This window comes from Lotus japonicus, chromosome 6 (genome assembly GCF_012489685.1).
Source record: "Lotus japonicus ecotype B-129 chromosome 6, LjGifu_v1.2".
NCBI classification, from domain to species: domain Eukaryota; kingdom Viridiplantae; phylum Streptophyta; class Magnoliopsida; order Fabales; family Fabaceae; genus Lotus; species Lotus japonicus.
The window spans coordinates 9,806,028-9,914,393 of NC_080046.1; the positions used below are offsets into that span (position 1 = coordinate 9,806,028).

Consider the following 108,366-nt stretch of genomic DNA (forward strand, 5'->3'; position numbering starts at 1 on the left):
CATTGATTCATATTTTTTTACTTCTTTTCCCCTTTTTGTTAATATACGCTCTCTATGTTGGCTTCATCTAAATTGTTCAATTTTTTTTAGGAAATCAGTATCATTATCATGTGTTTTTGTCAAATGTCAGAATTGATTACATGGACACCAGTAACGTCACACACTCTCTATTGGCTTCATCTAAATTTTTCAAAATTGTTGAGGAAATCAACATCATCATCGGGTGTTTTTCCCAATTTTCAAATTTGATTACAGCCACACTAGTAACGTCATACACTCTTAGCTGGTTGGCTTTATCCAAAATTTTCAAAATTTCTAAGGAAATCAGCATCATCTGGCACTTTTGCCAATTGTAAGATTTAATTACATGCACACCAGTAACGTCACACACTCTCTACTGGCTTCATCTAAAATTTTCAAAATTTATGAGGAAATTACCATCATCATCGGGTGCTTTTGCCAGTTGTAAGTTTTGATTACATGCACACTATTAACGCCAGCTTTTGTACTAGATGCCAATTTGCTGAGTAATACAACAGACTAGAGTGAAAAGTTGAAATGTTGAGTAAACATCGTCTTGCAGTAAGAAAATATGTTAACGAGGATTAACTGCAATTTCTCAATTATCATTGTAAATTAAAACTTTTACCAAATGAATGTCTTTTTCTTCACTGAGTATATAAGCACTCTTTAGCACCATCTAGATGTATTCTTTGTGGGAGACCCTTTCTCTCACTCTCTCCTTTTTCTCTGTTTATTTTATGTTAGGAAAGTTCTTCCAGTTGAATCTATAATTCTTCTTTGAACATCTTTTCATTCTGAAATAAAATCAAATACTATCATCTCAATTTGAAAGAAGGAAACGATGAGTGCTTCTTCATCCAAAAAAGTGGACAAGGTATATAATCAGAAAACCTTTCCTGTATATTCATTTTATACAAATCTAGCAGATCATTTATCTTTAGTATTTTGATTATTCTTTTGATATTTTCGCTCTTCTTTCAAAAAAAAAAAAGGTCAGGTAAATGAAGTATTTTTTGGTCAATATTTGGAAAAATTGTTTGAAATTTCTAATTAACCTATCAACATAGTTTAGTTTAATCTTGTGTAATGGTATTCAAGCACTCACATCTCATTGAGAAAGTATTTTGTTATTAGCGCAGATATAATGATATTTGTTTCCCCTCATTTACTTTTTGCTATATATTTTCATAGCACTTTTTGTCAATTTAATGGTTTCAAGGTACTCAAGCATTCACATATACTCGTGAAAGTATTTTATTAAAAGCATAGATAGCAAAATGGTTTTGTTTGCCTTCCTTTTCCTAATGTTTTAAATTTTCATACAATTTTCTTCAACTTAATGGTGTCAAGTTTTAACTAGATGGTATTAACAAAAAAAAACGTAACCATTTACCAAAAAAAATGTTTTAACTAGATGGAATATCATTAAAATATAAAAGATTATTAGTTTTTCCAAAAGCAAAAGAAATATTCATTAAAATTAATACACGAGAAACAACTATTCTCCATAGAAGTAACAACTCATGTACAAGATATCAAACAGCTTCAAAACTAATTTGAAGAATTAGCAACCATCACCCAATGGATGTAAACAAATTAAACATTATGAAATATCCTCTATCTAAACCCCCCACAATAACCCAAAACTCCAACGAACCAAATATTTTTAAGCCAAGCCAAGCAATTTCATGGCATCATATCTCCTCAAAAGACCTTGCTTATGAATCAGGTGCTTAATACAGCAAGAATAAGAAAAACAACTTGTCGCCATCCCTTCCTTAAAGAAAAATGACAAAACCAAGAAAAGAAAATTCAAACTTAATCGACAAGCAGCCCAAAACAAATGAGGATTAATTTTTATACATCTCTCTTTTAATTTTTACACATCTAACACCTTCTTTTCTTTTTAAAATTTAAACCAAATGGATGTGTAAATTGTAACACCCCGATTTCGGTGGCGTCACTTTAGTAACCAAAAGAAAAACTTAATGCGGAAAAACGTAAATATTTTTTTCGATAATAACTAAGACAAGACTGAAATAGATAAAACCCAAATGCGAAAAAAAACAGAACTAATATACATTATATATAAGAGTCCCCGCTGTAAGTAGCAACCTCGTCACGAGTAACCTCTAGTGACGGAAAGAAGAAGCATGTAACGCCCGTAGGCAAAAGTACAGACCAAAGTAGAGGTGAAGTGTCCGCAACACAAACCTCAAAAACGAGAATAAGTTAGCCCAATCGGCCTGAAACAAGACCTCCTAAGTCCAACCAACTCTCTGTGATTCCCGTAAGAAACCACACAAAAAGCTATAGGTGGGAAACTACCCTGTCCCCAAAGAAATAAATGATGTTCAGAGCTAAAACTCTACTCCTACACTAATCCCATCTCGAGGAGCTCACACTAACACTCAATCCTACATGCTAGCATGATCGTCGTCCGAATTCAAAATCCAGAACGACCTAGTCTATGTACACCATCCGTCCTCCTCTTGCTACCGCGATGCACTCCTGTTCCAGCATCTCAACCCTAGTTCCCCCCGAAGGGTGAACCATCATGAACTAGTCCGCCAAAGACATCTGACAAAGGGCGTTTGTCCGCCAAAGCACACACAGAAGACGCGAGGGTCAACTCCAAAGAATTATGTAAATAATAGCAAGGATAGATACAGATAATAGAATAGCCACTTAGGCTTATAGCTAAGGATAACGTCCTAGGGTTGCATATCTCACAATGAATAGAAAAGACGGTAAATCACAGTTAACATGCCTCAAATAGAATTAACAAGTATCAAACACACTCATCAACTAAGTCAGCATGCATGTTGCATGAAATGATATGCAGGTTAACCCAGTCAACCACATGCATTCCGGAAAACGGATGGACATCAAACGGATCAATCCTAGCACCAGCAACGGTGGGACCATTTCTGCCCGCGTGCCTCTTACACCACACAAAGGTAGTCAGATCAGCCGTAACCCGTAGGTCTGCCATTTCGGTCTGCTACAAGAGTCGTCTACAAACGCTCTTACACGGCATTCCGGGTCTTATGACCATTTTGGAAACCGACGAGGTCCAGAGTACGTCCTGTGTTAATACCTCATTAATGTTGCATGAATGCAGGATGATTAGTCAAACAACGTCTCCCAATCTCACTCGACACGTCGCCACGTGTTCTAGCTAAATTAATGTCTCTAAAAGCTTACCCTAAGGTAACAGTCGATTCTGCGACAAAAGACACATCTTTCAACAACACACATAACTCGTGATGATCTCCAAATCATCCGACTCATCTCCATCCGATGGTCAAAACTGCTCAACGAGCAAGAGTATCAACATACTCGGAAACTATCAATTTCCCTGACTTATCCCCAGGATAGCCCCACAACACAGCTGCTCCAACAGCACAAGAGTATCCCGCATTCACAAGGTCTCACGCCTCAGTGAAGCTTCATGCTGTTCACGAGGTCTCACGCCTCAGTGAAGATCCATGCTTTCCACAAGGTCTCACGCCTCAGTGGAGTATCACGCATTCACAAGGTCTCACGCCTCAGTGAAGCTTCTCGGCTCATCCCTTGGATGGCTAAACAAACTGCTCAACGAGCGAAGGAGTATCAACATACTCAATACTTCTCAACTCCTCAACACTTGGATCCGACGACACTTCTCGTTTTCCAAAACTAAGATTTGCATCCGAAGCTTCCTTTCGAGTTTGTTATCATTATTTGAAGATTTAGAGGTTGTTTAATGTCTTATGAGTTTTCTTTTCAAAATAATATCCTTTTAGTCTTATCGCAAAATCTTATAAGTTCTCGGGATCTCCTAATCCCCAACTGACTCCAGAGAATGTCTCGATCCATAAACATCATAACAAGGCCCAAATCTCATTCGTCCTATCAAACTTTCTCAAAACTCTCAAAATAAAATCGGCATGACCTGCCCGCTATTCTCACTCCTCAGAAACACAGTTATGAGTGCAAGACATAGTTAAAACATCACAGTCATCAAACGTGTCATATATCAAAGCATCTCAGAATAAACAAGTAGCACTTAGCATATAAAGCATGCACCACACATCCTAGATTACCCACATAGCACATAGCATGTAAGTCAATCATCAAAAACATTCAGTAGCTGAATCATCTACATTGTCAGCCGAAGCCTCAGAAAACATTTTTCCAATCAACCACAAACAAGTGCATAAACAGTAAACAATGTCGAAAGCATCGACCCTAAGCATTAACTAGAGATTCAGTGAGAAGCCCTCACCTGTAGGTTCTCCAGAATGATCGCCTAACGCTTCCTCACAATCAAAGTGTTGTTCCTCCGGGAAATCCTCAAAAGTTCCTTTAAAGCAAAACCACAGAAATACTATCAGAATCTATCGGAAACTAAGCTATCGATACTTACTAAGGTTACTCGAAGTAATATATACTCCAAGGTACGATAATCTAGCGCGAAAGGACAAGTTTTCGGAAAAGGAAATTTTCCTCCTCCCCCCCCTAATAGGTTCGGCCACTTTTGGTAATTAGGGAACTCGATTTTTCTTCGATCAAACTTGGTTCCTATGCTATCATTAGCCGTAACTAAGGGTATTCTGAACTCGGAAAAATTATCGGATCAAAAACTGTCGCAGGGGTATTTTGGTCATGATTTTTAACTTAGAATTTCAAAACTGAAATCCCAAAAAGCAAATTTGACAGGGACGTCACCAACGACGTTTATGACAACTAATCCTACTAGCACTAAGCTAAGGCGATAGTTTTCAGCCTAAAGGTTGAAGCTTTACTCCAAAAACTCAAAAAATGAGTATTTAAGGCTAAAATTGATTCCGGCGGAAATCCGGCGGCATAACGGAAAATCTAATCCGGCAGAAGTGATCTTGGGCACATAAGGAAGAGGTTTATAATCAGAAATGAAATATTCAGGATAGTTTTGCAAAATCCTCAAAACTATCAGCTCAGAAAAGTCTACAGAAAAGCTATGGAAAAAGCGATCAGAGGTAAGGATTAGCGACTATACCTCGAAACCTTGAAGCAGCAACTGATTGATCGACGATCAAGCAAGTAATGAAGAAAAACTCTTCCTCCTTCTTCTTCTCTTGGCCGCGGGTTTGGGTGGGGAAAATGGGTAGTTTTTTGTGATTTTTCTTCCTTTCTTGGCTATATATAGAGGTTGGCAAAACGTGGTAAAATGAAAGTTTCGCGAATCTGATTTTTCTGGCATCATTCTCCATGAATTCTAAGATATGTTTTGGCGAAAGAATTCCAAAACTAAAATGAGGTCTCCTTGTATTTTTAGCGACTAATGCATAATCGGTATAAAACTATTTTACCCGATAAGTTGCTTTTTGCATCGAATGTCGGAATGGAAAGCTTCCTTCTGAAGAAAGATTGAAATCATCAAGAGAAATGGGTGTACGCGTGTAGAATCTTCATTTGAAGCTCTAAATAGAAAAAGTCTTCATTGTCGGTTGATTCTAGGGTTTTGAAATACCAGGGTTTTGGTTTCGGCAAACTTCCGATGATTGGAATCGGACGTTCGTAGATCCTAGAGTTTCGCCTCGAAACGATTTTGATATATGGAAAAAGAGAAGTTCTAACATTTCTCTGAAGATTTTTGGAATTAACTTCCATCGTGACTTTTCATGAAAACTAGCTATTTACTAGGGTTTCTGACCTAAGTTTCAGCGTATAACGATCGTGCTATAACTTAAATCGACTTCGATACAATCCTTTGACTTTTCCTGAACTTTCTCCTTCATAAATTTATTTCATTTGGTAAACTCTAGTTCAGGTTTCCCTTCACGACACATCAACCCTAGTCGTGAATATGATTCTATTTACTTGGCATAAGCTTAAAAACTTGGGTCTTACATTACTACCCTCCAAAAAGAAAGTTTCGTCCTCGAAACTTAAGGATCAGTAAAAAGTTCTGGATCTTGTTCCTTGATCTTTTCCTCTAACTCCCATATGGCATCGTCCGTGTCTTTGTTTCCAAATGACTTTCTCTAAAGCACTCTGCTTTCCCTTCGATTGTTTCACTCTTCTAGCCCCAATGCTGGTTCGACGGCGTCTCAAAAGACCTTTCATCTTCCAGCTCTATGTTGTCCGGTTCGACCACTCATAAGCTAATCATCCTCTTACTATCCAACAATCCATTACTGTTGTCTTCGCCCACAAACCTTCCTCAGTCAAACCAATTTAGGCTTGCTGAAATACCTTACACTTCGCATAAATCGAGATTTATCCTCCAGAAGATCAATTAATAACTATACCTCAAAGGTCTTAACTAGTCATTTTATCATCCGATCCTCCAACCTTCTGAGGTTTAACTACTATCGTAACTGCTATCACCACTACATCCCTTATTCATACATGATTTTCAACTCCCTAAGTCAATCTTAATCATAGGATTCTTATTCAACTGAGCAAAATTCACTTGCTAACTCTAGCATGCATCACCGAAATCCATGACAAAGTTCCATTCACTATTAGACTCTGAGTAGCTTGTCCAAATATGATAACTTCAAGTATTCATCTCTTAAAACTACAACTCCTTCGCAAGGAAAATAATTACTTAATGAGAACTTTTTCCTCCCAAACTCAACTAATCTTCGATCAACAAAAGTTAATCTCACCAATCCTTCTATCAAAGTCCATATCCAGCTGTGATTCCGAATAACACCCCCTCAATATTAAGTTGATCAGGCCTAATACATCGAAGGTGGAAATCTAGAAAAACCTACCGGAACAGTCAATGAGTTCCTATCATCCAATAATCACAAATATCCTGACATCACATCCTCAACACCATACATATACTACCCATCAGGAACCTCTCTAAGATTCCCTCTTCAGCTTCTGGCTTCCTTATAAACGCATCGGTGTAAGACTAATTCCTAGGCTTAGCGTGTTATTCTAAACCTCGTGTAACTTCTATAGTTAAAATACGAGCTACGGTCAAATAAGGTATTAATAGGCGTAATAACTATAAGGTCAAAGCTCAAACAGTATAAGTAAGATAGGTGTGCTTGCACACGCTACGCGAGTACTGGAACATATTATATTGAAATGAGAAAGAATGGTTAGAAGGTTACCATCGTTTTTGCGCTCTCCTCTGACAAACCCCTCAGCTCTCTCACCGCCCATGGTGTAAACTCTTGCTTTAGCAGCAGGACGCTTTCCACGAACAGTGTTCACGGTTGGCTCCGTCTTGGGTGCTCTGCACTGATCGGCAGTGTGCCCCATTCTGTTACAATTAAAGCACTTGGGCCTCTTGTCGGGACAAGCATTAGCATAATGCCCCGACTCCCCACATCTAAAACAGGTCATCTCCTTCTTCAAAGTTTGATCTCCGGGACCTCCAGCAGTACCCGTCATGGGTCTGTAAGATCCTGAAGTAAATCCTCTTCCAGCAGGATGCTGATATGGCCCCCTGCTCTGAAATTTCTCTCTGCTCTGGAAATTGTGAGAGCCCGACCTCATCGGCCCTCTAGTTCCAGCCCGGTTCATTCTCCGGTTCTTCATCAGTTCCACTTCCGTGGCTTTCTCAACCAACGACTGAAAGCGCATAATTCCCAATGGCCTCACTGAGTCCTCAATGTCAGGCCTCAGTCCATTAACAAAGCGCTTGCACATGTAGCGCTCATCAACATGATCGTTGAAGAATTGAAAATGCTTCGCCAAAGACTCCAGCTTCGAAGCAAATTCCGGTACAGACATACCTCCTTGACGGAGTGTCAGAAACTGTGCCTCCCTCTCATCCCGGGCACTTGTTGGAAAATACTTCTCCAAGAATGCGGTCCGGAAAGAGTTCCAGTTGACCTCTTCATGGTTAGCTTCCATGATCCCCCTGGTGCCTCTCCACCAGTACTCAGCATCACTCAGCAGTAGGTAAGTTGCCATGCCCACCTTGGCACCCTCAACCGTCTGCAGAACGCCAAATATCTTCTCAACCTCCTGGATCCAGAGATCCGCTTTGTCTGGGTCAGTACCACCAGAGAACTTTGGTGGGTTTTGCCTCCTGAAATCATTCAAGCCTTTGTTCTGGTCCAGAGTTACTTCCCTCTAGCGCTGATGCTGTTCACGTGCCTCCTCAGCAGCACGCCTCATCGTATTATCATTAGCTTGTGAAGTTACAGCTTGGGCCATAGTGGCCATCATCTCAGCTAACTGGTTAGTATTCACCATGTTCTGTTAAGTTAAACAAACAGTTAGTACTCATCATAAGATAGCATCTAGCATCACTATACAATATGATTAAGCAATAACTTCAATCAATTCTAAGCGAAAAATCGCTTGCAGACAATCAATTTTCACTCTTGTAGAGTCACACAACCTAGCACAGAAGACCTATTCCCCAACAACTCCCGAAAGACTCGACCGTGCTCTGATACCACAATGTAACACCCCGATTTCGGTGGCGTCACTTTAGTAACCAAAAGAAAAACTTAATGCGGAAAAACGTAAATATTTTTTTCGATAATAACTAAGACAAGACTGAAATAGATAAAACCCAAATGCGAAAAAAAACAGAACTAATATACATTATATATAAGAGTCCCCGCTGTAAGTAGCAACCTCGTCACGAGTAACCTCCAGTGACGGAAAGAAGAAGCATGTAACGCCCGTAGGCAAAAGTACAGACCAAAGTAGAGGTGAAGTGTCCGCAACACAAACCTCAAAAACGAGAATAAGTTAGCCCAATCGGCCTGAAACAAGACCTCCTAAGTCCAACCAACTCTCTGTGATTCCCGTAAGAAGCCACACAAAAAGCTATAGGTGGGAAACTACCCTGTCCCCAAAGAAATAAATGATGTTCAGAGCTAAAACTCTACTCCTACACTAATCCCATCTCGAGGAGCTCACACTAACACTCAATCCTACATGCTAGCATGATCGTCGTCCGAATTCAAAATCCAGAACGACCTAGTCTATGTACACCATCCGTCCTCCTCTTGCTACCGCGATGCACTCCTGTTCCAGCATCTCAACCCTAGTTCCCCCCGAAGGGTGAACCATCATGAACTAGTCCGCCAAAGACATCTGACAAAGGGCGTTTGTCCGCCAAAGCACACACAGAAGACGCGAGGGTCAACTCCAAAGAATTATGTAAATAATAGCAAGGGTAGATACAGATAATAGAATAGCCACTTAGGCTTATAGCTAAGGATAACGTCCTAGGGTTGCATATCTCACAATGAATAGAAAAGACGGTAAATCACAGTTAACATGCCTCAAATAGAATTAACAAGTATCAAACACACTCATCAACTAAGTCAGCATGCATGTTGCATGAAATGATATGCAGGTTAACCCAGTCAACCACATGCATTCCGGAAAACGGATGGACATCAAACGGATCAATCCTAGCACCAGCAACGGTGGGACCATTTCTGCCCGCGTGCCTCTTACACCACACAAAGGTAGTCAGATCAGCCGTAACCCGTAGGTCTGCCATTTCGGTCTGCTACAAGAGTCGTCTACAAACGCTCTTACACGGCATTCCGGGTCTTATGACCATTTTGGAAACCGACGAGGTCCAGAGTACGTCCTGTGTTAATACCTCATTAATGTTGCATGAATGCAGGATGATTAGTCAAACAACGTCTCCGAATCTCACTCGACACGTCGCCACGTGTTCTAGCTAAATTAATGTCTCTAAAAGCTTACCCTAAGGTAACAGTCGATTCTGCGACAAAAGACACATCTTTCAACAACACACATAACTCGTGATGATCTCCAAATCATCCGACTCATCTCCATCCGATGGTCAAAACTGCTCAACGAGCAAGAGTATCAACATACTCGGAAACTATCAATTTCCCTGACTTATCCCCAGGATAGCCCCACAACACAGCTGCTCCAACAGCACAAGAGTATCCCGCATTCACAAGGTCTCACGCCTCAGTGAAGCTTCATGCTGTTCACGAGGTTTCACGCCTCAGTGAAGATCCATGCTTTCCACAAGGTCTCACGCCTCAGTGGAGTATCACGCATTCACAAGGTCTCACGCCTCAGTGAAGCTTCTCGGCTCATCCCTTGGATGGCTAAACAAACTGCTCAACGAGCGAAGGAGTATCAACATACTCAATACTTCTCAACTCCTCAACACTTGGATCCGACGACACTTCTCGTTTTCCAAAACTAGGATTGCATCCGAAGCTTCCTTTCGAGTTTGTTATCATTATTTGAAGATTTAGAGGTTGTTTAATGTCTTATGAGTTTTCTTTTCAAAATAATATCCTTTTAGTCTTATCGCAAAATCTTATAAGTTCTCGGGATCTCCTAATCCCCAACTGACTCCAGAGAATGTCTCGATCCATAAACATCATAACAAGGCCCAAATCTCATTCGTCCTATCAAACTTTCTCAAAACTCTCAAAATAAAATCGGCATGACCTGCCCGCTATTCTCACTCCTCAAAAACACAGTTATGAGTGCAAGACATAGTTAAAACATCACAGTCATCAAACATGTCATATATCAAAGCATCTCAGAATAAACAAGTAGCACTTAGCATATAAAGCATGCACCACACATCCTAGATTACCCACATAGCACATAGCATGTAAGTCAATCATCAAAAACATTCAGTAGATGAATCATCTACATTGTCAGCCGAAGCCTCAGAAAACATTTTTCCAATCAACCACAAACAAGTGCATAAACAGTAAACAATGTCGAAAGCATCGACCCTAAGCATTAACTAGAGATTCAGTGAGAAGCCCTCACCTGTAGGTTCTCCAGAATGATCGCCTAACGCTTCCTCACAATCAAAGTGTTGTTCCTCCGGGAAATCCTCAAAAGTTCCTTTAAAGCAAAACCACAGAAATACTATCAGAATCTATCGGAAACTAAGCTATCGATACTTACTAAGGTTACTCGAAGTAATATATACTCCAAGGTACGATAATCTAGCGCGAAAGGACAAGTTTTCGGAAAAGGAAATTTTCCTCCTCCCCCCCTAATAGGTTCGGCCACTTTTGGTAATTAGGGAACTCGATTTTTCTTCGATCAAACTTGGTTCCTATGCTATCATTAGCCGTAACTAAGGGTATTCTGAACTCGGAAAAATTATCGGATCAAAAACTGTCGCAGGGGTATTTTGGTCATGATTTTTAACTTAGAATTTCAAAACTGAAATCCCAAAAAGCAAATTTGACAGGGACGTCACCAACGACGTTTATGACAACTAATCCTACTAGCACTAAGCTAAGGCGATAGTTTTCAGCCTAAAGGTTGAAGCTTTACTCCAAAAACTCCAAAAATGAGTATTTAAGGCTAAAATTGATTCCGGCGGAAATCCGGCGGCATAACGGAAAATCTAATCCGGCAGAAGTGATCTTGGGCACATAAGGAAGAGGTTTAGAATCAGAAATGAAATATTCAGGATAGTTTTGCAAAATCCTCAAAACTATCAGCTCAGAAAAGTCTACAGAAAAGCTATGGAAAAAGCGATCAGAGGTAAGGATTAGCGACTATACCTCGAAACCTTGAAGCAGCAACTGATTGATCGACGATCAAGCAAGTAATGAAGAAAAACTCTTCCTCCTTCTTCTTCTCTTGGCCGCGGGTTTGGGTGGGGAAAATGGGTAGTTTTTTGTGATTTTTCTTCCTTTCTTGGCTATATATAGAGGTTGGCAAAACGCGGTAAAATGAAAGTTTCGCGAATCTGATTTTTCTGGCATCATTCTCCATGAATTCTAAGATATGTTTTGGCGAAATAATTCCAAAACTAAAATGAGGTCTCCTTGTATTTTTAGCGACTAATGCATAATCGGTATAAAACTATTTTACCCGATAAGTTGCTTTTTGCATCGAATGTCGGAATGGAAAGCTTCCTTCTGAAGAAAGATTGAAATCATCAAGAGAAATGGGTGTACGCGTGTAGAATCTTCATTTGAAGCTCTGAATAGAAAAAGTCTTCATTGTCGGTTGATTCTAGGGTTTTGAAATACCAGGGTTTTGGTTTCGGCAAACTTCCGATGATTGGAATCGGACGTTCGTAGATCCTAGAGTTTCGCCTCGAAACGATTTTGATATATGGAAAAAGAGAAGTTCTAACATTTCTCTGAAGATTTTTGGAATTAACTTCCATCGTGACTTTTCATGAAAACTAGCTATTTACTAGGGTTTCTGACCTAAGTTTCAGCGTATAACGATCGTGCTATAACTTAAATCGACTTCGATACAATCCTTTGACTTTTCCTGAACTTTCTCCTTCATAAATTTATTTCATTTGGTAAACTCTAGTTCAGGTTTTCCTTCACGACACATCAACCCTAGTCGTGAATAGGATTCTATTTACTTGGCATAAGCTTAAAAACTTGGGTCTTACATAAATAATAAAAAATGAGAGTGTAAAAATTAATCTTCAAACAAACACATGAACGAAAACTAATCAAATTTCACCCCATCAACACCAACAAAATAAGCAAACAAAAAACGCCTCAAACAATTCCATTACGGCCAAAAGAAAGAGCCCCACCATTATCAAGACAAAAACAGCATGTGACAAGCCAATAGAAGGAGACCATTTGGACTTTCGACACCACAAAACAAACTACCCAAACCAGCCCAATAAAACAACTAGACTCTGACCCTTATTTGCAATTGCAATCATTTGACATTTGCAACCCAAAAGATTATTCATAAAAAAAATTAAATCAAATTATCAAAATATAATGAAACCACAAAGATATTGTTTAATTGTAAATGCCCTATTATTGAAAAGTAAATAAGTTTCAGAAAAGAAAAGTAAATAACTTAACTTTTAAAACCACCATAAATTAACACTTTTCTTGAAAAGATATAAAGAAATTTTTAAAATTTAGAATAAAATATAATAAAATCAAACACCGGCTCTTCTACTTTATAGTTTTTTCTTTCATGAGAATTTTATTAAAATGGCACAAGGAATGAGTTCAAAGGTGTACATTAAAAAATGGGATAACAAGTGTTGTAAGAGCATCTTCAATGCTAGTTCTTATTTCTTAGTTCTTAGCACTATTCATGTGGGCCCGTATTGCCACATGTATTTAAGCAACTCTGAAGCAATTTTACTCCAACCATGAGTTCTTACCACTATTCATTTGGTCCCACCAACCACATTATTTATACTTTTTATTTTCATAAAGTAATAAAACAAAACCCATAAAGTAATAAAGTAATTTGGATGAGAGAGAAATAATTAATATTTTAAACTCTGAGTTCTTATTTTTAAGAACTAAGGAGTCTATGTCAGCACCTCCAATGGTAAAGTTCTTAGTTCTTAGTTCTTAACTCCAAAATAAGAACTAAGAACCTTGCATTTGAGATGCTCTAATAATACATGTTAGTTAATGTCGGCAATGCAACCAACATTACATGTTAGCTTTGAGTCATTTAACAGCAACCCCCGACACTAAAGTTAAATCAGCTAAAGTGTTGGGGTTTGGCTTGTTAGTGTTGGCTTTCAGCCGACGAAAGCTGACACCAATGATCATTTTTCTTGTAATGTATAGATACTAGTTTTTTGGGTGTGCCCACGGTATCCACCACCAACAACAATGAATAATCCCCTTGTCGTGGGTGCTTGCACTAAGCAGTAAACGACTGACCACAACATGCACTTCATTCTTGTGGATGAGGATCGAACTCCTATCATCATGGTTAAGACTTAAGAGACGAAATGAACTAACAAATACGTCACACCTTGTGGTTTGTGTATAGATATTATAATTCATGGTATTTTCTCTGATATTTTAATGACAAATACTAATTGGGTAAATACTCATTTTGGTCCTTGAATGTGCCACTCACTGTCAACTTCATCCGTAAATTTTAAAAATTCATCTCGCGGTCCTGAATGTGGCAGACGTGGGTCAAGTTAGTCTCTTCGTCAGAGTTTGGTCAACTAACAAAGATTACGTGGCTGTTAAATGCTGATGTGGCAAATGTTAGAGAAACTGGTCTCTGAATGTGGCACACGTCTACACTTTAGTCCCTACTAAAAAATCACCAATTTTACAACCAAAAAAAAATGGTGTTAGGGGATTCGAACCCATAACCTAAGGGTGACAAAACAAGTCATTTGCTAGTTGAGCCACACAATCTAATGGATATAATGTGAATTCAATTACATTTATTTAAATGTTAGATGTTAAATTGAAATTGAAATATTTAAATTATTTTTCTTCATCTCCTCATCTTCATCATTCTTCTTCCCTTTCATCATTGTTCTTCATCTTCATCCTCCTCCTCTTTGTCTAACCCAATATAGCAGAAATATATAAACTCAAAAGCCAATTGAAAGAGGGAAAGTGCTTACATGCATGCAGTTGCAGACCAATTTCAGTGATACTATCCATTAATTCTTCAACTTTTTTTTGATCATTTGCTCCTCTCTTTGTTGGCCATACACAAATGTTATTCTCCAAGAAGATGTTTGTTGGGCACCCTCCCTCTCTTTTCATTCTTTGGTGTATTGAATCAAGAAACCCATCACCAAATGTTGGGTGGGAATCGGACCACGAACCCTAATGATAGGGTTTCACCAACATTAGCCTCTAAGTCTGACACTATTGTTCAAAGCAGAAGACGATTCAAGTGAGGTTGAGGTTTCGTTGAGGGTGGAAGCTATAGTGAAACAAGAGATACAAGAAAACTAAATCAAGAAACCCATGACTGAATGATAGTGCTTCACCCTCATATTGAAGATGAGGAGATGAAGAATAATAATCTAAATATTTCAATTTCAATTTTGCATCTAACATTTAAATAAATATAATTGAATTCACATTATATATAATAGATTGTGTGGCTCAACTGGCAAATGACTTTATGTTTGTCATATTCAAGGACTAGTTTGTCTAACGTTTGCCACATCAGCATTTAACTGCCACGTAATCTCCGCTAGTTGACCAAAACTAAAGGAGGGACTAACTTGGCTGACGGCTGCCACTATCACGAACAACAAGATGGATTTTTAAAATTTTGGGACGAAGTTGACAGCGAGTACACATTCAGGGACCAAAGTGAGCATTTACCCAATACTAGTTCATGGTTATTTTTTTTGTCTTCTTTTTCTTTTTTATAGGTACTTGTTATTCTCAACCCCCCCTCCCCCCCCCCCCCCCACCCACACACACACATCTAGTTCCACCTCCCTTACACAAGTATAATCCGAAAACATCATTGTAAACTGCGTAGGCCATGCACTTTAAAGTGTGTGTTGTACGTAGTTTAAGTGTAAAATTAGGCACAAGATGTCAACAACAACAACAACAGAAACAGAAACAGATACAGAAAAAAAAAATTGTTTAGCACATCATATTACAAAATTATAAGGTCACTAACACAATGATCTATTAAACTAACATTGTTTAACACATTATATTACAATGTTATATTAGCATAAACTCAGTCATCACTAGACTTTCATGCAAAGCATGTCATTTCTCAAACTTATTCTCTATGTATGATAACTCTCAACCAAGAGCTTCGTCAGTACAATGATGATGCAGTGAATTATATTCTACCAAAAAAATGGTGAAATATAACTAGACTTTCATGCAAAGCATGTGATTTCTTAAACTTATTTTTTATTTAGAAAAAACATAAATTATAAGTTGAAGAAAAAGATATTTAGGACAAAATTGTTTGAAATCATGAAAAACTATAAATAAAAAATCATATTGGTCCATTGAGTTATAGATTAGTAACTCACATGGGTCATTTAGACAACCTTCAATAAAAAAAAAAAAGACGGAAAGTTATAAATTACATGTGAGATTATATTAATAAAAATTTATCTCTCTTTAAAACTATTAACTCTAATTCAATGGAGTATTAAAGTAGATTTTTCACTTGCTTGTAAGGTTCTGTTTACCTTCAATAATTCTTCCATTGCTACCAGCCTACCACCATCTAAAGGTCAACTAACGTGGGTTTGAACTTTGAAAGGTACAATTAAGCACAAGAATCCTTCCTTTCTGCATGTATAGCCCGTTATAGGGAGACTTTGAAGGATACTAGTAGTCCAATTTCCACAGTTCATTGACTATATAAGGCTTTGATTAAACACTGATCAGTTAACTTTGAGGAGCAATTGGCCATGAATACAACTAGAATGGGAGTTCTTTTGTGCTCAAGCCTGCCTCTGTTGTGCTGGTTTGTGGAGTCAATAGCTGAACTTTTTGCTGCTTCTGCTACTTCTCAATCACTTCTTGATGTGTCAGAGGACAACATGTTGAAAGCTCTGGAAGATGATGTATCAACTGCAGCTAATATAGCTGCCCAGAAGCACTTTCGACAAAATCAACACATGTGTCAAGTTTATTAAAGGTTGTTTATAACATGGTGAGCAAGAAACTACAGTGTGTTAGTTTGATGAGCCTAATCTCCACACACATCACTTGACCTCATAATCCATATTCTAAAATTAGATTCCAGTTTGAAGTTGTACTACTCCTAAAATGTGAAATATACGCTTTCTGAAGTTGTATAACCCCCTGATCTTACTACGGGAAATTGAAAGGATATTAGCTAGTTTCTGAATATACGTTTTTGATATTTGTCAACCGTTGCCAGAAGTTTAGATCGTGGTAGATTTAGGGCAGTTGTCATATGAATTACCTCATGGTAAATATCCTGCAGTCAAAACAAACCAAGTGTCCCAAGAGGACACATGCCTTGCAAGATCTTCTGCTGACAAAGTGGTGCTAAGTGATTAATCGTGATATCTTTGCGCAAGTTTGATCCAACCAACATAATATATCACCAATACCTTCAACTTGGGTAAACAACTTAATTAAGCGCTTATTGTCATAACTCATAAGCGCTTATCACCAAGAGCTTATTCATAATCTAATTTGAGAAACTTATTAAATAAGCTGAAAATATGTTATAGGTAGCCATATGCTCTTATTCATAAGCTAAACTAAAGAGCTTATGAGAATAAGTTAAAAACAGCTTATAGGTATGACATAAACTGTATACATATGATCCCTCAAACACTTGCATAAACAATTATGCTCTAGAATAAGCACAAATAAGTTCTTCCAAACGGAGCCAAAGTCTCCTCTCTTCACATCTGCTAAGGCCTTAGCTTTGTAGCTCTGTTCTGGCCACACAAAAAATAGGAACTCTAGCAGTGCTATTGCCAAAACCAAAGTTTGTTTACATATTTTAACTATGGGTTGGCTTTGCATAACCATTAATTTATTCAAAATTTCTTCAAATAACAAGAATGCATCTTCTGAATTGCATCCAATCAAAACAAATACAAAAGGAAAAAGGAAAAAGGAAAAAGAAGAAGAAACTATATTTGAAACACCAAGTACAAAATACAATTGAACAAAAAAGGGGGTTCAGGATCCTATACTTTTGGCCAAAACAGGAGGGGTTCTGTTTCGTTATCTAAACCGCACATATAGCAGAAACTTTCATCTGTGCTATATTTAGATAAATCAAAAGGCATCGTTTTATTAACTACATAAACCCCCTTTTTCTATCATTGGCAGAAGCAGGATTTAAAAACAGTTGTTTTCTAAAAATTGACAAGTATGCAATGTTCTTCCTTTTATTCATTCTCTAATTGATAAAGGTAGGCAAATAAGTCCCTAATCGATACTAGATCAGTATTCGCTCGAATATTGGCTTATTCAGAGAATCAGAGATAACAGCACACAGGTACCTCAGCATTAGTGTCAAGAACAGCATTGTCTTCAGGCTTTGCAAAGATACTTGCTGTCTTCTTCTCTTATTAGATCGCGTAGTCGTAGAAAAAGATGAAGTGTTTAACTCAATTGAACAGGTGAAAAAAAAAACAGAGATGTACAATTTTGTCTTGAATAGGAACAATCTCAGATCAGTATAATTAGTGAAACAGTGAGTTTTGAATACTGACATGTAAAAATATAACCTTCAGGTAAAGGTCTAAGATGAAGTTGTGGCTCAGATAAATAAGACAGGATCTCTCCATTAAGCAGATAAGTGTAGCAAGAAGTGAGGGTTGACATTCTCTCTAGATCACACAATTTCTATAATTATAAATGAAAGATCCCTTAATTCTGAGATATAAAATGGCAACACGCCCAACCCATCATCACCTGCCTCCTTATATGAGCATGGGCAAAATTGAGCAAACAAACCAGGGATAGTTTAAAGAAAATACCGGCACTACTTGAATGTAAGCTTCCATACTTCACGCACATTAGATGAACCATCTGTGATTTCAGCAACCAGACTACTAGTCATGACACCTGCACAAATAAAAGGCTATTAATACTAATTGGTAAAAGGAAAGAGAAATAAGGCAGTATAATATCTCATGAGGATAACAAATCCTTGATGTTTTACATTGCATAATGAGACCAAACTTTTGAAGATTCCAGGCCAGCATAATTACATGTTTCTGTGATTTAGGTCCAAATAAGTTGTACATAAATCACAGTATGTGCATGGAGTAGTACACCAATAGATCAAAGGATCGTACTGTTCTTACTGGCGCTACTTTATATCATGCAACTGCTGACACATAACATAAAAATAATAGTGCAAGATAAGTACTAGCTCACCATCTTTTTCTACCACAGATAGGAATCGCCGAGTTCCACCACCCACTCCAAAATAATACTTCTTCCCAGCCATGTACACAACTCCATCAGGATGTCGCAAGCTCTGTGTGTAAAACACTTCAATTTATAAGCAAGCCAATATTGTTATGAGTTGAATAATTCACAGTGTATTAGGTGCCAGAAGAATAATGGCAATAAGACGAAGTGAGACGGCATTATTTACGTAAAGCCAGTATAGCAGTGTTTAAAGATAGAAGTGAAAATAGGCAAATTAAAGAGTGCCTACTCTCCAAATACCCCGCCTAGTTCAAGCCTCCTCCCTAATCCCCATCCTCAAACCTTATAGTCACTCTCATGCATAACAGACCCCAGGTCCCTCAGACCCCTCTCCTTGCCACCTCAGCAAGTAGTTACTCCCCTCCCTCTTTTCTTTTGAAGGAATGATTCGGTGCATTGCACCCCTTCTTCTATCTTACATAGAATTTCAGGCCTGGAAGTTGGGCATGTAACATAGAGCAAACAAGTTTGACACATGTATAATAATATTTCACCATTTTGGCATCATAACTGAATTAAAATTAAATAAGACTAAGAGATAAGATGGGGAAACATGTCTATAAAATTCTATTTCATTTTGAGATACAAATTCATACCTACACAGATAAATGCACTCCAATCACACATTGCAATGACTCAGTACAGAAATGTCGTCAACGAACAAAGCAATACCTTCTTGATAAGATTGTAGAGAATTTGGAGACTGTTGATCGAGTAAACTGTCTCTGCCATCAGAATAAAGTCATAACCACCACCTCCATTGTCTTTTGCATCTGTACTAACATGAGGGAGTAGTTTATCAACTTCACTCCAGTCACCAGCAAAATAACGAACTTCTGCCTTGTCACAAATGGTTAAGTTTGATGGTGATGGTTGAGATTTTCCAGAAATATTTGCATTTAAATTGGGAATAGTGAGGCAACGTAAGACCTCGGCATTGAAGTCTTGAAAATGTACAGCAGCAGCCCCCTAAAGAAAACAGAAAAACAAATTGCCAACTTTTTCAAAGTTAAGGGTGCTAAACAAGGCCAATGAACCAAAGTTTCACCTCAAGCAATGCAGAGATTCCAGGCAGCCCATGACCACATCCAACCTGAAAATAAAATATTGAAACTGAGTGCTGAGCGGGCAGCTCTCCTACCAAGAGATATACTTTAAATATAGCTTCTTGATCAACTTTGATATAAACTTGCAAAAAGCACCTCTAAAGTGATCAAGTATCTATGCTTAAATTTTAGTGGGTAAAGATCATATGATGGACTTTAACTGAATTAATGATATAGATACCCTTATTTGCTAATGTTAGAGACAATGTCACTTTAAAATAGCCTTGTCCACATAAACTTAATTATATTTCTAAGACATACTCATTGTACAGACATTCCAAATGGTTGATGAACTCAAAGCCAAACTTCTTGAGAAGGGAGGCACAAGTTTTAAAACTCTTTTTGGCAATTCACCCCCTTTTAAGTGTTTTAATCCATAACAATCTGCATTGCAAAACCGTCAATAACCGCTTGAGTGGGTCTCAATGACTGAAGAAACTAACAATATCAAGGCCAGATAACTTTTTTCCAAATACTCAATCAATCGTGAAAGGTCAAGTCATTACATATATTTTGAAGTTAATATTTTCTACATCATTTCTAATTCGTTTAAAAAGTCTTCTACTTCTACTGAATTAAATACATAGGAGATTTCCAGGAACTAATCTCCAATGCAGAATCCTAATGGAAATTATTCTAAACAGGAAGAATCCCCCCCCCCCCTAACTCCAACCCTAAAAATAGAAGAAATGAAAAAAGAAAACAAACTTATAGATAGTTATTTACTAAACACATAATACAGAATGATCATAGAAAAGAAAATTGCACCTCTAATACTCGCTTCTCGCCAAATGAGACAAGCCCACTTTTAATATCTGAACGAAGGGCTTTAATTAGATCAAGTGAACCTTCCCATAGCTTCAATCCTCCTAGACCAAAGGAACCAAGGTAGCAACTGATTTAGTAATCAACAAAACGGCAATGAATGAAGGAACATAAATGCAAGGAAAAAACGCCACTACCTTCATATTTCCCGGGAACTAAATCAGAGTTGGATAAACCAAAAACTTGTCGGGTATTCACCCTCCCCTGAGAAATGTTCACACAAGAACACAATAGTCAAACTAAGTGATAATTCCCATCATGTTATTCTAAGAATCTGGAAACAAATGAAAGAAACTTTACCTTCAACAAAGTAACCCCATCGACATTCACCGGCTCCACATTGTGTTTGGCGGATGAAGGAACATCAGACTCGGAGGCGAGAACTTCAACGCACGGAGGAGGAGGTATAGCAGGAACTTGCTGTGCAGCATCATCAAATATTCCAACGCCAGAGCCAGCCGAGGAGAATAATCGAAACGTATCCGCACTCGGTTTCTGAGCTTCGCCCTGTTTTAATGCCCAACAAAAACTAAAAACTATTTATTACAATGGGCAAAGTGAAGAAGAAAAGGAGGTTATGATTCACAGTATCATTCATCATCACCTCAGAGTTCGCCTGCGCAGCCGCCATTGCTTCGGATTCCTCAAACCTCTTCCACCTCTCGCAATAACGGCCTTTTCTTTCTTTCTTCTTTGTTTGTCTTTGTTTCTGTAACACCCTAACTTATATTATGCTAACAAATTAGTGAATGTTGAAATGTGACTGTTATGTAAAACCCTACACTATCATGCAAAAATCTCAGTCCCTTTCAAGTGTCAACTACGTCATGAAGTCATAACAACAGTCAAATTACTACAAATTCCCAATCCCTTTCAACTTCCCAGAATCAAATCCCTCAAAAACATGACGCAAACAATTTGCACATAATCAATTACTCACCTTAATACAACTTAGGATAAGGAAGCTCTTGGAAGATGGTTATACGCACCTTAACACGCAGTAATGATTGCTTGTTGCTTCTCCTTCTTGTCTCTTCCTCTCTTTCTTACAACCTGTCGTGCTCGTTCTCAGTTCTCAGTCTCTCTTTCACACTTTCTCAGTTTCATGCTCCCTCTCTGCTCTCTCTACGGAGCGGGTGTAGGTTTTTCTCGGGGTCCCTATGCAAAAATAAACATTCTTTTACAATTGGAAAAGTGTGCAAAAATATTTGTTCAACTTTTTTTTATTTAATTTTGACTAAAAAAAGGATTTAGATTTTTTATTTATTTTAAGGATTTAGATTTAATCAAATTGAAATTAGTAATGCTAAATTAAATTCAATTAACTGAATTTCAAAAAAAGAAAACTTAATAAAAAATTAAGAGCTTAATACATTTACACTTAATAAATTATTAATTTTCCACTTTACGAGTGGAATCTGGCATGGACCAGCTAAAATAGTGGCTCATTTATGGACCACTTAGTAAAATTTTCTAAAGACAAAAGTACTCCAAATGAATAAGATTATTTCTTAAGTTATTCATCATCTCATTTTTTCATCTTATCTGATAATAGCAGCGAAGCAACCAAATGGGATTTTTGGTGCAGCGTAGAAAGTTGGTGGAGGAGGTTTCTAGTGATAGGGAATGGCGGCAACGATGGATCAACTGTTGATGATGAGCACAAATCTCAGGGGAGGAAACTCGAATATGAGGAGAACCCATATTTGATGAGAGGAAAATAAAATTTGAAGAGAGGAAACCCAAATCTAATGTGAGGAACAAATACAAGGCAGAGGATGAAGTGCTCGCGCTAGTTAGACACATTGTCGTTTTAGAAGCCAAAGAAGAGGGAGAGCCATTCGAGGAGGTCCATGGTAGAGGGGAGCCATTGGTGGCAAGGGGGAAGGTGGAGGTCAAAGACAGAGAGGAGGACAGAGGAGGCGGCGTCGACCTCGGGGAAGCATAGGGAAGGGTGGTCAAAGGAGTAGTGGTTGAGGGGATGATCGAGAACAAAGTGTGAGAATGTTGTGCTTTGTTGTGAGCAACCATCACCCTCAAGCTTAGATATGAATCACAAAGAGTATTTCTCCTTTTTCATATATAATCTTGATTGTAAATAAAGTATGAAATTGTTTGAACCACAAACGTAGGTCTTCATCAGATTTTGAGGTTTTCATATTATTAAATCAAGCGCCTAAACAAGTGCTCGAACCAGTTTGTTTTATTTTCCCTTCTAATTCAACTTGAAAAAGAATCTTAGGAAGAACCCAAGTCGTTGTTTCACGACATCGTTGCCAGCTCCACCGCCACCACTCTGCAGAGTTGTGAAAGGGAAGAGAGAAAGGATAAGGGTATTTTTGTAATATTGGTTTTAAAATATTTTTTATTTAATATTTTCAAATGATACATAATTTACTAATATATCTAATGGTTGGAAAAAACTTTAACAAAACAACTTATTTTTGGACCACGATAACATCACGGAAAGACAACTGGTCCATAATCTACCCAATCCACGCTAGTGAGCGCCCACTCTAAATATATATTTTTACACCAGACTTCTTCATCCTTGAATTTACTACATCCCAATTCCAATTAACTCGACTGCCTAAAAAAAACTCTCCATTTTCTTCAACCTATTCATCACCACCAAAACAACCCTCAATGTGGGAGAAAAGAGGAGACAATGGACCATTTTTTCGTTGGTTGTGATGTGGTTTGGGGGTGTTGGTTTGCTTCGCAGTTGGGTATACGTGTGGATGACATATTGGTTTTTCATGAGTTCATGCTGCGGGTTTTACATGAGCTTGATGAGGGAGGTGTAGCGATACATGGACTGCTTTACAGCATATATGAGGCCAACAATAATGTGGTTTTTAAGGGAAGGGCATATTTAGTGGGTGCGGTCTTGGATAGATTTTAGGCTTTCTCTTGTCCAGCACGTGCGACAATGATTTCGGTTGCGGTGGAGACTTCTCCAGCTCAATGGTTGAGGGCGAGGATAGGCTGGATCAAAATTAATACATATGCCTTTGTTGGGGGGGAGATATGATTGTTGGTTTTGGCACGGTGACATGCGACAAGGATGACAAAATCATGGCTTACACAACTCTGTGTCCCATAGTGGTGTTATCTCCCATTATGGCGGGAGCTCTTTGTCTCCGGTGTGCTATGGAGTTGGCGATTCAGCTTGAGTTTCGCGTTTTGTTGTGTTTGAGACGAACTGTCTTCTATTGCTACAAGCTGGGAAGAAGCACCATTTTACTGTTATTACATATTGTCATGCTTTTATTTCATTTTTATCATTTTGATCTTTGCTTTATATGTAGAGTGGGAAACACGGTTGCAAGCTTCCTAACAAGGAACGCATCCTCCCTCAACAATGTGTTTTGGGTGGAGGATGATCATTCGGGTTTGTGACCCTTTCTTAACTTTGATGTTTTGGATGCCAACTTGATTTTATTAATGGAAGCTCATTTTATAATTTTTTTTTTATAGTTTAGTGGATTTATGAAATTCATCACAATCATAAAACATCTTTTACAAAAACTAATTCCCCTTTGTGTCCTACCTATTTAACAAATAAATTGGCAACTGTACAAATACTGTATCTCATTGTAAGTATCCAACCTAAACCAATCTCCCACTGGGTACTGAAACTCAGTCGCAAGTAACTGTACTTTGTGCTTCTTGATCTCTGAAATCACACAATCCTCCAAAAAAATATTCAGAGTCAGAGTCAGAAGCTAAGAAACGTAATCAGAACAAAACTCACACACTCACATTCCCTTCTGCACCTGAACATCACCTTCACTCTCGCACTAGGGTTTACTCATCCATGGCGCAAACCTTCATCTCTCTCTTCTTCCTCGTCTTCACCTCACACGTCCTCTCACGCATCTCTGGTACCACCTCGTTGACTTCAATCTTCAATTCACAATTTCACTTCAAAACTGTCATTTCATTTCGCTTCTTCTTCTTCTTCACAGGACAATCCAGCTCCATGGAATCGGTTCCTGATCTTCAGAAATCCATGTACACTGTCGTCAATGCGTATCCCTGTGTGCGCCTGCTAAACCTTTCTGGAACCATCGGTTGTTCAAGTTAGTCTCGATTTCAGCTTCTTTCGCAGCATTTTTCACGATTCAATTGTGTTCTTTAGGGTTAAGCTGGTGAAGTTTTGTTCCTTTTAATTTTGTTTTGAATTATTAGATCCCGGGCGTGATAAGGTTGCGGCTTCTATTGTGAGGTTCGAGAATGTTGATGACATATCAGAGCCATCTGCTATATTAGTGTCATCGGATGAGTTTCCATCTCTCTTTACTAGGTATAACATTTCAACATTTCTATTTAGGCCCTGGGTAGAGCTTATCTGATAGCATAAGCGCTTATGCCAATGTTTGAGAGAGCTTATGCAGACAGGTTTTGAGCTTATTTTCACATGCTACTCAGGATAGCTTATGAAAAAGAGCTTATGCTTATATATAACTTATTTTCAATTTATTTCAATAAAAATTTTAAAATAGCTTATGAATAAGCGCGCTTAATTAAGCTGTTTCCCCTAATGGGACCTTAATAGTTGCTAAATTTCAGTCCTTTCCTTTGTTAGTTGCTTTTAAGTGATGTTGGTTGGTTATTAATATTCTGTATATTCATTTCTGATTTGTGAAGTTAATTTTTTTAATGAGTTTTCCCTTTCAGAATATCAGATGACCCAGGCTTTGCAAGTAAAGTTGGTGGTGTACTGGTTGAATCAAGAACTGGTTCGCATAATACGTTAAAGGGTAAGCACTAAGCAGTATCTGTTTGTTCATTGTCTGTTTTAAAACCAAGGTAGAGTAGAGTAATATTTGCTTTTAAAGCTGCTCATGATATCATTTTTCTATCAATTGTAGGATTCTCTCCGGATCGAAAGTTTCCTCAAGCTGAGTTTGCTCCTTATCATAATTTCAGCCATGAATGGAATCCAACTGTATGATATACATTTTATTTTCTATTATGTTTCTTGGTTTTTTGCATCTCATGTTAACATTGATTATTAGTCATTTTCTTTTCTCTGTGCTTGTTACCACTAATCATTTTCCAATTCTGATATAATTATTTTTTTTAAATGGATTTTGTAACTAATGGGTGCACTCTGGTTCTTATGAAGTTTTTAGTTTTGGTTGATGTTTATGTTTCGAATTTAGTGACAAGGAACCATGATAAAAAAGACAAATTATTATGATGAGAAGATATAAATGATATTAGATGAATTTGAAGATCAAAGGTGGCAATATAACCGATTATATGTTGGATGTTGGCTAATGCTATTTTAGTCGTGAGACAACACAATCAATTATTTAGAAACTAGATTGACTAATTCCTTTCTGCTTTATTTTTTGATTCAATATCTGCAGGGTTCTGGTATTATGTGGAAATCCTACAGTTTTCCAGTGTTTTTACTCACTTCTGGTGGCACAAAGACTCTTCAAGAGGTATTGCTTAGTATTTTCATGTTCTTACACTTACATTACAAGATATCAGTTATGGTTTATTACGCATTGAGACTGTAGTTAGCGATGTGGAAACAAGCATTGGGAACACATGATTTTTATTTAAGTAGAAGTAGAACTTGTATGAAATGCAAGTTTAGCAAAAGGCACATTAATTATAGCTGATATGAAATTGAAGACCATCCTATATCACAAGTTACGAGGTTTATAATTTTGTTTCTGGGGTCCATCATACAAAATAATGGAGAAATAGAGGAGATTAAATCATAGGATTCAAGCAGGGTGGATGAAGGGAGGAGTGCTTCATGTATTAATTTGGGAGAGAAAAGTACCACTCAAATTAAAAACTTCTTTTAACCACACTACTATAAAACTTCATGTTCCAAATATTAAAATGTTACAGTGGATGAGTAAAAGATAAGATAATATAGGAGCAGAAGTGAATGTATTATTGAGAAAGTTGGGGTAACACTTATTATAGAAAAGACAATAGAATTATGCCTGTTTTGGCATTGATGGAGCAGCCCTGTAGACGTCCCAGTAAGGAGTGGATTAAATGGATGCTATCCTATAATTAAAGAAAGAAGGGGACCTGAAAAAACTATAAGCTAAAAACCCATAGTAGTCATTAGTGCGTATTCGTGCTGCCATGCAGTGTTGTTAATCACGGAAAATAGCGGAAAGCCAAAAATTCGCTATGTCAAGCCCTCAGAGCGGAAAATAGCGGATAGCGGTTAGCCCTCAGTGCCCTACGCTATAGCGCTAAAGTGCTGCAATATCCGCTATTTGACAACACTGCTGCTATAGCGGTGGTGCGGCTTGATCTGTGAGTGTTTTTTTTCTTATTTTCAGCACATCACGTTTGTCCATCAAGCCATATGCTGAGTTTCTTGCTGCAACTGTGAAATCAGAGGGAAAAACCATTTATACCCTCAAATCCTAACCTTAGCAAAGCATTTCAGGGATGATTATGGGTTTTTCGTTTGGTCTGCCTCTCTGAAAAGGGTTTGAAAGGGTTTTGAAGAAATCCATTTGTGCGTCTTGCGGTCCTACCTTTGTTTGACTGAAATCCATCGGACCCACTGCTTGCCAGTGTTTTTCTAACCAAGACCTGGTTTCTTCTTTTACGGCCCGCAGGTTTCTATTCTGTTTTTTATAATTGTCTCTAAATACTCCTCACCTTCTCTCAAGCTCATTCACCCCCCTTTCTGTTATGTTCTTTTTTTAGAATTTTATATATTTGTAATATATATTAGTTAACCTGTATTTAAAATTTCAATATATTGGCTATAGCGCTATAATCTGCTGTATCTACCCCGCTATCGCGTTTTTTGGGACCACCACTATCCAGGACTGATAACTATGGGCTAAATCATTGGGAAAGTATTTAGATTTAAATGGTTCTAAACATGATGATTTGTGATAAAACATTATGGCATTGTATGATTGTATAGCCGACTCTACCAAATAGTAAAAATCTTGTCGTTGTTGATCTGTATAGCCAAACCCTACCTAGTGGGGAAAGGCTATCTTGCTGATTTCTTTCATATTAATCTTGTATTCAACTGACATTATTTATATAGTGTCCTGATATGAATTTATTAGATGTACGTGAAAATAAATAAGAATGTTTCTTTTTCCTGCATGTACAGTTTGTGTTAAAGAATGAGGAAAAAAAGAAAGCTTATACTTCGAATGTTGCTGAGTTCGATCTGGTGATGCAGGTATGATCTTGATCCTGATTATTGTAAGAATTGTTACTTTCTGGCATAAGACATGCATTTCATTATTTGCATTTTCTTTTTTCTTTTTTTATTATCTTGGATTAGACGGTGAAATCTGGAACACATGATTCAGAGTCTTGTTTAAAAGAAGCAACATGCCTCCCTTTAGGTGGATACAGGTGAAGTTTCTCAGATTCTACTCTATAAGTTTAGTGTACATAAATGCTTGTTGTGATTCTTTCTGGTTGGAATAATTATGTTTTCACGGGTGTTCTTCACCATTCAACGGTTAGAGCTGGTCTCCAAGGAAAAAAATTGCAATTTGTGAGGCATCCATGATTATGCTACAAGACCATATGATATGGTGAACAGGATTCAATATGTTTATGTTAGATACTTAGATCACATATACAGAACAGAAACTAGATACAAGGTCAGTCATGCAAGGCACTGAAACTAGATACAAGGTCAATCTGAAATCACTAGTAGTCCTTCTGTTCATGTAGAAAATATGGTCATATATAAAAATATAATCAGCTATGAGTTTATATTACCATAAGTAATGGGTGTTTATGTATGGAGAAAACATGGAGCAAGTTACATTTTTTGAATATAGTATCATCCTCTATTGAACAAAATGATCTTATCATGAAAATACAAAAAAGATTAAGCCTCACATAGTCACATGGTTCCCCTAGTAGAAGTGGGTTAGAGCTTATCTAGATTAAGGCCCTGTTTGGGAGAGCTTATTTGAGCTTATCTGATAGCATAAGTGCTTGTGCAGGTGTTTGAGAGAACTTATGCAAACAACTTATGGCCTACCATAAGCCATAAGCTGTTTTGAGCTTATTTTCATAAGCTGCCCAGGATAGCTTATGAAAAAGAGCTTATGCTTAAATATAGCTTATTTTTAATTTATTTTAATAATTTTTTAAAAATAGCTTATGAATAAGTGCTTATGTCATAAGCGCTTAATTAAGCTTTTTTTCCCAAACGGGGCCTAAGAATATCTTAATTTCACCATGCTCCTATTTTACAGATAAAATTTCCTTATCAGTGTATGTTTGAAGTTAACTTTGTGTTTGTTTCATATGGAAGGCAGTGTCTGGTCATCTCTTCCTCCAATCAACATTTCGTCCTCAAAACCTTCTAAGCCCCTTATATTGACTGTAGCGTCTATGGATTCTGCTTCATTTTTTCGGGACAAAAACCTAGGCGCAGACTCTCCTATTTCTGTAAGTGCAAGTACAAGTGCAATTACCACAGTTTTCTGGCCAAAATTTACTCCAATCTTTGTTCCAAAATCAAATTATAGTCTAATATATTGAATATTTTACAGGGTTTAATTGCATTACTGGCAGCAGTTGACGCACTTTCTCATTTGGATGGTCTGGGTGACCTTAGTAAACAGGTGCATACAAAATAATCTATGGCTTTTTTTGTAGTTTTTGTTTTGGACTGTTCATAACTTAAATTTGTTGATAACCACGGAGTTGTGACTTTATATGACTTTCCATGTATTTTTTTTTTTTGGTTTTTCTCTACCTTGGAGATATTTTGGTGGGAAGAATTATCCTGCTAGGTCAAGATATCTTAATCATTGGCATCTTATTGAGGCTTGTGAGATAATTATCTACCATCCTTTCCAATGTCTTAGGATGTGATTGTTGGTAAACTGTGTTATTGAGAGTGCAATAATGGCACCAATCACAGGAAGCCTTCTGCACTGCCTTTTTTTTCCACATAGTGAACTTCTGATGCCCCCCACTTTTTTTATGATTCTTCTTTGAAGAGCATAAAAGATCTGTGTTAATAGTACACTCCCATTATAGTTCCTATTGTCTGGTCCTGTATGCTTTCAAACCTACACTTAGCAGTTATCTGCCACATGGATTAATTGGTGCAATTTGCATTTTTTTAATATATAGGTTTATACAAAATGTTTTCCTTTCCAAATCCTTTTTATTGTACACGTTTGGATAATCTTTTCTTTGGAGACAAAAAAACACTTATGATATAGGCATACATGTGTTATTCAAACACCACTCTTTCTGGCTTTTTGAAAGAAGCACTATAAGTTCTTTTAGGTGTTTTTCCTTTTTTGAAAAAAAACATTTAAATATTATAATTTATAAAATTTAAACATACTTTAGTCAAGAAAGCATTATTACTTTGAGAAAGCACAAAGAAATGATCTTATGATACTGGAAAACCAAGTAGTTTACTGGTATGTTGTTGTACTTGTCTAAATTTTGTTGCTGATAGTTTCATAAACTCAATGCAGCTTGTTTTTGTAGTTTTCACTGGAGAGGCGTGGGGTTACCTTGGAAGTAGGAGATTATTGGAAGAACTTGACATGCACTCAGATGCTGTTCATGGCCTGAGTCACTCACTAGTAGAAACGGTACTCAAGGGTCCTTGTAGATATGATTACGGAGTATTATTCAGTGGTCTTCTAAGGGACTGCATAATTAATATGCTAGATTGTTTGTGATTCACTTTATCTGGAGTGGTAGCAACATGACTCATGCTTTCATGACTGTGTTTCACAGGTCATTGAAATTGGTTCTGTTGGAAAGGGTCTCAGTCAAGGTGCTAAAAACTTTTTTGCTCATGCAGAAGGGGTGAGATCTTGATTGATCAATCAACTATGTTTACAACTTTTATTGGATATCATGTATTGTGTTTTATAATTTCTGTGTGTGCTCCACAAGAATTGGAGTATCGTGTTAAATCTGCTTATGACTAACACTACATTTATGCAGGATTCTTCTGCCACTAATCAGACAATGGTGGCCTTGAAGCGTGCACAAGAGTCACTGCTATCTGAAAACATAAAGATAGCAGCTGCAAGTGCCTCAAATCCTGGGATTCCTCCATCATCTTTAATGACCTTTTTGAAAAAGGTACTGGATAGTGCAATTGTTTCTTTTTCTTATAATTACATTATTGTGAAAGAGCTGGCTAGGGAGCACAGCAATGCTTAATTGAACATAAATTATTTACAAACAGTGGTGGTTTCTTTAAAATAAATGTTTTAAAGTTCATTAGTGAAATCCTTCTTGAAGAGAAGGGCATGGTGAATTGATAGTTGCTATTTATGCTTTCTCTTAATGCATTACATTATAGATCATTAAGTGCCCTTTTGAGTGATCTTTTTTCTATCTACACCATACTTATACCAAGATTCTCACATGTTTGCTTGAAATTAATTTGATATAGAACATACAGATTGTCCTTATTTGGGTACGTAGACGCTCAATACAATCATGTATATGATTTGGACACCACATTTTGAATAGTATCAATGTGTTAATTCCATATTTAAATGGTGGGGGTGGGGGTGCTACCAGGGGCACAATTTGTCAATGTATTAATTTAATGCTTTAATGTACTATTTTGAATCACATCATTGGTATTTGCATATATTGAATTCTAAAGTTTCTATTGTTCATTAATTTTCTTCTTTTGCTCTTACCCTCGTATTTTTTATCAGAATCCTGGAATCTCTGGCGTTGTCTTAGAAGATTTTGACTCTGTCTTTGTCAACAAGTTCTATCATAGCCATCTTGATGATTTATGTGAGTTAACCTATGCTCTTGGAAGTATTTTCTTATACTTGTTTGACTTGTTCTAATCTTTCATGCCTTCTCATTTGTATCATTAATTAATGCAGCAAATGTGAACTCATCATCTGTAGTTGCTGCCGCTTCTCTTATAGCCCGGACCCTTTACATACTTGCTAGTGAAACTAAAGATGTACAGGATTCAACCTTGGCTGCTATAAATGTAAATGTCTCACTTGTTGAACAACTAATGGATTGCTTGTTGGACTGTGATCCTGGTCTTTCTTGTGATTTGGTGAAGAAATATATTTCACCCTCTTCTACCTGTCCGAGCCATTATGTTGGTGTTATCATGGATGAACCTTCGTCTACACCTAATCCAGGATATATTAATGATGTTCCCCGGTTCATCTGGAATTTTCTAGCAGACATAACTTCTATTCCGAGGAAGAATAATAGCTCAGGTTGTCAACAAGGTTGCAATGGTAAAGACGAGGTTTGCATTAAATTAGAGACTGATGGGAAGGGAGTTTGTGCTCTCTCTACAACCAGGTATTTTCCTTGTCTAGATATGCATAATTGGGTGCAGATGGGAATCACTCATGATCCTGAATATAAGATCTGTAGTGCTCAGTCTATTTGTTGCAGCTATTTTGTATTTTCTTGATATTTTTTTTCCCAGGACTAAGCATGGTTGCTATCGTTTAATGAGTTTCGGCCCCTATAATTGAATTGAGTATCACTGCTCATGAAATAGGAGAATTGTTATGTTTCATTTTATGGTGGGAACATAAAACTGAACAAAACCATGGATGGAACTTAAAGCTCCTGTATGTACTGACTCTCCATTCCTACTTATGTTAGAATAACTGGGTCATATCCCTATTGTGTTCTGTTTAACCATGGAAACTAATCCATGTTTAATTAGAGTCATGATGTTATTTTGTAAAATCTCATATGACAGTGTACAAGTTGTGGGTTGTACTGATTGCACCTCCCCAAATCCTCACTATTGCTCTTGTTAGAAATATAATAAAATTATTCATGTGTCATTTACCCAATAACTTAAGCTTTTGCGATAATTGGTTTAAGACATGGTATCAGAGCTTCTATGACCAAATGATCTAGAGCTCGGTTTTTGTGCCCCCGTTATTCTAAGAAGTTGAATTTCAGCATATTGTAGGTAGACTTGTGAATTGTCCATGCTTCAAGCCCAAGTGAGCTATTGCGTGAGGGGGCGTGTTAGAAACATAATATAAAACCATTAATGTGTGATTTACCCAATAGCTTAAGCTTTCTGGGATAATTTGTTTTGGACAGTACTTGGTCTTCACTTCTCTATCTCCACACCTTCCCCAACAAACACAGTTCGCTGCTAACAGAATCCTCCCCTTTTGTAACTAACTGCCATGCTGTTAGCAGCATATTTCCCAATGGCTCGTTTAACATGAAATAGGGGATGAACTTTAGAGTTAGCAGGGAGTTTAAGATTGTAAAACACCTCTCCAAACGGCCTCACAACCTTGATAAGGCTCATAAAGCAGGGAGAGCCGATTTCTGATGAAATCTTGAGACAATTCTGTGTGAGTGAGGTTTTAAGAACACCCAGTCCCCCACAGAAAAGACCGGCAGTTTTTTATTCTCATCTGCATAATGCTTCATCTACTCTTGAGCTTTAGACAAATGACATTTTAACTGATTGAGTGCCTCATCATCTCTATCCTTCAAATCCCACGCGATGACTTCCATCCATGATTCCCCATCCACAAACTTAACCTCTGTTGGAGGCTTGCAACCATAAATTACTTCAGAAGGAGTAGCTTTTGTAGATCCATGACAGGTCGTAGTGTACCAAAGTTTTGCCTAACATAGCAAAAGGGATCAATTTTAGGTTACTTTGAAGGAAAGCAGCGTAAGTTAGACCCCAAGCACGTACCCACCACCTCCGTTTGGCCATAAGACCTTGGATGGTAAGAAGAACCCATTTACAATTTGATGCCCTGCAGCGAAAGTAATTCCGGCCAAAGGTCGCTGATAAGAGAGGATCCCTGTCACTAAGAATGAACAATGGCATCCCATGAAGATGGATAACTTGGGAAAAGGTCTGCTATTTTCCTGGCTGTATAAGGAGGTTTCAGCAAAATAAAGTGCCCATACTTGGACAATCTGTCCACAACCACCAACACAGCATCATATCCCCTAGATTTAGGGAGGCTAGTGATAAAGTGTAGGAAAATATCCTCCCAAATTTGAGTCAGTATTGGGAGTGGCTGCAACAACCCACTCAGTGATGAAGTCACATACTTTTGCCTTTGTCATGTATCCGAAGCGTGAACAAAGGCCTAAGTCCTCCTCGTCATTCCAATCCAGTATAGATTTTAATTTTACCCACCATCCTTCTATGTCCTAAGCAAGCCCGAACGACCCCCCAACCGTAGGGGAATGTAATTCTTGTAACAGCAACATGTTCAGCAGAATTAGCAGAAATTACTAATCTGCCATGGTACAGCAAGGTCCCTTTGTGTAAAGGTAAACCCGGTCTAGAGTGAGGGTTCTGTTGAAGATAGAAATTATTTGTTGCAATATGTGATCATTGCGGATTTCTTCTTGAAGTTACCTTGCTTCCAAATACGGAAAGACAAAATGGTGAAAAAGAGGCGTGGTTTATCACATTCATGCACAAATATATTTATTGCACTTGGTATTAGTTTAGATTAACCCACTGGTTTTGCCCATTGAGCTCAAAATGTTGTGTTATTCACAATATGTCTCCTTAATTGGATTTTTTTTGTTCTAGAATCTATACCATTTCTAAGCTATACATCTTAACTGGCAACTTGTTAGGTGTTAATGTGCTGATGTTGCTGTCAGTGATTGGATAGATTACGCTATTTACGTATTTAGATTATTCATGTATTTATGTGCCAGGTTCCCCAGTCCTGGTATTGTGCTTCTTCTTGTTGCTTGACATGAATAAATGGCTAAATTGATGCACTGTAATTTTACTTGAATGTTCAATCTTTTACAGGTACGTTCCAGCATATTCTACACGGTTAAAATTCGAATCAGGAATGTGGAGTGTTGTGGCTCCCAATTCCTCTGACGACATGGGGGTTGTGGACCCTGTCTGGACAGAAAGCAACTGGGATTCAATAGGTATGCGGGTCTACATAGTCCAAATTCCTGGTTACGATCGTCTTGTTCTGTTTGCGGGTGTCGCTTTGACAATCTTGGCATACCTTGCAATAGCAATCACAAGAGCTTTAGCTGACAAAGCAATGAAGAGGGATTGACATTTTATTTCCGGAAATTAACTTAACTTTATGAAACTAGGGAAAAATTAAATGAGGTCATTTGATGGGCAAATTACTAGTTCCTGATGAATCCAAGGATGTGCATTATTTGGGCCGCATTCTTGTGCTTATGAATTCAATTTTGGAATGCAACAAGCTCATTTTGATCACTTGTAGGTAGTGTATGGAAATGTCATGAAATAAGGGTCAAAATATAGCTTCTTGAGTTGTGTATTTAATTTCCCTTTGTCAATATTGCGCTGTAAATCTCTAGTTAGTACCAACACAATTTTTGTTTGGTTAATTATATTTTCTACTATTATCAATTTATCATGACTGAAGGTTTAATTTATTAGTTGGCTTTGACAGTTATTGTGCTGTTTAAGGGACTTAATGAAATAGAGTCATAGAGAGTAACTTTTGGTTCCGAAATACTATGTAAGATTGGCCAATTTAGCTCTTGAGTCTTGAAAGATGGATGAAATAAACATGGGAAGTAGTGGTGGAGGAAATGAAGCATGGTAAGTAGTGATGAAAGAAATAAAAAAAGTGGAAAGGATTCACACCGATGTTTCTATTGTTTAGATAATTCGTATTAGGATTCAAGAGCATGGGATGGAAGTAGGGGTGTCAAACGGATTCATTTAGTTACAATCCATCCACAATGTAATCTTTTTTTACGTAACACAATGTAACAAAATTGGATGTGTTACTATCCATCCAATATATTAAGTGCCCATCCAAATTCATTCATTCAATTCTAATTTTAAAGCTGTGTGAATTACATTTTTCACTCATTCATTCAAAATGTAATTCACACAGCTTTAAAATTAGAATTGAATGAATGAATTTGGATGGGCACTTAATATATTGGATGGATAGTAATACATCCAATTTTTTTTAACCCATTGTACTATTTAGATATAAAAAAGTTCTTTTGGTTTGTTGGTGCTTATAAGTATCCTTTCTCGGAGATAACTTTATTCGAGTTGGAAACATCCACATCATGGTGGAGCTAACTCTTTCAGCGAAGTTTTTTCTCTATTCACAAGACTTGAACCTAAGACATTACTTAATGATAATCAAACATGTAAATACATGAATTAAATAGATTGATTTTTAATTAAATTTTAAAACAAAAAGTTGGATACATGGATCACATATATTAGTCCATGAACCCTAACTTAGCCTCTCATCTCCACTCTCTCTATATATATTTTGGTGCAGGGAGAGAGGTAGGTTACAAGGGAGTCCACCACTTTTTTAGGTCTTCTCAAAATAAAGGGAAATGGGGGGAGAGAGAGGGGGAGAGTTCTTGGTCTTTTCAAAACATACAATTTTTTGCGGTCATAATGTCTTAGAAGAGAGTGCTTTTGACGGCCATAAATAAATCTTTTTATACAAGAAGTAATTAGTTTTTTCTTTCTCTTCCACCTTGTTCTTTCTCCTCTCTTTCTCCTTTATCTCTATCATACCAAACAACTTATAAATCTACTTTATTTCTCACATCTTTTTCTCTACTTATCTTCTTTCTTCTCCAGTCTTTCTTCTCTATCGCTTCCTTCTCTACCAAACAAAGCGTACAACTAGCAACTCCACAAGGAAGGAGTCTTTATCTAAAAAACCTAAAACCCACTTCCCATCATTATTGTGAAGAACACTTATGTAAAATTAACTCTATCATTCACTTTCTCCTAGTCAATCTTCAAACATAAATATGTTTTTAATTTCTTTTATGAATTAAGTTTTATCAGAGATTTTTTAACGGAAAACAACCCTTCAAACTCAAATTTTAATTTGAAAGTTCAAAATCTCAAAAAATAAATTCAATCATATAAATAGTATTTTTTCTTAATCAAATATCCATACGTGAGACTAACCCCTCTCGTCCCACAGTTAGCGCAATAAATGATATGGGCCTAACCAATGAGTATTGTTTTTTTATTCACAAAAGTTGGAAATTAAACCCGAAAATACTTACTTAATAGACGAAATGCTGAACAACTATGTCAACCCACTTACTTAAATTATATTAGTAGTTTAGTACAAAACAAATACACGTTAATTATTTTAAAAAGAAGTTTAGAAGTTAAGGCTCTTAACTTGCCATTTTCATCGATTTCACCATGTATTAAAGGATCGGGTAACCCGAATCCCATGTCGGGCTAGCCCACCCATATGTGCAGATTCATTTCCTTCTCCATCATCACACAAACACACACACTCACATAAGAACACCCCGAAAATCGAAGCTTCTTTCTTACAACGATCTGAGACCCTTCTCTTTCGCAGCACCAATAAACGCCACAATCTGCAGCAAGAGCGAACGAGCGAGAAAGAGAAGAAAAGAAAGAGAAAAGGGTTTGAGAATCAGAAATGGGGTTGGGTTTGTTAGCTTCGAGGGCCATGAGACCCACCTCTAGGCTCCTCAATTTCCACAACCCTAGCTCCTTCTTTCTCCGAACCATCGTCTCGAAACCCGAGCTTCGGAATCCGGAAGCTTCCGCCGCCCAGCCGGAGCAGCCGCCTGTCGATCTCCCTCCCCGGACTCCGGTCGCCGGCGCCAGGGTCCATTTCTCCAACCCAGATGACGCCATCGAGGTTTTCGTTGACGGTTACCCTGTCAAAATCCCTAAGGGATTTACCGTTCTTCAGGCTTGTGAGGTCGCCGGCGTCGATATCCCTCGCTTCTGCTACCACAGCAGGCTCTCCATCGCCGGAAACTGCCGCATGTGCCTCGTCGAGGTCGAGAAATCCCCTAAGCCTGTTGCTTCTTGCGCGATGCCCGCTCTTCCTGGTTAGCTTCGTTTTTTCCCCTTACTTGCTGTACTCGTTGGTGTTCTGATGATTCTGTTGCTCGCATTTGTCATTTGAGTGGCGAATTTTGTGTTATTGATGTGATTATCTGATGAGTTTATTTATGTGGTTCATTGGAGTTTGACCTTGTTCGTGATTTGAGTGATTCTGCATTCCTTGCATCAATTTTAGATGCAGATTATCAAATTTAGTTGATGAATGTCTGATTGCTTGCTGGTATGTTTAAAATTTCTACTTTGTTGAAGGTGTTATGAACTTTAATCAGTTTATGTTATTTGCACAATGTAGATAGTTGTGATGCTAGTGAACTTCGATTCAGTTATGTGTAATATAATACATCATTAGTTTTATCTTATAAGCTGGTATTTCGGTGTTTTGAACTGATTTATGTTTAGTCTATTCACTCTACTGTTAATTTTGTAGTTTCTTATGTAAAATAATTTCTACATGTTCTCTTTGTTTGTATATTGATAATCAAGTTGTCCTTCTGTCGGTTTTCCCTAAATTTTTTGTTATTATGATTATTAGTTATAATTTATTAACTAGAGAGAAATTTTGAGATAAAATCATCATTTGTCCTGTCAGTTTTGCTGTTGGCATCTACATTTTTCAATTGGATCTTACTTTTCATGAGGTCTCACATTATATACACAAAAAATAAAAACAGAAAAACATCTTTTAATTTAGTTTTGATGGGGTTCTTAACCATTTATTCTTCTGATTCTTGTTAAAAGATGTAATCTAATGGAAACTCATTCTTAGGGATGAAAATTAAGACTGACACACCTGTGGCGAAGAAAGCTCGAGAAGGGGTGATGGAATTTTTATTGATGAATCATCCATTAGATTGCCCAATTTGTGATCAAGGTGGGGAATGTGATCTTCAGGATCAGTCAATGGCATTTGGCGCTGATCGTGGTCGTTTCACTGAAATGAAGAGATCTGTGGTGGACAAAAACCTTGGTCCTTTGGTGAAGACTGTGATGACTCGGTGCATTCAATGTACAAGGTCAATATCGGACAAAACATCCTTTTATTTTCTTCCAAATCTGATTATCTTGAATTGTAGATTTTAATAAATATGCTACACATTGGAAGTCAGAAGTTCTTAGTACTTATTTCTTCCCGAAGAGTATCAACTAATTTGATAATTTATACTATGTTTATGTGTAATGTTCTTGTTAGAATTACGGACCTCCTTGTTTTGCATAGTTTTGCTTTAAAATGAAGCAGTAGTCATTGTGCTATGAAATTATGATAGTTTCAGAGGATGCTTGACTCAATTTAATTTGCATATAATGAAAGTACTATTGAGTGATAAATGTAGTCTACTTACATGTTATTATGTCAGCTAAAGGCCAGCCAAGGTTTCTTTTAATTCCTGGTTAGGATATCTGTTAGTTATTCTGACTGAAACATCTAGCAAAACAGACTTTTTGTTGTGACTGAAATGCCATGTATTGTAAAAGAATGTATGTTATCTAAGTACCTTAAAAGGTTCTGGTGCAACATCTCTTTCATCCAACAGGTGTGTTAGATTTGCATCCGAGGTAGCAGGGGTGCAGGATCTTGGCATGTTAGGTCGTGGAAGTGGCGAGGAGATTGGAACATATGTTGAAAAACTTATGACAAGTGAGCTTTCTGGAAATGTGATAGATATCTGTCCTGTGGGAGCACTCACTTCAAAGCCTTTTGCATTTAAAGCCCGGAATTGGGAGTTGAAGGGTACAGAGAGCATTGATGTTACTGATGCTGTTGGGTCCAATATCCGTATTGATAGCAGAGGACCTGAAGTCATGCGCATTGTTCCTCGTTTAAATGAGGTTAGATTCTGATGGATTTGTTGAACTGTTTGTGGTTGCCTATGCTTCAAATCTTTTTGTCCTTAGAATTATTTAATTTCTGTAAGAAAAACCATTGCACCATGTTTGCTGGTGCTTTAGATTGCTCGTTCCATGTTTTGACTGCATGAGTTGATTTCGGGAAAAACTGTTGTTCGTTAAGTTGATCTACTACTTAAAGAAATTGATACTTGTCCAAACTGGATACTGAAGAATTCTGGCCTTGATCGTTTTATATGGTTGTAGGTTTTGTTTTCTTCTTCGCTCATTCGCTGTATAACATCACTACTTATTTTTACTACATAAGCAATGTGATTTTCAATCTCTATTTACTGGCACCTCTGAAACTCCTTACCTATGGAAAGAGGTACTACATGGAGTATTCGTAAACTGATGTTTTTTTTTAATTTCAATTTGATTAGTTTTGCATAGTAGCAACTAACAATGATTCCTTTGACGTGGGTTTGGACTTTGGAAATTAAATAAAGAGGGATAACCTTCAATTAAAGACTGGATTGGCGCAATAATTATCATTATGGAACCAAATAATCATTCTGAGTGGTTATGGTTTATTTTCAGTGGAAGCCGTATGTTGAAGTACTATGTTGTAACTGTAATAGCTGTTAGCTGTAGCTTTTGTTACGTTAGCTCACACCTCTCGGCAGTTATTTGTTAGTTAGTATGGGCCAACTTCTGTTAGGCTTGGCAGTTATGAACCAATTCAGTTGGTAACTGCCTTTTTCTCTCTCTCTCTCTGCTAATATAAATAGCTCATAGTATTGCTTTTTTCTAATCAAGACAATACACGGTATGTTCATATGAAATCTACTAGTTTTCTCCATCTCTACCTTCTTTTACCATACTTTGAAAGAATACATGAGGATTGTACTCATGATTTTCAAGCCTTTGGTTGCCAGCAGTTGCTTTGTGAAATGTCTTTCAGTTCACCAGTCTTCTATTGTTTTGGAGGGGGCGTTTCAGGGAAACTGAGGAGTTTTTTAAGGCTAGTTGGACCGTTAGCCATGAATCATGGAGTAACCCCTAGATTCTAGGCTATATTGTTATAAAATGTGAATGTGTTTTGATAGGGATTAGAACCCTCATGTTAATTTTCCACAAGTTAGGGTCATATGAATAGAGAGAAAACCCTGCATAGATTTCCACACCCCCTGCATAGAGCCCTACAAATTTTACACTGCTAATACTCTCGAGCTTATCTCCATATGACCATTGCAATTGAAAAGCTAAATGGAGAGCATCCAAACCTATGCTGCAGTGAATCCACATTTTATGAGCAACTAGTTAGGAGCCCCAGATAGGATTGATCTTTTGTGGTCAATGGTTGTGATTTATTGTTTACTACTACATTTTGAGTGCGTTTATTTAAGATTATAAAAAAGTGATTTTTAACTCTCATAAAAAAAGAACGTTTTAGAGATTTTTATGAAAAGCATAAGCTGATTTTATTTTCTCTTTCGTCTATTGCCATAGTTTTTTTTATAAGCTAATCAAAGTACTTTATTCAAATATGTTTTCAGCTTTGTTTTATTTAAATAATGATTATTTTTATAAGCTGAGGCAAACACCTAGAAAGTTAGAAATAATGATGTGTTCATAGTTTACTAATTAAAGCTTGTTCTGCTTGCCCATTGCAGGACATAAATGAAGAGTGGATTTCAGACAAGACCCGCTTTTGTTATGATGGTTTGAAGAGGCAGAGGTTAAATGACCCTATGATTCGTGGTCCTGATGGACGCTTTAAGCCTGTGAATTGGCGTGATGCCCTTGCTGTGGTAGCAGAGATTGCCCACCAAGTTAAACCAGAAGAAATTGTTGGAATATCTGGCAAACTTTCAGATGCTGAGTCCATGATTGCACTGAAAGATTTCTTAAATAGGATTGGGTCAAATAATGTATGGTGTGAAGGAATTGGTGCAAATACTAATGCTGATTTCAGATCAGGATATATCATGAATACTAGCATTGCTGGTCTTGAGAAAGCAGATGTTTTCCTGTTGGTTGGTACCCAGGTAAATCATTCTATTGTGTTTTAATAAGTAACACGGTAATATCTCTATTTGTTAATTTTATGGATGACCAAATGATTCTTTTGCTATTGAAATGGCATTCCATTTTAAGAATACCTTGGCATTTGCATGGATTTGATATTTAATGGCATGGGGGAAGTTATGTGGATGAAAAAGTCCATTCAACGATAAAGCTTTTCTGATTTATTGTGTTTTTGGATGACGTCTCTACTCTCTACTGGTTATTTAGTGTGCTGGGATCTTCTATGAAAGTGTAATTCTTGTTGCTTTGTTGTCTCTTAGATTATCTGATGTGTTTATTCACAAATTTTCAGCCTCGTGTGGAAGCTGCTATGGTTAATGCCAGAATAGGAAAGACTGTCAGATCAAACCAGGCCAAGGTTGGGTACATTGGGCCTGCTACAGATTTCAATTATGATCACAAACATCTTGGTACTGGCCCTCAAACACTTCTTGAAATTGCTGAGGGTCGCCACCCATTTTCGAAGACTATCTCAAATGCCAAACACCCTGTTGTCATTGTTGGTGGTGGGATTTTTGAGAGGAAGGACCAGGACGCAATTTTTGCTGCTGTTGAAACCATCGCCAAACAAGGGAATGTTGTCAGATCTGACTGGAATGGCCTTAATGTATTGCTTCTCCATGCTGCCCAGGCTGCTGCACTTGACCTTGGACTTGTGCCCCAATCTGAAAAAAGCCTCGAGTCTGCAAAATTTGTATATTTGATGGGTGCTGATGATGTAGACTTGGAAAAGATCCCTGGTGATGCTTTTGTTGTTTATCAAGGTCACCATGGTGACAAGAGTGTTTATCGTGCCAATGTCATTTTGCCAGCAGCAGCATTCAGCGAGAAGGAAGGGACCTATGAAAACACTGAAGGATGCACACAACAAACCTTGCCTGCAGTTCCAACAGTTGGTGACTCCAGAGATGATTGGAAGATAGTTCGAGCTCTGTCCGAGGTGGCAGGAGTACGTTTGCCCTATGATACAGTTAGCGGTGTTCGTGCCCGGATGAGGACTGTAGCCCCAAACCTCGTGCACGTGGACGAGAGAGAACCAGCCACATTACCATCTTCACTAAGACCAACCTTCACTCAGAAGATGGATACCACTCCGTTCGGAACTGTAGTTGAGAATTTCTACATGACTGATGCCATTACCAGGGCATCAAAGATAATGGCACAATGCAGTGCTACACTGTTGAAGAAGTGAGACATGTTTTTTTTTTCTTTTCTTTTTGAGTTTAAATAAAATATGCAGATTCATCCTTTTATTTTCATAGCCAAGCAAGGCCTTGCTTGCGCAAAGCTTCTCGGGTGTTGGCAGTACCCAATAAATTTAAAATTAGGCTTTATGTGTTGTATTTGTATTATGCAGTGTAAACACGCCACTCTTAGAACTGTTGCCTTGTACAATTTGGATTTTCAGACTGATTATGGAAGTTTACTCTTCTCATCAAATTTCTGATGTCAGAAAACTGCAAAGTTTAATTCTTATAGCCATCAGCTATTGCTGTGGTGAAAGCACTTTACTAAGATACCAATGGGGGAAGCCTAAGCATAATGATAAAAGAGGCAAATTCAATAAACCCTAACAATAATACTAAAGTTCGAGCTTTTAAGTATACCAGTCCATTTGAAAATTTGTGAATTTGGTCAATTTTTTTTTGTGCATGTTTGAAGCTAGAATCAATTATAGAGGTTTAGCATTTGTAAAATCATCATGCTTGGCAGCAACACCTGTCATAAAATATCAATGAGAAGCTACCTCTCCACGTTTTATGAAGACAATCCCTATGACATGGTTGTTGAAGACACATTGGCACAACACAAACATTCTAAAACAAGAGTACATCAATCAAATAGATAATTTGTCTCTGAACTTTTTCTTGTTGCACTATGTCAGGTTTATCATGGCCACAGTTTAACATCTGCCACATTTTATTTTCTAGTCCTGATGTTAATCATGGAAGTTACTTCTGCACCTTTGACCATGAAGCGATGCCTGTCTGATTATATGAGCTCTCCCAATTTTTCCCATCAAAGTGCCTAATTTCAATGTGTGTCAACGTTCCAGGGTCAACACACCTGAATGAAACTGCAACCCCATCCGGGTTCGAACGCGGATAGTAAAATGAAGTTATCCCACAGATTTTGCAGAATGTGTGCTTTGCAGTGTGAGTGCCAAACGTGTAAGTTGTGATAAACTTGCCAGAATCTCCCAAAAGCTCAAAATTTTCAGCAGGAACGACGAAGTGGTTATTAGCTCTCATGTAGCAGTTTGAGCAATTGCAGTCCCATGCCACCACACTGGAAGGAGCAAGCACTTTCCACCTTACACTCTTGCAATGGCAACCTCCATTATGCACCACGGTCTCAGTCTCAGCATCCATTTTCTGAATTCTAAACAACCAATGATCATAAATGAAATTTAGGTTCCTGTCAACAATAATTTATCATGCACTAAAACTAGACTCAGTTAAAGAAGGCTTAACTTGGTATCATAAATTAAACCTAGAGTCTGTTTATATACCGTTCGAAAGTATGAAAATAGGAAAATAACACATCCCGATGCACTTACTATGAAGTAACAAATTGCTACCTCAACAAAAAGGAAGCAGGAATCACATCTATATTGGAGATAGACACAAAAGTATACAAATGGGTTCGGCATGAGTTTTGATACATTCACACTCACTTTTTCTTTAATCTCATTTCCATCGATTTTTCTTTTCTATCTCACTTATTTTTTTATCACATCATCAATCATATCTCTCATTTATCTCTCTCGATGTGAGTGAATTTGGGGGTGTTGATGAGATTATTTTCACAAAATTTCTTAGATACAGAACCTATAGAAAGGGGTTACTATTGAGTATAAGATGTATATAGGTAGTTAAGAAGTTACAGATTTTGATCACAAAGAAAAAGAAAAGGGTGAGGGCTCAAAGACAATAGGATTTTGCATTTTGCAAATCAAAGTGATGACTGATGGGGCAATAATCTTGCCTCATAAACCACAATAACTCATCACTCCCCCATTTCTTTCTTGTCCTTTTTCTAAATTCCTACCCACACCACACACACATCAGTATCACCATCTATTTGTGAGCAACTAGATTACCAAAATTAATCTTTATTGCACCATATATTGGCACCACTTAAAAGGAAAAAAACTTTGCATGCATATTCAGCTTGCTATCCCTTGCTGTCTCTTTACCTCTATCAGTTCCCCAAAATTTCTGATTCATGCTAGGAAATAAGTACCATAGAAAAAAGAGTTGTTGATTTAAACTTCAGACTTCGAAATACATTGAAAGAATATCTATATAAGTGCAAGAGATTGAAGGAGAAGCATTACTGACAACAAGTAGAGCAGAAACTTATGGAAGAAACAGAACCAGAACTAAGATTGTTAGCAATAAACTAATAGTGACCGATAAGATGAATGGGTTTTCACCTGATCGGATCAGATATGGTCACCGTCACTGTGCAGGGTGGTTGGCAGTCACCTTTGACAACTTTAGATTAGATGAGAAGAACTGCTTCCCCTTTCAATTTTTATTTAAATAGCCATGAAAATCGACCCAACATGTTCTTTTTTGTCAATCCGAGCTGTACAAACTACAAAGAAATTGTATTTATTTTTATTATTAAATAGTTAACGCATGCCAGGAAGAAAATTAAAATAATATAAACAGCAAGGCAAATTCTGTGGTGCCTCCCTATTTTTAAGGGTGTGGTGCCTCCAACCCTTTTAGCAAATAATATGCTGCCATGTGTATTAGTATTTTCAAATTTTCTTTTTCTGTTCAAATTTGAATTGTTTTTTAGAAAATCAAAAATGTTTTATATTTTATTTTCAGAGGGGCCTTTTAGCAATTATTTGAAAGTTGTATATTATCTTTTAACCATCATTGAGAATTTTTACCAAGCTTATTTGTATTCTGAGTTCAACCCATTTTCTTCTTCTTCTTCCTTGAACCCTAAATAGTATCAGCTTCTTCACCTTCCAGCTTCTTCACCTTCCAGCTTCTTCACCTTCCAGCTTCTTCATCGTTCGTTTTTCGCAGACGAGGACCATTGTCGTCATCAGCTTCTTCATTGTCGTTCGAGCTTCTTCACGTTCCAGCTTCTTCATCAAATAGCACAGTCCGTTTCTGAATCTGGGTTTAGTGTGTTTTGGTTCTAAAATCGCATTTTCCTAATCTATTATTCGTTGTTGTTGTTTGATTTCAAATTAAGGGGTTCTTATATTTGTGGGTTTTGAATCTGGGTTTATGGTTTAAATCGCATTTTGGGTATTGTGCTTTTGGGTTTAGGCTTTTGAATCGGTGGGTTTAGGGTTTAAAAAATCTGAATGAAATTTTTTTTGTTTAAGGTTTACCAAATTGATTTCGTTGTTTTCGAAAATCAGGTTTTGTTTACTTAAAATCTTTGTGTTGTACTTATTTATTGGTTTCGTTGCATAGGTTTGCTGCCATGGCAGATGTGAATGAATATTTCTCTATTGACTTGTCTAATGATGGAGGTATGAGTGAGGATGATGATTCTGTGGCAGTGGCTGATGATGGCAATGGCAATAATGAGAATTCTAATCCAGATCGTTGCAAATTAATCCCTGACTTGACAGCTGATGAGATAAGGGAGCTGGTGTTTTGTTCTGAGAAGGATGCTGTTGAATTTTACCAACACTATGCCCATTTCAAAGGTTTTGGTGCAAGGAAAGATGATGTCCGTCGTGATCGAAAGGGTAATATTATTAGTCGTCAACTGGTGTGTAATAGGGAAGGTTAGAGACATGAGAAGCATTTGAATAAGGTTAGCCGAGTCAAAGAAGCAAAGCCTATTACCAGAGTGGCTTGCCCAGCAAAGTTCCGTGTCCGTTTTCATGCAGACTCAAGCAAGTGGAAGGTTGTGCTATTTGAACCAGAACACAATCATGGGTTGACACCTGCATCCCACGTTCATTTGATGCCCTCATTCAGGGGATTGACTGATGGTGACAAGGCTCAAGTAGACAGTCTAAAGCTGTATGGGGTGAGAAGTTGCAACATAATGGGGCTTTTGATGGGTCAGAAAGGTGGGCATGAATCGGTGGGTTTTCTGAAAAAGGACTTATATAATCATGTTGATAAGAAGAAAAGGATAAGTTTAGGTGCTGGAGATGCAGCCAGTGCATTGAGTTATTTGCAGCGTAAGGGGGAGAAGGATCCCATGTTTTTTTTCAAATTCACAAGATCAGGTGAAGAAAATCTTGAAAACTTGTTTTGGTGCGATGGAACAAGTCGCCTTGATTACCAAGCTTTTGGAGATGTCATTGTTTTTGACAGCACCTACAAGAAGAACAAGTACAACAAACCGGTTGTTATTTTTTCTGGCTACAATCATCACAAGGAGACTACAATTTTTGCATGTGCCTTGGTTTGTGATGAGACCATTGAGACTTACAAATGGGTCCTGAAAGCCTTGGATGAAGCTATGTTTGGAAAGCAACCCAAAGCTGTTGTGACTGATGGAGACAAATCTATGCGTGAAGCAGTGAAGGTTGTGTTTCCTAATGCTACTCATAGGCTTTGTGGATGGCATATTCAGCAAAACTGTCTTGAGAAAATTAAGATTCCAGATTTCTTGAATGAATTTAAGACTTTGATTTATGGGAATTTCACTCCAGAACGTTTTGAAACTAAATGGCTGCAAGTGATTGAAAAGTATGGTATTGGTGAGGAAAAATGGATTAAACAGACGTATGAAACTAGGCAGATGTGGGCAACTGCGTTTATGCGAGAGAAATTTTTTGTCGGTATCAGGACTACCTCTCTATGTGAAGGCATTAACTCATTTATTAAGAGGTATGTGCAGTGCAAAAATAACATCCTTGATTTCATTTATAACTTTGAGAGAGCTGTGGAGGAGTATAGGCATAATGAGTTAGCCTCTGATTTCAAGTCAAGTTATGGTGAGCCTGTCTTGATTACTGCTTTGAGTCACATTGAACAAGGGGCAGCAAAGTTGTTGACATTGAATATGTTTAGGGAAGTGAGACATATGATTCAACGAGCACTTAACCTTAATCTTGTTGAACGATCAGAGATTGGTACCACAGTGATGATAAAGTTTAGCATTTGTCGTCATCCAAACACTCAGTTCTTGGTCATTTATGACAAGAATCAGAACATGTTTAATTGTGATTGTGGGTTTTCTGAATATGTTGGCATACCTTGTTCTCACATTATATGTGCAATGAGAACTGAGAACATGAATGAATTCCCTGCTAGTCTTGTTTCTAAAAGGTGGCTGAAGACTGCAAAGGCTGATTCATTACAATCTATCCCTGCTATGGAGGTTGATACTGATAGAATGAAAATGCTGCGTAGAGGTGCAATTTCTGCTGCATGCAACTTTCTGAGTGAATATGGTGCTGATGACTCTTCTGATTTCTCAAATGTTATCGAGGACATATACAAGCTTGTCATGAAATTTCAGAAACGTCGCCATCCCAATTCTGCTGCAACCAATTTATTTGTCATTGGTGACCCAGCTGTTGTCAAAACAAAGGGCGCTCCACGGAAGAAGAAGTATAAGAAGACGAAAAGGCTATGCTCTAATTGCAGAAAGGGTGGCCACACAATCAGGACATGTCCTACATTATTTGAGGGTAATGAAGTTGGAGAAAGTTTTGCAGATGCTGAAGAAGATGAAGATTCATCTGTTGAAATTGATGGTGATAACACTGCTGATACTGTAAGTTGTTTGTATAATTTTTCTATTGGATTATTTTGCAGCCAATTACCATGTGTATGACATTAATATTTTAAATTGTATACAGCCCGTGCCATCATTAGGAGGAGATAATGGAGGGCCCAGTTCAATGAGTACAGTCAAAGCCAAAAGAAAGGCATGTTATATATCATATTTACTATGTTGTATAAATTTGAGTGGCATGTTCTGTTGTAAAATTGTTGTTTATGGTTTATATTTGGCTGTGAATTTTAGGTGGGAGATAGAAGAACCCAAAAGGATGTTAAACGCAACACTGGAAGTTCCCAAGCTATGGTGTCACCAACTATTGAGCAACCTCAAGCTGATATTGAAGCCCCTCCAATGAGTTTCCCAAGTGGGTTCAATTTGTTTCCCCAATTCCCTGCGAGCCAGATTTTACAATCTTTCCATCCTTTTGCTTCATACCAGCAATCGCCTTATGGCACTCAGTAGAAGACTGAATATTGGATGTGGCTCTGAATTTTGCTTGGAATTGCTATTGCATTGTGTTGCTTAAACCATTAATGAACCTGTTATTTTTCATGTATTTTTTGCTGGGAACTAATATGGCTATGTTATTGAAGTCCTCGCTGATTTTGAAGTATTTTTTGTTTATGAAGTCTTGAAGTTATTATGATTGAATGTTGGACCAATGAATTTTATTGCTGAATTATTAATTCATAGTTTTTGAGTTCTTTCATCCAAATGCTTAGTTTAGAATATTTCAGGTACCATCTTTGTGCCATATTTATGCAATCCAGTACTTGTATAAAAAGAGACCAATGTTATAATCTGTACAAAATGGGTAAAAAAAAGAAGAACATGAGATTTGAACCAGGGACATGTAGAACCAACAGGAGGATATTTACCACTGGGATACCACTCATTATTACTAACAAACAGTTAAATAATATATTTAATACGGATAAGCAAATAAAAAAATAATTAAAAACTGATTATAGGAGTATTCGAACCTAGGACATGTGGGAAATATAGGATGCTACTAACCACTAAGCTAGAAGTAACTATTGAAATGAAACTGTAAACATAAATATTTAATTGAGTTAATGCGAGTATTTAATTGAGTTAAGATTAATAAACTTAAACTTAAGGTCGTGCGAAGCTTCATATTAATAAACTTAGACTCTTATTGCTCCGCCGCTCTCCATATTAGGTCAAACTTAAAGCTTAAGTAAGACCGAAGCTTCATATTAGGCCTTTATCCTTCTTAAGCTCTGCCGAGACTCTTGTTGCTCCGCCGCTCTCCATATTAGGTCAAACTTAAAGCTTAAGTAAGACCGAAGCTTCATATTAGGCCTTTATCCTTCTTAAGCTCTGCCGAGACTCTTGTTGCTCCGCCGCTCTCCATATTAGGTCAAACTTAAAGCTTAAGTAAGACCGAAGCTTCATATTAGGCCTTTATCCTTCTTAAGCTCTGCCGAGACTCTTGTTGCTCCGCCGCTCTCCATATTAGGCCAAACTTAAAGCTTAAGTAAGACCGAAGCTTCATATTAGGCCTTTATCCTTCTTAAGCTCTGCCGAGACTCTTGTTGCTCCGCCGCTCTCCATATTAGGTCAAACTTAAAGCTTAAGTAAGACCGAAGCTTCATATTAGGCCTTTATCCTTCTTAAGCTCTGCCGAGACTCTTGTTGCTCCGCCGCTCTCCATATTAGGTCAAACTTAAATCTTAAGTAAGACCGAAGCTTCATATTAGGCCTTTATCCTTCTTAAGCTCTGCCGAGACTCTTGTTGCTCCGTCGCTCTCCATATTAGGCCAAACTTAAAGCTTAAGTAAGACCGAAGCTTCATATTAGGCCTTTATCCTTCTTAAGCTCTGCCGAGACTCTTGTTGCTCCGCCGCTCTCCATATTAGGTCAAACTTAAAGCTTAAGTAAGACCGAAGCTTCATATTAGGCCTTTATCCTTCTTAAGCTCTGCCGAGACTCTTGTTGCTCAGCCGTTCTCCATATTAGGCCAAACTTAAAGCTTAAGTAAGACCGAAGCTTCATATTAGGCCTTTATCCTTCTTAAGATCTGCCGAGACTCTTGTTGCTCCGCCGCTCTCCATATTAGGTCAAACTTAAAGCTTAAGTAAGACCGAAGCTTCATATTAGGCCTTTATCCTTCTTAAGCTCTGCCGAGACTCTTGTTGCTCCGCCGCTCTCCATATTAGGCCATTAAATATTATTTAGGGTTAATCCTCTACTTGGTCCCTGTGGTTGTGTGGCCGTCTGAAATTAGTCCCTCCCCGGAAAATTTGAAAATCTAAGTCCTCGCGTTTGGAAAGTGTGTGGAGCAGGTCCTCGCCGGAGTTGGGAGCTCCGGCGAGTGATGATTAGGCTTGCTGACTAGATAAATTTTTCTGATGTGGCATTAAAAAAAATTAAATAAAAAAAAATAAAAATAAAAATCCCTTAATTATTTAACTTACCCTAATTAACCCTAAACACAAACTTAATCCTAATTAACATACTAACAAGCCTAATCAGCAAGCCTAATCTTCATCCTCTTCATCTTCTATTCTTCATCTTCATAAAAAACCAAGAACACAAAATCATGAAAATCCAAACCCAGAAATAATCATAAAAAACCCAAACTAGGATAACAACAGTAAAAATCCAAACTTGTTTCACGACATCACCAACCCACCAATCCCAACCCCAAAATGATGATGATGATGATTAAGTTTGATGAGCAAAGAACCAAACCAAAATAGAACCAAACCAAAATAGAACCAAATCAGCATCTTCTACCCCATTTTTGCATTGAACCTGCATCAAAGCCACACAAATCCCAGAATCTGAAGCACGCAGCAATTCCCACCATCGTCGTACCTCCATCGCGTCTGACCCACATAGCTACCATTGCAGCCCCTCTCGCGTCGAAGCTTCTTCTCCCCTGGTTCCTCTCTTTCTCTCAGATCCAAAATTTACTTAGGAACCAACCAACAAAGAGAACACCCATTAGGCCGCACCTCCGTCCTCCTCTTCTCCTCCTTCTTCTTCCTGAACTGGTGGAGAGTTTTGCAGATCCGTCCACATCCACTCAGAGTCGATCTTGGGCGTCGATCTGAGTCTGAGAGTGAGGGAGTCTTCCTCTGTTGATTTCCAACTCGAGAGATCTGGTGCGTCAATTTGTTGAGTTTGATTGTTGTTGTTGAGTTGGATTGCATGTGGTGGGGTGGGTTGCGATGGGTTCTGGGTGGGGGTGGGTTTCATGGGTGGGTCGCGGGTGAGGGAGGGATGGCCGGGTTCAGAAGCTCTGTTTTGGAAGATGTGAGGGTGGGTTGCGAGTGAGGGAGGGTTGCGGGTGAAGAAGCTGGAGCAGGAACACGGATCTGTTGAAGGAGGTGATGAGGAAGAAGATGATGTGATGGAGAAGATGAAGATGATGAACATGGAGATGAGGAGCAGGAACACGGATGTCTTTAACTTCACCAATTTTTTGTTTTTGATTTTGGTAAATTGATTTTGTGAATTAGACTAGGGTTAGATAGTTAATTAGATATTTTTAGTTAATTGGATTAATAAATCTGAATTCTATTTTATTTTTTTATTTTTTATTTATTTTTAAAATTCACGTCAGCGTTTTTATCCCAGTCAGCGAGCCAATTCACCACTCGCCGGAGCTTCGGGCTCCGGCGAGGACCTGCTCCAGACTTATTGCAAACGAGAGGACCCAGATTTGCAAATTTTCCGGGGAGGGACTAATTTCAGACGGCGAGACAAAGACAGGGACCAAGTAGACGATTAACCCTATTATTTATATAGTATTTATTAATAAATAATGTTAATAAATAATTTTTATACCTATTTATAAATATTATTTCTAAAATAAGTTAAATATAAAAAATTAAAAAACATTTAACTTCCAAACCATGGTGCCATAAAGCTTCGAAAATGGAAGGTGAGGAGATGGTGAAGTTAAGCACTTTCGGTGGCTCCAAAATTGGAATATGGAGAGGCCGCATGCTTGATAGGGTTATGAGAGGGGGAGTAATGAGGAAAATTGATTGCAGCTTTGTTGTTTGATCTTCCAGCCTCAAAACTCGTGAAGGGGTTTAGGGTTTCAATCAATTCCCCCTAGTACTATAAAATTGCTTCAATTATGAATGGGATTCAGAGTCTAACAAGGAGTGGAAGATTTACGGTCCAAAATCATCTGATTGATGTCTACCATGAAAACGAAAGGAGCCCCAGTTGTTCGACGAAGCCACCGGAAGCGAAATCGTCGAGAAGTGGATTGCATCTCCGTCAATTCGCCGGACTTGGATTTCACCGTCCCAAATCAGAACGCTAACCCTTCTTTGGTACTCATATCTTCGAGGTAATCAGTGTTACTCATCTAAAACTCTGTTTCTGTTCTGTCGTGTTTATGTATTAGGTTTCGTAGGTTTTTGACATTCATATCTTATTTGCAGTAATCAAGATTCTGGGCTGCAGCTGAACATGAATCTTCCATATTATGGTGATCAACAAGAAGATGACAAGAAAAAAAAGGTATGTTTTGAAATAAAATGAATTACTTTTCACTTAAATAGCTTAAATTGCTTCAGTTGAATTCTCCGTATCTTATTCCCTTGCTTACCATAGTAGTATGCCAAATTAAACTTCATATAATGGATTCAAATTAGGAAACCTTGAATCCCTGCTTAAAACCTATAGCCAAGGTTTAAATTTTTTTTTTATATTTTACAATGCAGGGAGTGGTTAATGAAGAGAAATTTAATACGTTGGAGGCAAACATGGAAGCTATTATGGCTAGTATTGGGTGGTTGACACAGACAATGATAAAGTCCAAATGTGTCCAGATTCTTCCCACAGAAGGAACACAGTTAGATCCATCTTCATCAGTTGAACCAATACCTGAAGCGATAGAGAAAATCATGCAAAAGTTTGTTGCACCAACGGTTGAACTCCCAACACCTATTGCTGACCTACCAACACCAAATACTGAAATCCAAACTGAAACCGTTGAGATCGCACCAACATCTACAGAAAATCACAATTCACTTGTTAGGAAGCTTTTCAGCCCACCTGTTACGTCACAGGACACAAATCCAGGAAACCAAATTACCAATGCTGACTTTCAATCCCCCAAAAACCTGAAAATAGTTACCCCTCATTATGTTCCACCGGTAAGTTTTAAAATTTTGACCCATTAATTAAGAACTTTACTTGTTAAATTGACTGTCATACATGTGTATCTTGTAGTTCCTGAACAAGATATTCAAGAATGAGAACACATTCCAACTATCTTATGCTGAGACGGCTGTGGCATCTTATATCTTTAAGAAGGCCAATAAAGATGACATGGCTTGGTAAAATGTCTGAGTTTTTATTTACGTAGTTAAATTATTTTTTGATACTCAGTAGAAGAGCTAATTTAATATGCATGTTATGTTCATGGCAGGAAAGAGGCCTTGGTGAAGCCTGAAATCCCTTTCTCGGATGGAACCCGTGGTGTGCTGCAGTGCCTGAAACCAAAAGGAGAGTTGGTGACGGATTTGCTTAACTTGCTAGCTTGCTTGTTGACCAAGAAGGAGAGGTCTTTTAATCAAAATCCACCCATATGGTTTTTCCCAACAAATGTTTCGGTAATATCATCTGCTCATTCTTAATGGCAAGTTCTGTTTAATAGAAATGAAATATAAAGTTCACTGAAGTTGTTCTTTTCCACTGTAGCAAGCTATTTTGTCATGGACTACAAACCCTAATTCTATGAAGATTTTAATTAAGGCAAATTTCATGGGGAAAGTAGACCTTCTTGAAAAGGTAACTCAATAATTGTGTAACATATCATTTCATTCAAAATGTAGCTTGTTTGAGCTTTATCTACATGGTTGCTTTCTGCCAGATATTTATTCCTGTTAACGACGACAATAAGCACTGGTACCTTATAGTCCTGGACTTTAAGAATGAGCAAGTAGTGTATCTCGACAGCTATCCGGAAGAAGGCAGGATGCTTGCCAGAATTAGGCGTACCAAACTACTGGTATAACCTTATAATGAATTTACTTTTTTGATTACATGATTTGTGTTATTAATTTTGTTACTAAGAGAAAACTTGTTGCTCGTAGTGTATTTATTTGGAAGAACTTCTGCAAGACCAGTCATTTTATCTCATCGATGATAGCCCTAAGCCTATTGTGTCTGAATTCAAAATGGTTATCCCAGAAGGGCTTATGGTTCAAAAGAAAGATTCGTAAGTTACATATAACAATTTAATTCTTTTATACTTTTGAAACCATGTAACTTACTGATTGAAAATTGTTTTCTGTCATGCAGAAACGACTGTGGAGTTTTTGTTGCAACTTGGATGAACCAGATGGGGATAAATGGATACAAGATAGAGGTTGATAACTTCACAAGATTGAAACTTGCTGTGGACCTTGTTCTCCATTCACATAATTTGCTTCAAGGAGTTATGCTATCAAAATCATTGGTGTACTACAACAGGATATCAGAAGCTGGAAACAAGAAGAAAGGGGTGCCAAAGACTTGCTGATTTTGTAATCTTGGTTATTGTTAGACACAATCTATATTTTTTATTCCGTGCTTTATCTTTGTGTATGCGCAAGCGTGGACGCATTGAATCCTTTTTCAGGGCACTTGTAGTTGCCAAATTTTGTTCATCAGGTTAAGGCACTAGTTGCCAAATTTTGCTTGTTAAGGCACTAGTTGCCAAAAAACCCTTTTATAAATTTTTATGCGTTGGTTGTCTTATATCATGTTTATTAGATCATGTTTTCTTCAAATGCAATAATAGCTATAGCTTAAACAAGAACACAAGAGCGCAACTTAGTTATATATTTGGACCATTTTCTATTGAAAATAGAAACATGATTCATAGCAATAGAAAGATCAACCTAACTTAGACAAGAGCAACCTTATTTGGACCCATTTTCACTTAAAAACAGTTGAAAACATGTTTCATAGCGATAGTAACATCTTTTGACATAGTAAATCATAGTCAAGTTTGACAAGAGCACTACTTACTCACTATTTTATTTGGACCAGTTTTCACTTAATATAGCAAATGTTCTTGGTTCTTTTGTATGCTCTTTTGTCATAGTTTTATTATAGTCATTTTTGGAGGTTTCTCATCATCTACTTACATAGTTTTATCATAGTCATCTTGGGAGGTTTCTCATCATCTACTTACACAGTTTCATTAAATTATTATGTATACTAAAAAATGTAAATTTAGATAAGTTTAAAAAGAGGACTCATGTGAGCACTTCTCATAAAAGAGTTAATAATTCAAAAAGAGTACACATACATGTGACCACTTCTCAAAAACAGTTTTACATATCCAAAGCTTGTGTAAATCACTTAAACAAAATAAGTAGCACAGCAACTACCAAAGAGACAACAACAACAATGAAATACATTTGTTCCCTTCTCTTGTAGTCAGAGATCAAAGCTTCTGCCCTCTTTAATCCTTCAAAGCAATCATCAACTTGACCAGGAGTCACAGCAGCAGTCATGGGGGCTTGAACAACTTGACCAGGAGTCACAGCAGCAGTCATGGGGGCTTCAACAACTTGCCCATGCACAGGGGGATCAAGCCAATCATAATACCCACAAGCCTGCGTATATTTAAGTTCATAAGTTATATATTCCTTGTTGTCAACTGAATACATAACAAAAACTCTCTGTTTACCTTCAAAGGACATTGAAAATATCTTCGTCCATAATTACTACTGGACCATGAAGTCTTTAGGGCTGGGGTAAGGCCGCAAGTACAGAGCCTTCCATCAGCAATCCCATTTCTTCTTTGTGTCGAAGAGAATGATTGAGATGCCATATATTATACACTACAGAAATATACTAATAAGTAAATAATTGAAACCTTAATAACATATAAAGTCATTGATTAACTAATATCCATAAAACACCAAGTTGCACAAAACATATCCAAAAAGGTCTAACAAGCCAGGGGCATCAAGCCAGTCCAAAAGTTGCACAAAACAAAGGCAAAACATACAAGGTCCAAACTGAAAACATTAATAGGAAATCAACAAAACATCAAACTCACTACGGCTGCCCACGGGTAATGGTAACATTAACCAAATTGTTGTGAGTGCTAACTGGCCTAAAGTGCACAACATCCCTATACTTCAACTCATGATCCTTCACATATTGATACCAATCCTTTGCAATGTGGATTGGAGTATCAATCTTCCTTGGATTCCTTCTTTTCAGCAGACAACTATAAGTTCTACCCCTAGGGGTTTGTAGAACGATATTCTCCCAGTTTGCCCTAATATGATTCACCACATACAACTTAGGCAATGCCTGAAAATAAAAAAATAAACATTGTATTAGATATCACATACAGCAAACGAAATTTTAAAAACAAGTAGCACTACAATTTAAAAACAAGTACTTACCATTGTCTGGCCTCCACCAGAATCAGAGCTGCTAATGACCTTATCAAAATTATGAATAACCCTCTCCACACCATCATCCTCCTCTCCATCACTCAATTGCATAATTCCATCATCCTCCTCCTCATCACTTAATTGCACAATTCCATCATCCTCCTCATCATCACTTGATATCATAATTACATCATTCTCTTCAATGTTATCCACATCCATAAACTGCCCACCAACATCAGCTAATGGTATCTCCCCACCAACATCAGCCACTGGAACTGGAACTTCCACACCATCTTCATCCTTATCACCAACATCAGCCACTGGAACTGAAACTTCCCCACCAACTTCAACCTTACCACCGACATCATCCACTGGAACTTCCCCACCAACTTCATCCTTATCACCAACATCAGACACAACCACCTCTTCACCATTCTTACCTGAACTCCCAACATCAGGTTGCCTTACAGAAGGGCCAGCACCATAGCTTATTTGATTCATCAGTCTATCAAATATCCTGATAGAAAACTTGTTCTTTCCACAATAGGAGAAATCTGCCCAATGATTTCTTTTCAAATCATACATTTTTACAAACTTGACCACAACATCAATGAGCAAACCTCCATTATTACCCACAACCAACTGAAAGGTGAACTCCCCCCCTACAGGATCCCTAACCACAACATGATTTCCCAGCATAGATTTGTATTGTGCAATAAACTCTACTGGAACTTCCACGTCATCCTAATGTTTTTCCAATAAAACTTATTAAAATTGATGTTTAAACCATATAACTATACCAACACAAATGGAAGGAGCTAAAAATTACCAGGTTTAACTTTATCACAGTATTGAAACCAGGTGTGTAAGGGCCATAAGCACTTGTTTGACTCATCTCTTCAAAAACACAAATAATCAGTTCAAAGCACAGATTAAGAATGTGAACCCAGACGTTTAAAATTCAATATCAACATAAAAATATGGTTCAATCCCACCAAAAAAAGAACACTCATGTGATAAACAAGGTTCCATAACAAATCTACAAACCATAAATAACATAAAAATCAAACCTTTAATGCAGACAAAGAAAGGGGAATGACATGCATGTGATATACAAGGTTGGTTTTCAAATCTACAGCCTATTCGGAATAATTGTAATTACAAGTTATGAAAAATAACCGTAAACATCAAAACATCAAAACTTTAACTCAGACAAAGATATGAGAACAATATCAGAACACAAACCCTGAGAAAAAAACCATTCTTTCATTAAGATCCAAACCCCAGAAGAGAATACTTGAAGATCAAAACTACGAAAAGAAAAGATGAAGAACATACCGTAGGTCGCTGGCGCCTTCTTCTCTCACGTCGTCGCGTTCCACCGTCGGTCCTCGTCGTCGCGTTCCACCGCCGTTCCACCGTCGATCACTCTCGTCGTCTCCGCCACTCAGTCTCTCACACTTCTCTTTCTCTGGAATGTTCTTCTTTGGGAAGGATGAAGATGGTGTTGAGAAATGATGAAAATATTGAAGTGTATCAGTTATCAAAACAGAGGGAACATCAATAGTCACATCAATTCAAATGAGGGTATTACTTTTACTGTGGTAACTAATTAACTGAGGGACCTGTTAGCAAATTAATAAATATTTTATTTTTATAAAACCATATTTTCTGAAAATCATTTCCTATTATTTTAATTCATTTCAGAAAAAAAGAAAAGTCAACTCATTTAATACATGCCACATTCTTACTGGTCCAAATAGGCAGAGGCACCAAACCTGCGCCTGGGAGGAGGCACCACAGAAGGGACCAAACAGCAAATTTTGGACTTTTTGTTTGTTGACGTGAAGTATAGTCTTTTTTTATTTTTGGTCTCGAATACAACCTTTTTTTTGTAAGTAGTCCTTTTTTTATTTAGGTAAAATGTAAGTAGTATAAAACAGATAAAATAATCAAAGAACAAAGAACGACCCAGGCCGTATGGGTCAAATTCCACTCTAGCCCTCATTGGTTTTGGGCACCATTGCATTGGGCTTTCAACTGCAGATTAGATTGGAGTTCTTTTTGAAACAGAGAATCTATATCTATATACTATAGAAAAGAAGAACTTTGTGAGACCCACTTAGATGAGTTGGCACTCCCAGGTTCACTCTTATCCACCCTCCCTCATTAGCTGACAAGTGTCAAGCTCTAAATCATTCTGACAAATTTATGGTGAGACAATTTCTCCTTAATTTTGGTTTTGTGGCCCATCATTGACAATCTATTGAATAATCATAAAAAATCTCATTAATTGTTGATTAATTTTTTTTAACTGTCCATTTATGCTGAATCAAAAGTCATCACCCATCATTAACTACTTATGGAATAGTCATTCAAAATATTATTAATTGTTGTTTAATTTTTTTTAAACTCTCCATTAATGCTGTAACAAAAGTCATCACCCATCATTGACTACCTATGGAATAATCATTCAAAATCACATTAATAGATGTTTAATATTCTTATTCATACATAAGGCTTAAAAACGAAAACTTTCTCACTTTTGTTATACGTATTTTGCTTTTTTTTATGTGATTAAAACTGATTTTGCTAACCTTTCAAAAAGTGCGTTTTTGAAATCAAGATTCAAATTTTTAAATTTTGACAACCTATAAATTCAAATTTTGAATATTCTTTTTGGAACAATATTCTCCTTCCTTTTTTCACATGCAAACAACATAAACCCTAATTGTTTTCATCTATATAAACTCTCTTATGTAATTCTTCTCCTCTATCATTCCATTATTTAACCATAATCTAAGAGCTTTGAAATAACTATTATTGTGATGACTGGGAAATTGAGAAGCAAATGTTGAAAAAGCAAAAAAAGTTAAGGTATTGCTTCTGATTCAACCAGTTTCTTGCCATATCATAAGGGTATAGTTACATTTCTATGAACATTATGAAATGATCTGCAGCGTGTGTGATTTATTGAAATGATTTTGATTGGAGTGATGCTTTTTTACTTTTCCTTCTGTAATTTCATAGGCCTCATCACCGTGGGACTTTTATTGCGAATTGGAATTGGGGATGGTGAGCTTATATGGAAGATTCTTCAAGAGTGAATACAACATGTGAGGTTTTTGCCCTCTTCCTACTTTCTGTTAGATTTTGGTGAATTTTTTTGTTTGTTTTTCCAGAGTGGCTTGGTTGAGTTTTGTTCTACAATTAAAAACCAAAGAAGAGATACGAGGAAGGAGAGGTAAGCCTTATGAATTTTTTGATTCACATTTATTTTGAGCAAAGTATATTGAAACATATAACTCAAGAAAACATATACATCTTTATATTTTAGGCATGAATCTTCATCTACTGACCTTGCTGCTTGATTTAATGTTTAGCATGTTACAATTTGGTTATACTCTTTTTCTTTTGGTGTTCACAGATTTTGGTTGATGATGACAGTGTTGAACAGTTGCGGCTTACATAATTAGTATTAAGTGATGTAAGTTAAAATAAAATTAAATACTATTATATATGCACATGCTATCACTATAGATAATTATGTATTGTGAATTTCAATTTTTACTCTTATTTCAGGATAGTTCAGATCCGTTCATGACAACTACTTCTAGATTAAAGGCTGATGCGTCTTCTTCCAACTTAGCAAAGATTGTCGTTTTATGTTGTAATTTATTTATTTATTTGTGCACTTTGAGTTATTTACTGTTTTGCGTTTAGATTATGGTGTGAATATTATATTTTTTAGGTCATATAGAATTTTTTAGGTCATAATATTATATTTAAGTTAATGGAGTTCTTTTTTTATAAAATGTAAACAAAAATTGAGATTTGAGTTTGAAATTTTAATTGAGTACTAAATAATAGTAATTGGAGCCTAATTTTCAGTCAGATTTTAAAACACTTGATACTTTTTTTAACAAAATAAGCAAATCAATAATAAATATAATGGGTAGATATTAACTTTCTTATGCAAAATCAGATTTAGTTTGTGATCAATATAAATAAGAGAAATCCGTTTATTTAATGAAAAGGAAATGAATAATCAATTATAAAAAAAATCATTTTGATTGGGATACATTTAATTTCAAGGTAAAATAAATTAAAAAATGTCAATTCTGTTTTAGTGAATAAATTTGATTTCTCCTTTAATAATAATTAATGGAGTTACTTTAACTTTTTTATGTAATAAATACAAAATTTAGAATAATTCCATAGATTATGGTGTGGATATTCAATTTAATATTGAAATTTGAGTTTGAAATTTGAAATTGAAAATTGGTTGTGAATAATAGTACTTGCGTCAAAATTTATGGTGTGATATTAAAAAAAATGTAAACGCTTAATCCTTTAGTTTTAATGAAAAAAGAAAATAAATATTGAATTTAATGAGTGCAGTACATAATCAACTTTCTTAAGCAAAATCAGATTTAGTTAGTTATGAGTATAAATAAGGCAAATCCGTTTTTTAAGTAAAAAGGAAATGAATAATCAATTTAGAAAAAAAAACATTCTAATTGGGCAACATGAAATTTCAGAGTGGAATGATGAAAAAAAGAGTCAGTTCCGTTTTAATGAGTAGATTCTGATTTTTCCTTTCATAATAAAATCTATGGAATGATCTCATAGATTAAGGAGTGAATATTTAATTTTATTTAATTAATTTATTATTTTTAAAATTGTAAAAAATAATTTTGCGATTTGAGTTTGAAATTTAAAATGGGTACTAAATAAAAGTAATTTGATCCAATTTTTCACTCGGATTTTAAATTATTTTGCTCAGACACACATAATACGCTTTTCTTTCCACCCTAAATCATTTGTAAATTCATTCATAATAATTAATTAGGTTTCTTTTAATTTTTTAAGAAATAAATATAATTTATAGAATGATCTCATTGATTAATGAGTTAATATTCAATTTAAGTTAATGAATTTCCTTTTTTAAAAATTGTAAAAAAAAATTGAGATTTGAGTTTGAAATTTAAAATGAGTACTAAATAATAGTAATTGAGGCCAAATTTTCAGTCAAATTTTAAAACATTTTTCTTAAATGAGTATTATATACTTATGATTAGATTACATGGTAAAAAAGTTCGACGGGGAAAAACATTCTACACAAGAAATAGTTCATGTTAAAACTAATAATTTTTGCTAACTCTTCATTCCCATCCTTCCCTTATGGCTCCTAGCTTTTATTGGGAACAATTTTTAATCTAATTTAAGTATATTTTTTATAATTTTAAAAATATTTAGGGTTAAATGTATATAAAGTTTTTGTCAAATTTTGCAAGTTGTGTAATACTCATTGTGATTTTGTTTGGTTGAATGCTCATTTTTCAATTTTTCATATCTTAATTCAAGGCTTAATAGCTTTTTTGGTCCCTCACTTATCACAGTTTTGCACTTTTGGTTCCCAATAAAAAAATTAGCACTTTTGGTCCTCCACATTGCTTATTTGTTTGCAAAAATGATCCTTATTTAGACGAAAACTGCAAAAGTGTGTAAATATGAGGGACTAATTTTGCTAAATTTTTCCTAAAGGGACCAAAAGTGAAAAATTGTGATAAGTGAGGGACCAAAAGAGCTATTAAGCCTAATTCATTAATCGTGCTTAAATAATGAGATCAATATTCGCCGTGCAATGCACGGGGTAAAAACGCTAGTAGATTGGAAATTACAAGCACATTGGGCACACACCTTATATAAAGTTGGGAAGTTTTTTGGATTTTATGTAGGGAATTGTTATTGCTACCACCTTTATTCATACAATGGTGATTCCTGGACCATCAAAATGTGTCCAGACACCGATTTTTGTGGCGGTTTAAGACCGCCACAAAGTTGCAACTTGAAAAAAATGCATTTGTCAGCAGTTTCACAAAATTTGTGGCGGTTTGTGTCCATGTATGTTTTTACTGTAGCGTGGTTTACTAATTTTTTTGTGATTCATACCATCTTTATCACGTTACTATCCAGCCCAGTAATAACGCCCACTCTTGTACCTTCTCTACCTTTGAGAATTATCAAGGATACTCTTTGTGCCTTCTAGTCTACTTTAGCTTATCAATCATCTTCATAAATATTATGTGCCTCCATCTTTAGTCTTTTCCACTTTTCTCGTTCTTTCTTGTGGTTGATTTAAGCATAGTATTTTATTATTGTTTATTTATATTTGTGCATTTACTTTTTATTGTAACAGAGAACTTATATAATTTGTTTTTAATAAAACCCTAGCACAATTATTCTCCCCCTTTTTTTTTTCGCTCCAGTTAAGGACTTCCCCCACACTTGTATTTGTGTAAATAAATATGATTTTACTATTAATCAATTTAATTCTTAATATTTTTACATATAAAAATATTGCTTAGTATTTACTTTACTTTTTCCTCGATTTATTATTGATAACTAATACTCTAACTATTTTTAATTGATACTTAATAAACTATTTTTTTATAAGAAACATAAAATTGAGTATAGTAGTGTGTTAACATTTGTGATATTTTATCTTACTTCATGACAAGGTTGTTCTCATGGGATTTTCTTTTATTCAATAATATATTTTTGTTTCCAAAATAAAAAATAGTTATCAATAATTAATTATATATTTTCTCAAATTTATGTCAATAATAAAAAATTTAACTACTTATTATATTTAATTTTTGGGTTATATGTAAAATATTTTTTTTAGAAAGTTAAAAATATATCATAAAAAGCTTGAAGGCTTAGAGAAAACAACTCAGCCAGTAATGGCGGCAACAAAATAACCGCAAAGCGACAACAAATAGCTAATATATATATATATATATATATATATATATATATATATATATATATATATATATATATATATAGATATATAGATATAGATATAGATAGAGTGAGAATAGATATACTTTTCACCAAAAATTTAAGATTTTTTATATTGTAACTTTAATACTTAATACATTTGCTATATATAAAAAATAGTAATTAATTTCATTTATTATTTTAAGAAATTTATAAATTTGCGATTAATATTTGAAAATGAAATAAAATTATATTAGTTTTAATATATGAGATATTAATTTTTTTACAATTAGTTATAAACTAATATTGATCCCGCGCCATGCAAGGATGAAATAAGAGTATTTTGTCGGCATATATCAAACTTTTCATATTTCATCTCTCGTTTTTCTTTTTTAAATACGTATTTCACCTATTTAAGTTTTTTTTCTAATCCTAGTTACATTCTAATTTTTTTCTTACTAATTAGTTATGTTTTGAATCAATATACTAAAATCATTTTAATCTTATAGATTATATATGAAAACATAAAATACAAATTTTTGAATTAATTTCCAAATCAATCCTTTAAAACTATTTGACATCAATTTTTAATGGAATATTTGTAATTATGAACGTAAGATGTTACATTCAATTTTTTATTATTATATAAAAATAACCATAATCATAAAGAAAAACTTTGTCAGCATACATCTTAATAGTAGAAAAGTCACAATTGTCCCCGAAAGATAGTTCAAGTTGTAAGAGCTAGGGGACATATGGGTTGGGTGGGAGAGGTCCAAGGTTCAATCACTGAGGTGCAATTTATGTTTCCAATGTACCAAAAAAAAAGTCACAATTGACTTTTATTAATGATTCTAATATCATTAAAACCATTAAATGTCAAATTAATAAGTAGTTATTTTCAAAAAAAGTCATAATTGACTTTTGTTAATTATTCTAATGTCATTAATAAATGCAATATTAATACATAATTATTTTCAAAAATATGGAATTATTTAATATTTCAAATTAATAAAAAATAAAAATATGAAATCATCTACCTACTAATTATAGTATGAGAGAGAAAACTTATGAAAAAAGACATAGAATAAAGAGTTGACACTTGTCGGAGTTGCCAATTTCTGGTTTCGAAAATAGTATACAATATATGATAGAATTTAAAATATTACTAACTACTGATTAATTTTTTTATTAATTTAAAATTCAAGTCAATTTAAATTATTAATATTTTCCTTGAAATTTTTTCCCTAATGTTGTGATTAATAATTAAAACTTAAATAGTACTAATATTTATATCTTTCAAAAAAATATTTAATTTTATGAGAAATATATTGATTCTGGTCAAGGCTAGGTGATGTATTGGCCGGCCTTCTAATTAATAATTTTAATTGACCTTATAAATTTATACCATAATTAAGGTTTTTTTTATAAAAAAAATAGTCTATAAGACGTTCCTTTCATGTTTCACTACCAGAAAACAATCCCTATAAACACAAATCTGAATTTTGAGTTGGACTACCAAAAAGATGAACCCCCCTGCTGTACAAATCATTTCTGAATGCTTCATCAAGCCACAAAGACCCATTGAAGATTCAAACCATGTTTGCTATTTAACACCTTGGGATTTATCCATGTTGTCGTTACACTACATGCAATTTGGCCTACTCTTCAAGAAGCCCATATCATTTGTGAATCAACAAGATTTCATGAATAATCTGTTGGACAAGCTCAAACAATCTCTAGCTCTTGCACTTGTTCATTTCTATCCACTCGCTGGTCGCCTTGTTACGCAAAAAACCCAAGACCCTCCCTCTTATGCAGTTTTTATTGATTGCAGAAACAGTTCTGGTGCTAGATTTACGCATGCTACTTTAGACATGATTGTCTCTGATATCCTCTCCCCTATTGATGTCCCACCCATTGTTCACCCGTTCTTTGACCACCATAAAGCAATTAACCATGATGGTCACAATATGCCTTTGTTGTCAATCAAGGTAACTGAACTAGTAGATGGTGTTTTCATCGCTTGTTCCATGAACCATTGTGTTGCTGATGGGACTAGTTTTTGGAATTTCTTCAACACATGGTCTGAGATTTTTCAAGCTCAAGGGCATGAGCATGGATTTGATGTCCCCATTTCACGCCAACCCGTCCTTAATCGATGGTTTCCACAAGGTTGCGGTCCACTGATAAATCTCCCCTTGAAACATCGCGATCCTGAGTTTCTTTGCAGGTACGAAGCACCTAGGATGAGAGAGAGAATCTTCCATTTTTCAGCAGAGTCTATTGCAAAATTGAAAGAAGAGGTTAACGGAGAGTGGTCTTCGTTGTCGAATTCAGCAAAGATATCATCATTCCAAGCATTATCAGCATTTGTTTGGAGATCCATCACGCGTGTGCGCAACCTGCCGCGTGATAAGATAACGAAATGCAAGTTAGCTGCGAACAACCGATCTAGAATTGAACCACCTCTACCTGAAGAATACTTTGGAAACTCACTCAGCGCGATCATTGTTGAAGCGAAAGCGGGAGAACTGGTTGAGAATAATCTGGGATGGGCAGCACGGAAGCTTCATGTGGCTGTTGCAAACCATAACGATGGGGTGGTGCAGCAGTGGCTCAAAGATTGGTTACAGTCTCCTATAACCTATAAAGTGGATATGTTGCTGGAACCGACTGTTTGGATAGGTAATTCACCAAGGTTTAACGTATATGGGAATGAATTTGGAATGGGGAAGGCAGTGGCGGTTAGAAGCGGTTACGCAAACAAAAGTGATGGGAAAGTGTTCTCATATCCAGGTAGAGATGGAGGGGGCAGCATTGATTTGGAGGTCAATCTTTTGCCGGATATAATGGCTGCTCTTGAATCAGATGAGGAGTTCATGAATGTAGCTTCAGGGTGTAATCCCCTCTTCTAGGTTGTTTCTCCAACCGTTATTTTATGCACATGTCTTTTATTGCTTAGGCCTCTGACCCTGAACTTAAACCGTTAGGCACTTCTGCCCTAAGGCAATCTAGGTTTTAATTTTTTTTCTCTAATTTTGTAATCTCTATGACCGACATAGGTGGCTAGTTTCTCTAAGTACTTGGGGAGATGGATTTGATTTATCATATTATGTTCTAATTTTTCTGGATTTTGTATGAACGTCTTTGCTTATCTATGAATTTATTTTCCTATTTTTATATTGCTAGCTTGATGTACAGAGTTTTCTTGCTAATTCTTGTGAAAACGATAGTTTGGCTAGGAGTAGGAATTAGGAAAGTGAGTTTATCAAGTTTTTCTGCACCATAGGCATATAAGGGTAGGGCTTGGTTTTGTTGGCCTAATGATTTTGGTTTGCACATTAGCTAGAATTTTTGGAACTGGTGAATTGATGAAATCAAAGTATCAAACCCCGAGGAGTACTGTTTTAATTTTCCCATAAGTGATTTCTGTTTAAGCGCTTTTATCTATTTTGATAATTGATTCTTGTAATCGAAACCTTTCAAAATAATCTTTGCAATTTAAGTTCTAATTCAGTAAATATTGAGTTAAATAGGTATAAAACAAAGTCCTTGTGTTGACGATCTTTTTATAACAACGAACATTCTGTACACTTGTAAAATTGCTATGAGGAGTCCTTGAATCATTGTACACCAGTGGAAAAAGGGTCTCAATCCCTCCTTCTCATGGCTGTAAAGAATTTCATTACAATCATACAACACCAAGGACTTGTGCTTCTTTGATGCAACCTGCGTATTTTATCCCATACTGCCAGCTTTCTTTGTGGAACTAGATCTCCATACAAGAAGGTATAGGCTATGTTTGACATGTTTAGCTGATAAGCTAGCTGAAAGCTGAAAAGCTAGCTGAAAGCTTATAAGCTAGCTGATAGCTGAAAGCTGATAAGCTAGCTGAAAGCTGATAGCTGAAAGCTGAAAAGCTACGTGATTGAAACAAAAGTGTTTGGTAGAACTAAACAAGCAGAAATTGTAAAATGACATAAAAGGACATACTTGTATAATTACTTTTATATTTAACATTACTTTATTTTCACATTAATACCAATATGATATTAATATTAAAATTATTATCACTTTAAATATTTTTATTAGCTACAGTTATATATCATCTTAAAAATATAATATTTATTTTTATTAATATAATATTTATAATACTTGTGGTGCGCAGCGGTGTGGCGGGAATGGTGGCGGAAACTGCATACGTAAGTGTGAGGGGAAAATAAGTTTAGTGTTTTTATAAATATATAAGGGTAATGGTAGAATTTTAATAAAATAATAAGGATAAAAATGAGAATAAATTTAATAAGCTTTAAGCTTTAAGCTATAAGCTTTAAGCTATAAGCTACCTGAGATAGCTTATAGCTTAAAGCTTTAAGCTACTAAAATAAGCTCCTTCATCAAACACTTTTGAAGAGCTTTTAAGCTAGTCAAATAAGCTTTAAGCTAGTCAAATAAGTTATAAGCTAGCTGAAATGGCATGCCAAACATAGCCATAGTCTCCCATGTGGAATAGATGTATCAAAGCTTAAATAACCGGAAATTCCAATTTTTTTTTATAATTTTTTAAAAAACGAAATTCATTATCCTTATTTATACACATAAATAACTAAATCAGATTTTGCTTAAAAAAGGTTTAATTTCTACTCACTATATTCATTATTTATTTGCCTCCATTCTCTAAAAAAGTGTTAAGTGTTTAAAAAAAAATCATGTCTGACTTAAATATGGATGCAAGTACACTTAGTCTTAAACAACTAGTGTTCTTTCTCGTGCGTTGCACGGCGATTAAGTTTATTGTAAAGATGAATCAATAGAAATATGTTTTGACTTAGTTTAGGTTCTTGTTTAGTAAGTAGAACAGGTATGGAACCGAACATATGTTACAAACATGTAGATGAATGGACAACAGTAAATATACTAATTTGATGAGGTTGTATAGACCTCACAATGTCAACATTTGAATAGTAATAAGAACCAACTTTTTAAGGAATGCATTACATTGAAATTGAAATAAGATAAACATAACGATGACAACAACATGAACCCTTATTAGAAGTTGTAGTCCATGATTAATGATAAAAACTTCATAACCGATCTTGTTGTCAATCAAGCATATTTGAGCTATAGAACCTACAAAGGAAAAAGTTTATATAAGAGTAATAATCAGTAACCAATACAAATATAAACTGTGCATAATTTGAAAATGTTAAACTGACCTTATAGAAACGCCAATAAACCTTCGAATTAGATGATCAATAAACTGTTTAACATCTTTTTATGCTGTCAACAATTAAAAGAATAACAATAACAGTTTTCCTATTAATAAAATTTAAATTGAAATTAATTGTAAGATAAATCAGCACTTACATGTCAAATATTATCGAAGACTTCTTGATACACCATGTTGCGTGTAGTGTTAGATGCAACTCCTTCGTCATCTATGATGAGCATCTTCAACCCTTTTCTAGATTTAACTCTAGAAAGTGCAACATATAGCTGCTCTAAAATTAAATGATATATTAACATACATCTCCAACCCTTTTAAAATTAAATGATTCATACTAGAATGTAAACCAAAGATAAGGATTATAACCACTCTAAAAAATAAAACAAAAAATCATATACATTACCAATGATTCGAGAATTTCATCGTTTGAAAGGGTTTGACGTGCTTTAGCCCTGGATTGAATTTAATACTTAAATTTCCATGCATTGAATTATTATTTAAATTTCTAAAAGTAACTTAACATTACAGAATGAGTAAAATACACTCACCCCCCTCAAGATTTGCAAGAATGACACTTCACCCCATTCTTTTTAAAAATCTACACTCCACCCCATTTTTTATAAAGGCAAAATTTAGTGACGAAAACAAATTCGTCACTACTAAAAACTAATTACTAATTAGTAAAAATTTAAATAAATTTAATGCATATACACTACCATACATTAATTTATGAAAATAATTTTACTGAATTAAATTAAAAAAAAAACATTCACTCTGTCTGTTAAGTCCACGTCTCATCTATCTTTAAATCATATTTCTCACCACAAACGGTCACCACCAAGCCTTTACTCTCTTTAACACGGCTCCACTGTCCCACAATGTGAAACCCCATGGCACCACCATGCCTCAAAATTTTGTTGCGACCTGAACCCCAGAACGTGAATCGCACATTCCTAAAGCCACTTGTTCAACTACTTCTGTGAATTTCACCTATTTAAGTTGTGAGCGAACGCTCTGTTGGTCTAAGATATTGTTGAATTTTGTTAAAAACGATGCTCCACCGCCTCGTTGGGCTCTAATAACCTCAGATCCAGTTCATATTTTCATAATTTTGTTTCTCTATTTTCTTCACCCATTTGTGTTGTTTTTTTGGCCTACAACCCAATTTTGAAAATTGGAGGTATAAAGAGATTATTTTGATTAAAATTGAATTATTACCAAATATGAAAACACAAGCATGTTTCACTATGTTCGAGATATGGTTTGTAAATCGGGCAAGTGTGCTATTGCATAATATGCATTGTGAATTTACGGAGGAAAAACGCGATTGAGAGAATGAGGAGGATTGTGATGTTTTCATTTTTGAATTTATTGGATTATATTGATTTTTTTTTTGAAATTATTGATTAACAATTTAAATAATAACTAATTATTAATGAAGAATATTTTTCGTCACTAAATTTTCCTCTATATTAAATGGGGTGGGATGTAGATTTTAAATAAGAATGGGGTGGAGTGTAATTCTAACAAACCTTAAGGGGGGTGAGTGTACTTTACTCTTACAGAATTGATTCCGGTGGTAATTCTATTTCGAATATTGAAAAATGGTAATTCTATTTAAACACAAAGAAAAATAAAATTAAAATAGATGTACAATATTAAAAAATGCTCATTTGTGTCAAACAAATGAGGAAAAACATAATTACCAGTTTTATTCTCAATTTAATTATGGGGATGGGAAAAAATAATATATATGATTTACTCAATGAGTTTTATAAGCTAAAATATATGTTACTTTAAGTCTTCAATTATCCCCGAAGGTTAGCTCAAGTGGTAAGAGATAAGGGACATAAGGCTTGGGTGAGATGAAGAGTGAATGGTTCAGGATTCGAAACTGGAGGATGAACTAATTTACCAACATTACTAACAACTAAAATTTGCCTATAAAAAAAAATTTAAGTCTTCAACTTCTGAATAAACTATTAAATTTTTATATTAAAAAATGTAAATAATGCAAACGTTTAGACAAACAAATTAAAAAACTGAAATAAATGTAATTATTGTGCTTCTAAAAAAAATAAACACATTCATGGCAAAAGAGCTTTCAAGTTTATGTTTTTGTATATCTAAAGTTTATTTTATATTTTTATTTTAAAATTTATTTTAATAAGCATAAAAAATAACACATTTTAAAAAATTTAAGGCTATCAACAAAAAATAATATCCGCATTTGCATGGGTCAACAGTGATGAAAGAAAGTTGTAAAAAAAAAATGATGAAAACCATAAATAAATTAAGGCTTAATTCCATTTTGGGCCCCTGATCTTTCAAAAATGAGCGATCGGGGCCCTCGTGTTTAAACGTAGCGGTCAGGCACCCCAACGTTTCAAAAACGTGCGCTCCAACATTTGCAGCCAAGTTAGGTCCCACCTTCTGCATGCGCAAGTCTTTGCAGCCAAGTTCATAGCATACTTACATGTGCCATTTGTCACCTCAAACAGAGCATTATTTTGATCACCAACATTCACTGGAAGCCAGGTAGCAGAGTCTCTCTTAGACACCTCTAACTTCTTCTGAATGGTTGGACATAACTCTCCCTAGTACCTAAGAACCACATCCCTTTGCTTCACAATCCTATTTATGAGATAGAACTTCAATCATTCAAGTAGTTTGATTATAGGTTTATCCCTATACTCTAGGATTGCTCCTGTTGAAGGCTTCGCACATGTTATTAACCTGCAAGTCACATACAGGGTATGTGCTATAGCTAGCTCTGCTCCATTGTTTCATAGGGACCTGCTTTAGGTCATTCCAAGCATCCTCATTCAATTCTTTGATTTTGAGCATGACATTTTCCCACCATGTGACAGTACATGCCCTTGCAGCATTCCACAGTGCTCCTTTCATTTCATCCCCCGGGTATTTCTTCCTGAAGTTTGCTAACAGATGTTTAACACAGAATCTGTGATCAACATTCTCATCCATTGCTGCCAGTGTAGGAACAAGTCCCTTAAAAACAATCAATCAAGAAACAGTAAGACTTAGCAATAACAGTAAGGAATAACAATAACAGTAGGGCTAATAAAATTCAAATATGGTAAAATAAGCTCCTTCTGTTGATCAGAGATGAAGCACCATCTCTTGTTCTGAATACTGTTTAAGTCAAACAGTAATAAATCCAGAAACCAGTCCCAAGAGTCTTTTGTCTCTACCTCCACAACTGCATAAGCTATAGGATACATTTGATTGTTACCATCCTTTCCAACTGCGGTTAAGAGTTGCCCTCCATAAACACCTTTGAGAAAACACTCATCTAAACCAATTAGAGGTCTACATGTGGTGGCAAAAGCTCTTTTACATGCAGCTAGACATACATATATCCTCTCAAATACAGCTACACCAGCCTCTGCCATGGTTTTGATCACCACTGTGCTCCCTGGATTACTTCTTCTCAATTCTTCACCACAACTTTTGAGATGCTTCTATTGCTCTAAGGTTGCCCCTTCAATCATCTTCAGAGCCTTGACTCTAGCTCTAGATAACTGAAACCTACTCAGTCTCACACCCCACTTATTTCTAGCTTCCTCACCCAATGCTTTTAATCTCATGTGAGGGGTATGCCTTAGAATGAGAACAAAATTTTTAGCAACAAAGGAAGGTCTTGCTTGTTTGTTTTTATTACTCAAGTAGCATGTGTGCTCATCCTTTAATGTGACAATTTGCCAATAACTATTCTGTTCATACTTGGAAGCCCTCAAATAAAATGAACACTCTTCCTGACATTTGATTACAATCCTCTTAGGTTCATTTTTTTTAAACACAATATCCTTCTTATTTTGCAGGGCATAGTCTCTCACAACATTTCTAAACATATTTGGATCAGTAAATACATGGCCCACCTCAAATTTGATCAAATAACCTTCATCTCCTACCTTGAATTTTGGAAATTTCATCCTCCTTAGCTTCTCACAGTCTTCATCACTGTCATATGGACTTTCTAGGTCTTCAGAACTCTCATTCTCATCTTCAAAGTAAGGAACAATTTTGCTTGGGAAAACAACAGAAGGAGCTTTGGGAGGGGGGGGGGGGATTTTTGGGTAAAAACGATCATGTTAAAATGAAAAAGAAAATCCACGTCACTGGCTCCGTTTGGTCAAACTAACGACACTTAACAGATTGTTGTTTTGGACATTTTTCAACATTCCAAAATGTTTGTTGATTTAGAAAGGCAATGCATTTTTTGTTACTTTTTTCCACCTATGCCCTCATTTAATAGATTTCTCTCACTTATGACCTCTCATATTAACCAACCACAACTCTTCTCTATTAACTATATTATTCTCTATTTAAGTATAATTAATAGTTGTACATGATACTAGAAAAATTAAATAAGGGTATTTTAGTAACATGATACTATTAATAATTGTTATCTTACTCTTTGTCTCACAACCTTAAATAACAATCTTTGTGGAACAAAATGTTTAATAAAATATTTTAAAGTTGAAAAAATGACTATAATATTATAATCATTTTTCTTATATTATAGTCATTTTATTTAAGAATGAAATACCAGGTCAAAATACTATTAACCCATTTTCTCCTTCGACTAGATTCACATGCCAAATTTGCATCTAGCACATTTTCTTCATTTCCCCTTTCCTTGCAACTTTACCTCTTGAAGAAGTTAGATCTCAAATCATTTGTGTTTGTACTCGACGTGGTTTTAAAAATATCTTGAAGAAGCTATAGACATTGATTGACCCCGGTCATGATACATTGATGAGGCTCTTTTCATCCCATGTCTTTGTTTCTCAGAAATCAAGCACTTAGTCCCACTTACCTTAAACTCTGACTTATGTTACACGTTTTATTTATTTGCTACTGGATCTGGATAAGCATCATCACCACTAACTCTCTAAAATATACAATTAAACTTAACAAAATTTCTGTCATGTGTCCCACGAGATATAACTATTTGAATGTCGATCATGTGGCGCGCCTTATGAGTATCCACAAGGGAGGGATTTATATATGGAAATACCTTAATGGGTGTCTTTTCAAATGGATCCAAAGATAACTACCCTCCAAAGGCTAACTTATGGAACACTACAAACATAAAACCAATTTGGCCACACAATCGACCTTCAACATAATTAATTATCTTCCTTTCTTTTTCCTACCCCTTGTTAGGGTGAGAACAGAGAGGGACAGAGGGCCCTGGTTCCATCCTAAATGAACAATATAATTGTTGTGCTCTCTGTTAGTCAATACTAATTAATGTTAGAATCTTTAGGTCTGAAATCCTATTAATGGTTAATTTTGTTTTTACAAGAAATGATTTTAGGACGTTGCTCTAGTAATCATTTAAAATGAGAGAGTATTTTTTTTTTTCGTTCGGAAAACCAATGAGAGAATATGATATACTTTAGTTCAATATTTAGCATATAAAAGATTAAATTGTAAATTTAAAAAGATTTATGGAGAAAACATGACAAATTAAAGCAAAATATATGGAACCCATTCATTTTTAAAGGAGTGTCCAAGAAATTGGCTTGGTTGAATTGATAACTTACTACTTTTTTTCTTAGAAAATAAAATGATTTAATTCACCATGAAAAATTCGAGGTCCGAATAAAGGACAAGAAGGGCAGGCAACCAAAATAAAAAGAGGGGCCCAAGACCTTTATAGAACAGAAATAAAAATGCCCACCAAATCAATACCCAACACATGCCCCAACTCAAAAACAACCTATAAAAAACGGCACAAAAAGAAGGCTCCCAAAGCCAAGAAATAAAAAGCCAAGAAATAAACAAGCAAACCAATATCACTCATATACTAAGAAGAAAACAACCTCCTAAGTTCGTCCTCTAACCCGCGAATAGCTTCGAGATCACTGCATGGGTACTCAAGCACTAAAACATTCCCAAGAAGCCATGCCTTTTTTGATCTAGTAAAGTACTCTCCAGCAGATTCCGTATTTGAGGGCCCTGGCTCTAGCACCTCTACATAGATAGGAATGTCAAACAAACCATTCCCCTCTCGGCAAATGTATAGGTCCAGAATCATCGGAGGGAACCACCACCACAGACCGAGACGGCCACCCTTTCTTTAGCTTTTTAGGACGTCCACGAGGCCTAGTAGAAATCCCATTACAACATGAAGCACCCTCTAGCACACCATGACTCTTCTCCATGATAGTTGCCTTATTTGGAGAAGGTAGGATAGTCAAACATCCCTCAAGACCAGACGCTTCTGTCGTACCAGCGGTCGGTACTTCTCTTCGATACTCGTGTAAGTTCTTCATACATTTATATTTATTGAGCTTTAACTAAATTTGTAAATTGTAGAATTATAATGTATGGTCAAATAACATAGGGTTGACCTAACGGGCGTTGATCATAATGGTTAAAAATGATTGTTTCATACTTCAAATGAGATTTGTAGTCTTCACCATACATGAGTTGAAATCGCGAAAATAATTTAATACACAAAAAAATATAGCTCATAGTGGATGATATATATATGTCAGATCCCCGTTCTTCTCAAATGAACTCCGGAAGCGTGCATACTCTTCATATTAAGAGCTCAATTATAGAAAGAGGGAAGGAGATGAAGATTTTGATAAGGGAAAAAAGTAAATTTCTTCCTTGAAGTTTGGGTCATGTGCGATTTAGACCACCCTAATGTTTTAAAATGTATACTTGACTCTTTAAAGTTTTAAAATTGTGCAAAGTAATCCTTATATTAATATTTTTGTTAATTTTTGAAACAATTTACTTATCATCCATGTTAAATTCCTAAGCAACCCTTGCGAGCTCCCTTGTCAATTAGAATAAACTCTACCTTAGTCCAAATGTTGTGTAATTACCACATTGTGTCAAACTGTTAGTAGATAGCTGAATTCTTTGAGCGTTAAGTTTATAGTTTAATCTCTTAGCAGTGAGTATGAAGAACGATAATTTGTTAAGAAAAACTTATCTATTTATTGTGATCTCAGAGTTTTAAAGAGATTATTAGAAGTATCATAATTAACTATCGCATGTGAGATACCTTTATAATATCAACAATGCTGTGTAATTTGATATTCAACATGACTTGTTCGATGCTTTCTCTATTGTGTTCTTAACTGACTCTTAGATGAGAAGATTTATTCCATCAACTTCTTTTGTTGAAAATGTGTATTTATTCGCGCGCTCAGTGCCACTGCCAACAACTGAGAAAAGGAAAAGACAAGGATTAATGGAAGAAAATGCTGATTGAGAACCAGGCACAACAGAAAATTATTAATTAATTAAAAATAATTGTTATATGGTCCTAAGATCTAATAAAACTATTGTAAGCGATGACAAATATTCCTCCAAATAAATACGGCGCACTCGTCTTTAGTGTTTATTCAGTGCATTGCATATGATTTGTAGCAGTAAGATCATGTTTTATCTGATTCTTTATTTTAATTTGTAGCAGTTCTGTTTTTTGTTTCTTTATCTACATACACATGACCGTTTTAATTTGACTAATCTCTACGGTTGAATGATATGGATTTAACCTCATATTTCTTTAATTTGGCCAAAAACAATTTTTAGCCACCAGGGTTGTCCAGTTGGTGGGTTCGGACTAAACATATGTTTTAGTTGGGTGAAAAACATCAAAGCACCATGCTACCATTGTCCACCGCTAGGCAGTGGGTTGTTTGGATATGTGTAGAAAGGATCGCAGTTACCTCGGGGTGGGTTTATTCATTTGTTCATTCAAAAGAAAATCCGTAGATCGAAAAGAAGATGAGAGAATGAGGAAGAAACCCCAAAAAATGCAGATTTCCATTAAATAAAAAGAAGGTGAAACAAATCTCAGATTATAGATCCATACAAAACATCTCAGAATAATCTTAAATTGAAGCTTATAAAGAAGAAAAAACGAGTTGCTAACGAAGAGTAGATCTGCAACAACGTTCTTCATCTTCATCACCATCTTCTTCTTGCATGTGAGACCATAGCTAGACAGAGGCACGAAAGCACAGATTTGGAGAAGTGGAGATGTGACGCTTTTAGATCTAGAAGGAGAGGAGAAGTGGCGCTTTTAAATCTGGAGAAGAGAGGGAAAATATAATGGTGGTGGTGGTGGTGGTGGTGGCTCGTGGGGGTTCATCGAGGAGAAGAGGGGAGAAGTGGTGGTGATGGTGGCTTCGGCTCGTTCCACCAAGGAGAAGAGAGAGAAGTGGTGGTTGTGGGTTCGGATCGTTCCGTCGAGAAGAAGATAGGAGAAGTGGTGGTGGTGGATCGCGAGGTCTGTTGAAGAGAAGAGAGAAGAAGTGGTGGTGGCTTGAGGAGAAGATAAGATTGGTGGTTGTGGCTCGTTCCACCGAGGAGAAGTGGTGGTGGTGGCTCGAGGAGAAGTAGTTGACCGGTTGTGGTGGGGTAGCAGCTAAGGTTTGGGTTTGAGCGGCTAACGGCTGAAGGCTAGGGTTAGAGGATAGTTAGAGTATTTATATGGCTTTTGGCTAGGATTGGATTGGGCCTGAGCGGATGCTTTAATTTTTTTTCTAAGACCTGGTTCAGCTAGGAGCCCAAACCGATGTTGACCGAAGCGATCCACATAAAGTCGTGTTTTGGCTTAACCGATGAACCATCATGACTCGACTAATTAGTCAAAGAAGGCCTCAATTTTTTTTGGTTCGGGCCAATGTCCTATGAACAACCCTAGAAGCTAATACATTAATGTTCACAAAAGACAAAAAGACAAAATTGTTAAGGGAACCTCTCCACCTAACCTAAGTGAGAGCGGTTATCAAGCTCGATTCGCTTAATGTTGCACATAAAAGCAAAATCCTATTTGGTTGTCTTCTCTCAAACCAAGAAGAGTAGTGACAAGTTATTGCATAAAATATCCAAGCTTTGTCGGACGGATTTTCAAACGCATGCATTGATGTTAGGAGACATTATTTGTGAGCTGTTACTACAAAAGCCGAATAAAACAAACCTCACGCATCTAACAAATTACTATGTTAACATTTTGTACTTATATACTTGTGTGATTTTAAATTGGGAGACATCAATAAGTATATTTGGGAGACAAATTTTTAATTAGCTCATTAATTTTATGTAACACAAAAGATGAATGCTTTATTTCAGAGTTAGATCAACATATTTTCCGATGTATCCAAAAAAAAAAAAAAAGAGTTAGATCAACATGCCACAGTTCTCATCATAATTTTAGTCACATATATTGTGATTTCTGATACGTTAATTTATTATTGTGTCAATACATACACATGAACTGCAAATTTTTTGTTGCATACGATAGATCAATTTAAAGTTCACTAAGTAACAATACCATTAATTATTAGACCACTCAATAAGTAACCTGGGATATTCATTCATGTAATTAAGCTTGTTTTATAGTAACAAAATATTAAAAGTATATAAACATAGTAAAAATGTTCTCAACCTTTGGATAATAACTACGGAAAGTGTAACCTCAATACGTTGATCTAATAGAGTAAGACATGATCTCGTATCTAATAGGTTATAGGTTTGTATGTCTGTTAATCCAATAAAAATGAGGTAAATGTAAGTCTTCTCTAAGAACTCTATAAATCCGGTAACTTTCTTTATTTTTAATTGGAGTACCATCTGCTAATTATCCTAGATTTTTTTCAAAAAGAAAACCGACCGAAAGTGTAGTTGTTATACAAACTGCACATAACCGGGATCCAATTATATATAATAAATAATATCTATTACTGTAGGTAGGGTTAATCACAGTTAACAATCTTTCTTTGTCAACCAGTGTTGACCAGCTATACTACATCACCTACTTTAATTTCGTAAGCATGATAATGGTGGGTGCAGTGGTCCTTCTTTCGAGCTGGGCGCACCAGCTGTTGTTGACTACAACATCAACAATCTACCTCCCCCCACTTGCCCTAAATCAAATGGCACCCTTAGCTTACAACAAAATCTTACTAACCCACTCTCATTGGGTCACGGGACATGACTACACATGGATATGCTTCCACTTCTAGAAGTCTTTCACTTCCCTTACCATATTTTCAGTTAGTTTTGAAAAATACATCTAAAAATCTCAAGTCTTCTCGATCGGGACTTGTTCTACTATTTTTTCTTTCTTCTTTGGCACCCAAGAATTTTAACATTTGATCTTCTTTTACTTTTAGTTTTAACAAAATTGAACCTTTGTCATATATTCATGATGATTATGTTATAGGTATAGTTATTGTGAGAAAATAAATAATTTATTATCAAACTATCCTGATATAAGTATATATATATAATATGATGTAGGGTGTTGTTTAAGGTGAACTATCACCGTAATCTTCAACTGTAAAAAACCATTTTATACATTGTTGGATTGAAATGAACGGGTCCTAATTTTGCACAAACTACCTGATGAAGTAGTTTCACAATAATTTTACCTTACCCCTTGGTGATTTTTTAATTTGTAGTTCTTCCCCATAGAGATTCAATAAGGGTATGCCCCAAATTTGGTGGGCGATGGAGGCGGTCAGACGGAGATGAGGCTAACTAGAGGTGGAGGGAATGTTGTTGGTGTTCATCTCCACCTACTCCAGGATCGCCTATTGAGAGGGCGAGGAGCTTCTCTACTCAAAGTTTGTGCCCTCATTCTCTTTAAACCGCCTATAGTGTGTCGGTGAGGTGAAGAGTTTGTGGTGAGGGTTTTCGAGATCGAGTAAGGTGGTGGTTGGTTGAGGAGGTTTTACATGGATGTTGTAGTGCTATGGTTATGTGGTGGAGAGTAGGGGAAGTAGGCTAGACTGTTGATAGGGACCTATAGACTAACCTACATCAGGTCAAGTCAGGTCATACCAAGTTAATAAATAGACAAGTTAAGGCTTTGTTCAAAGCCTATTTAGTTAAAAAGGTCAGACTTAGGTCACTCAAAAAGCCTTATATGCCTAATAGTTTGGCCTATTTTAATATAAAATTATTTTATTATTTCTATTATTTTTACATTTGATTTTTATAATAATATCTTAAATTATATCTTTATTTACTTATTTATATGTTTAAATAGGTTATACTAAGGGATTGATGACTTATTTACATTGACTTAGACCACATAATGATTTAATTTTAATAAATTTTAGTTCACTAGCCTATAAGTTTGATGACATGCTTACAAATAAATTTTGTTAGTTTACTCGAATGTTTAAAGCAGTCTTTTAGATGGGGATGCTAGTGGAAAAGAGGTGAAAAAGGAGGGTGAGGACATTGTGTATGTTGGGTCCGATTGGAGAATAGGGTTGCAAGGCGCGGTGATGGTGTGGTACGGCGGGGAAGCTGGTGGTGAACTTCATGGCACAAAACAAAATAGAATAATTGTAAAAGGACCCACTTTCGATTAAACAAATTTAGAGGACTAAATTTTTGAACTTCACGCAGGTAAACTAAGCCTGTTATAGGCGGTCATTATGGTCGTTTATAGGTGAAAGACATAACCCACACTTTCATTCACCCGGAAACCACCTAATAATGTGAAGATAAGTGATTCCAAACATACTTCTCTTAAAAACTGGACTGGGCGAGCCCCTAGAGGGGCAACGCCCAGCATGTATCCCGCCCTGAGGCGGGGCCCTGGCCTTCAGATGGGCCTTGACCTCGGAGGCCCAATTGGCCCAATAGGTAGTACCTAAGCTCTATAAATAGAAGGTAGTTATCAAGTGTAAGGGACTTTTGGCTCATTTGATGAAGTAACACTCGAAATTCAGCACTCTCTCTCACTCTCATTCTCTCTTAGCACAATCCCTCTACCTCTAGGTACTATACCTCTCTTCAATGTTCATTTCCAGAACATTTGGCGCCGTCTGTGGGGACTGTAAACTTTCTACTCCCATTCACGTGGATTGATTGTGCATGAAGTTACCTCTGATTGTGATTAGGCAATTCTCTGGTTTTCTGATTTTGATTCTGTGACTAGTGTTGGTTTTCCGATCGAGTTTGCATCGTTTCTGGTTTGGATGGAGACTCGACGCAGGAGGCAGCATCATTCACCAATGCGACAGCGGATTTCGCCGCCTCGGCGGCCTCATCGTGTGGACCTGGATTCTCCGGTACGAACGACAGGAGTACAGTCGCCTTCTCCTCTTCCATCACCACCACCTCCTCCATCGCCTTCACAGGTGGGATCTCTGGAGCGCTCACCAGAGAATTCACCTGCTCCGGAACAACAGTCGGCGGTGACACAGGAGCAATGGCGCCATTTGATGCGCAGCATTGGCAACATCCAGCAGCGGAATGTGCATCTACAGGCTCAGTTAGATTTCTACCGTCGCGAGCAGCGAGATGATGGAAGCAGAGAAGCAGATTCCGTGGCTGAGTTCCGTCCGTTCTCGGAAGATGTTGAGAGTGTGGCGATTCCGGATGACATGAAAACGTTAGTTCTGGATTCTTACAGCGGAGATTCCGATCCGAAAGATCATCTTCTGTATTTTAATACGAAGATGGTGATAATTGCGGCGTCAGATGCGGTGAAGTGCAGGATGTTTCCATCGACGTTCAAATCAACGGCGATGGCGTGGTTCACAACTTTGCCGCGAGGATCGATTTCAAATTTCAGAGACTTCTCATCCAAGTTTCTAGTGCAATTCTCGGCAAATAAGAATCAGCCGGTGACGATCAATGACCTATACAATATTCGCCAGCAAGAAGGGGAGTCACTGAAAGAGTACATGGCAAGGTACAGCGCGGCGTCGGTAAAGGTAGAGGACGAGGAGCCTCGAGCTTGTGCTTTAGCATTTAAAAATGGTTTGCTGCCAGGAGGGTTGAACAGCAAATTGACACGTAAGCCGGCGCGCTCGATGGAAGAGATGCGTGCTCGTGCCAGCACTTATATTCTCGACGAGGAGGACGACGCTTTCAAAAGAAAGCGCGCGAAGTTGGAAAAGGGTGACTCGTCGCCCAAGCGTGCGAAAAAAGATAGGAGCGGCGAAGATAAGGGGGATGGCAAGCAGCAGAGACCAGGTAAGGGGAAGTCGGTATTCAAACCGACCAAGGAACAGTTGTATCCACGGCGCGATGATTATGAACAACGTCGGCCTTGGCAATCTAAGTCTCATCGCCAGCGGGAGGAAACTGATATGGTGATGAACACAGATTTATCGGATATGCTCCAAGGGGCGAGGGACGCAAATCTAGTGGATGAACCGGAGGCCCCAAAGTATCAGCCACGGGACGCCAATCCCAAGAAGTGGTGTGAGTTCCACCGGTCCGCCGGGCATGATACGGATGACTGTTGGACTTTGCAGCGGGAGATTGATAAGTTGATTCGGGCGGGATATCAAGGAAATCGTCAAGGTCTGTGGCGCAACGGTGGCGATCAAAACAAAGCGCACAAGCGGGAGGAGGAGCGAGCGGACACTAAGGGCAAGAAAAAGCAAGAATCAGCGGCTATCGCCACAAAAGGGGCTGATGACACGTTCGCTCAACACTCAGGCCCGCCCGTCGGGACCATCAACACCATCGCCGGGGGATTTGGCGGCGGTGGCGACACTCATGCGGCGCGTAAGCGCCATGTTCGTGCCGTTAATTCCGTTTATGAGGTCGCTTTTGGATTCGTACACCCTGACATAACAATCTCGATGGCGGACTTTGAGGGGATAAAGCCTCATAAGGACGACCCGATTGTGGTACAGTTAAGGATGAACAGTTTCAACGTCAGAAGGGTACTCCTGGATCAGGGTAGTTCGGCTGATATTATCTATGGTGATGCATTTGACAAGTTGGGACTAACTGACAATGATCTGACTCCATATGCGGGAACCTTGGTAGGTTTCGCGGGGGAGCAAGTAATGGTGCGGGGATACATTGATCTAGACACAATATTTGGGGAAGATGAGTGTGCCAGGGTTTTGAAGGTAAGGTATCTGGTTCTCCAGGTGGTGGCATCTTACAATGTCATCATTGGGCGAAATACATTGAATCGCCTTTGTGCTGTAATTTCAACAGCCCACTTGGCGGTCAAGTATCCGCTAAGCAGTGGAAAGGTGGGAAAGCTGAAGGTGGACCAGAAGATGGCGAGGGAGTGTTACAATAATTGCCTTAACTTGTATGGCAAGAAGAGTGCGTTGGTTGGTCATAGATGTTATGAAATCGAAGCTTCGGATGAAAATCTTGATCCCCGGGGAACAAGCTTACTCCCAACTGGGAAGGGCCCTACCGCATTATTAAAGTTCTTGGTAATGGGGCCTATCACTTAGAAGAGCTGGATGGAAGGCGGTTACCTCGATCGTTCAATGGTTTGAGCTTGCGCTACTTTTATAGTTGATCGCAGGCGAGAAAGTGAACAAGGCGGAATCGCCGGAGCCAGATATCTTTAAGATTTTCCGAAGTGTTTTCAAATTCTCCAATGTATTGCAATAACAAGGCGTGCTCTTTTTCTCCGAAAGGAGTTTTTTAATGAGGCGCTCCATCAATAAAATAAAACGAAAATTCACGAAATTCGTGTCCAAAAATTCCAGGGATTCCCTGACGATCGGAATTGCCGATCGACATAAAGAATTACGGCGATCACTAAGTGGGACAAGCTTGATCCCCAAAGGGGCTTGCTGGAACCCTGAAGGTTGTGGCGATTCCACAAATGGCCTTTGACGCCTGGGAATCACCCTCCGGAAAGTCTGACGTGATCGCCGGTCCCGTAAACGATGTGCTGGGTAAGTCTCGCCAGAATACGACGAGCGCCGTTAGCTAGGCAAAAGTCTTGGGACCCCCAAATGGCCATTGGGATCCAAGCATTGTAAGCCCCGAGCGGGCAAAGCCCCGGGCGAAGTCCTCGAGAATGGAGGCCGTTTCTTCCTATTGGGGAAAACGTCTAAAGTCTTGGTGGTGGAATACCAAGCAACAAGTCCTAGTTAAAATTAAGGCACGAAATCGTTAGGCGTAATTCAATCATATGACGCGTGAAAAATAGCGCAAGATATAAGGTCGGCGAATGAATAAGGTGGAAGGCGAGTGCTTGGTCACTCAGGATGTTGAGTATTTTACTACTCTGGCGTGTTGAGGGGTTAAACTATGAAACTTATTCTTAAATTTTTGCCATAAGAAGGCGGCGACTAAAAAATGTACGGCGGAAGCATTCCAACATGATTTACAAAATATCCAACGGCGATATAAAAAGCTATGGCGAAGGGTTGCTTAAACATAGACGAATGGCGGAAAAGTACACTACAAGGTGACAGTAAAAGCTAAAGTAATGTTAAAATTACATTATTCATTGTTTTCTTTCTCCTGTTCTTCTTCTTCCTCTTCTTCTTCAGTCGCTGTCCAGAGGTTTTGGTCAATCAGGGGAGGATCGTCGGGACCAACCAGTCCTTCGGCGGTTATTTCTTTCATTACTCCCATGGCGCTAAAGTCAAAGTTCGGGTACAAATGTTGGGCCTGATCTTTGGCGAGGTAGAAACCGCGCTCGCGGTTGTCAAGGGCGATGTCAGCGGCTTGTTCCCTCGCCTCAGTGGCTTTGGCCTTCTCCGTCGCCAGCTCGTCCTCTAGTCTTTTGATCTTTGCCAGTTGGGAAGCAATCTCAGCATCTTTCGTGGCGAGGGCCTCGGCATGAGTTTCGGTCGCTTTCTTGATCTCCTCGGACGTAGCCTGCATCACCGCCTCCATGTCAGACTTCGCCAAGGCCAAGGACTCCGCAGACTTTTTCTCTTGCTCCGCCAACGCCTTCTTCACTAACTCCAGCTCAGCGCGCAGTATGGCAAGCTCTGACTCCTTAGCAATCAGCGCCTCGCCTCGGGCGATCAAGTCCTTCTCAGCTTGCTCTTTTTCCTTTTTGCAAGCTTGAAGGCTTGCATCAAGCTCATCTGCTTCTTCCTTCATCAGCGCCAGCTGATCCTCCAGCTCGCCGATTTTAATCCCCGCCGTGCCAATCATCTTGTCGGCATAGACTTTGTCTTTTCCTGCCTGCGTCGCCAGTTTGTCGAAACGCTTTTCCCAAGCAACGGCGGCTTCTTGATGCTTAGCACTTTCGGCCTTCAACCGCTCAGCTTCAACGGTGGCGGCATTGAACTTCTCAAATGCGTGAGCAAAGATGCACCCAGCGCGTAGGAGGCAAGCAAGAGTCTCCTCCTTGGTGTCATTAAGGCCCCGACTCAAAACTTCTTTTTCTATGACGTCACGGTTAAGACCAGCAAGTAAGAATTCTGAGGGTTCAATGGCGTTGGGGAGCATATTATAATAGCTTGAGGAACCGACCTCGGGAGCAGGGGCTTGTTCAATTTGAGCCGCTTCAGAGGTAGTGGCAGCGCCAGGACAGGATTTTTCCCCTTGATGAGGCGGGGAAGGCATGGAGCCCGCATCATGTGTTGAGGGCGGGCTAGGAGGCGCATCTTGGCGAGGGGGAGACTTCGGGGTTTCATTTTCTTTTTCCTTCTCTCCAATAGGAGTGTCGGAGGACGCAGCAGCTTTTGTGGCGTTGACGCCGGCGGAGGCGGCTGTGGCGCCAACAGAGGACTCAGCGGCAACAGCAGTGGTCGCACCGGCGGTGGCAGGAGTAGAAGCTGGTACGGTGGTTGGCTCGATAGCCGCGACGACGGAGGCTTCAGTGACATTTTTGCCTTTAGGCGCAGCAGCAGTGGTGGGCTGAGCGCCAGGGTTGGATGTGCCGGCGCCGGAGGAGGCTTTGACCAATCTTCTCCTCTTGGGAGCTTTGGTGCTCTCGGCTTGGTTCTCAGCACCGCCCCGTTTTTTCGCGTCGCCCTCAGTGTTGAATTTTGGGGAAAAGCGAGCCATTCTCCTCTCGCGGGCCTTCAGGAGCTCGGCGTTCGTGAAATTCATATCTTCTGTAACAATAAAAAATACGATCAGTGACAACATAGGAGACGAGAAAGGAAATGTCAATAATAAAAGTGAGCTATGGGCAACCTAAGTATTTGGGAGTTCTTGAGAGGTCAGCGCCCTCAAGGACTGTTGTGCAGTCAAGGATGGGAAGTGGGGCAAGGAGATTAAGAAAGGCTTTGTCGTTGGCGGACAAAGATTCCTCTGAAGGATCGGTGATCCCATTGGGCTTCTCCGTCCAGTAAAGAGGAAAAAGGGCGGTCCCGTCTCTAAGGGTGAATGCCTCTGGGTAGGCGGGATGAACCGCCACACGGAATTACTTCCGTGCGAAGGAGGACTTCGCGTTACTTTTGTGGGGATGCAAGCACTTCCGACCGGCTCGGGCCTTCAAGGAAATCCATCCTTTGTTTTTGATGGACTTGGGGTCGACGTCGTAGAGGTAGAAGAAACTGGTGGGGGATGGGGCGATGCCGACAGCGGCGCTTAAGATTTCAAAACATCGAATGAAGGCCCAGGCGTTAGGGTGGAGTTGGCAGGGAGCCGCGTTGATGTCGCGGAGGACGGTTTGGACAAAGGGCGAGAAAGGAAGCCTGATTCCAAGCTCGCTAAACATGTATTCATACGCAAAGAAAAAATGGGATCTCTTTACGTCGCCGTCTGGCTTATGAAGCTAGGGGCGGTCCCCAGGACTGCAAATCCAGATCCTGAGTTTCGCGCTAAACTCATCGTCATTCGACAAACCACCCAGGGAGTTCACGAACTGCACGATGAGATCGCTGTTCTGGAAAATAGAAGGTTGGTCTATAGCCTCGTGAGTGGGGGCTATTTGGACTGGAAGGGGCAGAGTGGCGTAGGTTTTTAGTCGGTAAGGTGGGATCTCCGGGGCCTCTAAACGGAGGCCGCCGGCGGCGGTGGCATCAGGGTCGCTTCCGGAGGAAGAAGAGGAGTGGTTAGGGGAGGTAGGGCTTGAAGCCATTTTTAGAAGACAGTGAAGTGAAAGAAAGGAAAAGATGAGTATGTGTGTGATGCAAAGATAAGGACAGTGGGACTCACCGGAGTAGGATGTGAAGAGTGGGTAGCGGAAAGGGTGATAAGCGACGGCTCCGGAGCGGAAGTGGGCAGAGAGAGTTTGGTAAGCGATTAGGGAAGTAAAGAGGGGTCTCGGAAAGGGATGACTGTGGGGAAGAAGGGTTTTTATAGGGGAAGGGGAGAAGCTGGAAGGGTGACGCGTGTTGGACGCGTGTGGAAGGTTGGAAGTCATGATGGTTTTGGGGAGGTGGGTCGCGTGCAATGGGGAGTTACTGCGCACGATGGGACGGTTATGAAAGGTGAAGTGACGGTTCCGGAGAAATAGGGAAATTGATGTAACCGACACATCACGTGGGGCAGCCACGTGAGGCGGATAGAGATTTGAAAGGGTTTTAAAATAAGGGAAAGCGCGAAAAGCCTCGCCACTATAAGGATCAAACACCATCGCCTGACGGATGACACCAACAACAAAGTTCAGTCGCTCGCCGGGGTTACCGCCAGTCAATGATTGAATGATCAGCACATGACCCATGCCTGCCACCTTTCCCGCCGGCGAACGATCATACACCTGCTCCAACTTATCGCCAATACGAAGTAATCGTTCTCGCCGCTTGTGGACTTGTGGACTTGCCAGCTCGGATTGCTCGTCAAGTCAGTGGACTGGGTAACCGAAAATGCTAGTTTCCTTTTGCTCACGCCATGTTGGCGATATAGTTTACTTCTCTTTTCTCAAGCCATGTTGGCAGTGCAGATTCCGGTGTACTGTAAGACATATGTAAAAGCATTTAAAAGACACACTTAGCTCTCATACCTCGAGCTCGGTGTCTTGTGGACTAGTGGATTGGGCGAGCCCCTAGAGGGGCAACGCCCAGCATGTATCCCGCCCTGAGGCGGGGCCCTAGCCTTCAGATGGGCCTTGACCTCGGAGGCCCAATTGGCCCAATAGGTAGTACCTAAGCTCTATAAATAGGAGGTAGTTATCAAGTGTAAGGGACTTTTGGCTCATTTGATGAAGTAACACTCGAAATTCAGCACTCTCTCTCACTCTCATTCTCTCTTAGCACAATCCCTCTACCTCTAGGTACTATACCTCTCTTCAATGTTCATTTCCAGAACAAAAACCATGATCATCATATTGTAAGACGTGTAGCCTTTGTTTTGTAGAGGAAAGTTTGGGCAGAGAGAGATGGGTAAGAGAGAGTTAGGGGGAAGGAGGAAGTATGTGTATTGGGTGACTGTGAGGCGGGTGATAGAGGGGGAAAAGTGGTGGGGTCCATCACTTTTTTGGTCTCTCCAAATCAGAGAAAGATGGGTGGGGGCTTGATTTTTTTCTTTGTTTTAGAGTTTCGTACTTTATGGCGGTCTAGGACCCCATTAATCACACCAGACCGCTAGAAATAACATCTGATTTTTCATACTTCTTTGACTTTTTTCTTTCTCTAAATTGCATTTTGCTAGCGGTTTAAAACTGCTAGTAATTAACTTCAAATCGCCAAAAAGTGTTTTACATTAGAAATAATTATATTTAAACACAAAAAGTAATATTCTCTCCCCTCCATCTCTCTACTCTTTTTATCATACAAAACAATATCTAAATTTACACTATTTCTCTCAATTCAACTTCTTTTTACTGTACCAAACATATTGTTAGACCAAGTGCAATGGCTGTTGAGGATTCTTGTTGAGCTTTGTTGAATGGGTGCAATGGCTGTTGAGAAATGTTGAATGGGTTGTTGAGGAGGAGAGAGACGTCCAAAATGTTGAGCATCCTCAACATTGTTGAGACCTGCCGGGCGTGCCACGCGTCAGACGCGGATTGGCCCCTCCCAGGCGCGTGGGCCACACGACCAGACAAGGCGCGTGACGCGCCTGGGAGGAGAGAGGAAAATTATTTTTTTTCCTGCAGCCGCCACGTGTCGAGCATCTGTTGGCCGTCCGGATTTCTTTTATCCTTATCTTTTGAACTCAATTATTTCATCAAAAAAAATATTTTCTGAAAAAAAAAAATATACCAAAATTCATGATTTTTTTTTCTCTATAAATAGAGACTTGGTTCGTTTGATTTGGACACAGAAAAAAAAACCAAGTTTTTTCACTCTCTTATTATCTCTCTCACCATCTTACTATCTTTCTATTAGCTTTTCTTTTGAAATGGATCACAACAATCACCATTTCAACACCCAGAATTCATCTAACTACCCATCTAACAACCAAAATCTCAACAATTATCCAGATCCAAATCATTTTCCCAACCAACGTCATCAAAATCCCAACATTTATCAAGATCCAAATCAATATTGGTCTAACCAACGTCCTCAGCATCCCAACAATTATGAAGATCCAAATCAATTTTCCTACCCACGTCCTCAAAATCGCAACAATTATGAAGATCCAAATCAATTTTCCTACCCACGTCCTCAAAATCTCAACAATTATCAACATTCGAATCAATTTTCCTACCCATGTCCTCAAAATCTCAACAATTTTGCAACAAATTCCAACCAGTCATCCTTTCATCCCTCTATGAGATATCCATCTCAAACACCCCCGTCTAGTGGTCATATGCCAATGGTGAATGAAAATTTTCCAGGTGTTGATGCACCCGAATTTCCCGAATTTTCAACACAAATGAGTTTTGGTGGCATGACAGCTGCTGATCATACCACTCCAAATCAAGAGGATACAACTCCTAAGAGCAAGAAAACCCAGTCACCAGCATGGAACACTACACAAAATTTGGTGTTAATTAGTGGGTGGATTAACTGTGGAACAAGTAGTGTTGTGGGGAAAAACCAGAGAGGAGAAACATTTTGGAGAGATATTGCTGAGTATTGTAATGAGCATTGCTCATTCGATCCTCCGCGTGATGGAAATGCATGTCGAAACCGCTGGAATTATATGAACAAAATACTGGGTAAGTGGATTGGCGCTTATGATGCCGCTAAGCGTCAGCAAGCAAGCGGTTGGTCGGATAATGATGTTTTGGCAAAAGCGCAGGAATTATTCGCCTGTGGGAAGAATGTTCAATTTACTTTGATGGAAGAATGGAAGCAACTCCGTGATCTGCCACGTTTTTGTAGTCAAGTAGGAGGAAATAGTGGCTCAGCAAGTAGTGGAACTAAGAGAGCTCACGATAGTGATGCATGTGACTCAACCTCTATAGGATCAATTCATCGTCCAATCGGTAGGGAGGCAGCTAAAAGAAAGAATAAAAAGAAAAGTAAAGAAGCTCCCTTGGAGGAGGACAAAGGTTGGGGTTGGGATAAATTCGATCGTGTGAAGGAGAAAGAGCTTGAACGATTGGAGAAGATAGCATCGGTGCAAGCAGAGACTAACCAATTGATGAAAACCAATTTGTATCTAAAGCTAGCTTCCGAAGAGAACCTCAATGACCATAAGAAAGAGCTGTTGAAGAAGTTGTCCCAAGAGCTATTTGGGAATTAATTTCAATCGAATATTTGTTTGTATTCGGTCAAATTTGTCAGTGGTATCAATTCTGTAGTGTTTGCTTTAATAATTTGTCAGTGGTGTCAAGTCTGTCGTGTTTGCTTTAATAATTTGTTAGTGGTGTCAAGTCTGTAGTGCTTGGCTTTAATGTATGGCTTTAATGTCTTTGAATATGTTCCACTCAATTCGAATCTTGTCCTTTTCCGATTATTAACTCTAGTTGATAACTTATTTCGAATCCACCAGTGGTGTCAAGTCTGTAGTGCTTGGCTTTAATGTCTTTGAATATGTTCCACTCAATTCGAATCTTGTCCTTTTCCGATTATTAACTCTAGTTGATAACTTATTTCGAATCCACCAGTGGTGTCAAGTCTGTAGTGCTTGGCTTTAATGTCTTTGAATATGTTCCACTCAATTCGAATCTTGTCCTTTTCCGATTATTAACTCTAGTTGATAACTTATTTCGAATCCACCAGTGTCCACCATTCAATGTACTTATATATATGGATTATTGTGTTTCATTGATGTACCAATATCCCAAATCTCTTCCAGTCTACTTCGAATTCTTGTGATTGTAACAAGAACCAATATCCCAAATCTCTTCCAATTTCAAAACAAATGGATCCTGATCCTTTTGAAAATCCAGTTCCAAATCCTTTTGATTTTGCAGCATACCTTCAAAATTCTGAATTTGAAGAAGCTTTTATACGCAACCAAGTTAGGGAGCATCAAAACAAATTATTGGAAGATAGGGCACCTCGTAGCAGAAAATATGTCCGTAGAGATCATGCAGCGGCAAACCGAAGGCTAATTGAGGACTACTTTGCCAATGAGCCTACATACGACGATACAATGTTTCGTCGTCGGTATCGGATGCAAAAACATGTTTTCCTTCGAATCGTTGCAGACCTTTCAAGTAGTGATAACTACTTCACCCAGCGAGTTGATGCAGCCTATAAAGAAGGAATATCACCCTTGGCAAAATGTACAACAGCAATGCGAATGTTAGCATATAGTGTGGCAGCAGATGCAGTCGATGAGTACATCAAAATCGGAGGTACTACAGCACTGGAGTGTTTACGTAGATTCTGTAAAGGAATCATACGATTGTATGAGCACGAGTACCTTAGAGCACTAACCGAAGCTGACCTGCAAAAAATACTACATGTTAGTGAAATGCGGGGGTTCCCAGGCATGATCGGGAGTATTGACTGCATGCACTGGGAGTGGAAAAATTGTCCGAAAGCATGGGAAGGTCAATTTACTAGAGGGGATAAGGGAACCACAACGGTTATTCTTGAGGCAGTTGCATCTCATGATCTATGGATCTGGCATGCTTTTTTTGGATGTCCGGGAACGTTGAACGACATAAATGTTCTAGATCGGTCACCAGTGTTTGATGACGTGGAACAGGGAAAGGCTCCAAATGTGAATTTCTTTGTGAATCAACGTCCCTATAATATGGCATACTATCTAGCTGATGGTATCTACCCTTCTTATCCAACTTTCGTCAAATCGATTAGACTTCCTCAAAGTGAACCCGACAAGTTGTTTGCACAAGTTCAGGAGGGATGTCGAAAGGACATCGAACGTGCATTTGGAGTTCTTCAAGCTCGTTTTAAAATCATCCGTGAACCAGCTCGTTTGTGGGACATAGCTGATTTGGGTATCATTATGAGGTCATGCATCATATTACATAATATGATTGTTGAGGATGAACGAGATACATATGCTCAACGTTGGACCGATTTTGAGCAATCTGGGGAAGGTGGATCTAGTACACCGCAACCATACTCGACCGAGGTGTTACCCGCTTTTGCAAATCATGTGCGTGCTAGATCCGAGTTGCGTGATTCGAACGTTCATCACGAACTGCAAGCAGATCTAGTGAAGCACATATGGACAAAGTTTGCAAATGCTTCGTGATGGAAGATGATTTGTATCGTGCTAGCTCCGGTTATTTGTGTGTTGTGTGCTTAGTTTGTTGTCTTGCATTTTAAGTTAAGAAAATAAAATAAATTATTGTGTGCTTCGTTTGTCGTCTTCCATTTTTTAGTTAAGGAAATAAAATAAATTATTGTCTATATTAAAAAAAAAAATTTGTTAAGTGTACTAATTTAATTTAAAACAATAATTGTAATTTTATGTAAATAATAAAAACAAAAAAATTAAATTAAATAAAAATATGAAATAAAAAAGTGGTGGGGTAGGGTGAGTGGTGGGGTAGGGTGTTGAGAGAGAAAACCATTGGAGTGGGTAATTGTTGAGAGTTTGTTGAAGAGGAGAGAGAAGATGATGTGGAGTGTTGGGAAGAGAAAAAGTGGGGTAGAAAAGGGGTAAACAACTTTTGTTGTTTAACCATTGTGAATGGTCTTAGTGTATATGAAGTTCTTCCTTTTTTTTTCAACAATGATATATACACACCTCATTTTTTAAACACTTCATTTCCACCTATTTTTGATTTTATCTCTCTCCTCTTACCATCTATCACATCTCATACATTCTCTCTCTTACTTTTTCTTTTTTTCCTATCTCTCACATCATTCCACCTCTTTTTGAGGTGTGTAAGTAACATTTTCCTTTTTTTTTTTTAGAAAAAAAATTAAGAACTCTGGTTTTACTTGTACACAAATATCTCTTTGACAAGTGTGAAGCACACAATGAAGTGAGGAGGTACGTAAACCACACACTTATCATACAATGAAATTAATGCAAAATCTCATTCACTAATTAAGACTCACCTTCCAAATTTAATTGAACATGATCACAATCTGTGGAGGTAGATCTGAGTCTATATCTTCACCAAAGAATAACATGATCCTTCCCCACCCCCAACCGAAGAAAACGCGTCTTTCTTTTGGCGTTTCTTTGTTCCCCCTCACCTCTTCTCTTTCCGCCCCATTCCATTTTGTACCACTACTTTTCCACCTATATAAATACAACACAACACAAACCCAACCTCCAACAACAAATTAAAACACTCACTCTCTCAACAATGGCTCTGTTTCTCTTCCTCTTCTCCTTTTTTCTACTCTCTGTTAACCCCTCAGTTCAGTCCAACACTACCAACAACCCAAAACCACTCTCACTCTCTTTCCCTCTTACATCACTTCCTCTTTCTACCAACACCACCTCAAAACTGCTCTACACCTCTCTGTTTTCATCTTCTAAACACACCACCCCACATTTCAAAACACCACCATCTTCATCATCACAACACAGTGACAGGTTCTCTTTGAAATACTCCATGGCTCTCATAGTGTCTCTCCCCATAGGGACCCCACCACAGGTTCAACAAATGGTGCTCGACACTGGAAGCCAGCTGTCATGGATTCAGTGTCGTCATCATAACCGAAACGCGCCTCCTCCAACGGCGTCGTTTAACCCTTCTCTCTCTTCCACTTTCTCTATCCTCCCATGCTCTCACCCTCTCTGCAAACCGCGAATTCCCGATTTTACCCTCCCAACCTCCTGCGACCAGAACCGCCTCTGCCACTACTCTTACTTCTACGCCGACGGGACCTACGCCGAGGGCAATCTCGTCCGGGAGAAATTCACCTTCTCTCGTTCCCGTGTTACCCCTCCCCTCATCCTCGGTTGCGCCACTGAGTCCACCGATGCCAGGGGCATTTTGGGAATGAATCTCGGACGGTTATCCTTCGCCTCACAATCCAAGATCACGAAATTCTCATACTGCGTCCCTTCCCGGAATACCCGACCCGGATCAGTCCCGACCGGGTCGTTCTACCTCGGCAACAACCCGAGCTCAAGCGGGTTCAGGTTTGTCTCGATGCTGAGTTTTCCTCAGCGTCAGCGCATGCCGAACCTTGATCCCTTAGCCTACACCGTCGCGCTGCGGGGGATAAGCGTCGGCGGGAAGAAACTTCCCATCTCTCCGGCGGTTTTCACGGCGGATGCCGGCGGGTCGGGTCAGACAATGGTTGATTCCGGATCCGAGTTCACGTACTTGGTTAGCGCAGCATATGATAAGGTGCGGGAGGCAGTAGTGAGGGCTGTGGGCTCCAGGATGAAGAAGGGGTACGTGTACGGTGGGATAGCTGACATGTGTTTCAACAGTAGAGATGCGGTTCAGATCGGACGGTTGATAGGGGAGATGGTGTTTGAATTTGAAAAGGGGGTGGAGATTGTGGTTCCAAAAGAGAGGGTGCTTGCTGACGTGGGAGGTGGGATCCACTGCATTGGGATTGGGAACTCTGATAAATTGGGTGCGCCCAGTAACATTATAGGGAATTTTCATCAACAGAATCTGTGGGTTGAGTTTGATCTGGCCAATCGTAGAGTGGGTTTTGGTAGAGCTGATTGTAGCAGATTGGCTAAGTAGAGAGGAGAGTAAAAGATTTGGTAGGTGATGGTGCATGTTGCCTTCATGTGTCTGCTTGAGCAAAATTATTGATGAGGAAAATGTGATCATTGATCATCAGTGCGATGATAGTGATGAAATCCTACGGTCATGGATCGAAGTAACGAGACGGTTGTATATACGAGGATTAGATGTTATGTATCAAATTTATTTTAATATTAATGTTATTATATGATTTTTTGAAGAAAGTATATATACTTATACTACGCTAATCTGTTCTTGTTTCGATTTTTAGCTATCTTAGCTAATTAACTAATTTAATATTCTTTGCTTGCATGAATTTGTAGATTACGTATGATGATAATCACTTTGGTGTATGGGTCATGGCTCATGGGTGGTCTTTAGAGGTCAAAACCATGATTGTTATCCTAAGTATGTTTATGAATCTAAGTATCTAACGTGCCTTGAATATAATAAATCATGCAAACGAGACATGGTGTGAGTATCATGCTAATAATATGGTTAGCAACTTTTAAACTAGGATGAATGGATGACCGTGACATTCAGTGAAATAGTGATCCTTGTAGGTTAGTAACACTGAAATGCAAAAGCAAAGGTTAATGATTTTATGGCAAAAGAAAATGAATGTTAAAGCTTTTATGGTTGAAGAAAACGAGTCTGCATATAACTAATGAAAGAGTAATGATATACAACACATAGTCACACACTACACCAAACTGTGCAAATTGCGGCGGTTGTAATGGCCATTTTGCGGCGGTTCTAACCGCCGCTAAAAGCATCTTGCGGCGGTTGTCAAAGCGCCTCCTTTACAGGCGTCGCAGCGCTTCTTGCGGCGGTTTTCCAAACCGCTGGAACGACCGCTGCAAGTTACCATTTTGACTTTAGCGGCGGTTGCAACCGCCTCAGATACATACACCTAGGATGCTATGATTTTGTATTCAGCGGCGGTTTGAACCGCCGCACATTGAACGTATGGGAATTAGGATTTTAGCCATTAGCGGCGGTTTGAACCGCCGCAGTAAGTTTTATTTTATTTTATTTTTAATTTTTTTTTGCTGTAATTATATTTTAAAATAACCCTGCTTTCTAAATAAATTTCAATCATTGATTTTTCATGACAACAAAATAGATAACCATATCAAAATAACATTGCTAATGGGAACAAACTCTCCCAATTGAGGGTCCAAGGCTAAACAGCCAACACATACAATGCTAAACATCAGTACTAGTCAATACAAGTTTTATAACAAAAGCAACAACAACCCGTCAAAGTCTGGAAGTAACATAATGCGATCCTAACACAAAATCCATGACTGAACAAAAATAACAAAACAAAGCATGACTTGAGACTCCAAGAAGCATGGCCTCCAAGGACAGTACCAGATGCAACAAACCACGCACCAAGCCTTGAGACTCAATCAGGTACCAAAAAATCAAGACAGCATCAAAACACAAGTTGCTCCCTCCCATTAGAACATGTTCACCTGGTGAAAATTCATTCATTGAAAACAAACTAAATTAACTTAAATCAAAACATAGGTACAATGACATTAATCAAAACTGTAAGGAACATAGTTCATCACTTTCCACCAAAATGATAAAGTGACATATTCAATACAATGAACCAATTAAGTTTCAACATTTTAAATCATTTCACAAACCTTACATAAAACTAAGTAGATGGTCCATTGTTTACAGGTTGATGACTGGCGGATGAAGATCGCCTTACTTCATTCGGGGAGCCTACATCGCTAACCTACAAGTACCAAAGTCATCCGTAAGGTACCTCCAACAAATTCACAAGCAACAATCATCGTAGGTCAAAACCAAACTCCAAAGATACATTACAAAGTTTAGACAACGACTTCATACACACCCATGGAGGAGTGTTGTAGGGTATGAGAATAACTGGCCAGATGCTATTACTCGCACTCAATACACTATGGGGATTAAAACCATCGGCAGCCAATCCAAGACGAACATTTCGTGGATCTCCACTAAATGATGTGTTTTTTGTGTCAAACTCCTTCCAAGCGGCGGAATCTCTAGCATGCCTCATCATCCCATCATTATTAGCAGACACAGCATGCCATCTCATATCCTCAGCAGTCTTTGAAGACATAAACAATCTTTGCAATCGAGGTTTAAGAGGAAAGTAACGAAGTACTTTCCTAGGAACTTTCTTGTGACAATTTTCATCAACAGACACCTGATTCTCACCATTTGTCTCAGGTTCCCTCCATCTAGATCTCTGACAAACTTTGCATTGTTCCAGGTTTTCATCTGCACCCCAGTACAACATACAATTTCTTGGACATGCATGTATCTTTTCATAGCCCAATCCAAGCTTGGTTATAGATTTCTTTGCTTCATAGAATGAACTCGGAATCTTAGCATGTTCAAATGCATCATGTAGTAGTTCTAGTATCATTGTCATAGCCTTATCAGTCATCTTACATAGGCATTTGATATGATACAACTTCACTATGAAAGAGAGTTTAGAAAATCGTGTGCACCCTTCATACAATGGTTGTTCCCCATCTTTTGCTAAGTCGTAAAACTCTCTAGCTTGATGTCCTTGCTGCTCTACATTTGACATTTCTCCTTCACCTTGTGCGAATTCTTCATTTGGTTCATTCACACGGTGTCTGTCAACTCCAAAAGCTTCATTCAACATGTTCTGGATAGTATTTTCATTGGTCACAATGTTTTGTGCTGAACTTGAAACATTTTCCCTACCAACGTTTTCATTTTCCACATGACCGGACTCCCCATGATAAAACCAGAAGGTGTAATTTTTCGGGAATTGCTTAACAATTAAGTGATCATATACCACATCCTTAATTTGCCACTTTCTACATTCACATAGAACACATGGGCATAATATTTTGCCATCAACAGAACTACGTTCAAAAGCAAAATCTAAAAAACTCTTAACCCCTTGCTCATATGCAAGTGAATTTCGGGGCATCGAAATCCATGACTTATCCATTGCTTTAGTTTCTGTAGTAAGAAATATAACAAAGTTGTAATTTACTACATAGGTCTTGGCTGTAAAAAAAAAAAAACAGCAAACTAATATGCAACAAGCATAGCAACTAATAAGTATTAACCGCCAATTAAATGATTCACTAAATCAAAAGCATTCAGTTTCACTTTGTTAAATTACCAAATCCAAACATGCAACACTAGAAAGCAATTTGGCAGTACAGAAGTTCTGACGTCAATAATACAAATGCCCTATTCAACTCAACTCAGAACAAGGCAACTAGCAAAAGGACATTATAAGACACAAACATACCATAATCAGAGCAAATTAAAGAAGAGAGGAATCAAAAGGAGAAGTGAGGTACCTGAACCACAATAGAGAGTGTCACGAACACAGGTCACAAACACAATGAGAAACTTAACACTGAAAAAGCAAAGGTTATAATTCAGATTATTTGTGCTTTATCTTTCCACCAACCAATACAAGCACAACACTTATAAAGATAATAAATAAACACACTAAGCCCAAATAAATAACCAAAGCACTCCAAATTTCCCTTGCTTCCCTATCTTATACCAACCAAAACACCACACCATGCGCCCTCTCATCTGCAACCAAATTCAACATCAGCTAGCTTAAACCAAATTTACGTCCTTCAACCAAGCCCAAGGACGCACAACTTATTTACTAGCCAAAAACCACATCGTAATAAGCCAAAACCAGATTAGTTTCGAGGCCTTAAAATCCACCAGCATCCCCTTAAAATTAGGAAACAAAATCCCACAATCCACGCCATAACCAGCAACCATCACATGCATTGCAGATGCAAAAATTAGAGCTATATGATACATAACTTATAAGCAAGCATATCTTTAAATTAAATTGCAAAATCAGAACTGGTTCACCGAACTGCAAAACAATTCACCGAATTAAACATTTAAAGAAAAAATCACTCTGGTCTAGAAGTTTGGAGGAAGTAACTTCAAACCACTTCTTGACGTGTTTATCTCATCTCCCTCCTCCCCATAATTTGTGATCCTGTTAGACTACCATTATGTCCAATCCATGTATAATGGCAAAGATTATTGAGGTAGGTTTGTCTTGTGAATTTTATAAATTGAGAACCAATTTTCCAGTTCAGTTCAGTTCGGCGAACCAGTTTTTCAATTCAGTTCTTGCCAAAACCTAATGTACAAATCAAGATAATCATATGAAAAAAGAAGCTGATTGTAGTTTATCCAAGAACATAACTTGAAAGAAAGCACTATATTAATGAAATCAAAGAAGAGAATAGGAGGGAGGGTTGTACCTGGCGTCCAAACAATGATGTTGAGTGCGAGAGGGCCACCACCAACACCAAATCTGAAAGAGAAAAACGAAAATCAAAGAAGGGAAGGGAAGGGAGGGGAAGGGAAGAAAAGAGAAGAGAAAGAGAGACACGAACCAGAGCCTGGAAGAGGAACAATGATGTTGAGTGCGAGACAACCACCACCAACACACCAAATCTGAAAGAGAAAACGCAAATCAAAGAAGGGAAGGGAAGAGAGGGGAAGGGAAGGGAAGAAAAGCGAACAGAAGAGAAAGAGAGGGACGAACCAGAGCCTGGAAGAACGAATCGGAGCTTGGAGTGCGAGACGGCCACCGACTCTGAAAAGCAAAACCTAAATCAGAGAAGAGGAGAGAAGAGAAGAGAAGAGAAGAGAAGAGAAGAGAGGAACGAACCTGAGCAGAGATGAAACGCAGTGAGTCCAGAAGTTAGAAATTAGGGCTTTGATGGTTTTTGGGATTCAATTGAGAAAACAAGTGAGAGGGAAAGAGAATGAGCGAGAGGGAAAGTGAAAAGCGAGAGGGGGGAAGCCAAAATTAGGGCATTCAGCGGCGGTTGGTAAGAGAAACCGCCGGAGATAAAATTAGGATTGGTTTTAAAATAAAAATAAAGCCCCAAACCGCCACTAAAAGCAAATCAACCGCCGCAACGTAAGGGACAGCTGCGGCGGTTGCTTGATACAACCGCCGCAAAATACACACAATATAAAAAACTGAAATAATAAGCTGGAAACCGCCGCTGCCTGTTCATCAACCGCCGCAAACATTGAGAAACAGCGTCGGCTTCATAAACCGCCACAATAACCGCCGCAAAATTATATTTAACGGCGGTTGGCTTATAACCGCCGCAAGATGTCCGCCGCAAATGTCCTGTTTTCTTGTAGTGACATATTCTTTAATAAAAAGTTGACATGTACAACGCATCAAACGATCTTTCATTCATGTCACGCAATCCCAGTTATTTAAGTGGGGATGGCCTACGAGGGAGAGGGAGAGGGAGAGGGGAAAATTAGAGGACTGAGCAAAATAAACAGAGTTAAAGAAGAAGGAAAGAGAAATCGACAACTTGCGGTGAAAAGGGTCTAAAAACACGTGCTTTAGAAATTGAGACGGATAAAAAGCCAAACTAGTTTTTAGGCTTTAATTTTGTCACTTCACTTTCATGTTCTACTAAATAAACAAAGAAGAATAGTTAAAAAAATAAAAAATAAATATATAAATTAAACAAAGAATAAATTTTATTTTTTCTATTTAAATCATATATTAATTTTACATATTTTTTACTCACTTTTCCAAGTTCAAATAAAGCCTCAGTGAATATTCTTCAAATATATATAAAACAATGTTTAATGTTTCATCTCTTCATTTTACTACTTTTTCAATTAATTTTTAGATAAACTACACTCAACACCCTCAATGTTACACAGAATGACAGTTCACTCCATTTTTATATATATCTTCATTCCACCCTATTTTAGAGATAAAATTTAGTGACAGAAAAACATCCATCACTAATTATTAGTTATAATTTCAAATCAATAAGTTAATTAGTTCTTTAAAACTAAATTTTATCAATTATATTTTTAAGTTTTAAATATTAAATTTTTTGTCCTTCTATTCATTTATATATAGATAGATGGAATAAAAAATTTGTGCATTCTCAGTTCTCAAGATTTAAATTCAAATGACTAAAAAGGGTATGGTTGTAGCACAGCATCAACTCTTTACGTTTTCCCGAACACATTTAGATCAAGAAAAGTTATTTTTCGACAACCCAGGTTATCCAGGAAGCAATTTTGTGTGTTACTAAGATAGAGGTTTGGAAGTTTCAAAAAAAAAAAGATAGAGGTTTGGCTTTTAGAACATATCACAATAACCACCGATTCCTGAACAATGAACAACCATAATCCAACTTACAATGCAGCTAGCGATGTCGTTGTTTTAGATTTAAATATATATACATTTCAAATTAAACAAATGTTTTTTCGTCACTAAATTATGTGTAGAGTGTAGATTATAAATAAGAATGAGGTAAAGTATCATTCTGCCAAAAATTAAGGAGGTGAGTGTAATTTATCTTTAACTTTTTCTTAAAGATATAAAATTCATATGTTTTGAATGAATAGTTGTTGAGGGATCAAGAACATTTTACTAAATACTCCCTCCACCCCATATTATTACATATAAACATGTTTTCTCAAATAAATATTATCCTAAATTTTTTTTCATATTAACCATCATATTTAATATAAGAGATAATGTGATTTAAAAAAAGTTTGAGAGAGAAATTAATGGGTGATCTATGAAAGTCAATAAAAAAATTTACAAATTTATTGCTAGTAATTATTTTTCTTAATCTATAAAATTAGGTAAATGTTACTTATAAATTGAGACAAGTGAAATATAAAGACTATGAATAAACAAAATTAAAGAATAAAAACTCAAAAGTATTTGGTCGCCTATCCGCCTATGTATTACTTAGAGGTGTACAAGACCCGGCCCTACCCGCCAACCCGTCCCGGCCCAAGTATTTCGGGCTGGGTTGAACCCGACCCGATCATTAAAAGATGCCGGGTTAGGGTTGATCATTGAGTTATCTGGCTTCGGGTCGGGTCGGGTTCGGGTTGACATTCGAGCCACCCGGCCCGTCCCACATATATATTTTATAAAATTTTAATTTGTTATAATGGTCAAAATGTTATAGATGGTGCTCAAGTTTATCTTACCAAGTGGATGATATAAAAATGTTTAACATCTATCTTATTAATCAAATAAACGTTGGTTAAAAGATGGACACTTTCATGCTTTAACAAGAGAAAATCATGTAATGCACATGTGAGACAAGTGAAGAGAGATCAAACAAAATGAGTCACACATGCATATATAGATCAAATAAAATGTAAAACTCTCAAGTGCAATAGATTATGACATAGATTATGCAAGAGTTAGATCATTTCAAGCTCTCTCTTCTAAAAAATAGTTCTCACTTGTAACCCTTTTAATATGTTATTGTCTTTAAATTTTATAATTAGCATTAAATAGTTTTAGATTTATTGTCCCTCGGGTCAACCCAGTCTCGTCCTACATAGACCCGTCCTAAATTGGACCCGCATATTGTCGGGTTTCTTCGGGTCTAGGGACGGGTTAGGGTCTAAGAATTGACCCGATCAATATTTAGGGTCGGATTAGGGTTAATCAAAATCCGTCTCAACTCGTTCCTTGTACATGTTGTTTTTTTCTATTCTAGATCTTTTTTTTGGTCAAAGGTTCATCGGATCGGATTACGGCGTAAGCCAAGCCAAACGGCACTTACAAGCAAAGGGTATCAAACCCTAGGAGGAGCACAAACAGCATAGCACACAAATACACATTACAGAACAAGCTAGCATGCTCTAATACACTTGAATCAGTGACATCCAAATAAACACACCAAAGACTAAGTAAACCACAACAAACACACTCAAATCGCTATCCAAACTTGATCTGCATCTGCTTCAAGGCTTTCATTAGGTGCTCATGAGACACCACCACAAGGTCAGAGAGAAGCAAAGGGCAAGCCATAGGAGTGATATGAAGTGCGCAGCGAAACAAGGCCAAGGAGGAGGCGGCGGCCCGCGGCCGCGGGCGGTGATCTTGGATGGTGGCAGATCTGACCTGAAGAAGACAAGGGTTGCAGATCTGATGAAAGGGGAGGAGAAAATGGTAGGAACCCGATGGTCTGGTCGCTGACGGCGAGTTTTTTGTGGTCACAGATCTGGTCGTGCCTGGACGAAGAAGGACGGTGGTGGTAGTGGAGGGATGGTGGTGGTGGTGAAGAGGGGAGGACGGTGGTGGTGGTGATGACCAAAAGCAAGGAGAAAGCAAAATAAAACCCACTTATTTGGGTAGAAAACCACCTAATGTGGTAGAAACCCACCTAATGTGGGAGAAGACCTAAGCAAGTAGGAGGAAAGTCTCCCTAATGGAGAAGGAGAGCCCCCCAAGGGGGAGGAGCCCCCAAGGGTGGCGGCACAGCTTGCTCAAGAGGAAACCCTAGCAGAGGTTTTTTGAGAGAAGCGGTTTTGAAAAGGATTCTATTCTAGATCTTAATTCTACGGAACATCGGTAGGATTTTGTTGTTAGGGCTTTTAGTTTGCTCGCCTGGGTGGGTTATCGTTATTTTAGGAGTGTCAAATGGCTTGATAAATCCCTTACCGATTGATCATGTTGTTTTTTTAGGTTTTTTTTTTTGAAGATTTTGTTGTAATGGCTCAATTTTTTCTGGCCAAGTTGTGTACATAAAGATATATTTAAAGTTTAAAAAAAAGTGTGTAAAGGCAAAATTTAAATTTGCCATGATGATTGTTTCACCACGTGTAGTCGTTGAACAGCTCAAAAGGTAAAGGTTGCTTTGCTTGGTTCCAGGTGAGAAGAAACTGAGAATGAATGCAAAAGAAGTTATGTCACAATCAATTGGGTAGCGCGCAGAAGCATTCATAGTTGCCAGCTGGCCATAAAAGCACGAATCCAGATTTCACTATCATGTTTAAAGTTCAACCCAATGTCGACAAACTGCAATCACTGCTAAACCCTAATTTGGCATTCTTTGATTGGCTGTACAAACCACAAGACACCGTGTTTGGCTATTTTTAATAAAAGAAAATTCAGTTTATTACAATATTGCATTAATAAAACTAGTTCCGTAATCGTGCGTTTGCACGGAAATTTTATGTTGTAATATTTTAATAAATAAATAAGCTATTCTTGTATAAATCAACTCTGTAAAAATATATGAAGAGAAAAATGAAATAAATAATTGTAATTGTGTACATCAAATATTTTCAAAAACTTCCTTAAACACTACATTTACAATACTGGTTTGTTGTTTGCCCGCCTCATCGAGTATACGAAGTTTAAGACCTTTTCTTGAGCGTACTCTAGAAAGAGCTACATATAACTGACCATGAGTGAAGACGGGTCTCAGGAGGAAGAGTCCAACCTGAGATAGTGTTTGTCCTTGACTCTTGAATAAATTTGAGGGTGAGTAGGCGAAATTTGAGGGTGAGTAGGCGAAATTAGGGCCGGTTGAAATGTGGTTCCCGTCAGCGCTACAGTGTTTGATGAAATCAGTAGCTGTGGATTCGGAAGTCCAGCGGTTGGTCCCTGAATTAGCGAAATCGGCATTGGATGAGATGCAAATCTTGTCGTATATGTTTGTCTAGTAGAAGGAGTCCCTATGATTGGTTGAAATGGATACCCGTTTGATGTGTCAGGAACTTGAAATTAATTGGACACCAACCAGAGGCAACAATGGTTAGACATAATGTAATATTTTTGTGAAGTGAAATAAAGAGGGATGTGAAGGTTGTTCTTACCTTTTGCAATTATTTGTCTTGGAGGAGAGCGTAAACATGGCGTGGTAGTGAATGGTACACTGGCTTGACTATTAGATAGAGGAGGATTGTTCTCATCAACAACAAAGGGATATTAAATACATGTGAATACAAATGCATGTCACACTACCAAACTTTTTCATTTTTTATGGCATACCTTGCTGTGAATTATGTCTTTTTCTTCTTCTTGTTTTGGCTGATGCACTTGCAGTGTTATCCATGTGAAGAAGGATGCAGGATTGATGAGGCAGTGTTAGTGACAACTGTGATATCTATTAGTAGGCTTTATTGGACCCTTATTTGGACCGATTAAGGCCTATTGTGCCTAGGAGGTTTCCTTGATTTGCAGCCCTTGAGGACTCGAGCAGAAAGTGGTGTGAAGAGCACAGTTTGATTGACATCTCCATCTCCAACATTGTATATCCGCTCATTTTCTTCTTTCTGCCCCTATTTTTATTTTTCTTGTAAGAGAGAATAGCAACCTTGTTTGCTCTAATTTGGCATTTAAATAAAAAAAACCATGAAAGAGAACATATTTTGAAATTGTAGAAAGGCAAGAAAATAAAATAACGTGTTATATATGTGTAGTGTGGTATGGTGTTTTTACTTTTTATATAGCTATGTTTAGGTTTTCAAAATTTAAAAGGAAGGAATAGTTAGTATTTTAAATGTATCTTTCCGATGTACCAAAAAAAAGTATTTTAAATGTAGATATTTTTAAATTAGTTATTTTATAGAGATTTAGTTCAGCTTTGATTCTATCATCTTATGTTGGTGTGTACATTTTAAGTCAAACTATAAGTTTGAATAAAATATTTGTTGAACCACAATAATTAATAATGCATAAAGGTAATGGTAAAAAATCTACAACAATCTTCTTATATATGGTAATTTTTAAAGCAATTAAATTATTAATTTTGAAATTGCTCAAAATGTTTAATCTTAGTCTTTAAATCAAGAATAATCTTATTATTTATAGTCTTTAAAATTGGCATTTTGAATACATTTATGGCATATCATTGTTTATATTTTTACAATTTTAGGTACCATTAGCAAAAGCTTTATACATATAATAAAATAAAGATCCACTTTTATTTCACATGTTGTTTATTTGGGTCTTGAAAATTATTTAATAAGTGTTACTAAAAGAAACTCATGATCATTTCTTATAACACAGTTAAGTTAGCGATGCCATGGCAGGGAGTGCAGTCTTTGGAGAACAATAAAGCAGATGCTTGTCACACTAATATCATATATTTGACAAAGACAAGACACAATCTTGATAAGTTCATAGTGACACTCGTTTACATATTCAGATGCTCCCATATTTTATTTGATGGGAGAAATACAAATTTGAAGGACCTTACATTACAATTTACATGTAGACGTAGTCCATCCTTAAATTTCACTCCAATTGTATTTGTTCTATTCAAACTACTACTAAGCACGCTCTAAATGTGGCCATTCCTTTGCAGCTCCAATCTTGATGGTCTCTTGCTTATGGGATCTGTTTTTTTTTTGGAAAAGCCATTAGTAAAATATTAATAAAATAGATGGGTACAATAGGAGCTTGTACAAATAGATGGGTACTTAGTAGGGGTGAACATGGGCCGGGTAGATCCAATGAATCCGTCAAACCCAATCCGATCCAATAAAAAAAATGCGGGTTGGATCGGGCAATCGGGTTAATCGGATGGATTTTACTACAACCCAACCAATTTCGGATCGGATTTCGGATTCAGTTCAAATCCATCCAACCCAACCCATGATCCATACATATAATAATAATTTTTTTATAATTTTACTCATACTTGGAATGCTAGTGTCAAAGTGATGACTTTTGAAACTTTGAGACTTAAGTATTTGTAGTTATTTGTCATATTTGAACTTAGAGTATTTGTTCATAGTTATTTGTTACATGTTTATATATAGTTATTTGGCATGTTGAAGACATCAAAGTTTTAAGTGTCATGCCATGACATTTAGTGTTGTTTTTCACTTTTTAGGTACTATTTATGTTAGATTGTTTCATGTCATTTGGTAATGAAGTTTTATGTTTTCATGATATTTTTCTATATGTCATTTATGTGTTATTATTTCATGCTATTTGATATGATTTTTTGTGTCTTTTTCATGTTATTTAGTATTATAAGATATTTAGTATTTTTTATAACTTTTTCTGAATTTATAACAATTTTTGTAAGATTTTTTAATATTTCAGAGATATTATTATTTTAATATAGCGACCCAATCAATCCATCCAACCCAATCCGAACTTCGTCGGGTTGGTTCGGATCGGGTCCGAAGAAGAAATTCGTGAAATCCAACTCAATCCAACCCAGACAATTTTGATCGGTTCAGATTTTTTTTGGACCAAAATCCATCCAACCCAACCCACGTGCACCCCTAGTACTTAGTAGTGCCAAATTCATTAGAAAAAGAAAAGAGCAGTATGTGCGAAACAATCACAACTTAGAAGATCCAATAGTGCTTGTGAAAGTGCCAAGCAATTACACAGCAAACATGATATGACAGTAGATAGAGCAGGAGAAACAGAATAGTCTGCGAGTGAAGATATCATTTAACATCCTTGCCCATATGATGTAGTACAACAAAATATATGATACCATTTCATTAAAAAAATAAGGAAGAGAATAAACCTTGTCTATATGATGTAGAACAACAAAGTTCTGCATTTTCATGATCAAAACAAATATAATGAAGAGAAAAAAAAAAAAGAACAGTACGGCCAAGGTATTTTTATTGTGTTTGAAATGTTAAGAGCATGTGGATTTATATAGCATGAGAAAGGCGGGATTTTTTAAAATGAAAAATTCAAATTTTTCAAAAAACCAAAACATTGATTCCGTAAAAAACGTGAGATTCCAAATTTAGAGATAATTGTTACTCTTCTTCGTGTATGGTTTAAGGAGTATGGCCATAGATTTGGAAATTACTCCCTCCGTTCCCTATTATAAGTCACATTTTTTGAAAAATTTTTGTTACAAAATATAAGTCACTTTCTAATATTTAGGAAGCATTAAATAATTTTTTCCAAGTTCACCCTCATATTTAATATGAAAGAGATGATAAACTTTAGAAGTATTAATTTAGAGAGAGAAAATCATAAGAAAGTAAATAAGGGTAATCTAGGAAAATAAATCATTTTTTTTACAAATTTATTACTAGTAACTACTTTTCTTAATCTAAGAGAATTAGTTATTTGTGACTTATATATAGGAACGGAGGGAGTATATGAAAGTAAACCATTTGTTAATTTCTGGAGCAATCAAGGGTGATTAAAAGTGTTACTAATAAAATTCAATGAATAAAGGAAAACATATAGTCAAATAAGTCAACCGTGGCCATACTCAAGGAATAAAGGAAAACGTGTGGACAACTAAAAAAGGAAAAACAGTTGGTTTCAAATTAATGTTATTAACGGTTTTCACATGAAATACTGAGAAGGTTTCAACATTTATGGTGAATGAAATTAAAGAAAATATTTATGGAAAAACTTGGAATGTCAACATTTATTGATCAATTTATTTATTGATTTATTTAATTATTGATTTATTAACTCATTAAATTCGATCAATGAAAATTAAACAATGTGGACCAATCAGACGATGCCATTTGGAAATTCAATGGCAACAACCAATAGAATTCAAACATGTGAAAATTATGTAGCAATGTGGCCCACTTTGGTGGATGAGCTTTATATATTATTAAGATTTTGTAATTTAATATTATTTTATGAAAAAAGCAATGTTATGAAAACCGGACCGGACATCAAACCGGTCGAGATACTGGTTTAAGGTTTAAAGGTTGAATCGAGGTCGAACCGTATTAATTAAATAATATAATTTTATATACATATAAAAAATTATAGATAATATATGACATCTTTGTGAATACTAAATACCAAATAGAAAATACCTTCTTCTTTGACTATAAAAAAAGAACCAAATAGAAAATAACAAGTGATAAGTTTTTTTAAACAAAAAATAATCTGTTATCCTTTTTTTTTTTGAACTCAATAATCGGTTATCTGATGAAAGGATATTTAATGAAGAAGTTTTCCTCCACTAACTACTATCAAATCCCTTTCAAGATTCAATCGTAGTATAATATCAGGTTTTGTCGTCTCCACAGGGATTGTGTTGCTACGTATTAATTTCACTAGCTAGACATTGTTTGAACAGTTTAAGCATGATATGTGTTTTATTTAAATTTAGGAAAAACTATAATTAAAGCGATAAACCAAGTTTCACGGAGACAAACAAAGAAGAAAGTGTATTTGGAAAATGAGTTCACTTGATTTACTACTTATTATCAACCAATATACTCTTATTAGATGAAATTAACATTTAAGATGCCAATAAGAGTTATTCACCTACTAATTTCTTAGTTAAGTGAATCTACCAATTAAGAACCTAGCCTTAATTCCTTAAGTCCTAGTGATCATAAAAGAAGCATTATAGCACATACCTACTCGATAAGACATTCCAAAACTCTGTTCCTAACCTAAGAAGTTCATATCCT

At 37.4% G+C, this 108,366-nt stretch overlaps 10 protein-coding genes and 1 long non-coding RNA gene across 16 annotated transcripts; 6 read left to right on the forward strand and 5 right to left on the reverse strand.

Annotated features, from left to right (window-relative positions):
* Positions 1 to 17,850: 17,850 nt before the first annotated feature.
* Positions 17,851 to 21,748, reverse strand: LOC130725940 (uncharacterized). 5 transcript variants are annotated; one of them, XM_057577136.1, is made up of 9 exons: positions 21,565 to 21,744; positions 21,180 to 21,294; positions 20,876 to 21,082; positions 20,713 to 20,779; positions 20,519 to 20,619; positions 19,693 to 19,737; positions 19,317 to 19,613; positions 18,588 to 18,690; positions 17,851 to 18,272 (listed from the first exon to the last, which is right to left on the reverse strand). In XM_057577136.1, the coding sequence occupies exons 2-9, from the start codon at positions 21,204 to 21,206 to the stop codon at positions 18,190 to 18,192; spliced, it is 930 nt and encodes a 309-aa protein (XP_057433119.1). In that variant the 5' UTR covers positions 21,207 to 21,294; positions 21,565 to 21,744; the 3' UTR covers positions 17,851 to 18,189. The 5 variants fall into 5 exon arrangements, with proteins under 5 accessions (XP_057433119.1, XP_057433122.1, XP_057433120.1 ...); XM_057577139.1 differs by having other exon boundaries at positions 21,180 to 21,298; XM_057577137.1 differs by having other exon boundaries at positions 21,180 to 21,284; positions 21,516 to 21,744.
* A 2,410-nt stretch (positions 21,749 to 24,158) lies between these two features.
* LOC130722846 (nicastrin) lies at positions 24,159 to 34,987 on the forward strand. Its single transcript, XM_057573695.1, has 16 exons — positions 24,159 to 24,462; positions 24,547 to 24,660; positions 24,770 to 24,884; positions 25,259 to 25,341; positions 25,453 to 25,529; positions 25,957 to 26,034; positions 27,705 to 27,776; positions 27,882 to 27,955; positions 28,879 to 29,011; positions 29,116 to 29,187; positions 30,061 to 30,180; positions 30,329 to 30,400; positions 30,542 to 30,682; positions 31,273 to 31,357; positions 31,453 to 31,894; positions 34,371 to 34,987. The coding sequence occupies exons 1-16, from the start codon at positions 24,396 to 24,398 to the stop codon at positions 34,633 to 34,635; spliced, it is 2,010 nt and encodes a 669-aa protein (XP_057429678.1). The 5' UTR covers positions 24,159 to 24,395; the 3' UTR covers positions 34,636 to 34,987.
* Positions 34,988 to 36,799: 1,812 nt separating this feature from the next.
* LOC130726742 (NADH dehydrogenase [ubiquinone] iron-sulfur protein 1, mitochondrial) lies at positions 36,800 to 42,803 on the forward strand. Its single transcript, XM_057578044.1, has 5 exons — positions 36,800 to 37,432; positions 38,215 to 38,461; positions 38,981 to 39,275; positions 40,949 to 41,323; positions 41,656 to 42,803. Exons 1-5 carry the CDS (start codon positions 37,012 to 37,014, stop codon positions 42,553 to 42,555), a joined length of 2,238 nt encoding a protein of 745 aa, XP_057434027.1. The 5' UTR covers positions 36,800 to 37,011; the 3' UTR covers positions 42,556 to 42,803.
* Positions 42,804 to 43,069: 266 nt separating this feature from the next.
* Positions 43,070 to 44,938, reverse strand: LOC130726743 (uncharacterized). Of its 2 annotated transcripts, none has more exons than XM_057578045.1 (2): positions 44,803 to 44,938; positions 43,070 to 43,745 (listed from the first exon to the last, which is right to left on the reverse strand). In XM_057578045.1, the coding sequence occupies exon 2, from the start codon at positions 43,733 to 43,735 to the stop codon at positions 43,316 to 43,318; it is 420 nt and encodes a 139-aa protein (XP_057434028.1). In that variant the 5' UTR covers positions 43,736 to 43,745; positions 44,803 to 44,938; the 3' UTR covers positions 43,070 to 43,315. The 2 variants fall into 2 exon arrangements, with proteins under 2 accessions (XP_057434028.1, XP_057434029.1); XM_057578046.1 differs by having other exon boundaries at positions 44,704 to 44,805.
* An 886-nt stretch (positions 44,939 to 45,824) lies between these two features.
* On the forward strand, positions 45,825 to 48,621 carry LOC130724863 (protein FAR1-RELATED SEQUENCE 5-like). The gene is made up of 4 exons (XM_057576132.1): positions 45,825 to 46,134; positions 46,240 to 48,086; positions 48,172 to 48,240; positions 48,339 to 48,621. Exons 1-4 carry the CDS (start codon positions 45,825 to 45,827, stop codon positions 48,555 to 48,557), a joined length of 2,445 nt encoding a protein of 814 aa, XP_057432115.1. The 3' UTR covers positions 48,558 to 48,621.
* A 6,704-nt stretch (positions 48,622 to 55,325) lies between these two features.
* Positions 55,326 to 58,301, reverse strand: LOC130721850 (uncharacterized). The gene is made up of 4 exons (XM_057572431.1): positions 58,270 to 58,301; positions 57,830 to 57,972; positions 55,771 to 55,924; positions 55,326 to 55,696 (listed from the first exon to the last, which is right to left on the reverse strand). Exons 3-4 carry the CDS (start codon positions 55,912 to 55,914, stop codon positions 55,436 to 55,438), a joined length of 405 nt encoding a protein of 134 aa, XP_057428414.1. The 5' UTR covers positions 55,915 to 55,924; positions 57,830 to 57,972; positions 58,270 to 58,301; the 3' UTR covers positions 55,326 to 55,435.
* Positions 55,964 to 57,106, reverse strand: LOC130721849 (uncharacterized). Its single transcript, XM_057572430.1, has 2 exons — positions 56,501 to 57,106; positions 55,964 to 56,405 (listed from the first exon to the last, which is right to left on the reverse strand). The coding sequence occupies exons 1-2, from the start codon at positions 57,074 to 57,076 to the stop codon at positions 56,145 to 56,147; spliced, it is 837 nt and encodes a 278-aa protein (XP_057428413.1). The 5' UTR covers positions 57,077 to 57,106; the 3' UTR covers positions 55,964 to 56,144.
* Positions 58,302 to 64,806: 6,505 nt separating the features above from the next.
* Positions 64,807 to 66,278, forward strand: LOC130726603 (uncharacterized acetyltransferase At3g50280-like). Its single transcript, XM_057577906.1, has one exon. It carries the CDS (start codon positions 64,807 to 64,809, stop codon positions 66,196 to 66,198), a length of 1,392 nt encoding a protein of 463 aa, XP_057433889.1. The 3' UTR covers positions 66,199 to 66,278.
* A 22,232-nt stretch (positions 66,279 to 88,510) lies between these two features.
* LOC130724587 (uncharacterized) lies at positions 88,511 to 91,761 on the forward strand. The gene is made up of 2 exons (XM_057575859.1): positions 88,511 to 89,442; positions 90,511 to 91,761. The coding sequence occupies exons 1-2, from the start codon at positions 88,869 to 88,871 to the stop codon at positions 91,716 to 91,718; spliced, it is 1,782 nt and encodes a 593-aa protein (XP_057431842.1). The 5' UTR covers positions 88,511 to 88,868; the 3' UTR covers positions 91,719 to 91,761.
* Positions 91,762 to 92,652: 891 nt separating this feature from the next.
* On the forward strand, positions 92,653 to 94,361 carry LOC130723728 (aspartic proteinase PCS1). Its single transcript, XM_057574851.1, has one exon. The coding sequence runs from the start codon at positions 92,788 to 92,790 to the stop codon at positions 94,132 to 94,134; it is 1,347 nt and encodes a 448-aa protein (XP_057430834.1). The 5' UTR covers positions 92,653 to 92,787; the 3' UTR covers positions 94,135 to 94,361.
* Positions 94,362 to 95,591: 1,230 nt separating this feature from the next.
* Positions 95,592 to 98,984, reverse strand: LOC130726172 (uncharacterized). The gene is made up of 7 exons (XR_009014735.1): positions 98,846 to 98,984; positions 98,720 to 98,770; positions 98,568 to 98,628; positions 98,433 to 98,485; positions 97,488 to 97,546; positions 95,796 to 95,890; positions 95,592 to 95,618 (listed from the first exon to the last, which is right to left on the reverse strand). It is a non-coding gene; the product is annotated as an uncharacterized LOC130726172 (long non-coding RNA).
* Positions 98,985 to 108,366: the final 9,382 nt, after the last annotated feature.

Bases quoted from the DNA above. Each gene is read 5' to 3' on its own strand.
- LOC130726742 (XM_057578044.1), top strand. From the start codon at position 37,012: ATGGGGTTGGGTTTGTTAGCTTCGAGGGCCATGAGACCCACCTCTAGG. The intron at 37,433-38,214 runs GTTAGCTTCGTT...ACTCATTCTTAG, and splicing joins CGCGATGCCCGCTCTTCCTG to GGATGAAAATTAAGACTGAC. The intron at 39,276-40,948 runs GTTAGATTCTGA...TGCCCATTGCAG, and splicing joins TTGTTCCTCGTTTAAATGAG to GACATAAATGAAGAGTGGAT.
- LOC130724863 (XM_057576132.1), top strand. From the start codon at position 45,825: ATGGCAGATGTGAATGAATATTTCTCTATTGACTTGTCTAATGATGGA. The intron at 46,135-46,239 runs GTTAGAGACATG...GTTTTCATGCAG, and splicing joins ACTGGTGTGTAATAGGGAAG to ACTCAAGCAAGTGGAAGGTT. The intron at 48,241-48,338 runs GCATGTTATATA...TGTGAATTTTAG, and splicing joins CAGTCAAAGCCAAAAGAAAG to GTGGGAGATAGAAGAACCCA.
- LOC130726743 (XM_057578045.1), bottom strand. From the start codon at position 43,735: ATGGATGCTGAGACTGAGACCGTGGTGCATAATGGAGGTTGCCATTGC.
- LOC130721850 (XM_057572431.1), bottom strand. From the start codon at position 55,914: ATGGCATCTCAATCATTCTCTTCGACACAAAGAAGAAATGGGATTGCT. The intron at 55,697-55,770 runs GTAAACAGAGAG...AAATATACGCAG, and splicing joins ATTTTCAATGTCCTTTGAAG to GCTTGTGGGTATTATGATTG.
- LOC130722846 (XM_057573695.1), top strand. From the start codon at position 24,396: ATGGCGCAAACCTTCATCTCTCTCTTCTTCCTCGTCTTCACCTCACAC. The intron at 25,530-25,956 runs GTATGATATACA...CAATATCTGCAG, and splicing joins GCCATGAATGGAATCCAACT to GGTTCTGGTATTATGTGGAA. The intron at 30,683-31,272 runs GTACTGGATAGT...ATTTTTTATCAG, and splicing joins TAATGACCTTTTTGAAAAAG to AATCCTGGAATCTCTGGCGT.
- LOC130723728 (XM_057574851.1), top strand. From the start codon at position 92,788: ATGGCTCTGTTTCTCTTCCTCTTCTCCTTTTTTCTACTCTCTGTTAAC.
- LOC130724587 (XM_057575859.1), top strand. From the start codon at position 88,869: ATGAGATATCCATCTCAAACACCCCCGTCTAGTGGTCATATGCCAATG. The intron at 89,443-90,510 runs GTGGCTCAGCAA...TACGCAACCAAG, and splicing joins TAGTCAAGTAGGAGGAAATA to TTAGGGAGCATCAAAACAAA.
- LOC130721849 (XM_057572430.1), bottom strand. From the start codon at position 57,076: ATGTATGATTTGAAAAGAAATCATTGGGCAGATTTCTCCTATTGTGGA. The intron at 56,406-56,500 runs GTAAGTACTTGT...TTTTATTTTCAG, and splicing joins CTGGTGGAGGCCAGACAATG to GCATTGCCTAAGTTGTATGT.
- LOC130725940 (XM_057577136.1), bottom strand. From the start codon at position 21,206: ATGGCGGCTGCGCAGGCGAACTCTGAG. The intron at 21,083-21,179 runs GTGATGATGAAT...GCATTAAAACAG, and splicing joins CTGCGCAGGCGAACTCTGAG to GGCGAAGCTCAGAAACCGAG. The intron at 19,738-20,518 runs GTGCAATTTTCT...TTTTATTTTCAG, and splicing joins GCGAGAAGCGAGTATTAGAG to GTTGGATGTGGTCATGGGCT.
- LOC130726603 (XM_057577906.1), top strand. From the start codon at position 64,807: ATGAACCCCCCTGCTGTACAAATCATTTCTGAATGCTTCATCAAGCCA.